This window comes from Balaenoptera ricei, chromosome 12 (assembly GCF_028023285.1).
Source record: "Balaenoptera ricei isolate mBalRic1 chromosome 12, mBalRic1.hap2, whole genome shotgun sequence".
NCBI classification, from domain to species: domain Eukaryota; kingdom Metazoa; phylum Chordata; class Mammalia; order Artiodactyla; family Balaenopteridae; genus Balaenoptera; species Balaenoptera ricei.
In genome coordinates, this window is record NC_082650.1 from 32,692,381 (window position 1) to 32,836,559 (window position 144,179).

General features: G+C 39.5%; 1 protein-coding gene and 1 long non-coding RNA gene across 7 annotated transcripts; one reads left to right on the forward strand and one right to left on the reverse strand.

The window, feature by feature from the left end:
- Positions 1 to 13,095: 13,095 nt before the first annotated feature.
- LOC132376280 (uncharacterized) lies at positions 13,096 to 14,077 on the forward strand. Its single transcript, XR_009506262.1, has 2 exons — positions 13,096 to 13,420; positions 13,865 to 14,077. It is a non-coding gene; the product is annotated as an uncharacterized LOC132376280 (long non-coding RNA).
- An 11,873-nt stretch (positions 14,078 to 25,950) lies between these two features.
- Positions 25,951 to 98,393, reverse strand: TMEM200A (transmembrane protein 200A). Of its 6 annotated transcripts, none has more exons than XM_059941234.1 (3): positions 98,212 to 98,393; positions 97,424 to 97,886; positions 25,951 to 28,976 (listed from the first exon to the last, which is right to left on the reverse strand). In XM_059941234.1, the coding sequence occupies exon 3, from the start codon at positions 28,958 to 28,960 to the stop codon at positions 27,485 to 27,487; it is 1,476 nt and encodes a 491-aa protein (XP_059797217.1). In that variant the 5' UTR covers positions 28,961 to 28,976; positions 97,424 to 97,886; positions 98,212 to 98,393; the 3' UTR covers positions 25,951 to 27,484. The 6 variants fall into 6 exon arrangements, with proteins under 6 accessions (XP_059797217.1, XP_059797218.1, XP_059797216.1 ...); XM_059941235.1 differs by adding an exon at positions 77,210 to 77,271 and having other exon boundaries at positions 97,424 to 98,393; XM_059941233.1 differs by having other exon boundaries at positions 97,424 to 98,393.
- Between the last annotated feature and the right edge of the window lie 45,786 nt (positions 98,394 to 144,179).

Genomic DNA, 144,179 nt, shown 5'->3' on the forward strand with positions numbered 1-144,179 from the left:
GGTCATACACCAGGATCAAGTTGGATTTATCCCAAGGATGCAAGGATTCTTCAATATACGCAAATCAATCAATATGATACACCATATTAACAAATTGAAGAAGAAAAACCATATGATCATCTCAGTAGATGCAGGAAAAGCTTTTGACAAAATTCAACACCAATTTATGATAAAAACTCTCCAGAAAGTGGGCATAGAGGGAACCTACCTCAACATAATAAAGGCCATATATGAGAAACCCACAGCAAACATCATTCTCAATGGTGAAAAACTGAAAGCATTTCCTCAAAGATCAGGAACGAGACAAGGATGTCCACTCTCACCACTATTATTCAACACAGTTTTGGAAGTCCTAGCCATGGCAATCAGAGAAGAAAAAGAAATAAAAGGAATACAAATTGGAAAAGAAGAAGTAGAACTATCACTGTTTGCAGATGACATCATACTACACATAGAGAATCCTAAAGATGCCACCAGAAAACTACTAGAGCTAATCAATGAATTTGGTAAAGTTGCAGGATACAAAATTAATGCACAGAAATCTCTTGCATTCCTATACACTAGTGATAAAAATCTGAAAGAGAAATTAAGGAAACACTCCCATTTACCATTGCAACAAAAAGAATAAAATACCTAGAAGTAAACCTATCTAGGGAGACAAAGACCTGTATGTGGAAAACTATAAGACACTGATGAAAGAAATTAAAGATGATACCAACAGATGGAGATATATACCATGTTCTTGGATTGGAAGACTCAATATTGTGAAAATGACTATACTACCCAAAGCAATCTACAGATTCAATGCAATCTCTATCAAATTACCAATGGCATTTTTTACAGAACTAGAACAAAACATCTTAAAATTTGTATGGAGACACAAAAGACCCTGAATAGCCAAAGCAGTGTTGAGGGAAAATAACAGAGCTGGAGGAATCAGACTCCCTGACTTCAGACTATACTACAAAGCTACAGTAATCAAGACAATATGGTACTGGCACAAAAACAGAAATATAGATCAATGCAACAGGATAGAAAGCCCAGAGATAAACCCATGAACCTATGGTCAACTAATCTATGACAAAGGAGGCAAGGATATACAATGGAGAAAAGACAGTCTCTTCAATAAGTGGTGCTGGGAAAACTGGACAGCTACATGTAAAAGAATGAAATTAGAACACTCCCTAATACCATACACAAAAATAAACTCAAAATGGATTAGAGACCTAAATGTAAGACTGGACACTATAAAGCTCTTAGAGGAAAACATAGGAAGAATACTCTTTGACATAAATCACAGCAAGATGTTTTTTGATCCACCTCCTAGAGTAATGGAAATAAAGACAAAAATAAACAAATGGAACCTAATGAAACTTAAAAGCTTTTGCAACGCAAAGGAAACTGCAAACAAGACGAAAAGACAGCCCTCAGAATGGGAGAAAATATTTGCAAACGAATCAATGGACAAAAGATTAATCTCCAAAATATATAAACAATTTATGTAGCTCAATATTAAAAAAACAAACAACCCAATCCAAAAATGGGCAGAAGACCTAAATAGACATTTCTCCAAAAAAGACATACAGATGGCCAAGAAGCACATGAAAAGCTGCTCAACATCACTAAATATTACAGAAATGCAAATCAAAACTATAATGAGGTTTCATCTCACACCAGTTAGAATGGGCATCATCAGAAAATCTACAAACAACAAATGCTGGAGAGGGTGTGAAGAAAAGCGAACCTTCTTGCACTGTTGGTGGGAATGTAAATTGATACAGCCACTATGGAGACCAGTATGGAGGTTCTTTAAAAAACTAAAAATAGAATTACCATATGACCCAGCAATCCCACTACTTGATATATACCCAGAGAAAACCATAATTCAAAAACACACATGCACCCCAATGTTCATTGCAGCTCTATTTACAATAACCAGGTCATTGAAGCAACCTAAATGCCCATCGACAGATGAATGGATAAAGAAGATGTGGTACATATGTACAATGGAATATTACTCAACCATAAAAAGGAATGAAATTGGGTCATTTGTAGAGATGTGGATGAACCTAGAGACTGTCATACAGAGTGAAGTAAGTCAGAAAGAGAAAAACAAATATCGTATATTAACGCATTTGTGTGGAACCTAGAAAAATGGTACAGATGAACCAGTTTGCAGGGCAGAAATTGAGACACAGATGTAGAGAACAAACGTATGGACACCAAGGGGGGAAAGTGGCAGGGGGTGGGGGTGGTGGTGGGATGAATTGGGAGATTGGGATTGACATGTATACACTGATGTGTATAAACTGGATGACTAATAAGAACCTGCTGTATTAAAAAAATAAATAAAATAAAATACAAAAATTCAAGAAAATATATAAACAGGAACATCTCGAGACTGTTTATTTTTAAATATTAAAGATGCTAATATCTTCAATGAACTACAAAATTAATACATACAATATTTCTAAGTAATGTTGCCATGGTAACTGTAGATTCAGGATCAACTTTGAGGTTCTCATATGCTCAGAATGTTTTTCATTCTAAAAATTTTTTTATTGATTTTTTTAAAGAAATGAAATTCAGCACCTGTATGATATACCGTCTAGCTTCCTGTCAGTTATTAAACAAAATAATCATAACAGTTCTCTATTTTCTAAAAGAATGATGGAAGCAGTGTCAAAGTACTAATCCCTGCTTTTTTTTTTTTTTAGAATTTTTCTTTTTGATGTGGACCATTTTTAAAGTCTTTATTGAATTTGTTACAATATTGCTTCTGTTTTATGTTTTGGTTTTTGGCCGTGAGGCATGTGAGATCTTAGCTCCCCAACCAGGAATTGAACCTGCACCCCCGGCACTGGAAGGCGAAGTCTTAACCACTGGACCACCAGGGAAGTCTCCTAATTCCTGCTTTGACACATCATTTCTTCTTTTTTTTTTTTTTAAGCAAACTGATTTAATAGTAATTTAAAATATGACAGGAGTAGTCACTGTTAAAAAAAATTGAAACTCTACAAGTCAGTAAGCTGGGTCCTATTCCCATGTCTGCCAGTGTAGCTGTGACCTCGATGGATGATGATTGTAATTTAATGCCTCTGGGTTTCATATTCTCATCTGTAAATGAGATTAGTGGGCTAGATTACCTCTACTGTGCCACAGTCAATGCTTCACAGACAATGTCTGATTTGTATCATCTTTTTGATCCTGAACACTGTTCTCACTGTGTCTATCCAAGAAGCCGAACCTCTAAGAATTAGGGGACAATTGATTTACTACAGGAATTAGACCTTTCACAATTGTGGGGAGGGAGAGAGTGCTGGGGAAGTGATGGTCTCACGGGGGAGCTGAAGGATCAACAGAGTGCCTGACCAGTTAATTTGAGAAGCCAAACACAAGCAGGAACAGACGGAGCCAGCAGAGAAGTCGATGGGGACACAGCAGGTGTCTGGAGATAGGCTTGGGCTACTGTTGGTCAACGGTGAGAAGTCAGGAAGGATGGTTGACAGAGAAGCAGAGGAGAGTGAGTTGAAACTAGAACCAACTGGCACCTCTGACCATACAACATCCAGAGAGGGAGGCCGTTGCTAAATCCTGCCTCCCGTTATCTTACACAAGGTTCTCTTTTGGCCAATTCTAACCTGGAACCATCTAAGGATGGGGATTCTAAGAAATACAGTTGCAGCTTAATTAAGATGATAACAGAACGATGTAATACGAACCCAGCGTGACAAAGCGGTGGGAACTTTGTTCTGATTCTCTCAACTGTTTATTCAATCTTTCTATAGTCTATGTATTTTGGTAATTAATCTCAAATCCTTGGTGCAGAAAGTTAAGTAATGAACGCTTTTAAAGAAGTATAGCTATGAAAACATCTGAGGATTGGGGGACCATGTGGACAATCTCAAAGTGAAGCTTTTGGTCTAGAATTAACCTGACTGCCTGCTCACACCAGCCCCTCCCTCCTCACAGATGCCCGGGCTGTGGGAAGAAAGAGTAGGAGGTTTTGCAGAAATGGGACATGGAGCCAGACGGGAAGAGGAGGCAGTGGGAGGAAGTGGCAGGTGGAGATACAGGATTGAGAAAGACAGACAGAGAGTTCAGGAGGGAATAGGAGTTCAGAGGAATAGGAGTTTGGAAGAAGCAGAGAAGAGCGATGAAAGTTGGAGAAACAATACAGAATGTACATCTGGACGATTGTAAGAATTACCTTAGAAACTTTTGTTTTTCATTACAGTGAAATAGTTTACATATCCCAAGGAATACAGGTCACAAATATTTGAAGATTGATGCATTACACTACATCAAATATCTGCCACCCAGCTCGAGGAAAAGGATATTGCCTACTGTTGAAGCTCCGTGGGTGCCTTCCATGGACTGCCTCTCTTGCCCTGGGAAGGAAGCCGCTATCTTGAACTTAGAGCCCAGAAATATGAGGTAGCTTTTCAAAAGACTACAAAGGAGAGTAAATGATGTGAGTGAAAGGGGAGTGGATAGGGTTTCCTTGAACAACTTTTCTTTCTGAAGAAAATATCATGGAGTTTTTGTATCTTCTGCATAGCCAGCTGGGTGGTTCCTGGGTATATTGGTAAGGTCTGAGTGGGCTGGCAGGTGTTATTGTTCTTACTCTGACTCCAGTATGTTACAGTTTAATGTCTTTTGCATCTTTTCCCAGCGAAACTCAAGTCCTATGGCTATTCCACCTAAGCAAGCAGAGTAACCTCACTTGCAAACAGTCACTGTCTACAAATTAGAGGCATTAACTGAGATAGTTCTTATATAGAGGGTCTCAGTATTTAATAGCCCCATTGAAGGCTGTTTCTTTGTAAATGATAAATTACCAGAACCTTTCTATAAAGAGGGATATTGTTTTGTTGCCTTTTCTGGGACTTCTAGATTGGTCTCTTCGGGTCCTTTTAGCTTCTTAGATCCTAAGCAGCCAATAAATTGAAGTCAGTCATAAGGAAGGGCTTTTCAGGTAGGTGAGGGAGAAAGTACACATCAGAGAGAAGAAAGGCAGAGGGCGCTGAGGCTGTGACTCCTTGAGGAAGGGACGGTCTTATCCAATTTTCAATCTTTCCCTCTGTCTTACACTTTGCCTGGCACAGAACCCTTTGTTGAATTGTTGAGCTGAAATGAGACAGACGTAATTGGTCAGCAAAGCCTCCACAGCTTTCTAGCTTAACCATGCTTTTCGATCATCTACTTTGATTCCAACTCCACTGCTTCCGAACTGTAAGCGGAGTTGAAATTCACAGAGAAATCTCTCCAGCGTGACTGTGTCTGCCAACTGCAGTGATGACTCAGGAGTGGCCACAGAGCAAGCCCATCGTCCTTCAAACCTCCGAGTCTAATTGCCTCCAAAGGGTCAGAGACGAGTCGGCATTTTCCATCCTAAATCTTGGTTCCCAGGTTGTCAAAATGCTCTATAGTAAACTCCTGAGACTGAGCAGACATGGGAGGGGGTGAGTGGTCAGCAGTCACCAATACCAGGCTTGACGTGTGGGGAACCTGGAACTAAAGGCAGAAAGTTCAGAGTTTGGGACCCAAGTCTGCCAAGGTCAGTGTGGTTATAGGGCAGGTTTTCTCAACCCCAGCACCATTATCATTTTGAATCAGGTAATTCTTTGTTGCAGAGAGCAGTCCTGTGCACTGTAGCATGTGTGGTAGCATCTTTGACCTGCACTCACTAGACGCCGGTAGCACCGCTCCCCACCCCACCAAGACGTGACAATCAAAAATATCTCTAGACCTTGTCAAATGTTCCCTGGGGGCAAATTCACCTCCAACTGAGAACGACTGTGCATAGAATGTGTCTACAGCAGTTTTTCCCAAGACATTTTTCTAACCTACCTGCATCAGAAACACATGGTGTGTTCATTAAAATACAGAGTCCCAGAGACCATTCCAGAATCACTGGGATGGTAGCATGTGTATGTTTGATGAGTGTCCTAAGAAATTCTTATATACATGAAATTTGCAAACCATCGTCTTCACTAATATTTGAAATAGGGATTTGTTTTGATAATTCAATAATACATGGGCCGTGAGTAAAACTTTTAATGAATTTCCTTTAAATACAGGATTTTGTTTAAGAAAACATTTCCATGTCTCAAGGTGAGGGCTTGTTGATATCATAACTAACCCTTCCAGAGTCCCTTAACATAATATTTTCCAAAATAAAATGCAGTCATCTACCTGACTCTGACATTCCTTACTACACTAATCAATGTTCCTTCTACTCTAGTTGGTCAGCAAAGCCTGCAAATCCTACCACTGGATGTTTATGTAAGTTTGGGTGAGGAAATCCCCTGTTACTATGCAAACTTATTACCTGGTAGACGAAACTCTTTAAAACTTAGTACCACTTAGTTTTAAGGTTAGTTTTAGCATAGTGCATAGAGGGATGTAAATAGACATTTATATCTAGATGAGGGATGAGATGTGTTCTGAGTTTTGAATAAAAATTCATTTTTTTTAACTAGACAATCTCTTAAGATACTTCTGTGGAGGCAACCTCAGTCTTAACATTCTTTGATTCATGGGGGGCTGGGCGCTATGTTCCTGGTTAACTTGGAAAGGGGCTTACGTTATGAGTCCTGGCTGTGGTGGTTACAGGGAATGTGTCTACAGACATTCCTCTGGACTTTGGAGGATGGAAGCTGCCCACTAAGACGTGGGAGGACTGAAAGTAGAACAAAAAGACTCTAAAAATTAAAAGAGCCTGCCTTCCGTTTTTGCCTACGGCTAACTCTGCCAATAACCACAGCTAACATTTGTGATGCATTTACTACGTATTTAATGGGCGTTATCGCGTTTAATCTTCTCAACAGCCCTAGGAGGCAGGCACTCTTATTATTCCCCTTGGCAGATGAGAAAACTCCAGTTTAGAGGTAGAACCATGGCCTACATGCAGACCTCTCTTCTCAAACCCATGCTCTTACCCCTGCAGGATGGGCTGCCTAGATTCCAAAAATTGGACTTAGAAAACACCCTCTAGGGGACAGAGGTTCACAGGCTTCTGTAGATGGAGCATGGCTTTTGATTTGGTTTACAATTTGGGCTTCTATTTTATCTGCGTCATATCTGCCTGCTGAGATGGAGGTGGGTGGTGGGATGAAGGAGCAGAGCGGTCCCGGGGGGTGAGATGGGGACAGGAGGAATGCAGATGGAGTCAGCTGGACCATCCCCCAGGGATGGTCAGCAAGACCGGGCACCTCAGAGACCGTGGAACGAGAGGCAGTTCTCCCAGCTGCTGCCAACGCGGGCTGGAGCCCTTGACAAAGTTCAGAGGCATCCGATTTATTTTTCTATGCTCCGTCCTTCTGCTGGATACTCCTTTTTGTGCCTTCTTTTCCCCTCTTAGACATTCTCTTTCATCTGAGTTCACTCACTTAAAAATAAAAGGGAGGTGAGGAGGATGATTCCGAGTGAATTTTCCAGCTCTGTGTCCCCCCAGGGAAGGTTGAGTCTCTAGAGCTCCGCAGAGACCCCAGAGGAGGCTGTCAGTCACTGTGTGGGAGAGAGGCGAGGGCTGGAAGGGAGGCGGCTGTCAGAGCTGAGTGCCTGGAGAGAAGTGTCAGCAAGCTTGGCTGTATTTCAAACCGGAGCCAGAGAGGGAATTCATGGTATCTGATCAGACAGTAGGATTTTAATGTCCGATCAAGTGTATTAACTTTAGGATTTATTTATATTGTTCTATTTTGTGCCTCCATGATTCTGACATCTTTTACTTCCTTTGTGTTTGCTCTCCCGTCTCTCCTGGTCTGGAAAACTGGTACCTTCAGAGGCAGGACCTAAGCCAATGTGACTTTTCCAGTTGCTGGCACACTGTATTACCTGGTATACTGCTTGCCGTCCCCCAAATTCCATCCCCTCAAGTCATGTAGGGAATGTCAATCAGAACCTAAAATTGAGCTATATTTGTCTTCAAAACATATTGTGCCTTTACAGTAGGACACACCCCGAGAGGGCCAGCACTGGTCTGAGGTCTCAGACAGAGCTGCCAAGGAACAGGGCCACCCAGTGATTGCTCCTTCTTTTCTTCCTTCATCCTGTAAGCCACCTGCAAATCCAAAGTGCTGCAGTTGAGGGCTTTTCTAGTATTTACTTCAGGGTCTCTTGCCACTTCAGGTTGGTGCGCTTACAATTATCGTTGGGGAGGGTTTGGCTCTAAGTGAGCCACTAACACCTGTTTTCCTGTGCAAAGTGCCAGTCGGTGGGGAGGGTGAGCTTTCATTCCAAGGCCCTTGTGTCCTGTGCTGCGTGAGCTCTTCACTCCAGCATCAGTTAAGTATATTTGTGCTTCCATGTTTGGGACAGAGACCTGCCAGTTACACAAGGAGAAAAATGCTCGAAGTGGAAGAGAAATAAAGGAGGCAGAACTTGGCTTCCACACAGGAAGTGACTCGTTTTCTGCACACACACACACACGCACACACACACACAACCTGAAAGAGCGATGTCAGGAAACCCCAATTTCCATTCATCCAGTAGAAAGCAGCCACCACCAGGAACCCAGACTCTGGAGTTGGTTTCATAAAATAATGTGCTTTTAAAGAACCACATCAATCTTGTCTATTGCAAAGACTTCCCTCCGGGAGTGTCCACTCTCTGAATAGCCACCTCAAAGATACAGTGCTCCCTCTAAGAGAACTGAGCTAATTACATTCATGTCTAATTCAAATGATTCCTTTTATCATGATGAGAGCAGACTTTGAAATCAGTCTGAGATTCTACAGGGGTTTTCCGTAATAGGAGCATAAAAACATCACAGAGAACCAGACCTAATTACTGTGTCCCAACGCTGGCAGTATTTTATTGCACCCCCCCCCCCCCCGCCCCCCGCCACTACTTATATTAGAAGCACTGAAAGAGGAATAGAATCAATTGTTGAGTTTCCAATTTTGGAGGAAGGAGCAGGGACTCAGGATGGGATTCATTTTGCATGGTCCTATTTTCATATTTGGAGATGTCCACTGTGTCTGAATTAAGGAATACAGTAGAAAAAGTTCAAAAGTTTGAATTTTGAGATTGTTCACTGTTTCTCTTTGTTTGTTTGTTTGTTTTGAGGTTTTTTTTATTTTGTTTTTTTAGCTAGTTGTTTGGGGTCACTTTTCTTTTTTAAAATTTTTTATTGTAGTATAGTTGATTTACAATGTTGTGCTCTGAAAAGTGAATCAGTTATACATATACATATATCCACTCTTTTCTAAAATTAATTAATTAATTTATTTTTGGCTGCGTTGGGTCTTTGTTGCTGTGCGCAGACTTCCTCTAGTTGTGGAGAGCGGGGTCTACTCTTCATTGCGGTGCGTGGGCTTCTCATTGCAGTGGCTTCTCTTGTTGCGGAGCACGGGTTCTAGGCTCACAGGCTTCAGTAGTTGTGGCACTTGGGCTCAGTAGTTGTGGCTTGTGGGCTCTAGAGCACAGGCTCAGTAGTTGTGGCACATGGGCTTAGTTGCTCTGCGGCAGGTGGGATCTTCCCGGACCAGGGCTCGAACCTGCGTCCCCTGCATTGGCAGGCGGATTCTTAACCACTGCACCACCAGGGAAGTTCTCTCCACTCTTTTTTGAGATTCTTTCCCCATATAGGTCATTACAGAGTATTGAGTAGAGTTCCTGTGCTATACAGTAGGTTCTTATTAGTTATCTATTTTATATATAGTAGCGTGTATATGTCAACCCCAATCTCCCAATTTAAGAGCTCTTTGTTTAAAGCTGTGCCCTTTGGCTGGACTAAAGTTTTTCCTTGCATTTTATTGCAGCCCGTCCTCTGAGCATGTGTTGTGTAAAGACCCTCTTCTGGGTGCTCACTTTCCCTAACCCTCGTCTCCTCTGCAGCCACCAAGCACCAGGCATGGACACTTCTGAACTTAGCAGAGGCAGAGCTCGTTAGAGGACAGGATAGGAGTCCCAGTGCACACAGCAGTGAGACCCCACGAAGTGACTGAATCTTAATGACTTCACTCTCTGTCCTTACACTTACCCGTCTCTGCCCCCGCTGCAGCTTTCCCCACCTCCTATCCCAGAGATGATAAAACAGGTTTCTAAGAGGGCAGTGTGCCATTCTGCAGTACCGTTCTAATCTTTGGCAGGGAAAAAGATGGGGCCAATTTTGTGCATGATCACAGTGGAAGATGCTTCCGTGGCATGATTTTTTTTAAAGCCTAGGAGAACTATCATTTTAAAGTTTATTAGTCTAACAGGTTAATCATATATTTTAGAAGACACACAGGATGAAAAGAAATTGAAGAAACGTGCCAGGAATACCGACACCGTTAATTCAAGGGCCCAAGAATCTATCATTTTGCCCCAGGCCATCTTTCAGAAAAGATTTTCTTCCACCTTTGAGTCCACCTAGGGTGTAAGACAGCCTGCTCGATTTCATTGTTCTGGAAACTCTTTCTAGGAAAATTTTGATAACTGATACAATATTTATGACTTCTGGGGAAGACAGGAATGATCGGAGAATTTTTCTCATTTACAATTCACTCTTGAATTTTATTAATTTTAATGAAATTCAGAAACTTTAATTCAATGTCTGTTAAGCTTGATTGATATCTCTGTTTTGAAGAATACATAAAGTTATACTTAATATTTATTTTCTTTTTCCTTGAGAGAGTTATACCTAGACCTCCTCAGTCTACTTCCATATAAACGTGAGAGTGATACATTATGTATGTTTAAAGTTATCATGAAAATTTGGATGCAAATACCAGGAGCTTCTTTAGTCAGCAAAAACCCTTCGGACCTTAAAGCCTGATAACATGGAACTGAAGGACAGAGTTGTCTCAGAACACCTTTGTAATTCACTTGTCTGAATACAGATTAGTAATAATACTTGGAAGTAAACTGGCTTTCTAATATCAGCAATGAGAAACTTATGACTGAGACTTAAAGTTTCAGGATTACTCTGCCCTTCCAACCACTGGAGACCAGCTAGTGCTATAGTGAAAAAATAAATATTGCAGTTGTCATGGAAACTGAGATCACCTTGGAGATGATTAATACCCATAGGGCTAACAGTGGAGGCTACAATCACATCATTTCTGGCCAAATTAATCATGATCAAATAAAGAGCAGCAAACACTTTTATAAAGACCCATGAGCCCAAATCCTCTTTTCCAGACCACGTAAGTATTATCGTTTTGTTCTCTGTGAGTAAAGAAGTCTCCTGGTAAACAGTTATATTTCAATTTACTGAAAAACTTTTTTCTCGTTCAAATATAGGAGGGGTTGAATGACTCTGTCAGGGTGCAGAAAAGAAAGTCCACCTCATAAAGGAAAACTCTCAAGCATTTTTTTCCTATTATTTTTTTCCTTTTGCTATGCATCCTCATCTTTTGAGAATCAGGTGAATCTAGATTATTATGATCTTTGAGGTTTTAAAAGTTTGTGGCTTTTACAGAGATTGCCCTGCTTGAGAGAGCTTTGCCAAAACCATCAAATACACTATGATGTTATCAAGAAAGTCTATTATTGGACAGGAAGAAATTACTATTGTGTAAACAAAAGAGTTCTTAACGGAATGTCAAGACAATAAAAAAATCTTTGTCACCAGGCATGGTTGGTTGAAGATTAGACTGTCCTGGTTTTAAAAGACAATAAAGTCATTATCAACAAAGATACTGTTTCAGTTACATATTTCTCTCAGAAATTTAAGTATCAGAGAGAGAAATAATTATAGAAATAGTTGTGTTTTTCAGGTAAAGAGGGTTACATTATTAAAATATTATTAAAAATTGATAACGTCAATTTTTAAAGGTGATTGTTGAGATGTTTATAATTTACTTTATAATACTTCCTCCTGGACAAAGTGATACTACCTTAGCTGTATTAATATTGAGGAATAACATGGCTTCTGTAGCAGAAAATCTGAGAAATTGCAGAGGTTTAATTCAATAAAGATTATTTCTCAATTCCTACACAATCCAATTTTAACAGCCCACTTAATCGTAACATTACTATTTTGGAAAAACTCAGCTTTTTTTCCTTTCTGTGTAAGGAAAAACCCAGTTCTTCCCTACTGTGTTTCTCTCCCCTGTGAGTCTACCATTACTACTCACACAAACACTTCACTTCTGGTCACCAAATATGTGGAGGTTTTTCCCCATGACAAACAATTCTCTGCAACCTCAGCTAGGTGTCCTACAATTTAAGTCAATTCTGATGGTATCTACCTGGAGATAGTGTCAGATCCTACAGGTAATGGCTCAGTCCTACAAGACCCCCTGCCCCTGCACACACACACTTCAGATGCCAGTCACAAGCTCAGGTTCACCTGTGCTCTGACCAACCAGCTGTAGATCAGAGGTTCCAAAGACCCTCCTTGGGTTTGATTAATTTGCTAGAGTGGCTCACAGAACTCAAGGAAACACTCAAGCTTACCAGTTTTTTAAAGGATATGATAAAAGACGTAGTTGAACAGCCAGATGAAGAAATACATAGGAAGAGGTCTGGGAGGGTCCTGAGCTCAGGTGCTTCTGTCCCTCTGGAGTTGGAGTGTGTCACCCTCCTGGTGTGGATGTGTTCAACCAACGTGGAAGCTCTGAACCCCCTACTATTAGGATTTTATGGAGGCTTCCTCATGTAGGCAAGATCAATTATTAACTCCATTTTCAGCTCCCTCTTTCCTCTCTGGAGGATAGGGATTGGGGCTGAAAGTTCCAAGCTTCTAATCATGGCTTGGTCTTTCTGGTGACCAGTCCCCACACAGGAGTCATACATGAGCCCACCCAGAGATGCTTCATTAGAACAAAAGATGCTCCCAGTGTTCTTATCACTTAGGAACTGATAAGACTTTTAGGAGCCCTGTGTCAGGGACGAGGTCAAGTCAAGCGCAAATATTTGAATAAGAGATTTGAATAATACAAATATTTGACTCTTATTTAAATAAGAATCAAATACAAATATTGAATAAGTCTTTGAATAAGACTAGTGCTCTTATCACTTAGGAAATGACAAGGGTTTCAGGAGCTCTGTGCCAGGAACTGGGAGCAGAGACAATCTACAGATGTTTCCTGTTATTTCAATTTACAAAAAGAGTCCATGGATTTCATGTGCCTCCTTAAGGGGATCCAGTGGAAAGTACACAATACCATCTATAAAATGTTCTGCCAAAAAACCTCACTGATCAGACAACCCATACACAGGACATATGGGGCAGTGAAACCTGTCAAATAACACCAGAGGGATGCAATCAGCTAAATCCAGAATGTGGAAAATGATATAGGAAAAATACTTTGTTTCCTTCAACAAAGAAATTGCAAGAGGAAAAAAAAGGAGGAGAAATCTAAAGATTAAAAGAGACTTCAGATATATTAATCAATGGTAAGGTGTGGACTTTATTTGAATCCTGATATGAAGAAACTGACAGGGGAAAAAAAGTATGAAACAATTGGAGAAATTTTAATACCAAGTGAGTATTTGATAATATTAAGAAATTCTTGTTACACTTTTGGGCATGATAATGATGTTGTGATTAAATTAAGATGAGAGAAGACTCCTTTAGGGCTAAATGCTGAAACATTTACAGAAGAAATGGAATGTCTGGGACTTGCTCCAAGATAATTCAGAGGTAGCGGTAGTTGGGGTGAGACCTTTACCTTTTTGTTTTTTCAATCACTCAGCAACAGAGACTTTGCTAATTAGTATTATGATGTTAGAAATGAGTTTCCATTGTTGAAATCAGTGGCTTTCTAAAAGCAAAATGGCTGTGAGAGATGGGCTTCCGCTTGTGAAATCTGTGGTATTCAAGACAAGAGGATTGGCTGAAATGTTTTGGAGTTATTCCTACACATTTATGAACAGGTTTTAAAGTCCTGAGATCTGTTTTATTTCATTCTTCATCTTTTACCCATAGGGATGGTGCCTGAGGATTTTATTCTTAAATTACCCTACATCCAAGATATTGGTTCAGAAGATTCTGGTTGCATATGTTCCTTTTTGAATAACTGGATCGTGACTGTAGAAGAGTGATTCTGAAAGTACGGTTCAGGGACATCTGGGGGCCCTGAAGGCTTGAAAGAGGTGCATGAGACCAGAATTATTTTTTAAATAAAAAGGTTCTGTTTGCTTTTCTCACTCTCATTCCTTGATGGGTATACAGTGGAGTTTTCCAGAGTCTCCATGATATGTGAAAACATCATTGCTCTGACAGCTAGAGGAAGGTGTGTTTATATTTTTTTAAGTTCTCAGTTTTATCTTCCAATGCAATAAATACCCATAGATATAAGATACATAAACAAACTCTCTTTGCAGTCTTCAATACATTTTAAGAATATAAAGGTTCCTGAGCCCCAAAAGTTTGAGAACCCCTTATTTAGATTGTTGTCGTGTCTGCCTTGAGTGAAACTGTCATGGAGGATATTGAGGGGGTTCAGGACACGCTACCCCAAAATATGGCACCTTGGCATATTGAATATCTTAAGATGAAGAAATTTGAGAAAACGGCAGAAGCAGGAGGGTCACTCTGATACCCTCCACTCACATTTTTTTCCCTGAAAGCAGGAGATAAATGTCCCATGTGAAAGGCACCCTCTCTGTATCTGGAAGGACAGGGACATTCTTATGTTCCCTACATGTCCCCAAGGATAGGGAGTGTAGGGCTGAGAAGGCTGTATGAACAAACTTTGTTATTTCATCATTTACTATCCCCAGCCCAAACCCCTTTGTCTTGTCAATTCTTCTCATATTTATTGTTTCTTTGTCTAAAAGGGTTATAAAATCGTCCTGCTCTGGTCACTTCTTCAGGTGTCTTCATCCTCTTGGGAAGGTTCCTGTGTACATGTAAAGATTTAATAAAATTTGTATGTTTTTCTCCTGTTGATCTGCCTTTGTCAGTTTAATTTTCAGACCCAGAACTTCATGGTTATTTGCGCCCACATTGGCTTAGGTCAGTCTGTAGTGGTAATGAAAACCATAAATCATATGCTCAGACTTGGAATAGAGAGGTAGGAAGTTGGAGGAGAAAATAAGGCGAAGGGATGGGAAGATAGAATGGAATCCAAATTCAGGCAGAGAAGAGACGAGGAGGAGTTGGGGGAGGGGCTGGTATGGAGGGAATGAAGACACTCGTTCTAGGTCCTAGAAAAAGCAGGTGATCTGGGACTTCAGCTCCTCCACTCCCAGCAATTCCTGGAAAAGTTCTCTGGCAGCTAAGCCAGCCCTGGTTTTCCCTTCTTGAGAAAGAAGTTCCAAGAAGAGTAGAGCCTGCAGAAGTATTATTTCCCTCTGCCCCAACTTCTTGCAAAGACTGGGATAACTTACTGGAGAACAAAGACATTCATTCCACAGTTAGAGATAAAAAGGCCAAAAATCAAAGTGTAATCAATTAATCAGTTAGCTAGCATGAATTATCATTTTAGATCTTTTCCTCTTGGAAGCACAGAGGATGGAGGATGTTGTTCCAAAGAGCCACGTGTAGAGATAGGAAGAGGAGAGTAGCAAAGGCTGACTTGCAAACAGACATATGTTAAAAATTTCCCTTGGGTTGGGTCAAGTACCCCTCCTTGCCTGGATGCTTTTTCAAGTGTAGTTAAGACTGTGCCACTCTGCTTCTCAAGTTTTTTTTTTAACTTTTTATTTTATATTGGAGTATAGTTGATTAACAATGCTGTGATAATTTCAGATATACAGCAAAGTGATTCAGTTATACATATACATGTAACTGTTCTTTTTCAAATTCTCCTCCCGTTTAGGTTGTTACATAATATCGAGCAGAGTTCCCTGTGCCATACAGTAGTAGGTCCTTGTTGGTCATCCACTCTAAACATAGCAGTGTGCACGTGTCAATCCCAAACTCCCTACCATAAGTTCGTTCTCTAAGTCTGTGAGTCTATTTCTGTTCTGAGAAGACTTTGTTTCGGCCTAAGGGACTTTTTTAAAAATAATGATTTTTAAAGTTCTGAGAAGATGTGTCACTGAGAAAGAAAGAAACTTAGAATATACTCAAATCCATTCAAGTATAGGTGACTTGACAATAATTTTTCAGTTTCTGGATCATCTCAGAAACAGTCTTTTCAAAACTGTTTGCCTTTGGTCTTCCTGGCCTCATCCAGCCTCTTCACTCTAAGCCCATTGTTTCCACCTCCTCATCCCTCTCGCTGTCAGCAGGCGGTTCTGTGTATCTGCAGGGCTAGCACAGGTATCTACAGAGTGGACGGTAGATACCATCTGGTAGTGTCCAGAGCAAGGTGTGAGCTAAAGGTCATAGCACAGTGGCTATTCCCATGCAGTAAAGGAGAACTTGGTTATTTGAGCTTGTAAACTCCTTGAAGGACAGGCAATGTCTTATTTTGCTTTGTTTTTACAGCACTTAACACAATGCCTAGTGCACCCTGGGCTCTCTAAAAGTGATTGTTACTGTGGCTATCCGAGAGCGCAATCATGGGAGATATTTCCCTTTCTAAGTTATACAGTTCCATTTTGTTGGAATGTGTGTGTTTTTAAAAAATCATGACTGCAGATTGTTTCCATAACCAGTAATGCCATGCAAATAATTTTAAATGTATGAATAATAGTTGAAGAAAGTCCTGAAAGCAAAGGTGAAGCAGTAGCTTGGGGTGTCAAATCAAAAGGAAAAACCTAGACACGAACGAGAGACTAAATGAACAGGGAATATAGTCACTGGCAGGAAGAGCAAGAGAGAGAGAGGCGGAAGACAGCTCCGGTAGGAATCAGCGTCCATTGTCCAAATGAGTCAGGACCCAGATGCAAATTCAAGCTATGCCTTGTGGGGACAGGGGAAGAAAGCATGAGAAAAGAGTAAACCATAAATACTTATCTCAGGCTCTGAAATGAAGAAGTGGCTCAAGGAAGCCCCAGGCATGCCATGCCACTTGATCTCTGGCAGGGGCAGACATTGAAGGAATAGCATTCTACGCAAAAGGCACACACTGTGGAAAGCCTTGAGACAGGCAAGTGCTTGTTGTGCTCAATGATCAGGAAGGAAAGCGAGTGGGTGGAGCTGAGCGAGGCAGGTAGTAATAGATGAGGCTGGAGGTGTAACAAGGGACAGATTATGTAGGTCCTGCCAGGGCTGGGAAGCCACAGCAGGGCATGAGAAGACAAGCGACATGACTAATCCAGCTGCCATGTTGAGAGTAGACTACACTCCAGGATGGAAGTAGGAAGACTAGTTATGTGGGTATTTCAGAATTCCAGATGAGATAAGATGATGAAGTAAACAGTGGAGGTGGGTAAGAAATGTTTGGATTATATATTTTGAGGGCAGAGTCTACAGCATTTGCTGAAATATTGAGTGTGTGTAATGAAATAAAAACTAGAGTCAATGATGATGGTAAGGTTTTGGGGCTAAGCAAATGGAATGAGTGAGTCACCATCCACTGAGAAGGGGAAGACTACAGATAGACCAGGTTTAGAGAGAAAGATGGGAGTTCAATTTTGATATGTTAAATTTCATTTGTCTAGTAGACATCCAAGTGGAAAAGACAAGAGTCTGAATAAAAGGGAGAGTTTGGGAGTCATGGGCATGAGATGGTTTAAAAAGCCATCTGATCACCAAGTGAGTGAGGGTAGATCCAGAAGAGAGGAGAACCAAGGAATGAGCCCTAGAACACTCCAATGTTAGTGGAGAAAGGGAAAGACCAGCCATGGAGACTGAGAAGAAGGGACTAGCAAAGCAGGAAAAAAAATCAGGACGATATGTTGTCCAAGAAACCAAAGATGAGGGAGAGAAAAACAGACAAATGAAGCCGGTAAATTAGTAAGACAATGACTGAGAATCAATATTTCCCCATTTTCCTTGCTACTACCTTGATCCAGGTCCCAACTACTCTTTCCTTCCTTCCAATATTTCCCAAACCACTCTGCAGATCACCATTAAGCATATATTTCTAGAAAACCTCCCTTGATGTATTCCTCTTAGGCTTAGGAGGTCTTACCATGAGTCTAGGAACCAGTTCCTGGCCTGGCTTTTGAAGTTATTGTGGATGTGAACTCCATGTTCCTTTGCAACTTACCTTCTGTTCTCTCCATTTTAAACTCAGTGCTCCAGACAGGTCACGTGTCTTGCAGGCTTTACTTCTCCCTGGTTCTGGGTCTTAACCTTGGAGGTATTTCCCTCTAAAAGATTGCCCTTGAACTATTTCCTTGATTCATACAAATCCTTCAAAGTATACCTCAAGTTGTTTCTTCCCAGAGAGCATTACCTTCTTTTTGATATTCCTTCAGGGTGTTAAGGATAGTGCAGCTCTCATAGCTGGTTCCCAATGCCATCAACAGTATCCCATGAGTGTGTATAAGATTCTTAAGAGTCTTTTTAAAAATCTTTTTCTTTATCTATTTAATAAAATGAATAACATCTGGATGCCTTCTCACTTAACTTGGAAGAGGGGATATTTACATCTTAAATTTCTATTTTCCCTCTCTTCTGGTATCTGCTGTTAGCTCATAGGTATAAAATTTCATTAAGAGCAAGCTTCTATTTCAGGTTTACATCTATGAAATGAAGGTAATTTGCATGCTCAGGTAATGTTGGAATTCCTGGGAGACTGGAGAATGAGGAAGATGTGCTATACCAATCACAAGACCTTGGTAAATGGATTGTAACCTCCGACTCTCTAGAAACACTAACCGCAGATGATCATTTTGACAGATAAATTCATGAAATTGAAACATTATGTATACCTGGGTAACTGCTTCATTGATGAAATGGAAATAACTGCTTTATTTCAAATAGGGCTTGGGCATTAAAATTAAAAGGCAGGTATATGGGACACAAAGATAATACAAAGTTAATGTTTCAGAAAGGCCATTGACCAACTCTACAGGTACTGAATTGCTTTTGCATTACAAAAATAGTTTTCTATTGATAAGTTCTATGTTTTAAAAAAGATATACACAGCTTTTGAAATTACTTTCCTTATTCATTCTAGGATCAAAAGACCAAGAGTACCACTGGATTAATTCCTTCTTTATCTTCCAGCAATTGGTTTATAGGCCACTCCATGCCTTATATTCTAGTAAAACTTAAAATTTTATAACCAGCCACATACATTCTCCCTTTCTTATCATACGGTCTTTTGGGAACTGACCCATAAGTGTAGGGCAATGAAATACAGCCTATATTTTTCACCATGAACAAAAAGTAAATTAATTCTCTCAGTTTCCACTGGGAGCCCAGTATGTACCAACATTGTGCAAGACTCTGATGCATCTTGATGAATAAAGTCTGAAGTCTAGGAGAATAGAAATATGGAGAAAAGAGTCTACAAAGAATTTGTTAAAATCAGTTCCAGAATTTCCTGAACTTTCCAATATACAAATAATTCAATGACATACCTGAATTGACAATAACCTCCATTCTGACCAAGAGTCAACTCTTGGTAGACTGTGGCAACAGAAGTGAAAAAACAAAAATAACAAATATAAAATACATAATTTGAATACCCCACTGTAGCACCTTCTCAGATTTTCTTCCTTTGCTTCCACTGTGAACCCATGACAGTGTTATCATTATGTTGCAGAATGGTCAGTACTCAATGTTACCTCTCCTTTAACCCATCACCCAAAGAGAACATAACCATAACATTGTGTTAATGAAAGTAAATTATAAAATATACAAATAAATTTAAAAAGTTGAAAGAGAAGAGTGTGAATAATCCACAGATTAAACACTAAATAATTAAATAATTGAGAGCAGGCTATACTTGTAGGACTAGACCCTTTTGGTATAATTTTATAAATATACAATAAATTTGTGTCAGAATTTCTTAGTGTATATCATTGCCAGAACTCTAGAGTAAGAAAAGAATGGTTTACATTAAATTTATTTTGTAAGCTGCTGAATATTTTCTTAGCCAATATAAAATACAATGTAGTATTCACACACCAAAGTGAATATATTTCACTTAGATTACTTCATAAGATAATTTTTTTCCCTCTCTGTTAAATGATAAGGAGCATGCTACACTGTACAGGACAGTTATTTATAGCCTATATTGAATATGATCCAGGTTCTAAATGTCTTCCATATTTTTTGCTCATATGCCCTCTTAATGCCCTGACATAGTAATAGACTATAACAGTGAACTCATAAAATGCAAGAGCCTTTGAAAGACATTTCCTTAACTCTTCAATTAACTGGCTGGAAAGTTAATGTGACTTCTCAGATTATTAACATTGTAACTGATAACACAAGGTAACACATTTGGAATTTGGAAATGCTTTAGGGAAAAATATATACCTAATGAACACAAAATATCTGAGTGCAGAAAAGAGTGATTTCATTTTTTAAAATAATAATCTCCAAGCAGCTTTGAATTATTGATGATTCATTAGTTGACAACCTCAAGTTAATGATTAATTCCCTAAACCTGAGGGTGACTGATTCAAATGAGCTGTATAATAAACACTGTTAATGTCTACTAAAATGTATTTAAAATCAACTAAGAATATGTTCTCACTGCTTTGGTGATTAAAAATTTTAAGCTTGGTTTTATTCCAAAATAAAGTATAAATGGAATGCCTTTTGCTGGGTATGGGTTTTCAATAAGCAGAAAAAAACAAAACAAAACAGAAAAACCATATGGCATTCTCTGCTCTCTCTAGCCCCCAGATCCCACACTTCTTCCTTCCCTCCTCCTTGTCTTCCTGCCTTCCTTCTAGTACATGTGGTTTATTGAATATGGGTGCAAATGACTCATTTTAGTTCCATAGATCTTGTTCAAAGATAATATAATGGCTCAGAAGGGCATATTGGCATAATTTTCATGGCAGAGTTGCATAGTTAATAAATCAAACACAGGAAATCAAGCTATAAAATAAGTATTAAAAATTCTCGTGCCAAATTCTGTGCCTTGTCTAACGTCAGCCCCTAGTATATCACCCCATGACCTCACACGCACTTCTAAGATGTGATGAAGCATTCAAACTACATTTTCTGCCCGAAATTTTAGATACTTTTCTCTTTACCAGTCCTAATAAACCCAAAATCTATTCATTGGATTTTGAATGTATGTTTTTTAAAAATGTTTTTTTAAAAAAGTTTGGTTTGATTTTAATTGATGGTGATACTGGGAATCAACAGTCCTGGATTCAAGTCTTGCCTCTGCCATGACCTTGTGTGTTCCACTGTGTGTCAGCTCGCATGTCCTTATTCTTGATTCCAGATTGGCATGTTTCTATTCGCAAGTATTCTATCATTTGTACCACAAATATTGTGACCTTGTCTAGATTGTAAACCATTGCACTGCCAACAAAATCTCTACATTTAATTTGTAGAGTATACATGGTCCTGGAGACATAGTCTATACTCTTCAGTGATGAGAAAGAACTAGAGAATTATTAGAAGTCTCAAACTATTAAATGGTGAATTAATAGGGGAAGAGACAAAAATAAAAGTAATTTTCTTAATCATTTCTGGTATAAAACAAGTGCTGGATCAACCAGTAGCAGAGGGAAACAATAGAGTATACATAAAGTTTAAGACTGGAGATAGCCAAACTGAAGTGAGAATGACAAGATCCTATGTGCAGAGGTTTCCCATATCTTCTTTATGACTTATTTTCTCTTTTCTTATACTGTCAGCAAATAACAAACATAAACGTAAATAAGTTTACCAAAGATGTGTTTCAAGAATAGGAATTGACTTATATTAACATATAAAGGTTAAGTGACCTAATTCTGTCATGTTAATGAGCCCTATTCTTGGGCAGACCTGATTTTTATTATTTAAAAAAAATTTTTTTAATTGAAGTATAGTTCATTTACAATATTGTGTTAGTTTCAGGTGTACAGCAAAGTGATTCAGATATATATATATTTTTTTCAGATTCTTTTCCATTATAGGTTATTACAAGATATTGAATATAGTTCCCAGTGCTATACAGTAGGTCCTTGTTTATTTTATATACAGTAGTGTGTATCTGTTAATCCCAAACCCCTAATTTGTCCTCCCCGCCTTTGCCTTTGGTAACCATAAGTTTGTTTTCTATGTCTGTGTGTCTGTTTCTCTTTTGTAAATAAATTAATAGATTTCACATATAAGTGATATCATATAACATTTACCTTTCTCTGACTTACTTAGTATGATATTCTCTAGGTTCATCCATGTTGCTGCAAATGGCAATATTTCATTCTTTGATTTTTAAATGACTATTTCAAGATGACATCAACTATTGAGTAAAAGGCACTTCAGTGAAGTGGGCCTTTTTTCCTTGGTGCCATCATCCTGTGAGAAAGAGCATATAGAGAGAAACCAACTGAATTATTTCAGTTTGAATTCAGATCACAAAGGACTTAAATCATCAAATGGGGATCCTATATCAAGTTTATGTACCCTATTATTGACATAAGGTCTAAAACAGGATTACATATAAGGTGGGGGAAGGGTAACAGGGCAATTCATTGAAAGTAAGAGACAGAATAATCTGTGTATGGCTCTTACGGTTCCTACTTAGGGAACAAGTGATTAAGACCTTTGAACAATCTAAATACCATAGCAGTTGAATATATACCACCGGGCAGGTCAACGTTTTTTTTTTTTTTTTTTTTTTTTTTTTTTTAATTAATTAATTTATTTATGGCTGTGTTGGGTCTTCGTTTCTGTGCGAGGGCTTTCTCCAGTTGTGGCAAGCAGGGGCCACTCTTCATCGCGATGCGCGGGCCTGTCACTGTCGCGGCCTCTCTTGTTGCGGAGCACAGGCTCCAGACGCGCGGGCTCAGTAATTGTGGCGCACGAGCCTAGCTGCTCCGCGGCATGTGGGATCTTCCCAGACCAGGGCTCGAACCCGCGTCCCCTGCATTGGCAGGCGGACTCTCAACCACTGCGCCACCAGGGAGGCCCCCAGGTCAACGTTTTAATATTTAAAATGCTATAAGTAAAATTTTGGTAAACTGGCGGATTTTTTTAAGAACCTATTTTATTTCTTTTAGTTATTCATGGTGTGTTCCTATAATGATTTAAAAGGGTTAAATTTGAACTGCTAAAATAAGTAGCTAAAAACTTATCTTCATCTAGTAAATTGTTAAATGCTGGCATAATATCCACTTTGATACAAAGTTGTGCTAAAAGTGGTTTTTTTTAAATGATTTTTACTGATTACCACTGTTTCTTCTAAAATTATGTAGATGGAAACACTAATTTGAGCCTGAAAGCTTTTATAATCGATGGTTACTCCTAAGCCAACTATAGGGTTTTCTATTTTTTATTATGTATCAAAATCAGTATTTCCTGCTTCAGAAAAGCTCTACCACTTTTGTTTAAATGATTATACTTACATTAAGATGATCAGTGTTAACGTAAATCTAAAATTGACCATATATTCTGCTTTGGGCCACCTGCCATCACCTGGTATAGACACCTTTGACCCTGCTTATGAGTCTGCTGACTACTGGCTCATGGGTCTGAAGCAGTTCATCTGGACTGGGGGAAAATATTAGTTCATTATGGCTGCTGTAACAAATTACACAAAAATAGTGGATTAAAACGACACGTATTTCTTCTCTTACAGTTCCAGAGGCCGCAAGTCCAAAATCATTTTCACTGCGCTAAAGTCAAGGTCAACCAGCAGGGCTGGTTCCTAGAGAGGCGCTGAGGGCAGAATCCATTTCCTTGGTTTTACCAGCTTCTAGAGCTTCCTTCCTTGTATTTCTCGGCTCATGGCTCCTCCCTCCATCTTTAAAGCCAGGATCTTAGCCTTCCATTCTCTAGCTGCTTTGGTCACATCATCGTCTCCTCTGCCTCCTTCTTACAAGGACCTTCGTGATTACACTGGGCCCACCTGAATAATCCAGGATAATCTCCCCCACTTTAAGATCTTTAACTTAGATTTGCAAGTCTATTTTGCCATATGGGACATGGACACTTTTAGAGGACTTTTATTCACCCTACCACAGGGGGTATACTTGGGGGGTAGAGTGGGGGCAGTGTGAAGCTTGAAGAGCTCTTAGGTGACACTTGCAGACACTAATAGTTCACATATGTTGAGTGTTCGCTATGGGCCCACCCAGGCACCATCCTGGATGCCCTATGAGCATCAAACCACTTAATCTATAGCAATGGATCTTCATCCCAGGGCACCAAGAACCCGGGACTTTTAGAGTTAGAAAGGACTTTATAATTTATGTTCTTATTTCATTTCCCACTTGAGGAACGAAGGCTTGAAATTAAGAAATTAATTGAAATTGAATTAATTGAAATGCAGAGATGAAGTGATTTATTCAAGGCTACACAGCTAGGGTGGCAAAGCCATTGGGGGCATACTGTGCTCTTGTCACCTAATCCAGGATAAGAACACGCAGCTTTCCTGCTTCTCAAGGGCACACCTCATGTGATGGGCACAACCCCAAATTCGTATGTTTAAATCCTAACCCCCTGTGCCTCAGAATGTAACCCTATTTGGAGATAGGGCCATTTAAAAGGTCATTAAGGTGAAATAAGGCCTCTAGAGTAGGGCCTGAATCCAACATGACTGGTGTGGTCATTAGGCAAAGATATACCAGAGACACACAGTGAGAAAGTAGCTTCTGCAAGCCAAGGAGACAGGCCTCAGGACAAGCCAAATACCTTGATCTTGGACTTCAGACCTGTGAGAAAATAAATTTCTATTGTTTAAGCCACCCAATCTGTGGTATTTTGTATGGTAGCCTGAGCAAACTAATATACCCCAGATAGGCCACAGGCCTTAGAAACCCTTTGGACTAGAGGCAGCTGGTTCATGGCCCAGATTCCTGGGGTTTCCCAGAGGAAGAAATGGAGTTTATAAGTAATCTGCAATATTTATAAAAGCCTAAGGGAAATGTACAAAATACAGTCTAACTAAAATTCCAGGTTCCATTGCTTTGGGGTGGAATTACATCAAGTCAATATGGCGACATCAGCTATTTCATATTCATCTAAAATTTTACTTAGCAACATGTCTTTGATTAATTTAAAATAAGAAAATTATTTATTGTTTAATAAAGTTGGTTTGTCTGGTAAGTAAAAACTCAGGCTTTTTGATGGAGCGGAGGCTGAACAGAAATCTCTGCTTTGAGCTCCCAATTCCTTTATTCAAATCTTCCAAGACCCATGCTGTTTAATCCTCTTCAAATTGCTAGAGCTCTTTCAGGGGTGAGCTGAGCAAATTATATGGCTTTAGTCATTTGTCACATCAGGGGTGCTGTGAGCCATTGTTTTCAAATCTGGGAGTATCACTGACATTTGCCAAATGCTATGTATCTGGTTATTTTCCTGAAAGTCAATGAAATTTTAAGTGAAAATCATCCTAAATGTATTAGCCAGGGTTCTCCAGAGAAACTAAACCAATAGATTAGATAGATAGATATATAGATATATATATAGATAGATAGATAGATAGATAGATAATTTATATATATATACACACACACACACATATTTATTTTGAAGCATTGGCTCTGGAGCCAAGAAATCCTACTATCTGCCATCTGCCTGCAAGCTAGAGAGGCCCAGGAAAGCAAGCGGTAGTTCTAGCCCAAACTCTAAGGCCAAAAAACCAAGGGAGCCAACGGCGTCAGTCCCAGTCTGAGTCCAAAGGCCTGAGGACCAGGAGCACTGATGTCCTAGGGCAGGAGAAAATGGATGCCCAGCTCAAGTAGAGGGAGGGAATTCATCCTTCCTCTGCCTTTTTGTCCTGTTCAGGCCTTCAGTGGATTGAATTAGATCCATCTGCATCGGTGAGGGCAATTATCTTTACTCAGTCTACCAGTTCAAGTGCTAGTCTCTTCGGGAGACACCCTAGCAGACACACCTAGAAATCTGGACATCCCTTAGCCCAGTCAACCTGACACATAAAATTAACCATCACATCCAAATAACAAAATATGAAAACAGCTTAATACAACAGGTGGATGGACCTAGCTCTTTAACCTAATAAAAGCAAAATAAAAAAGCCAGAGCACCCAGTGCAGATGCTAGGGTATCAAGCACCTTCAGTAGAATGTATCTGAAAGTTTGAAAAATGGTACTTTGAACAGAAATGTATTTTATTCAAAACATAATAGAAATGTATGAAAAACACACACTTGTATTAATACTGGAGGTTTATTAAATGCTTTATCGTAAAGTATTAAGCCCACTCCATTACAATACACAGGCTTGATGTTCTAACAAGTAACACTGTGCCCCAGTCCAAGGAAGCTCGTGATGCTAATACAAGGTGGAATTGTGGGGAGCTACAAATACAAAGATATCGTCCTTCTCCTCTTCCACAACAACTGCAATACTGATGTTCAGAAATGTGTATGCATTGGGAAAAACTTGTAAAATTTCCTGAGTATTCCGTTAAACAACTTTTTAAAATTAGGTTACCTTAACGGAAAACATGAAAATTTTCTGATGGAAAATCCATTTTAATATTTATTATCTTCAATAACTGAGAACCACAATCCAAAATATTTATTACACCATAAGAAAGTCTTTGGAGTTATCATAAGGCTTTCTAGCATAAGGTAAATTTCAAGGCAATGTATCAAGGACTAAATTTTCTTCAACCACCAACTTAGTGATATGCAAAGATAAAAGAAATGTCAAGGTTAGCTGATTATCTTCCAAATAACAGGATCTAAAAAATATTGGGGGAAAACAAGGATGTGGGAGTCAGTGGGTATTAGATGATAAGAGAGACGGCTAGGAAAAGGTACTGAGGCTAGTTAGCATTAACTAGCATGTATTTTCATTCACTAGTCAATCTTTTCTTCATATATATAATTATTTCAAGATAGCACTTCTAAACACTAAATTGGTTCATTCATTTTTCAAGTCAGTTGCAAAGAAATTTTGATTCTGAATATCTAAAGTTATAGCTGAGCATTTTGATATATACCCCTAAGAATATCTGGCATTCTCAGCCATGGCTCTTGAATACATGGTTTCTTAATAAAATATCACTAAAATAGAACTGATTTTGAAAAAAATACTACCTACCTAGAGCTCAGGGTACTAGTCACAACCAACTCAACCAATTCCTGTCAATTAGCTACTCAGAACTAAGCCAATTTAACCAATTCACGTTATTTAGCTCGCACGGAAGCTAGATCTTTTTCCTTTTAAATAATTTAACCAATCCTATATAAAAGCAACTTTTCAGAAAATGACACCTAAGATTTGCATTGAATTTGGCACTTCTAGTCTACACTTTGGTACCCTGCCTTTTCTAAACTGGACACTTTGCTCTATGAATATGACCATCAATGAAAGAACTTTAAAGTAAAGAATAGGAACTTTAATTTGGATGGAAGTATTTTGTATTCGTATTAATGAAAGAGCCCATGCTTTCAAGGGAATGGAAAAAAATAAATTCATATGTAGTAATATAGAGTACTGCAATCCTAAGTAATCCAAACATATAACCATCTCCATTACAGAATTAAGCAGCCAGGTCTAATACACTACAAACCATTTGATTAAAAAGGCTTATAACCAAGGCTTAAACAAGGGAACACTGGTGAAAATAGGTTTAGAATATATAGCTTTGTAAAATAAGATATTTTTTCAACATTAAAACCTTGTTTCAGAAGTTCCCCGCTTCAAGTTGTTACTCAAAAACTCATCGTGTTCAAAACTCAAATTATTGTGAGATCTTGAAATCATAAGAAGCTTCTCCTTATTGGTAAAGTCTTTCTTGATTGCAGCTTGGGGTACAAGCAGCCTCTCCATCGGGTCCTCTTTGTTCTCTAGTTTCATGTATCCTTTGCTGTTGCTTCGATCCAACCGAGGCCAACTTGGATGTTTCCGTTGTTCTGCCTGAACGGTTAAGGTGGAGTGACCCCGGTCTAAGTCTAAGGATTTCGAATGTGATGAGAGCAAATGCAAGGATGTGTTGGACCCAAACTGTCTTCTAGCATCCCCAGGAGACAAGAGCTGTCCAGCCCCAGGTCCAAGGGCCACAGAGGACTTGTACTGACTTGACAGCGACTCCCCAATGGAATTATTCCTTGGGATCATCATACTGACTGGCTGGAAGGACTGACTGGTATTGGGCAGAGGGACCATAAGGGAGTCCATTGACAAATTCCTCGACCTACTTTTGAGGTTATCAGCATCCTCAGTGATGTTATCTATACTGGGCTCATCGATAACGCAATTATTAAGTTTGATCACAGGCAATGTAAAAGTACTGATGGACGATGACACAATTGACTTGGTTTCACATTTCTTAGGGCCACTGGTCTTATCATCAGTTGTCTGGGAAGGAGGTGGATAGAGGCCACAAACAGAGTTAGAGCTGTCAGAGAGCAAAGGTGGCATAAGATGTCCAAAACTCTTACTTTCATTTATCACCAGCTCATCCTCCTCAACAGAACTGTCCATCCGAAAACTGCTCCTAAAACCTGAAAAAGAAGCAATGGTATTTGCTGCCAGTCTCGAGGCACAGGAGTGCCCATTCTGTTTTACTTCCGTTTCCCCCATTAAACCAGGGTAGATGCCATTCATATGCTTTTGCTCCTTGATTCTTAGCGTGTGGATGTCGATGACTGTGGAATAGATATCCCTCATATGTATGACTTTTGTTTCTTTGTCACGGTTCTCGTGAAGAATGGCGTTAGCACAAATGAAAATGAAAATGCCAATCCCCATTGTGAAAGGGCCAAGCATTTTCATGTTATCAGAATGCAAATGCTGCTCAAAGAAGCGGACCACCACGCCACCTTGGCTCCGGATGACCTGAGTTTCGTTTGTTGACAATGTCGTCTCAGCATCGATAAAACGTTCTTTTTGAGGCCAATATCCAAGGACTGCCATTGCGATTCCTACAATGGAGATAAGGACTCCTAAAATGAGGAAGAAACCAGATGGGGAATAAAGCCGGATCTTGCCGCGAACAACCACGACATCGGCCCGAGGTCGACGCCTGACCTGTTTCTTCTCCTGGGCAGCAGGCGACGGGCTGAGGTTGACATGATGCTGCGATCTGGCAGAGTCTTGCCTCTTCAAGGCGGCCAGGCCAGTTATCACTCCACCAGTTGCTATCATAGTTCAATCTTTTATTCTGAAAAGGAGAGAGAAAGATGGCAATCTAAGTATGTTCTGAGTTATGCACAGCAGTTCAGCAATTGTTTATATAAGACATTATGGAAAAGCCCGAACGAACATTTTGGCCAAGGCTGTATATTGTTGTTGTTATTGTTTCATGTAATGCAATGGGGCCGAGGAATAAGTCTTTAATTTGGGTATTGTTTTGTTTATTGACTAATGTAAAATTCTGGAGATTTCCTTTTTTGCCAGAATTAGTGTTTCTATTATTAATGAAATGTGAGCTCAAGGTATATTTGACTTAAATAATTTTATCACTTATTATATAAAACAGTTCCTTGGTCACAAGATACACATATTCTCTGTCCCTGTCTCTGTCTCTCTCTCACACACACACATCATCCTTCATTATCTGTTATTTTAAAGAAACAGAAAAATCCAGAACACTTAATAGGCCCCAAACAAACTCTAGATTTACAAATAGAATACATTCCAGCAACTCACAGTTCTAAGACCATTCTTGTGAAAGTCACCAATGAACTCTTACCTACCACGTTTAATTTCTCCTGCTCAATTCTCATCTTCCTCACTTCTCTCTTTCCATGGATATTACCTGACCGTCCCTTTCTTGAAGCTCTCTCTTGTCCAGCTTTTTATTATGCTAAGTCTTCTGGCTCTTCCCTGACCTCACTGACTATTTTGATTTTGGCTCATCTTCTCTCACCCAAAAGTAGACCACCTTCCCTCCAGTGTCCTGTCCTTGGCCATCTTCTCTTTATGCTTCCCCTTGGTACTCATTTTCCCTCCCACGGTTTCCACCATTTCCTTTAAGCTAATGAGTCCCAAGTCTGTATTTCAAACTGTAGCCTGAGTTTCAATTTCACATTTCCAGCTCTCCATTGGGGAACATATATATGTACCTTCATGCTCCTACAGCAAAGCTGAACTCACCTTCCATCCCACAACACACAGAGCTGGACTCACCTTCTACCCACACTACTTGACTTGTCTGACATTTTCAATGCTCTCAGTTCTCAGGCTTGACTCTCCATAGTTATCTTTGACTCCTCCCTTCCTTCTTCCTCTCACCTTCCAATCAGGTTCTAACTCCTAGAAATTTTCACTATAGAATGTCTCTCAATTCTACCCCTTCATTCCCATCCTGCTCTTCCCAGCCTAGTGCAGGTCTTTGAACTCTTACTAGACCATTATAATAACTTCCCAACTGGTCTTCCAAACTCCATTTCTCTTCCTCCACAATCAAGCTTACACGCTGAGGGCAGATTAATTATCCTAAAATACAGTTCTGATGTTGTTTAAAGAGTGGAAGAATGGAAAAAATATTCCCCACTGCCTACCAAAGTTTTGATCTGGGATTTCAAACCCATGAATTCAACTACTGAATTTAGCTTCATCTCCAACTGCTCTCTTTCATTTATAAAAACTAAAACGCAACCATATTGCCTGTACTTCATACTATACTATTTCTGAGACTCCGTTAATAATGTTTCATCTGTTTAGATCCCCCTTTTCACATATTTCACATATTATCATCTGGCTAATCACTGAAGCTGATATTCCACTTCCTTTATAAAGCCTTCTCTAATTCACTAAGCAAACTCCTACACGAGTCCATTCCTCACAGCATTTTAGCAAGTGTTCTATGGCACTCACCATATTATAATGTCTTAGTTCTTCCACTTCTTGTGGTCAAACATCAAGTTCAATCCACATTGTTTTTATCAGAAGTATTTAATATAATACCTTACACATAGCTAGTGTCAAGAGATATTTGCTAAACTGCTCAGTAAGGGAGTAATACTTTTCCTGAGATTTGCTATATAATCATAATATTACTATACTAACTTTCCTAGTTAAAAATTTGAACAAATTTAATACCAAAATAAAAAGCAACATTTTGTGACTTGGTAAAATATTTGTCATTATTTGTGATGAATAGCTCTCAAGCTGCCAAATCTGGCTGGTAGAAAACAGAGAATATTTTAAGACCCACAAGGTCTCTGGCAAATTTCTAAGAGGGTTGCTTCACGGCATCGCATTCTGTCTTGCAAAATCAAGCTCTCCTTTTGAATTTCTATTTATGATTTTTGAATTGTCCTTAAATAACAGGGTCGTGGATGGTATCTACAGTTTTAGCTAGCTGAACTGGCTGGTGAGTAAATCCAGCCTTCGTTGGAATTCTAAGTTAGATTAAAGTAGTTGAATATTGGAAGAACAAACCATATTATAACCCATAGCTCTAGTCTGCGAAATTTATCAAAGTATACATACTGTAGCTTAGAACCTTTCCCAAACCTTGGCTAAAACAAAGCTTAGTGTCAACCTACGTTTTCTTGAACCAAAAACAGTTTCGAGCTCTTGAAAAAAATGCTTAGATTACATAGGAGCCATCTAACTCAATTATTTCCATAATGGCAGGATCCGAATTTTGTCTGAACTCTTTCTGAATAGAATGAAAACAAGGGCAAAAGACTCGCATCTGGTTTGAAAGCCACCTTGGTGAATTCCCATTCCATACACATTCCTAGCCCTCCCCAACTTGGGAAAACATTTTCTGCTAGTGATGCCATTTTCTATTCCTGAAGCTGATAGAGGAAAAGGGGCTGGAGAGAAATCCAGATGAGGAGAGAAGGTGGCAAAGTGCAGTGAGTGAGTGGGCTCTTTTGTGAGCAAGCAAAGCCAGTCGGAAGAGACGGGAAGAAAAAGCAAGGGCCGTTTAAGAGTGTGAGCGAAGGGAGGAAAGATTCCTGGAGGAGTTTATAAATTGAGATGAGAATCGGGGGGAGATGGAGGTTCACACAGCTTCTTCAGCCAGTCGGCCCTTGCCAGCGGACAGGGGCACCAACACGCCCAAGGATCGGCAAGCTCAGGGTGGGTGTCAGTGTCGTCCCTCAGTTCCAATCAAGGCAATTCAACACTAAGTGAGCCTCTTTGGGGATTCAGGGTCCCAAACTGACCCTGAGTTGGGAAAGCAAAAGTGCGCAAACTCGGTCCCTGCTTCAAAGAGCTTGAAAGCTAATGAAGGGGCTCATACACCGACATAAAACATAACGTGGTAACCCCTAGAATAAAAGTTTCAATCAGGGAGGACCTTTACAGCAGGCTTCATGCAGGCAAGAGCATGCTAACATTTATCACAGTAAAAAAATCAAGTGAATGGCACGTCGGGTAAGGTCAAGAAAAAGAAAGGCTGGGGAACAGAGCTCTGCCCAGCCTTTGGCACACAGCACGGCACTGAGGGAGGGAACCAGGCGAGGCTAGAGAGGAAGGGGAAGGCCAGGTCTCGGGAGGGAGCAGGAGTCATTCCCGAATGCTTGAATGCTACACTCACACTCGATGGAGCTGGAGGAAGATGCAAAACCCAGTTGTTGTCATCTTAGGAAAATTAATCTCAACTTGTAGATGAAAGCCGTAATGAGGGACTGATATTGGGAAATAACATGAGGGTGCTAAAGGCAGCTTTGCAATAAGAAACTATAAAACCTAGAGGCAGTGAACGCACAGGCCTCAGCACCTTCAAACTGCAATGTCAGCTTGGTCCAATGTGTTCAGTACATGCAAAAACAGCTTAAGTCTACTTCTTTATTTATGCTGCAAAGCCACATCTCTTCCATCCTACACTTTTACGACTTTTTTTTTTTTTAATATTTATTTATTTATTTATTTTTGGCTGTGTTGGGTCTTCGTTTCTGTGCGAGGGCTTTCTCTAGTTGCGGCGAGCGGGGGCCACTCTTCATCGCGGTGCGCGGGCCTTTCACTGTCGCGGCCTCTCTTGTTGCGGGGCACAGGCTCCAGATGCGCAGGCTCAGTAGTTGTGGCTCACGGGCTTAGTTGCTCCGCGGCACGTGGGATCTTCCCAGACCTGGGCTTGAACCCGTGTTCCCTGCATTGGCAGGCATATTCTCAACCACTGCGCCACCAGGGAAGCCCATTAAGACTTTTTTTTTGGCTGGTGATTTACTGGGATTGGAGTATAGGGACCACATTAACTACAGTCTTCTTCTTGTAACAAATCATTGCATCCTTCTAAGTTTTAATAATAACAATAACAATAATAGTAATAATAGCTAACACACACTGCTCATAGTCAGGCACTACTCTAAGTGTTTTAGGTATAAGAACATATTTATTCTCACAGCAATTCCGGAGGTGGGCACAATCATTATGATCTCTATTTTGCAGATGAGAAAACTGAGGCTCAGGGAGTTTAGGTGACTTGCCTAAGGTCACACAGCTCAGAGGTGGCTCCAGAGCGTATGCTCTTACAGAATTTGAGATGGAGATGGGCCTCTAAATTTGCTCTAAATTTGCTTTTGCTTGAGGTCTTCTTTCCCTGTCCGTTTTCTTATTTTGATTCCTGTTTCTGCCAGAACACCAGAACCTAAAGAATGCTCTGTGCCTTTAAAACTGTGACTATGAACCAACTGACTTCCCTTTCCATTTCATGGGGAGTAGATGAGGGTGAAGACCCGTCCTTGGGTGAGCGTTGCCCTCTCACATCTGTCTAGATCACCTTCAGCATATGAAGGTGCAGACTCAGAACAGACCACTCTCCACCCCGACTCCCCTCCTTACTCTACCATCCTGGATAGGGTAGGGCTGGGGCTTATTTCCTCAAAAATCCAAGTGAAGAATTTTTCTACAATGAATTTCATTTTGTTAACTTGGGCACAGAGATTTTGTTTATCAGTCTCTCTGGATCCAAGGCTTCACCCAAACTTCTGAAACTTGAAGAAAGCCCTGTGGTATTCCCCTAGAGACCTCCTCCTAGGTGGACATTGTTAATTTATGTAAATATTCATTCATGAAATCAGTAAAAACTGATATCTGGTACTGTAGTAGATATAGGGCTCAAAATATGTGTCCTGGCCTAAAGAATATAATGATTAGCGCTATTTTTTTGAGGAGGTCATTCAACTAGCCTAACGAGAGGGTCAGCTACACTTAGTGTTTCCATATTCTCCAAAGAGATATCACGATTTGGTCAAATGCCAAGCTAAAAGACAGATATTCTTAACAACACAAAACAAAACAAAAAATTAGTTCGGGTTAACTTTTAGCTACATATCAATCGTCCTATTTTGCATTCTCAGTGTTCATAAATCAGCTACAATTTTTCTAGCAACAGCTATAAAGATCAGCAGCTTAAATTTCGCACAACACACCTGCTTCTTCACTGTGCAAACCAGGATCCTGTTGGGCTGTCTCCAGGCCTTTGCCATCGTACCCACTCGTCATAGAGCTCAGAAATCATCAGTAGGAATTCAATCTCACTTGCTACCTTTCTCACTACAGACGCAGACCCTTGCATTCTTTCAAGCACACTTAACATCTACTCCTCTACCTTGGGCTCATCTCCCCTCTGGACCATGTTTATTCTACACCTTTCAGCTGAAAGCTCTTTCTCCTTGACTAGGAGGATTTCTGCCTGTGTATCACGTATCAACGCTACACCATCCCATCTAACTGTCAGGTTTATCCTCTCCTGTTCTTGCTCTGATTATAATTCTAAAAGCCTTATTGTTGTTGTCCTTTACCCTTTTTACAAGTTCAAGCACATCCTGGAATTTGCTTTTCATAGCCCTAATCCATACAAGTTTTTAATATTCACAGCCCCATGGAAGTTTATCCCTGTACACTTAAGTCTTCTTCTGACCACACTGACCTACTATGCTGACCACACGTGAGCCTGTTATCCACCAGATGTGATTCTAAATGCATTCACATGCTCATATCTAAGGTAATGGTAAGTAAATAGACTTGCAGAGTTGAAAGCTTTAGAAGACTTTGAATCCAGACATTCCTTTTAGCCAGCTAAAAACAGGAATGTTGTCTAAGATCTAACAATGAATTAGCAGAAAGAATAGGATTGGAATTTAAGTTTTCAGACTCCCAGGCCAATGTTCATTCTTGGTTAGACATTCCTCTTTGTATTATTTTTCATGCTATCTTCCAATGCCTCGCTCAGTGCCTGGAATGCAGTTAAGTGCTCAGCAAGTTTATTTGTTGACTCTGAACTGCCTTGATGAAGGCTTGACTATGACTGAACTATGCTAGTAACTAGGGACACAAAGATAATAAGACCCGATCCTTGATTTCAAGGAGTATGGGGTCCAGTGGGAAAGCAGTCAAAGTACACGTTTAAAGTAGAATGAATGAATTGCTCTGATGGAGCTATACTAGAGAATGCTCTTCCACACTATCTGGAGGAATCAAGGGAAGCTTCCAAGAAACAGCAGCAGGTCATGGAGACCTGCTGCATCAGCAGGAGTTGGCCATGCAGATTCTAAGTCATTCTCGTTCCTCACTGTTTCACAAGAGTCCTCGCCCTACAGTTTTTCTTCATCTTCTCAGCTGAAGTGTGCCTATTATTTTAAATATATTTGATACTGTCTTACGTATACTTTGAATTTTTATTCTAATCTCGAGGTTTAAAAAGTTGCCAGACAGTGAGGCTATCTGCCAAAAGGAAGTGAAAATTAATCTATGCCTTCAGGACCAAACAAAAGCATTATATTAAAACCCCATGTGGTATCCACAGATGTGACAGACGGAAATATTTTCTGTTCAAGCTAGAACAGTTTTAGGACTTTCTTCCTTGTAGAGACATTTTAAACTTTTAGAGGAGGATTTCTAATCTATATCTTTACCAGAGTTGAAAGAGAAAATGCCTATGGGTGACAGATAGCTCAATCATATTAAAGTTTAAAAAATAAGAATAGAACAGAAATCATTTTTTAATGTGTAGCGTAATGGTTTTGCACATGGGCCTTGAAATCAGAAAGACAGGGGTTCACACCGTTGTTTCATCACTTGATAGCCATGCAACCTTGGGCATGTTGTTTTAAACTTTTCTCCTCTCAGTTCCTTCATGTATAAAATGGCAAAACCCGTCTTTAATACAGAGGATACAGTACACTGGGGGCAGAAGACCTGGGGGACTTGAATCCCTACACACCACTTAATAGCCATCCTTGAAAAACTGGCTCAACTTTTGGAGCCTCAGTTTCCTCATCTGTAAAACGAGGATGGTACCAATAAGGTTGCTGTAAAGCAAAGGAAATGATAAATGCAAAGCACAGCTCAGTGTCTGGGAACGAAGGTCTACATCAGTGATGTCAGCTGTGTCTGATTTTAAGGTCTTCTTGAGGATAAAATGAAGCATATAAAGTGTTCACTATAGTGTTGATTACAGTAATTTCTCAATAAACAATAGCTATTAACTCTTCATTGTTTATTATTATTAACCCTTTCATTGCTCAGGTAGGCAAACTAAAAACATATTTTAATATATTGAGTTAAATAATTAACGATGGGTCACTGTACATGGGAAGGAAATTATGACTGCAAGTTTGTCCTGGGATTTAGAGTCAAAAATTATCTGAGTGGCATCTGTGTATTTTAGTGGCAGAAGCATAAATAATTTGGTGGTTGCAAAGAAGAGTTGAGTGTATGTAAGAGAGAGACAGGTGGGAGATATGTTACAGAAAGAATAAAGCATGATTTTCTTTTCAATTCATTCTATTTGTTGAGATTTGGAGACTTGTCTCTGTCAAAAAATAATAGCAATAATAAAAACAAGGTAGAAAAACCCAAACCAGTTCATGTGATGTTTTTACTTAGTGATGCAATTAAATCATATGTCTGAATAATCTGATCAATTCTGCAAGCACCATTCTGTTTCCATTGGGACACCTGGACATAAAACAGATTGAAAATGAAGAATATGGGTTGGGGATATGAGAACTAGAGAAGATGCTGAAAGGGTGACATAAAGTGAAAATTTACAAAATGTGAATTTTGTGACAAAAAGTTTAAGCTATGATTTTATGTACATTCTGAAGACCTTTGCTGGCCTACCATGGAGAGAACGGTTTCTTAATACTTAGTATAGCTCTACTTCCACACGAATGCTAGAACTAAAGGGAAATACAGAATTTTTTGATAATTAGCAGCATGATACCCAGTCATTAAAGATAAAATATCATTTTATGGACAAGTACTTCCTAGACATGCAGAAAATGCTAGGAACGGAAAATGCACTTGGAAATCTATATATGTTCTTTGTTACTGATGCTTTCATAACCTGCCAACCTGACAAACTGTAAAATATGGGCCTAAACCAATTATGAGCTGTGTAACAGTGACGTGGAACAATTTCTTTCCAAGGGCTAAAAGCCAGGAAGCCCATGGAACACAAAAGTCTTCAGGAGGCCAAATAACAGATCCATAATGAGCTGTTAGAAAAAAACTCTGCTGAGAGCCAGTGGGAGACATTTTCCGCAGGAACAGAAGAAATCAGAACCTCTTTCCTCAAAGTAGAAATATACTCCCCGCCCTGGATCCCAATTCTTCAAATCTGGACGGGTCCTTAGAAGGATTGTCACACTCCCTGTTCACTTTGTTTCCTGACAGGAAGTCGACTTGAAATTGGTATAAAGAAGCTATCACTAAAGAAGTCACAAATTTACTAAGATGCAGGAAGTTAGCTGAGATATTCCTGCATAAAGAGCTGAAGTATTTAAAATCACAAATTGGACTTTTTATATGGATCCCTCCTCTGCAGGAGAGCATATTTCGTAACTTCACTTACAGGTAGGGTGACCGTGTTTTTGAAGACAATATTGGAAAGTGAGACTCTAAAAAGTGGTAATGTCCTTTCCAGTGATTTTAAATGCCTGGAAAATCCAAACACATGCTGACATTCCTATAGGGCAAGGGGAAAAGCTGGAGGGCAGTAGGAAGTTTCAATCCCAGTTGCTCCACTTTCTAGCCAATATCTTGTATACGTTTGTCAGTTTTGCATGTAACACAGCTGTGCCAATACCGTTAAGGATGCAAAAGGTCTTGCCTTCTTCTCTGCTGTAAAGAAGGAACCACCTCCCACCAGAGCAAAAACACCATCTGAATTAGCAGTGAGCCATGTCATCTTTTAATCCACGGTAACACTACGGTAGTACATCAAATTTCTTATAAAGTTTTCCAACTGACAGTAGCTCTAAGCTACATAGCATTTTTAAAACCCTAGAAAAACATTAGGAAATAGTTCAAAGTCCATCTAGAGAATTTACTTTTTTTCCCCATAAGTAAAATCTGAGCAGGATTGCCTTTCAGGCAAAATAGAAAGTGGTATGAAGAGAGGCCTTGTGAGGGATGGCAAGACCAAACGCCACAACTCACACTAAAAAAGAATCTATTAGCTTGGAAATACAAAAGTCCCTTAGCATTTAGGGGACATATTCCACAGGTCCTTTAGAGAAACTCTACTATTGGTAAACGTACTGAAAAAAAAAATACAGGAGGCAGTGGGAATGCATGTAACTATTTTTATTTTCATTTTCTTCCCTCTCTTCTCCTATTTGTACGGGTTAGTGGCAGCAAGGGGAATTGAGGAAAACATATTTTTAGGCTTCCAGTTTAAAAAAAAGTATTTGTTGGCCAGTCTGTGTTTCTCTTATCTTCTCTATTTGGGAATTACTTGCGCTCAAGGTAAAAACCCAACAGCACAAAGTGAAGAAGTCTCTCCCACCCCTGTTTTCTCTAGTTCCCCTTCCCAGAGGTAAGCACAGTGTTGGATTTCTCCTAGCTATTTCCAGAGAAGTGGGAGAATATTTTCTCACTTGGTTTTTCACAATTGATTTATACAAGCTGTTTATATACTGAAGAAATCAGCTCTCTGGTAGTGATATGCCTGGCAAACATATTTAATTTATATTTTTACTTGTTTTCATTGTATCTTTAACCAAACAGAAGATTTCAATTGTATGCGGTTAACCTTATCAGTATGTTGATTGATGGCCTCATATAATCATTAGAAAGACCTTCTTCAATGTTAGATTATATTAAAATTTTTCCCATGTTTTCTTCTAATAATTTTATATGCCAATTATCTTCCATTTTAATTTTCTGATGTATCTGGAATTCCTTTTTGTGTAAGAGCTGAGATAGGGATCTACTTTGCTGACAGGTAATCAGTCACTCCTTTCTCGGTTTGAAATGCTACTTCCATTACGTATTACTTTCATATATCAGTACTATATACCAAATCTCATGTGCTTATGGATCAATATTAAGGGACTGACATATATACACTAATATGTATAAAATGGATAAATAATAAGAACCTGCTGTATAAAAAAATAAATAAAATTAAATTAAAAAAAAAAAAGACTTACCATTCTGTTCCAATAATCAGTCTATTAGTTTGCCAGAACCAAACTGATTTAATTACCATTTGTATTAAAATACATATTTGAATATCTGATAAGATTAGTCCATTCTCATTCTCCTTTGCCAAAAGTTTCTTGTCTATTGTTACACATTTTATGTGCCTACGAACTTTAGAATTTGATTTTTAAAAATCCAGTTAGTATTTTTTTTTTTTAAAAGGTAACCACATTTAACAGGGAGTATTATTCATCATATTTTTTAAATTATTTATTTATTTATTTATTTTTGGCTGTGTTGGGTCTTCGTTTCTGTGCGTGGGCTTTCTCTAGTTGGGGCAAGTGGGGGCCACTCTTCATCGCGGTGCGCAGGCCTCTCACTGTCACGGCCTCTCTTGTTGCGGAGCACAAGCTCCAGATGCGCAGGCTCAGTAGTTGTGGCTCACGGGCCTAGTTGCTCCGCGGCATGTGGGATCCTCCCAGACCAGGGCTCGAACCCGTGTCCCCTGCATTGGCAGGCATATTCTCAACCACTGCGCCACCAGGGAAGCCCAGTTAGTATTTTTATTGGGATCGTGCTAAATTTCTACATAAATATAGGGAAACTTGGCATTGTTATACCACAGCAGCATTTTATCTGAAAAGTTTTATTTTATGTTATATCTTTTTTAAACATAGATCTTTCTTAATTTTTGTTACTTTTTTTTTTTTAATACAATTTTTATTTATTTATTTATTTATTTATTTATTTACGGCTGTGTTGGGTCTTCGTTTCTGTGCGAGGGCTTTCTCTAGTTGCGGCAAGTGGGGGCCACTCTTCATCACGGTGCGCGGGCCTCTCATTATCGCAGCCTCTCCTGTTGCGGAGCACAGGCTCCAGACGCGCAGGCTCAGTAATTGTGGCTCCCGGGCCCAGTCGCTCCGCGGCATGTGGGATCTTCCCAGACCAGGGCCCGAACCTGTGTCCCCCGCGTTGGCAGGCAGACTCTCAACCACTGCGCCACCAGGGAAGCCCTATTACTTTTTATTTCTTGGGTATTTTGTCACTGGGTTTCTATTGCACATTGGTGTGTTTTCTGTCAGTATCATTTCTATCTTCAAGTGATTGTTATTTGGATGTAGGAAGGCTACTGATTTTTGTACATTAATTTAGTACTAAGCTACTTTACTGAACTCGCTCACTTAAATAAAAAACTTTTCAGTTCATTCTCTTAGTTCTAGAAATATAATTATGTCATCCAGATATATTTTGGCCTCCCCTTTCCCAATTTTAAACCTACAATTGCTATTATCTAACTATCCCCCACTACCCAGAGAGCAAATGTAAGCAAGTACACAACAGGAATGACGTGGACATCCTTGCCTCGCTCCTATTGAATGGGAATGCCTACTGTTTCACCCCTGAAAAAGTACCAATCAGTGCCTGTTTTAACTGAGAGTTTTTACCTAGAATTCCAGGAGACAAAATTAACTGATTCAGAGCTGCTGAGGGAGAGGAAGACAGAGAAAATGGGCAAAGGGCAGAAAAGAAGGAAGAGGGAAAGGTGGGAAAAGTGGAGGACAAGATGGAGAAACATATTGGGGGAGAAAATTATGGATTATTAGTGCAAACATTAACTATCTGAAAGTGAACAACTCCTGTATATTTCCTTAAAGGTCCTTACTTCTTTTCATCTCTTCTTTTAAAGAGCATTTATATAAGGAGAGGAATTGTCCTCCTGGGGTTGCTGGGATGACTGAATCTTCTACAAATCCTGACTCTAAATATATTAGCTAAAAGGGAAAAGTTGAGAAGAATGATAGACTGTATGAAATGTCAGGAATATGAAAAAGACTGGAAAGAATGCTTAGCAGTAAAAATGGTTCAAGAGAGACCTAACCTAACATCAACGGGGGATAAAACCGTGTTTCTAAAAACATTATACAGGCACATTACGACTTTCTACAAGGGTAGGGTATTTGGGGATCATGCTTGAGATATTTTTAGCTTCAAATATCAGTTATACTTTAGAATGGTTTGCTTCATTGGTCATTTCCTGTGAGAGATAGCAATCCAAGAGAAAAATGGACAAAAGACATTAATAGTCAATTCACAGAAGAAAAAAATACAAATGTCCAGTTAACAAATGAAAAGGGCAACTCAGTAGCAAGCAAAGAAATGCAAATGAAAGCAATATCAAAAGTAAAGTTATAACTTTACTTATTAATTGACAAAAATGAAAAAAAGAGGGATTGATTATGCCCCTTATTGGTGAAGTGTAAGAAAATAAACTCTAATAAGCTGGCAATGAGAGGACAAATTGGTACTTTTTTGAGGTTAATTTGGGAATGACTTTCCAAAGTTTAACTGTCCATTCCCCTTGCCACGCCCCCCCATTTCACTTCTATGAAGACATCCTTTAGAAAGACTTGCCGAAGTACACATAAAATCATGCATTCAGTGCTACAGTAATGGCAACAGCTTGGAAATAACTTAAAGGTTCATCAACGGAAGATTGTGCTGCTTCTGTATAATAGAATATTACGCAGATATCAAAAATGATTGATATAGACCAATAAAGAAAATTTTTCACATCATATTTTTGAGATTTTACAACAGAAATAAGAGTCCAGGCCTGTTGATGTCAAACATACAGACGTGTTTGAATATTCACTGAAATAACGCAGGAGGCAACCTCACTGTTAACGGTGCTTATGTTTGAAGAGTGGGATTGCGGGGGATACCTAACAGAACGCTCACTTTCTACATATCCAAATTATTCACGTTTTTGCAAGGAGCGTGCACTGCTTTTATTTCATTTCCATTTTGGGACTCTAATTAAATACAGAGCAAAAAAAAGGATGCTGTAACTTGTCAAATAAGATAAAAAGTAGACCAACCCGATAGACATTTGGGTAATTCTGTGGACTTGCTAATTTAAAAACAGGTGTAATGTAGCCTTTGAGGCAAAAATGCAGAATTTGAAAAAAATACGAAATGGCGAAAATCACTAACCAGAGTAAACCAGAAATTCAGGAACGAAAGATTTACTTATGGTACATCATAATCTTGAAGCACAGAAAACAATTCTTACCTACCTGGGCAACACTTGCATTTACTGGGTGCAAGGCAACATAAGGCATGAATTAAGAATTGGTATCTGCCTTTAAACAATTTATAATCTAGAACATGCTCAAGGATAATGCTGTATATTGTAAAGCAAATCTTTTATCAGGATTGATCAGCTTTCTCTGTGCCTGGGCCATCCTGACCTATTCACACAACTCCCTTCTGGCTTTCAGAGGGGGTGTGGCTTGATTTCTTCCCCCAGAGCTCAGTCCTTGCTGAGAGCCTTTGGTTACTCTCACCTTCCAACTTTGATTCAATTATGCAAATGAGTTTCTTATGGAGATTATCTGGCAACTTCAAAATTATTATTCTCATAAAGCATGCAGCCACCAAGGCTGGACAGAGATCTTCAGCTTCATTATGAGAGGGAAACTGGGTTGGGGCTCCGGAAAGGGGTCTTCCACTTAACCTGATTTATATTCATCTCCTCGTAAAGATGACGGAGCAAGACTGAATTTTATTTAATTTTCATGCTCTGCAGTGAAATCTCTGTTCTGTCCCCTCCATTTACCCTGTTTCATCCTTTGTGTGCAGCACAGCCCAGTGTCTACAGAGACTCATGAGTCATCCCAGTGTGAGGGTCTGTCTGGGCAGGGCCTTATGGCAGGAGCTGGGTGGGGTGGCAGGAAGGAGACCACCCTTGCACTCAAGGATTACTTCATACGTGCCTTTTCTCTGCTTAATCTGAACCTAAAGAAGGTATATTTACATTGAACTTTTCTTCAAGGCATTAACAAGCCTGGGGCTAATTTAAGATGAGTTTATGCCAAGGGTGAGCTTTCCTATAAATTCACATGACTTCAATCTGAGTTTTAAAATGCCTTCAATCTTGATTTTTTTCCATCAAAATCAAATACTAGTAGGGTTATAGCAGTAAATTTTTGCTTCTGTACTCCTATTTTTTTTTTTTTTGATTGGCTGTAGTTACATGCTGTACCACAGATTTTATTTGTATCCTTTTGGAGTTTAACCAAACATTTGTTGGCTTCTTCTCATATTGGCTCATTAAATCCTCACAATAACTATGAAAAGTAGTTATCAACATCCCCTTCATACCAATGAGCTAAGAGTTCAAGAAGACATGCAATTTGTACGTAAGTAACTGTCTTACAAGATTTCCAACTCCAGTTCTGACTATACAATTTCTGTAGCCATGACATTACCTTCTGAAGAACTGGCTGTGTTTTCAAAATGAAAATGGTATAGAGAATTGAAGTAATCAGTCAGCTTATTCAGGCTTCAATATCCTTTGCTTTAAACCATATATTTATAGGGAGTCTGGATTATTTTTGTATTACTTTTTGAATGATAAAGAGAACTATCCTTTCTTCCTAAAATCTGCATAAGATAATGAAATCAAGTAATTAAGTAATCAAATAACAGTCCTAATTCTTCAGTTGAACACCGACTATGTCCAAAGCTCCGAAGTGAATCTGACATCCTCTGTGCTCTTATTGGGCTGAGCGCCTAGAGCAGGGGGACAAGCAAGTACTAAGAAGTGTTCTAGGCACAATGATGGAAGTATTCATGGGGCACAGGGAAGGTCAAAAGGAGATAATGACCTTGGGGTGGGGGAGGGAATGAGCAGGAGAGGTTTCATTAAGAAGGTGACCCTTAAGATGTCTTAAAAGAAGGGAGGAGGGAAAGCAGAGAGGCAGAGGGGAATTTCCAGCAGAGAAAACAGAAGGAAGATAAGCCACAAGTGGACCTGCATGAAGTCAGACTGATTGGAGATTTAGACCCAAGTAGTGTCACTTTCTGTCAGCAATTCCCAAGCAGAACGCAGAATTCAGTGGTAAAATCCTTAAGCCTTGCTTGATGGAGACACTAGTCACCATCATAGCTCCTCTGCTGGACCTGTGATCTCAGATAGTAATCCCTTCTCATAAAATAGTTGAGGACTGTGTCCTGCTTAAAAAGTCATTTTAGGATTCATTCAGATTTAAATGGAACAAAGTTGACAAAACTAAGGTCTACAGACTTACTGAGATGGAAGGAGATGTTAGTTAAGTGGTGACTTTTTAATACTAATGAATCCCAGAAAGAAGGGAAAAAGTTTTATCCTGAATCTCTTCCAAGAGAACTGCCAAGAAGTTCAAATGATTTATCTGGAGACTTTGGGGGAGAGGATGTAAATTGAGAAAAGAATAAAAAATTAAAAATGAGAAAGGTAGTAGTGTTTATTGAGCTCTGATTTTTTTTTTAGGAAAATACATATTATCGTATTTAATCTTCAGAAAAAGTCTGTGAGAGAGGAAAAGCTGTACCATTTCACTGAGGCTCAGATAGGGTAAGTAATTTGCTCAACACCACACAGCCAGGAAGTAGAAGAGCAAGATTTCAAGTCCAGATCTGTTTAGCTTAAAATCATGTGATTTCTCCTTCAATCATATTGCTTGTTAACAGAAATAGGATTAGGGGAAGGAGGCATAATTGGAAATGTTGAGAGAAAACAAGGAGATGAGGGGGAGAAAGAAGAGTTTACGATCGTGAATTTAGGATGTAGTGAGGAAAAATACATTATTTAAAGAAAAAGCAAACGTGTCATTTAAAGAAAAAATACATTATTTAAAGAAAGAAATCATATGCATCTCTGAATTGCACGGCATGGTGCCACGCTCTCAATAACTTGCAATTGTTGGTGATGACAAAATGAGTTCAGCTTCTAACCTTTATAAGAATCACTTACATAAAAATTATCAAGATAGTATGTGGGAAGTAATCAAGTTCCTCAAAAATAACAAAACCAAAAAACCAAAAACAAAACCAAATACCACAAATACCCAAATACCACATCACCCAATACACAGATAAAAGAAAGATCAACTATCCCCAAAAGCAAGTAACACTTGTTGCTTGATGGCAACACTTAATCTATTTAGCTTCTTATATATCTTATTACTTTGAGGCATAAGTTTTGGTATTTTATCTTTTTATCGCTACAGATTTGACCATCTAGCTCCAAAACTAAGGATATGTAAAACTGACTCCTATTACCCTAAACTTATAGATAATATTTTAAAACCCAATCAGCTTAAAGATTCCACTTTTCACCTGAAGTATCAGATGAGAAGTATAAACTAAGGAAATGTCAGCAAAAGGCTTTTATTTGTTAGCTTTTATTTTTTAGTGTTTATACAAAAGCTTTTTCTCTCTTTCCAGAGGGTAATTTGACAACATGATTTTTTTTCCTTTCAATTACATTAACACAATGATTTGATCAACTAATTATGATACATTCAAATAAAGGAATACCATGTAGTCAGTTTTACAAATGTAGAAAATCATTTAATGACAGGAAGAAATGTTCAATAAATATGCTAATTGAATATAAAAAGAACAATGTAGTAGCAATCTCATTTATTTGAAAATTTATATTTTACACACACACACACACACACAAACACACACGGCTGGAGAACAGACACCAAAATGTACACAGCTGCTTATAGTGTACTGATTGAGCTACACAAATGCCCCTGTTGTAACTAGAGATATACACAGAGAAAAGATATACATAAAGAAAATACCCAGATAAGCCATTTGGAAAAGAGCTGATTTTATGGTCTAACTAATGTAATTTCTAGTTTGCTCATCTATTAATAAACATCCCAAACAGAAAATCGCTTAAAATCTGGACTTTCATTTCTTCAGGCTCACGTGTGTCTTTATTCTCAAAAGTCAAATTACTCTGTTGTTACATCAAGATCAACTTAAGAGCTAATACCATGAAATTAAAGCTTGAAGCAGTCAACTAAATGATAAATCTCCTTGTGCAAAACTGCAGACACATTAATTTTATCTCCTACTAATATAGCTGAAGTAATTCCTTTTTAATGATTTCAAAAAGGCTGACCAGCTAACTAGCTAGATACCAGGAGTATAATAAAAAAAAAAAAAAAAAAACTCATGAATTTCTTAAATAGTTGGTTAAAGGCTCCAAATGTTTGCTACAAGGAAACCATCCCTTTACTGACCAAATACAGCCTTCATAAGCGCTGGGCAGGCAACTCCCTCAGCTTTCTCTCTCTACAAGGTCTTCTGGGATGAGACAGCTCCCATGCGTAGGAATTCATAATCCGTAACAATCAAAACAACATTTGGGTAGACACATAAAAGAGAAGACAAGTATTATGATATCAGAAAGATAAATAATTAGGAACATCCCACCAGTTCAAAAGCAACATGAAAAACAAAGCAAAACCAGTACCTAGAAAGAAACTAGCACTGGAAAATTTGGGCTCCTTCTGGAAGGAGCACCGGAAGAGTTCAGATGGAGTAGTGCCGCTCAAAGTAACAAAGCATTGGTATAACCCATGAGCTTGTTAGAAATGCAAATTCATGGGCCCTCTGCCACCTACTGCATCAGTAACCCTGGGGATGGGCTCAGCAATCTGTTTTCACAAGCCCTCTAGGTGATGCCGATGTTACTGAAGTTTGAGAGCCACTGAGATGGAGGAATTTCCTTAACAGACCCAGTCTTTACTCCGATGCAACAGTGGGGAGGGGACGGCTGACTGTATTCTTCTAAAACAGGACGCTTTTTCAGGGATGGAAGGAGGTGGGGAAGGGAATGATGTTATTAGAGAAATATGGCTCGAGGCAACAATGGCCAGCAGTGCTGTAGGATCTGGGAGACCCCTCCTTGCTTCCCCAGTGGTCACTTCCGGCCATGAGGATGAAAGAAATGAAGAGAAAGGAAAAAGATAATTAGCATAGGATTGCACGGGGTCCCTGCACTGAGAAAATGTCCCCTTGTTCTCTCTTTATGCCTGAAATTCCTTTAACTGGGGACTGTACCTTTGTTGCACTGTCGTTCTGTTCTTCATTCACGGTTAATGAAGACCAACTAAGTTCCAGATGCTTCTGGGCATTGGGAACCCAAGGCTAAAGGATGACAGGGTCTTCACTGTAGAGAAGCTCACAGGCCAGAATAACACATTTAAGATCAAAGTGCCAACTAACACATAAAGTCATTTGTGGTAAAATGTAATCAATCAACCATCCATCACAATGACCCAATGACCGATTCTTTCCTGTTTAGCGGAAAAGAGTGAAAAAATAAGGCAAGAGAAATGTCTCCTCCCAAGGAAAAAGGAAGACAAAAAAGGACTCTAAAAACCAAGGGGACCTATTTTTGCCTAAATGGCTTTGACTATAGTGTGACTTGCTTACCATCAACCTGGAAGAATCTAGGAACCATAAGCAGGGTTTTGCAGCTTAACACAGTGCAAAGGAATGTGCAGAAACAGGGTTGGACACTCAAAAATAATGAACTTGGCTCTATAACATGAAATGTATAATTCCAATCCTCTTTGTTATTTAGCAGTTTATAAATAAAAATTTCCCATCTGGACAGAAAAGAATAACTGACTACTGTTACATCTAAGTCAGCTGAGTCCTGATGCTGTGTCTGTGTAGCACACTGAGGCATTTCCCTCATGCAAGGTTAGGAAGTCATGCAGCTCTATTTTTCTTCCAGACACAGGCTCTATTTCAAAAATTCTATTTTCCTAAGACACACTACATGTAACAAGCTGATATAAGGTTCAAATCATCATTATGAATAAAGTTTGTAACCAATGTAAGTCATAACAATCCCTAACATTTACTTAGTTCTTGTAAGGTACCAGGCATTAAGCTTAGTGTTTTACATTCACTAAATTAACCCTCCTGGCAATCCTACTAGGGCCAAGTGGTGATCATTAGGGCTGTTCATCAATATTTCAGTTCTCTTTCCAGGCTCACAGGCCCACTGTTGGTTTTCATTTTCCCAACCCCATGAAGTTAGGCAAGAGAGGTGGCTTACCTTGGTCTGTCAAATGTGAGTGAAGAGATGTATGTCCTTTCCTGGCAAAAACCTTTAAGAGCCTGTGTGTGATTTGCTGTGATCCCTTCCCCTTGCCATAATGATCATAATGCCATAATGACAACCTTCCAGATAATAAAAAGACAATCATCCCAGGTTCTCATATAAGGATGATGTGAAAGAGCTACTGGGCAACCCACAACAGACATGAGTGAGTAAGAAATACATCTTGTTTTAAATCATTGAGATTTGGGGACTCTTCGTTACTGCACATAACCTATTCTGACTGATACAGATAGGTACTACTGTTATTCCAATGTTATACCAGAGAAGCTGAGAGTCAGATGGACTGAAAAATACCTTACTAAAACACAGAGGGCTGGTGTCACCAGGAAATGTCTTTTTGTTTAATACCTGATCCTCTGGCTTCAAAACCCAAAGGAATTCATTAGCTGATTCCTCAAAGATTCCCCCTTGTGGCTCCAGTTCATACTTTGCCAAACTGATATATCACATGACTAATAATTGCTCAGTTTGCCCTCATCTAAAGAGATTAAGCATATCGCCCACTGTGACTCAGTTTGTATGTGACTAAAGGAAAGACAAATCTAGATGTTTCTGGCACTAAAGCTTGTGATTTTACCACAATGCTACATTGCTTTTATGGCTAAATGTATCCAGAAAGACTAAAAGTTCTGGTCCTTAATAGCTGTAATCTTGAGGTAATAATTTATGTTATAGCTTCAGGTTTTTTATTTGTAAAGTGAGAACATTTACCCTCTCTTCCTCATAGGTTGCTCTCAGCTAGATTGTTTAAAGGGTTTGCAAACTATACATCAATAGAATTAGGAGTAGTAAATAGTAAAACTTCAGCTCTGAGACACTCCATGGTTTATAAGTGGCTCTAAAAAATGGAAGCAATAACTTTGTATTCAGTTCTTTTAGAAGAAAAGCTTTTCATTTCCATTATTAGGTATGAAAACATTTCTAAAATACAATATTTCATTCCACGCTCCTCAAACAATATTAAACATAATTCAATTTTCTCTTGATGGCTCAGAGTTGTTTTGCTTTATTTTAATTATGACTATCAACTATGACATGGTTTTGTGTGATACTCTGAAAGTCTTGTAAAAAGTCAAGGTTTCCCCTTAAGAGCTTATGATCAAGAATGGGAAATGACTTTTTGAAAGCATAATCATGCCACTAGGCAAATATAGTTAGTGCTGTCACACAAGTAAGGTCCCACCGAAGTCTGGAGGAGGGAGAGATGACCCTGCTGTCAGCCGACACTGCCATTGGGAACAGTGGGTTCCTGCAACCGTCTTTCCCTGTCCAGTTCTTGTTTGGGGCTTTGGCCTTAGAAATGAGAAAGCCAAGCAAATAGATTTATTGATACTATGTGCAAATTAAGAGCAAGCAAAGTTGGAGTGAAGGCTTTGAGGACACATACACTTTGGGCTTTATGACATCTATTTGACTTGTTTTTTGACTTTTGGGATGTGTGTCTACTTCCTGTTTTGCTGCTCTTAATCTGTCTGCAAATTTCCAGTGAGTGTAAAGTTAGTATACTGGATCCTCTTTTATGTGTTTAGATACATGCAGCATGACTACAAGAAAATAAGTCTCTTCTAGATTTTACATTCCACATACATTCTCATAAAGAGGCCACTTGTTCAGGGCTTACCAATATATTGAAATTTCTTCACCTGGAAGATTCTTTCCATATGTACCCATACATTGCCAAGTCAATTTGAACCTGAGTAAACACGACTGTTGATGATACTTTCAAACAAATTTTTAAAAAGCACTACCCACTTGTGTTCAATTTTTAATTATTTGGGTTTTTTGAACTCTGTCATAATGTCAAAAGTAAGTATAATGTCAAAAAGGATAAAATGATGAACAACTCAAACTTGATCCTCACCTCCTTGGATCTACCTGTTGAGTGGGAAAGATAGACTTTGAATAAATAATTCTGAGTTACATGTGTTAAGAAGGGAAAATGTAGGATGACATGGAAGTGAATATCAAGGTGACGTGTTAAGAAGGGAAAATGTAGGATGACATGGAAGTGAATATCAAGGTGACCTATCTCAGTCTGAGAAGTATGAGGAAGTGACTTTACACTGAGACGGTGTAGAGAAGGGAGGGAAGAACAGCAGGTTCCAGGACTCTGAAATGGTTGAGTAGCCGGTTCTCAAAGAAATGAACAGAAACAATGTGGCTCAGGCAAGGCGGTGAGTGAAAAGGTAGTAGGGGCAAGATCACATGAGGTTTCATAGATCATATTAAGGGCTTTGAACTTTATCTTAGGAGACATGATGAATGGGCTTTATGCAGAGAGAGACTAGGATCAAATCTAGGATCAAATTATAAGACTCTTGCTGCCATATGCAAAGGAGGTACAAATGATCTCGGAAGACTAGTTAAGAAGCCCTGCGGCAATCCAGGTAAGAGACGATGGTAACTTGAACGAAGGTGGTGGCTATGGGATCAATGAGTGGACAGAACTGAGAAGGCAGTTTAGAAGGCAGAATACATAGATCCTGGCATTAGAGTAGATGTGGGAGATAAAGGAGAGAAACTTGTCAAGATGATGCCTAGTTGCTGGCTTGAGCAATTGGATGTGGATAATGGCACCTTTTAGAAAAATAAGGAACAAATAGAGAGAAGCTGTTGGAGGGGAAATTTTAGCTTTGAACATGTTATTGGATCTTACATTCCTAGAGACTTACTGTTAACTGACGATATGTATACACACACACACACACACACACACACACACACACAAATCAAAAGTTGAAAATTTAATCCATCGATAAAACAAGCATGAGGCTTAATGACTATGAATCATAATAATGTTGTTTTTCTTAGTGACATAGAATCTTTGAATCTTTACACTAGTCAAATACTACATGATGAATGTGATTTTGGAACTAATTTATGTTCTCTTACAGTATTATTTATTTTATAACTTGAAAAAGAATCTCAGTAGCAATTAGTATGGAATAATTGTTAAACTTAATTTACTATTAAGAAAACAACAACCCCAAGTAGCCTGATTCCAAAATAAATGTCTTAATAAAAATCAATGTAATTATGACATTTAAAATGCAAAAAGAAAAAAAGTAGCAATGTCTATAAAATATTCAGTATATGAAACAGTTTGAAGTCTTGGAAGAAAAGGGAATTCAATGTACTATTGTTACCAAATTATTTCTAGTTTAATTTCCAAATGACTTGTTTCAATAAAGACGATAAATTTTCACTAATGATGCTTATAAATACTATAACACTTCCTTACACATATATAGCACAGTAACTCATTTACACATCAGATTGCAGTTTTCTTTTAAATAAGGGCACAAGCTCAGACACCCTCTAAAAATTGTCTTGTGGGCCGCAGGAAAGGAGGCATCTAATGACACTTCAGTAGAGAGAAATAGATCTCATGAGCAGGAAAGGGGTGACACATTTATTGTAATTATTTAGTAAACTATAAAAATGGTGTTCAAAGGAGTCCCAGTGTCCTTTCAAAAGTTAAGGGTCTATTACGTTATGAAGATTTTGGTTCTCTTTTTTCTAACTACTGACATGTAGTTTTCTTTAAATTATAAAGAGCTAACTTCTTCACCAAGTAATGATACAATTCATTAATAATGAAGCTTGCTGTTGGTAAGTCAAGCACACAGAATCGAGAAGCACATCCTAAGTGGTTCATCTCTTCAGCTTCCAATTTCATCTTGTCGTCTCTACAGGGTGCAGGGGGAATTACTCTCTTCTGCTTATCCTCCTGACTTGGCACCTTATCATGCACTTGGAAGGAGAAAAAAATCCCTCCCGCTTTGGGCTAGACCTCTGTTCTTTACATCCCCCACTGTCTCTAACTCCTTGACTCTCTTCCCCTTGCTCCTACTACTTCAGAGGCTAAATTTGCAAGCCCTTACATTCCACTGAATTCTATTCTGAGTGGTGCGGTAGGGATGGGCTTTTAGCTCTCAAGGATAGATTATCTATAAAAAAATAAAACCTTTTATACTGCCCCCAAATAATTTACAAAACAATAAAATCTTTCATAATGCCGTAAAATGATTTACCTCCTATGCGTTAATAATGCCAAAAGGGTCTCTGACTCTTCCCTTCCTTTGTATTTAAAATCCAAAGATTGGTTTGGAAGTTCAGTACATTCCTGGCTTCAGAAAAACAGTGTGTATGAGCAAGGAAAAATAACTCTCCAACCACATGTATGCATTTGCTGGCTGACTTGTTTATTATGCATCTACTCCATTTTTGGAGTAGCTCTAAGAGAACATTTTTGTTCATAAATTCCTAGCATAGCACTTGACACACAATATACTCTCAGATAACATTTCTTGAATGAAGATGAAGTCTAGAGAACTGGACTTGGCCAAGTGATGCTACAAGTCACTTCTCTGTGCTCAAGAGGTTGGAATTCAAGAAAAACAATACATGCACACATTCTTGTACACTGGACTGTGCAACGTACACATAAGGAATTATAATATTTACAAACACCATTAATAAAAATCACCATCTTTACTGAAATGAGTCATGTGAAAATTAAACTAGTAATAATTTGGTAACAATAATACATTGAATTCCCTTTTCTTCCAGGGTTTAAAAGTGTTTCATATACAGAATATTTTATAGACATTGTGCCTTTTTTTCACATTTTAAATGTCATAATTACATTGATTTTTATTAAGATTTTTATTTTGGAAGCAGTTGGAAGCAGACTCTTTCTTGTTGTTTTCTTAATAGTAAATTAAGTTTAACAATTATTTCATACTAATTGCCACTGAGATTCTCCTTCAAGTACAAAATAAATAATATGTAAGAGCACAGAGATTAGTCCCCAAATCACATTCATCAGTAAGCATTTGGCTCTAGTGTAAAGATTCAAAGGTTCTATTTGGAATAGGGAAGTTAATGATATTTTAGACAGATGATATTCAAAAGTTCTAAGGTAGCAAAATGTTTGATATGTTCCAGGAACAGAAAGAAGGCCAAGGGCTTGGGGGTGAATAGCACAAGGTGAGGCTACAGAGGTGAATAGGGGGCTAGTCATGCAGGTGTATATAAGAATTGTGGAATTTGTTAAGTGTGTTTAAGTAGGTTAGTAACATGATCCAATATGCAGACATCACTTTGGCAGCTGTGAGGATAATGAATCATAAGGTGGCAAGAATGGAGTAAGAGGTAGACCAGGCGAGAGATGTCGGTGGGTTGGACTAGGCTTGAGACAGGAAGTGCTGAAAAGAACAGAACAGACCACAGAATACACTGATCCATTCTACATAAAGGATAAAGGAGAAGAGCCAAGAACATTTCCAGATCTCTGGCTGGGGCTTTGTGGGGGCGGGGGGGAGGGGATGGTTGTGCCATTTACTGAGACCGGGAAGAAGAAGAAGAAGAAGATTTGTGCTGTGGAGGGCAGTATCAGGATTCAAGAGTTCAGGTGTGGGCATGCTGAGTTTGAGATGCCCGTGACACATCAAAATGGAGATGTCACATAGGCACTGGCTATAGGAGCATGAAGCATAGGGGATGCCTACTTGACATCTGCATTTTATATCTCATAGCCATCTCGATGGCAAAGTTTTAGCACAATTGAGACTAAAGGGTAGTCCAAAACAGAGGGAGTTTGAAGGTAGTTCTAGGGTCAAGATCTGGGCTGGAAATATAAACTCAGGGTCCTTAGTATACATCCCATTTGTAGAACAGAAAGTACCTTAGACCTTTTGTCTGATTTAAAAGTACAGACCTGATGGAATGTAAATGAGGAACTGCTGGTACTTGGATTCTGAAATTTTCATCATGGATTTTGGACACAAAATCCTCTGAAGACAACTTACTCCTAAGTAATTAATGCACATGTATATTTTGGAGAAGATATGCTATAAATATATGGTAGTTTCTCATTGAATGCAGAATCAAACATCAAACCTTTGCCTTACTAAAATATGTATTTTCACATTAAAAATAAATCTTAAAAAAAAATGACACGAGGAGTCTCAAGAAATCATTTCTCTTCAATTATATGTTCCAGAATCTTGGTGAAAAAATAGGACCACAGATCTTTGGTAAATTGTTAGGTAACTTCTAAATCCACACTTAAAAATGGCATTGAGCTCTATTCCCCTACATGAACAATTCCTTCCTGAAGCCACGTGGTGGAGCTGAGGAAGGCCGAAATCCACACAGGAGTAGAGGAGTCATGATGACAGAGAGTGGGGTGTCAAAGTCTGGCTAGGATGAGGACGATGTACACTCAGAGGGGTGGCAGCTCCAACCAGGGTGTCAAAATCTGATTGGAGGAAAGAAGGCATCCCCACAGCAGGGCATGGGGTTGTGGGCTGGGAGGTGTCTAGCCACAGAGTTTCAGAGCCCAAGCAAAGCACGGAGCATTTCTACCTGGGACTGTGGCCCAGCACAGGGCATCAGAGCCTGAGCAAGGTGAGCTAGGACTCCCTGGGGGAGGGGATAAGGTGGCCTGACGTGGGTGTTGAGACCTGGGCAGCATGAGGAAGGAGTGCTATTGCACAGTAGCCTAGTGCAGGGAATCAGAGCACTGACAATGAGGAGGGAGTCCCCAAGGGGTGGGTTGGGAGCAGCAGTGATGAGAGATTGTGTACCTACTGAGAGGGTCTGTGAGAAGCAGCAACACCCCGAGAGCAATGAGCACACCTATCATCCAGATCTTGGTTTCTAAAGACCATTCTCCACTAAAAAGATTCAGGGCTTCTGGGAGAAATGGCTAATTTCAGAGCTAAAGCAGGGAAAGTATAAGATGATCTTGGAGCAACATGTGCCTCCCAAAAAACAAGGAAATGCTCAAACATTAATGCGGGTGTGTCAACATAAAAGCCAGCTTGAATAAGCTCCCACTGGCCAAATAAGGGATAACTGAGCATCAAAATAAATGATAGTAACAGATTGTAACCCATTAAACCATGAGACCACAATAATATAAACTCACATATGTGTAACTTGAAAGGTACTGGCATAAATTCAAAGTATCCCTCACAAAATACTTATTAACTAAAAATGGAAAACAATGTGAAACTTTACAGTGGCACATACCCCTTTATCAAGGGATCAAAGTGAACATCATTATCATGAGATGAACTGAAATCACACACCAAATGACACAATACAGTGCCATGAAGGGATCCAGAATAAGCCACTGTGGCATAAAAATTATTTTAAGCTAAAGCCATTTGAGTTCCTGAAATCCCTTATCTGCCTAAAAGCAGAGCTTCTCAAAAGAACTCAAAAAATTCAATTGTCATAAATCCCATCCCTGGCAACAACTCCAATCTTCTCTTTCAGAAAGAGAAGTTGGCACTACAGCCAAACAGATACTGTCACAAAACTATTACATATCCTATCCATTCTCCTAAGGCCCATTTATCTTTCCAAAATGTCATTTGTTTTTCCTTAAGTGCCCTTTCTCTCCACTTCCCTTCTAAGAAGTTATTTGCTCTCCCAGAAGTATCCCTCTGGCCCTCCCATTCTCTATTAAGATGGTATGTAAGCCCCAAATCCTAACTGCCTCTTTGAGTCACATTTCTTTGAGAACTCCCGTGCATACGTGCATTAAATCTGTTTTTCTTTCCTCTCGCTAATCTGTCTTTTGTCAGTTTAATTCAAAGGCCTCCAAACACTGAACTAAAGACAGTAAAGGAGAAGTGATTTTCCACCTCAACAACACTTCTGTGATATTCCCACTAAACCTGAATCTAACAACAAAGAAGCATCAGACAAACCCACAGTGAGAGACATCTTACAATAACTGGCCTTTCAAGATCATGAAAGTCTAGCAAAGACTAAAGAAACATTCCAGATGGAAGGAGACTAAAGAGACATGACCACTGAATCCAACACATGATTCTGGACTAGATCCTTTACGTTATAGAGATAACTGGCAAAACTTGAATAGGGTCAGAAAATTAGATGGTAGTAATGTACCAATGTGAATGTTTTGAATTTGATGGTTATATTATAGGTGAAGGTATCATGCCAATAAGTTATTTTCAAGTGGCTTAGGAAAAAATGTTCTTTGTACTATACTTGCAAAATTTCTGTAAGCATGAGATTTAAAAAAAATACTTCCCAAAATGGCATTGATTTGACTTAGTGCCCCATCCACTCATGCCAACATAGTCAATTACTGGTTTGAAACAAATCTCGAGTGTCAATGTGAGATGCCATATTGAGTTTTCCAAAAATTCCACTTGAAAAAGGCAGCCTCCCAATAGTAGCCAAGTCTACAATCCACTGTGGTTTCCCTAGACCTGTGACATCACTAATAACTTATTCTTTTTTTTTTTAAACATCTTTATTGGAGTATAATTGGTTACAATGGTGTGTGAGTTTCTGCTTTATGACAAAGTGAATCAGCTATACATATACATATATCCCCATATCTCTTCCCGCTTGCGTCTCCCGCCCTCCCACCACCCCTATCCCACGTGGTCACAAAGCACCGAGCTGATCTCCCTGTGCTATGCGGCTGCTTCTCACTAGCTATCGGTTTTACATTTGGTAGTGTATATATGTCCATACCACTCTTTCACTTTGTCTCAGCTTACCCTTCACCCTCCCCATGTCCTCAAGTCCATTCTCTAGTAGGTCTGTGTCTTTATTCCCATCCTGCCCCTAGGTTCTTCATGACTTTTTTTTTTTTAGATTCCATATATATGTGTTAGCATACGGTATTTGTTTTTCTCATTCTGACTTACTTCACTCTGTATGACAGACTCTAGGTCCATCCACCTCACTACAAATAATTCAATTTTGTTTCTTTTTATGGTTGAGTAATATTCCATTGTATATATGTGCCACATCTTCTTTATCTATTCATCTGTCGATGGACACTTAGGTTGCTTCCATGTCCTAGCTACTGTAAATAGAGCTGCAAAGAACATTGTGGTACATGACTCCTTTTGAATTATGGTTTTCTCAGGGTATATGCCCAGTAGTGGGATTGCTGGGTCATATGGTGGTTCGATTTTTAGTTTTTTAAGGAACCTCCATACTGTTCTCCATAGTGGCTGTATCAATTTACATTCCCACCAACAGTGCAAGAGGGTTCCCTTTTCTCCACACCCTCTCCAGCATTTATTTTTTGTAGATTTTTTGATGATGGCCATTCTGACTGGTATGAGGTGATAACTCATTGTAGTTTTGATTTGCATTTCTCTAATGATTAATGGTGTTGAGCATTCTTTCATGTGTTTGTTGGCAATCTGTATATCTTCTTTGAGAAATGTCTATTCAGGTCTTCTGCCCATTTTTGGATTGGGTTGTTTGTCTTTTTGATATCGAGCTGCATGAGCTGCTTGTAAATTTTGGAGATTAATCCTTTGTCAGTTGCTTCATTTGCAAATATTTTCTCCCATTCTGAGGGTTGTCTTTTCGTCTTGTTTATGGCTTCCTTTGCTGTGCAAAAGCTTTGAAGTTTCATTAGGTCCCATTTGTTTATTTTTGTTTTTATTTCCACTTCTCTAGGAGGTGGGTCAAAAATAATCTTGCTGTGATTTATGTCATAGAGTGTTCTGCCTATGTTTTCCTCTAAGAATTTTATAGTGTCTGGCCTTACATTTAGGTCTTTAATCCATTTTGACTTTATTTTTGTGTATGGTGTTAGGGAGTGTTCTAATTTCATTCTGTTAGATGTAGCTGTCCAGTTCTCCCAGCACCACTTATTGAAGAAGCTGTCTTTTCTCCATTGTACATTCTTGCCTCCTTTATCAAAAATAAGGTGACCATAAGTGCGTGGGTTTATCTCTGGGTTTTCTATCCTGTTCCACTGATCTATATTTCTGTTTTTGTGCCAGTACCATACTGTCTTCATTACTGTAGCTTTGTAGTATAGTCTGAAATCAGGGAGCCTGATTCCTCCAGCTCCGTTTTTCTGTCTCAAGATTGCTTTAGCTATTCAGGGTCTTTTGTGTTTCCATACAAATTGTGAAATTTTCTGTTCTAGTTCTGTGAAAAATGGCAGTGGTAGTTTGATAGGGATCGCATTGAAGCTGTAGATTGCTTTGGGTAGTATAGTCATTTTCACAATGTTGATTCTTCCAATCCAAGAACATGGTATATCTCTCCCTCTGTTTGTATCATCTTTAATTTCTTTCATCAGTGTCTTACAGTTTTCTGCATACAGGTCTTTTGTCTCCCTAAGTAGGTTTATTCCTAGGTATTTTATTGTTTTTGTTGCAATGGTAAATGGGAGTGTTTCCTTAATTTCACTTTCAGATTTTTCATCATTAGTGTATAGAAATGCAAGAGATTTCTGTGCATTAATTTTGTATCCTGCTACTTTACCAAATTCATTGATTAGCTCTAGTAGTTTTCTGGTGGCATCTTTAGGATGCTCTGTGTATAGTATCATGTCATCTGCAAACAGTGACAGCTTTACTTCTTCTTTTCTGATTTGGATTCCTTTTATTTCTTTTTCTTCTCTGATTGCTGTGGCTAAAACTTCCAAAACAATGTTGAATAATAGTGGTGAGAGTGGGCAACCTTGTCTTGTTCCTGACCTTAGTGGAAATGGTTCAGTTTTTCACCATTGAGGACGATGTTGGCTGTGGGTTTGTCATATGTGGCCTTTATTATGTTGAGGTAAGTTCCCTCTAAGTTTCTGGAGGGTTTTTATCATAAATGGGTGTTGCATTTTGTTGAAAGCTTTCTCTGCATCTGTTGAGATGACCATATGGTTTTTCTTCTTCAGTTTGTTAATATGGTGTATCACATTGATTGATTTGCATATATTGAAGAATCCTTGCATTCCTGGGATAAATCTCACTTGATCGTGGTGTATGATCCTTTTAATGTGCTGTTGGGATCTGTTTGCTAGTATTTTGTTGAGGATTTTTGCATCTATATTCATCAGTCATATTGGCCTGTAGTTTTCTTTCTTTGTGACATCTTTGTCTGGTTTTGGTATCATGGTGATGGTGGCCTCACAGAATGAGTTTGAGAGTGTTCCTCCCTCTGCTATATTTTGGAAGAGTTTGAGAAGGATAGGTGTTAGCTCTTCTCTAAATGTTTGATAAAATTCGCCCGTGAAGCCATCTGGTCATGGACTTTTGTTTGTTGGAAGATTTTTAATCAATTTCAGTGCTTGTGATTGGTCTGTTTATATTTTCTATTTCTTCCTGGTTCAGTCTTGGAAGGTTGTACTTTTCTAAGAATTTGTCCATTTCCTCAAGATTGTCCATTTCATTGGCATATAGTTGCTTTTAGTAATCTTTCATGATCCTTTGTATTTCTTCAGTGTCACTTTTTAATTCTCCTTTTCATTTCTAATTCTATTGATTTGAGTCTTCTCCCTTTTTTTCTTGATGAGTCTGGCTAATGGTTTATCAATTTTGTTTATCTTCTCAAATAACCAGCTTTTAGTTTTATTGATCTTTGCTATTGTTTCCTTCATTTCTTTTTCATTTACTTCTGATCTGATCTTTATGATTAATAACTTATTCTTAATTGAATAAGAAGGTCATGCCCCCGAAATTCAATCTTATCAGAATTAAGACATAAGTTCATCAGTATTTCACTTGGGCTTTTGAAGTAATCACTCTTGTCATGTTCACTGATTATCATTTAGCTTTTTTTAAAGAAGGGATATGCCACATGAACAGGAGCAACATCTCAATTGTGCATGGGTCTTAATACTGCAAAATTATATCACACAAAATCCTTTCACCAGATAAACTTCTTAGCACTATTAAGTAAGTTCACAGAAATAGGAGATTTTTCTTCACATGGTTATTTTCACATGTAAGCAACTACTATGTATTCTCTTTAAATGAGAACTTACTAGATAATGCCCACAATTCCAGTTAGATCATTAGGACTTAATATATATTTTTTAATGGAAAAGTTAATGTTAAAGGTATTTAACATTTTATCTCTCTGCATAGTTTGAATCCATTTGAATTTTTGTCAGCCTTTTAGTTGTCACTTACTGAAGAGATTCTGTGTGTAAAATGAGAGCAAAGCAGTGCAGCTAAAACCATGAGGTTGGTCCTCAATCCCTCCTTAAATCCTGGACCACACAGGGAATCCCCGTTCACAGAGAATTCACAAAAGACCTCTGATCACAGGAACACTTGAAAGTCTGCCCAGGAGATTAGATAATGCTCAATTCTACAACTTAACTCAAACAAATTCATTTTAGTTTCAAAAATCTTGATACTCAACCTAGCATTTCATTTTAAATAAATGTAGCGTACAATTTTGCTGTTAGCCATATTATATAAACTGCAATATGACAGACCTTCTAAAAACAAAAAATTAACTTCCATATTTTTCTCATGTTTGAAGATCACAACCTACTTCAAGAACATGATTCACTGTTTTTACTTAAAGTGATTTTTTTATTAAAGAGAGAGAGAGGAAGTGCTTTTCATATATAAGGCACAATATTCTAGAGAGAAACACTGCCTCAAAAATCATACAGTGATTTGCTATAATTAATCCTGTCCTCCCAAATGCTAGGTCATGGGCTTTTAAGATGCTGAATTATCTTCCTCTTTTATCTAACCACCTGCTAGTCATGAGATATCAAAATACTTTATAAGAATGACAGTCAGGAAAAAAAATCCTTTCTGTCTGAAGCATTTCCTGTTCATCAACTCTTTGAACCTGAGCCAATCCTGCCACGATGGGATGTAGGAAATACATTACTAAGTAGAACTAAGCAAGGCTGCCAGTTCTGCCCTAGTTCCTCAGAAGCCTGTCAGATCCCAGGTAGTTGTAATGACAAACTTGTGCGGAGAAGCTTGGCATGCTCGCGAGTCCAAACTGTCCTGAGATCATTTATTTAAGATTACCTCTGACTTCATAAAACAGTGTATTTCGTATAAAGGAAAGCATGCTAGTTCAGAGAGTAAAAGTATAAAGAACCACTTAAAGATACAGACTAAAATTTAAAAGTAGGCTTTGAGGCATCATTTGTCAGTTCATGTCCTATGGAAAGCCAATGTCAAGACAGAATTAGAACTAAAAGAGATTACTGGGGGAAACACCTGACAGATAAAGGGCGAGGGATTCAGGAATAGACAGAGGAAGTCTGAGACCATCATAAACCCCTGGCACCCATGAAAAGAAGGAGAAGGATTGAATAGGAGGAGACTCAGATGTGTACGGCTCTGAGAAAGTCTCTGCCAGCCCAGCCTCAAGCAGAGCACCCACTGGAAGAGTCCCCGTTGGGCAGAACTGGCCTGGCCCCAGGCCTCGCCCTGCTCAGTCATTACCCTGGGAGCAGCCCACGGAGAGTGTGGCCCTGAGGGGATGTTGTGGCAGATCAGGAGACGTGGCACCTGCCGGCTGTTGGCTAACTACTCCTACAGCAGTTCCCTCCTGAAGGGAGGTCAGAACAGCAAACTCATCAATGGCTTCAATACAGAAACAGTAAAACTAGCTAAACAGTATGAATATACTTACTACGCAAGTCTTTCATGTCATTCTGCTACTTGAAAGCCTTTCAGGGTTCTCCCATTTTGATCTAATCATGTCCAAACTCCTCAGCAAAGCACATATGTTCTTTCAGGATCTGGACCCTGCTTTTTCTGGTCAACTCCATTTCCACCTCTTCTTCATAAGCATCCTACCTATGCTCCAGCCAGGCGTATTTACTCATGCCCCACATGCTGCATGCCTGTTTTGCTTCTCTGACTCTTCACACGCTCCTTTCTTTCGTGTTGTGTCTGATTCCCCAACCCCATCTAAGCTGCAACACCTGACAAATCCATTCTGGGCTCTGGAGGCATCCAGAACCTAGAGTCCGAATTCGAGGAAAGTAGGTAAGAAATAGGAGGTCGGGATCCGAGGATGCAGGGTGGAGACCAGAGCAAGGCTAGAACTAATCAAAACGTCTGGGAAAAGGTCTGTCATAGACTTTCGCCAGCCCCAGGTGTCGCTGGAGAAAAATCCATGAAAAACGTCACTTGGGCAGAAAACTTGGAACACTCGCCTTCTGTGTCCCTCTGGTAAGTTTCTAGTCATCCTTTAAGAGCCCCACTGGGTCCTGAAGCCTGTGCAACCTGATCTAATCAGAGCTCCCGCCTGCCTCTCTCCACTGGGTCACTACAGTGTTGTGTACACTGGGGCACTTATACTGTGCTAGGAATACGGTCTCTTTTTTTAAAATTTTATTGAAGTATAATTGATTTACAATGTTGTGTTTAACTTCTGCTGTACAGCAAAGTGATTCAGTTATACATATCTGTATCCTTTTTCATATTATATTCCATTATGGTTTATCACAGGATACTGAGTATAGCTCCCTGTGCTATACAGTTGGATCTTGTTGTTTATCCATCCTAAATATAATAGTTTGAATCTGCTAATCCCAAACTCCTAATCCTTCCCCCGCTCTCCATCCCACGGTTTTCACATCTATCTCCTTACTGCTCTGAACTTCTCAACCACATCTTATCAAGCTTTGTATGCCTGCACTTTGTAGTGGAGCATAGTAAGTACCAACACAAGTTTGATGAATGAACTGAATTTATCACAAGTGTTAGAATACCGATGGTATGTAAGTAATACGTCAACACAGTTGTTATATAAAAATAAAAGGATAGAGGACAGAAAATTCAAAAATCAGGTCTGAGACGTAGTCTTAAATCTGCTTCAAAAGAAAATTAAGTCTCAAAGTTTGTGAGAGTCAAGCTCCCTTTTCACATGAACCTTTATATACCTTTTCTGTTTCTTAAATGCCATTTGTAGGCTGATTTGCAATATAAATTATTTGTCTACTTTGGGTTTTTTCTCCTCTAGATTGGCGGCAACTTGAGGGCTATCTCTCCTATTCATTGCTGGGTTTCTTACAGCCCGAATTAGTGTTTTAAACATCGTAGGCATTTATGAGATTGGCCAAATCGAGTATCTTCATGTACACAGGAATCTTCATGTACATAGGTGTACACAGATGTAAAGAGTATCTTCATGTAAAGGTGTAATTGATGTTAAATTATTGAGATAATTATTTGAATAGAGATAATTTAGGCAACAAACGTTTTGGTTTTGAATTACCTAGATCATTATTTTAATAATCTTTGCTAATGCAGACAAAATATATCTCTTAAGCACAGCAACCCTACTGAAGTAAGATCCTGGCCCAAATGAGAAGAAGTTATTAATCCTGATGCCAAACATGTGTCATATTTCACAATCTTGATACCTGCCACATTCCAAAGTGAATTGAATCCCTGGATAAAAGGAAACATTCGGTAAGATTTTTTCCAATTAATTTTGTTTCTATCATTGTTATTCAGAAGGTACTTAAAATATGTTTAAGCATTTTCAGATGCAAAAAGATTTTTAAGAGATACATACACATGTGATTAAACAATAAAGAAAAGGGAGAAAATAATATAAAATTCAGGATATTGTTTGAGGGAGAGAAGGAAGAGGATCAGAGCACACAAGTGGTTCAGATGTATTGGAAAGGGTCTAGTTTTAAGCTAGGTTGTGTGTGTTATACTGTTAATCTTTAAACTGCGCATACATTTTATATTTCTCCTTTATACATGTGGTATGTTGTATATAGTTTTCAAAATCAAATAAAAGGACAGAAATGACTTGGCTACATTATATATTAATGAAAAGGATCCAAGGTGAAAGTTAGAAATGGAAGTTATGAAAAGACAAGGATAACTGTTGGAGGTGGATCCCAGAAGAGCAACGATTTATGGGTTCCTGAGATGGATGAATGAACCTTGGAAAAGAGGGTCATCTATTCCTTATTAGAAGTCAGGGAATGACAGAGGATGAAAATATGAAAAGAAGCACGCATTAGCTTGAGGCAGATGCAACTGCTGACTTTGCAAGTCAAAACCAGTCAAACATTGGCAATTTCATATGGGTCTGTCCAATACATAGAGAGACTGTGGTCCAGTGAGGTGGTAAGCAAGTCTCTCATCTGGACCAGGAAGCAGTGGGTGAGGAAACCTGGGGAGGGCGGTATGAGCTGGCATAGGAAGAGGACAAGAGGCTCCCAAGAGGACCTCTGAGCAGTGCTGAAAGCACACCTAGGGCTGGAGACCACAACTGTGTAAGGGCAGTGATGTGCAAGGTTGCGGCATTGTCTCCAGCAGCCCTGAGCAATCCAGCTGTCAGAGGTGAGTGACTGTTCACAAGGATGTGATGCACATAATTTCTCCTTCTTGAAATGACTCTCCTACCATGACACCAAATCAACTAATGGAAAGTGAATGGTAGGAAGAAATCAAAACAAACTGCTGCAGTAGTGGATTTAAGTAAAGCAATTCTTCAAAGTTTCCATAATAAGAATGATTCGGGCTTCCCTGGTGGCACAGTGGTTGAGAATCCATCTGCCAACGCAGGGGACACAGGTTCGAGCCCTGGTCCAGGAAGATCCCTCATGCCGTGGAGCAACTAAGCCCATGCGCCACAACTACCGAGCCTGCGCTCTAATGCCCGCGAGCCACGACTACTGAAGCCCACGTGCCTAGAGCCCGTGCTCTGCCACAAGAGAAGCCACCGCAATGAGAAGCCCACGCACTGCAACAAAGAGTAGCCCCTGCTCGCCGCAACTAGAGAAAGCCCGCGTGCAGCAATGAAGACCCAACACAGCCAATAAATAAATTAATTAAATTTTTAAAAAAAGAATGATTCACTCAAAAATCATAGAATGATTCATGCTTTTGCATTTAAAAATACAAGCTATCAAAGAGTACACATTTCTTTTTCAAAATTTTATAATATTAAACATACAATTTGCTTCTTCCAATAACACTGTGATCATATAAGCGATCACCAATGTAAGTTAGAAGGAAAAAATTTCCTCAAAGGTAAAAAAAGAGAGAACTATGTCTGGACACCATTTATCAAAATAATAACAGTAACAAAGAAGACTCCATTATTCTACATATCTAGAATTTGCTTGGTATGGGAGTGATATCTTCTTTGGTCATGCATTCTGTCTGAACAATGGGAAAGGAAATCTGTGATCTGCTGTCATCAAAAATTAATTATTGTGAATGTTCTGTTACATTTATCAACAGAATTCAAAGTAGTAATTAGTGATCACTAATGCAGTCACATGTCAGATACTTCTCAGCATGGGGGGGACCATTAGTGTGAGGAATACAAGACAGAATGTTCCATCCATGTGCTTTTCCCAAATGTTTTTACCTGGTGCAGCTGCACCTAGAGATAGAAGGAGAGAAGCAAGGCTGCCAGTGACAGAAATAATATGAAATTAAGCCACTGCAGATTTGGAGTATGAAGGTTGCACTGACTTGTATTTATTTCTTTATACTTTTCTAAATTATCTGATTTGTTTTTGAAGAGAAAAGTTGAGTATTATTTTCACAAAACCAACAACAACAGTCTCAAAAACCAACTCCCTCATTTCCTCTTGGGAAATTTGATTTTTTTATAACTTTTATCTCACCAATTTGGAATATTCTTAGTTCAAAAAAAAAAACTGGTCAAAGCCCAAAATGTCTGAGGATTTTCTCAAAATTCCAATAAAGATATAAGCAAACAAAAATACATAAATAATACAATAGCCAAGACATGGAAACAACCTAAATGTCCATTGACAGATGAATGGATAAAGAAGATGTGGTACATATATACAATGGAATACTACTCAGCCATAAAAAAGAATGAAATAATGCCATTTGCAGCAACATGGATGGACCTAGAGATTATCATACTAAGTGAAGTCAGAAAGAGAAAGACAAATACCATATGGTATCACTTATATGTGGAATCTAAAATATGACACAAATGAACTTATCTACAAAACAGAAACAGACTCACAGACCTATAGAACAGATTTGTGGTTGCCAAGGGAGGTGGGGGAGGGAGGGAGTGGGAGTTTGGGATTAGTAGATGCAAACTACTCTATATAGAATGGATAAACAAACAAGGTCCTACTGTATAGCACAAGGAACTATATTCAATACCCTGTGGTAAACCATTATGAAAAAGAATGTATATATGTGTATAACTGAATCACTTTGCTGTACACCTGAAACTAACACAACATTGTAAATCAACTATATTTCAATAAAGTAAATTTTAGAAAATACATAGATAAAAAGTTGGTGCAAAAGATTTTCCTTAAATTTTTAAAATCTTTTAATATTATCACCTGCCAGTATCTGCAGAACACCCACTATGTGTAAGAAATTGCTGGCCCCATGTCCATAAATGTCAGAAACACTAATAAATATAAAGTCTGAGAGTGGAGAACGTTTTTTAAAGCTTTCGCTGATGTTTTTAAGGCCCCTAAAAATGTAAACCGTATAGATTTTGCACACAAGTTCATAATTAAAGTATGTCTGATACTTTTGTTTGAAAATGATTTCAACACCAAATGTCCCTTATTAGCATTTTCATACTTAGTCCAGGGAGGAAGATGAAGACGTTAAAGTGTTAAGTTTTAGCCACTAAGGGCACCATCACAAAATTGATATCCCTGCCCTTTTTAGAACTACCGTCAAAAAAGACCACACCATTATGGTCTCTATATTTTAACTACCATTATATGTAGCATTTGCTTTAAATTCAATCAGGGGATTTCCCTGGCAGTCCAGTGGTTAAGACTCCGTGCTTCCAACACAGGGGGCGTGAGTTCGGTCCCTGGTCAGAGAACTAAGATTCCACATGCTGCATGGAGTGGTCAAAGTAAATAAATAAATAAAATAAAATAAAATCATGGGCTCTAAGGTAAAGGGCACTAAACTACAAGTCAGAAGATCAGTGTTTTAAAAAAAAAATTCAATCAGACTTTGGTCCAGCTAGTAACCTTCTGGAATACATAACACAATCCAGTCAAGGAAATGAGTGGCGAGCCTCTTCTAACATCACTACCAGCGAAACCTTTCCCAGCTGACCAGTGAGTTTAAAAGCAATTGTTATGAACAGATATATAGTTTATTAACCTTTTGTTTTTAAAAAATCACTTCCTAATACCAGGTTTCATAAGAGCTTTGTAAAAATTACTTAATTAAGCATTTAAGATTCTCAGCCAGAATCTGAAATATTTTCTGAGCTACTTTCACTCAAACTAGTTGTTTATGTAATCATTCCCTCTGAAGAAAAAATTTGTGAGATCTGTTTTTCCTGAGTATGCCTTCACAAATGTGCTATTAATGTTTCAGATAGTATAATGGAACAGACTGTCCAGGGCAGGTGATTGGAACTGCTCCAAAATTACAGATTGATTTTGACATGTTTCAGCTGGCTGGCATTTCAACTAAGGGTTCCAACCACTTGGGAGAAGGGAAAACTACTGAAATGACCCTTTTTCCAGGCAACTCAATCTAGCTGCAATTATAGCCAATCCATCTAGTATGGCTATGCAGCTAGTCAGGATTGTTTTTGTGGGGAAAGGGATGAGGGTTTTTTTTTTCATCCTATATGCAGAAACAACAATGAAGGTATTCGATACACCTAATAAAATGTACTGAGTGCTCACTACTTTCAAAGCATTGAGATACAGTGAAAATAATGCAAGACAAAGAGAAAAGACCAGTATTCTGGCGTAGGTTCTAGCACAGGCCAGCTGGGTGGCCATAGGTAAGTCACTTAAGTGTTCTCAGCCTCAATGAAGGCAATAGATCACGTGGCAATAGATCGCATGAACTTTCAAATCCTGACCCACTTACAAGCTTAGGATTCTGTGATCCACTGTTCACTAAAGGGTCTTGAGACTTTTGCGAGAAGGCAAGTAAATCACACCCACTACCCTCTATTTACCCAGTACTGTAACTTTCATTCCAAAGAGAGAACTTCTAACATCCCATGCCTACTGGAAGCTCCAGAATGTAAATTCAGCCTTCACTCCGTTGCTCTGTATGTACCATTTGACATCTTAACAAATGCATAAAAAATGCCAAAAAATAAATCAGCAAGGGCACTGTCAGCCAGACATGAAGCGAAGAGGCTAATCCGTGCCCAAAAATGTCCTCCCACGTGTAAAGAAACTGGTAATTGGAAGTAAGAGGAATTCCCCACCTCCAAGAGCAGACTGTGCAGAGGCGGGGCGCCCCTGCCAATACCCAAACCTTTGCCAGAAGCAGAAGCAGCGTGGGGAGAGAAGAAAGCTCTTCCACCCCCGCTACTCTGAGTATTTACAGGGATGCGTTCCAGGTCCTGGCAGGAACCTGCTGGCAGAAGTAAGTAATCCCTTCTGCAGGAACAGAAGGGAATTTCAGTGTGACAGTTGTGAGACAGCAAAATCAGATCAAGCCTTGATAAAAGGTCTTTCTTGTGCATCAGTTCTGCATTCCCCTTGAAGCAGTCCCAGGCTTACAGATTCTCGGCTGGGTTTAGAGGAAGGGTGTTGGCGTTTTCCATACAGAGCAGTCAAGATCCAAATCTCCTGGGGTTGGTATAAGGTTTTTCAGAAATGGATGAATATTGACGTCAAACTCTAACAGCTGACTCACAAATACAGTTTACTGAATCCCTTAAACACAACCAGGGATGCGATTCACTGCTATTTCACCTCAGTGACAAAGCAATGCACAAATAACGGGTGTGGAAACTTGTTCATTACTCTAATTGAAGGGCAACATATGCTGTTCCATATGTCAAATCAAAAAGAGGAAGAGAAATCCTTCCTGAGAAGATGAGATGACATTTCAAACGATAAAACATGACTAGAGGTTTTTCAAATGTAATTTATAAAAGGCACATATTTGAACAGCAAAGAAATGTGTTCCTTTGCCCAACCAGAAAGCAACATGGTTCCTTCGATGGAATCATGGGTTAAAATAATTAGTGATGTCACTAAATGATATTTTGGTCATCTCCTTAATGTTGAGAAAGCTGTACACCATGTTTCCCTGCTTTGTATGTCAGGCCTGAAAAATGATCTTCCTGAAAAAGGACTCTTGAGACTACCGCTTTTAGCAGCGAACTAGTCTAAAAACGCTTAGGTAGAAAATGACAAAACACTGGCACCTTTTGTGGCTCGGGCCATGTGATCCCAAGGCATTGTGGCCCGCTGAACACCATCTTTGATCAGGCTCTTTACACACAGCTGTTACTGGCACTGGAGGCTTGAAACTGCTGTAAAACATCTGCCCACTGCACATGTGCCTTTGATGTCTGAGCTGGTCATTTCTGGCCCCCAGGCAATGACTCCATTTGTTGCAAAATTACTTCATCTCTGTTGCCATAACACTAGGTGTGTACCTTTTTAAATAGCACTGTATTATAAGCATTGATTCACTTTTCCTTCTGGTGTTTCTCCCTCGTTCTCAGCAACAGTAAAAGAAGGCAGCATGCCTTAACACCCAGACCCTTTGGAATTCCTCCCGCTATTATCTATTACAGATGAGCTTTCTCAGTTAAGACTTCTAACTTGATCTCAGCTTTAAGCTTCTGTATCTACTGACCACTGGATTCTATCCAATAGAGATACCAACATGGTTTCTTCATTCCAAATTTTGCTGGTTACTTCTGTCAATTTATTCTGATTCAATTTTGTTCCTGCAGTTTTGTAAGTCTACACTGCCTGACTCAATCTTATGGAATCCTAGCTTTACTCAACTATAAATAGTAGTTATTTATAGTTGTCACCTTATTATGTGCCAAGAAATGAGCTACTCACTAGAGAAACCAAAATGAATGAGAAATCAAAATGGATGCAATGTCAAAAACTGACAATTTAGGGAATTCCCTGGCGGTCCAGTGGTTAGGACTCCGTGCTTTCACTGCTGAGGGCTCAGGTTCCATCCCTGGTCGGGGAACTAAGATCCCACAAGCTGTGTGGCAAGGCCAAAAAAAAAAAAAAAAATTTCACAATTTAGTGGGAAACACAATCAAGAAACATAAGTCATCATAGTAAGTGCCAGAAGATACCTATGCAGAGTGTTACTATGGTAAGAGCACAAGCACATAGTGGAGAAATTATTTCAGCAAAGGGTGGTCAAGTACTGCTTCTAAGATGAAGAGACAATGGAACTTTGACATAAAGATGAATAGATGTTAGCTTAACAAAGAAAAGAGAAGAAACAAGGAGGAGGGGACAGTTGGCATAGGCATGGAAGCATGAGTGAACCTGGCATGTTAGGGTCTGATTGCTAAAGCATGTTGGGATATTACCCATGGTGAGCCTAAAAGGTAAGCAGGTCACCAAGGGCCATCTACGTCATGCTTGAGAGGCTGACCTTCATTATAAAAGCAATGGGAAACACTAAGGAGTATTCCCCACCCACGAAGCAAGACAACGAACAGATAGGCTGAAGGTGAAACTAGAGGCAGAAAGGCTGGTTTTAAGGACTGCTGTAACAATCTAAGCAAGAAAGGACCAAAACCTTCACTGCAGCCATTGCACTTAAAATGGATAAGAATGGGCCACACTGAACTGAAATGACAGATGGGATTAACAAAAGGGATTTGTAGGGATTTGCTGGGTGGGACCAGCGAAATGGTGAGCGAAGGAGTAAGAGATGGTTCTCAGGTACCTGGTGAAGGCATGTTTTTGGACAATAACAACATCTACCATTTATTAAGCAGGCCAGGCAATATTTTCTAAGTGATTTACATGCATTACTTAATTTGATCTTCACAATAACCCTGGAAGATCGGTATCTGTTTGACAGAGGAGGGCAACGAGGCAACAAGAGGAGAAATAATATGCCCAAGGTCACTGAGTTATCAAAGAACAAAGGAAGATTCTGACTCCAGAGCCCTGCACCAGTCCCTGGGATAAAGAATTCTGAAAAGTTGAAAAGGGGCAAGGAAGTAATATCATGAGTTCAACTGGATACACGTTGGGGTTTTGTTTCCAGAGTTTGTGAAATATATAAGAGAAGATCTCTAGTAGGGCTAGGAAACATGATTCTGGAATTAATAGGGAGGTTCTAAGCTAAAGATACATGTTTAGGAATCTTCAGGGTACAGGTGGTATTTGGAGCCTGGGTGCAGAAAGTGTTATAAAGTTTAAAAAAAGAGGTGGAGAGAAAGAGGCGCCTTTGATCTCTGCCTGGACCTTGAAGCCTAAAGTCTCAAGTATCCAATGCCGCTTTGAGTGAACACACTGCATAATTCTGTCAACGATCAGGGCATGGGGGAAAGGAAGATTGAGAAGAAGGTGGTAGCACTAATGGTTTCAGAAAAGAGACTTGAGATTACGGCGGGTCCTTGCCCTTTTGGTCCAGAAGTAAACAAAAAATTCATATAATGAACCAACACAGTTACTATAACTGATTAGTTCTTTAAGTGTCTTTTCCTTTTCTTTCCATATTCAATGCACCTCTGCCCTGTGTGGGAGCTGAGGCTCAGAGAAAGACACAGTGCAGCTTCCTAGGGGCTGGCAGTCTGGTTGGGAGAAGGCACAGGCAAGCTGATTATTACATACAAATCCAGCGATGCTGCAGGACTGCTGTATACAGTGATTCTCAACTGCTGGCAGCTTTGTCCCCAGACGACAAGAGGCAATGTCAGGAGGTATTTTTTACTGTTCAACTTGGTCTGCGCTTAACGCTGACGTTCCTGGCAGATGTGACTAAACATCCTAAAATGCACAGGACAACCTTCCACAACAAAGGATTATCTGGTCCAAACAACCAATAGTGGGAAGGTTGAGAAATCCTGCTCTAATGAAGGAGAGCAAAGTCCAGGGCAGACGGACCAAACCCTCAAGGCTGCCTTGGAGGATCAGAGCAACCTCAACATTGGAGTGGATTCCAGCAGAAGGAATCTGCCAGGAAATGAGGGGATATCTGATCTTAGTGGACCCGTGTTCCTTGCTGAGCAGTATTTTTTTCACAGTCCCAATCCATTATCAGCATTTATTAAGCACCTACTATATGCAATGCAATCCCCCCATGATATGGAGGAGAAATATTCATAAGAAAGGCAGGGTTCACACTCTTAAGGGTATAAAGAATGCTAACTTAGCAAGCTTTTTCACATACTTTATCATTTAAACCTCAGAGTAATCCAGTGAAGCAGGTAGTACTAGCCTCACTTTGTCAATTCATTAATGGCTCACTGAGATCAAATGACATACTTCAGACCACACAGAAAGTGGTGGTGCTGCTCCAAACGCCGATGTCACCCTCTTCTCCTCCTGCCCTCTGCACAATAGCACCCTGCAGAATGCAGCTCACACTCACCCGACATGGCAAAAGGCACCCGTCATTTCACCAAAATGGGACTCAGTCAAGTTTGCTATTCAGCTACAGTGAAGAACTTCAGAATGCTTCTTGGTTAAAACTAGATGACTGTGGGGTTGGGGATAGGGATAGATTAGGAGTTCAGGATTAGCAGATACACACTACTACATATAAAATAGATAAACAACAAGGACCTACTGTATAGCACAGGGAACCATACTCAGTATCTTGTAATAACCTGTAATGGAAAAGAATCTGAAAAGGAATAAATATATATATGTATAACTGAAACACTTTGCTGTATACACCTGAAACGATCACAACATTATAAATTACCTACACTTCAATGAAAATAAAGTAAAAGAAAATAAAAGAAAAAGAAAAAAAATAACTGGATGACTGAGAGGTATAATAAGATCTCGTTTCTCCAGAATCCAAACAACTGAGATAAAATAAATAAAATTGTATGATTTATAATCATGTCTATCAGGGCTGAAATTTTATAATCAAAGAAAAATTAAATTATATAGTCAAAAATAGTTTGAAGGCTGTTGGGCATTTAATTTTTCATACTGTTTTTTGGAAACTGATAAAGCATTCAGAGTAATTTTTAGTTAACCAGAACATCCAAGAAATCAAAACACTTCTGGCCGTCCTTGAGGTGTGCTTAATGTACTTGTAAGCAGAATAACTTTTATTAGTAACTCAATTGTCAATATGAGCAATTTTTACCTGGTTAAACCTTCCTAAGGAAGCATATTAACAAAGAACTGGGTGGAGAATTTATAGCTTTATTGTGACAAAGTGGGCCCATGTAATGAGCCCACAGAAGTCTGAACATATGTCCTTTACTTAGCACAACTAACCTGGAAATTTTACTGAGAAAGTTTGAAATTTCTGAGAAAATCTGAAATTCAGTGAATCATCAGAATCTATTGATGGTGTTAAAATCTGGCTGTGATCTCCTATATCTAAAAGTAATGGTTTCTCAAAATTCTGGAGTTGTATCACTGCTTTCCTCCTATCATATTCAAAAATTTTTGGTGGAGGGCCCCGGGATCCACATTAACCTCATATATTACTCTCAAGTATATAACATTTACTTTCAATTTTTTATAAGATGATGATACAGTTGTGGGTTGAGGGAGGCAACATAATGTCAAAGGAGCAAGAGCTCCAGAGACAGACCCCTTACTCGATGAGCAACCAAGGACAAGTTCCTTCACTTTTCTAGAATATTCTTAGATGCACAATTGTTACCTCACATGGTGCAGTGAGAATCAAGTGAGAAGGTATGGACAAAGTAACCTAGCAAGGTACACAGAGTACATACTAACAAATGTGAGGCATTTTCCTTCACAGAAAGATCAAGTTCTAAAGTAATATTTACCTTTCTATTTGGAAAGGCCACCTTTCACAGGGGTCATGTACAGTGGAGCTGGCTTGGTGAATCAAAGTTCCTGCTCCTAGCTTTCCTTAATCCTTTTCTGCAGGCTCACACCTCCCTCTTCCCCTAATGGTACAAGCACTGATATATCTACTCTGCTCATCATTATTCCCAGCATGTGCCTTCACTGCCCTTTTCAAAGTCTACACCTGGCATTCTGGACAGTGCGCTACAGTAGAACATGCCCTGGGCTGAGAATCAGGAGACCCCTCAGGCCCCTCCCAATCTGCTTCCTCCTTCCACTAATATTCCACTAATATCTTGCAGTATGACTGGATCCCAATTCTAAATCTTTGTTCTCTCATATGTAAAATCAGAGGACTATATTAGAAGGTCTTCTATAGTCTACCCAAATCCAACAATCTATAGTTATAACCTAAAATTATATCCTAAGGTTCTAATTTGTTGAGAGGCCATGAAAATATCATTGGCTTATCTAATTATCTAAACATAATGAAGCTAGAATATAGTAGTATTTTCATATTATGTTTATTTTATATTCAGTTTACCTTTATTAGATTAATGATGAGCAGTTGCTTTTTTAATAAGTTTTCTTGTCTTCTCCTTAAACGTAATGATCAGTGTTAAAATTACCACCATTCAGTGAGTGCCATGAGTTATATGATTTTGTAAGCACACATACCTGCAGAAGTTGATGTAATTCACATAAACTGCAATAAATATGCTTTCTGTAAGGATACTGAAATGCTTCTTTTTTTCAGTCTTAGTGATTTTAGTGTTTATATAACTGATTGATGCACATATTTTTTAAGTACTGGAATTATTTTAAAAAATCAAATATGTACTTACATACATAAAAATTAATAGTCGTTTTTCTAGTGACCAGATTGAGAAAGCATGGTTATCTAATTATGCCACTCACTAAATCAATCACCTTATCAGAAGTAGAAAAAATAGGGCTATATGAGTTCAGATTAGGGAGTGAAAACACACATAATCAAGAATGCACATGTAACATCAACAGACACTGAACTTATCTAAGCAATGAATTGTCATACTTTGAAAATAGGTCCCATTTTCCCTAAGGACAGGTATAATACCTCTCTTGATCATTCATTCTGCAGGTTATCAACTTAGGAAGTGTCTATATAGCTAATTTCCTAATGTTGTAATTTAAGCACATTTCCTTTCGAATTGTTTTTTCCCTAAAGAGGGAGGTATCTGATTCTTACATTTGAAAGCTATTAATATAAACTTTCTCTTTTCCAGAATAATCCTAGTTCCTTTCACATTTTGCAACATCTTAATCAGGCCTTATTGCTCACCTAAACGTCAACTCCCTCACAGCCTCTTCATTTGGAGATTACTGAAGTGGACATGATGATCTCCACTAGTGTACAGTATAAGGATGTTACTAACATTTAAAATTTCACTCTCCTCTTTCCTGGGTGGAACTTGCCTTTCTCCCTTCCACTCCCATATACTCATTATGAAAATGTCCACCTGGGAAAGGAAAATTATCCTGAGAAGTGGAAACTAACTGTAAATTTTCAATTCTCTGTGACACTGGAATACCTACCCTTCACATCTTTGCATTCTTTCTTACTTTCACAAAGGCAAACAGAATTTTTGAAACTTCCAAAGAGAAAACAATTGGACAGGACTCTGAGTCACTCTAGTCAGAAAATTTAAACCTAATAAATATACAAAACAATGAATATACAGAAAATCTCTAAAACAAAAAAGTTTAAACCTAAATATTCCCAAATCCAGTAGCCAAAGAGCCTCACCTATAACTGTTCCAGGGAAACACAGTTAAGGGTATGGAAACTGTACCATGATTTTGGTCTAGAGTTCCCTCTACAGAATTTGAGTCTCCTTGGCTCAACCATTTGTAAACAAACTTGAAAAGTCATGTGGTTGAGTCCACATGACCACACTCATAAGACCACACCCAATGACCTATCCTTTTAAAACCCTACCCAAACAAAACAGCCTTTCTGCTACAAAGGAATTATGGGAATTTTCCCAAAGGCCTTTAATGTTGTTATGTGACTGATATTTTTATGATAAACACAATAGGGCTGGGGGACAGTTACAGACAGGTAACCCCTCCTTTCTTTTCGTGCATTTCAGAGTCTTGCACCACGAACTTCACATAAGGAAGACATACTATCACAAGATGATAGAGCTAGAATGGATCATAAAGGTCACATCCTCTTAGAATTGACAATTAAAGGGCCTTCTCCTACCCACTCACTTTAATAGCATCAGAGGATTATTGATGAATGAGCCATGATGTGAGACTGCCTTCAACACAGCTGAAAGGTTTCCGATTTAGAAATAGGTTCTCAGTGAGGGAGTGCCTGGGAGTCCTGCGGGGAAATCTATAAAAGGATCTGGCTTTCAACTGCCGCTGTGGAAGAAAAAGGAATACTGACTTTTGAGCACAAGTTTTAAAATAACAAAGCAAAATTTGCAAAGCAAATTTACTATAAAATGTTCCAAGGTCATACCTGCTGAGATTACATTTTTACTAGTTTCTTTTTTCTTTCTTTCTTCTTCTTCTTTTTGGGTTTTTGTTTTTTTTTTTTTTTTTTGGCTGTGGGGAGGTGGGAGAAAAAGTGTTTCAATGCCAATGACCTAGAGTAGCTTTTAAAGACCTATGGTTTCTTTTCTGCCCTAAAAGGGTGAGATACTTTTCCATACTTTATATTTTTCCCAACGACTATACAGTTGCTGTATAAACCCAGATACATACACATGAGTGAAATAAAGAATACAGGAAAATTCTAGATAATGTAAATGTAAGAGCCCTTTGCTCGCAAATATATTAACAATTTTCCTTAGAATATCAATATGATTTCAGAAAAACAGGAGTTTCTTTCTCAACTGAAGGATAATATTCTCAACTGTTCATTTTGCATTTCAAAGCATGACCAAAGGGCAAAACGTCACCCCAAAAAACTCAGCTGAAAATTCTTCTTATGGTTTATTTATAATAATGTGAGATTACATAGCGTTATGAGTTAGTTGAGGCTCAGACTCTTAGAAAAGGTTTTCAAAAAGGAAAATGACAGGCAAGATCAGTGGTTGCAAGGTTACAGATCTCTTTTCATTCCAAGCAGAACATAATGTAGTTTTAAAATTACAGAAGTGCAGAGAGATTAATTTTTCTTTTCGACAATGAGCTTCTAATTAAGGGCATTTTCTTTTGGGGATTTGGGTGGAGAGCAAAGACCTGGAGGAATGAGGCACAATCCTGCTAAAGAGCCTCCTCAACAAAATGGTCTGCAAACTTTTTTACAGTGAGTGTTTCACCAGAGTAGCGGCCTATCTTTATTGTGCATTAAAAGTATTTACTGGAGAAGCTTTGATTTGGCAACATAAGACAACTGCTTTATATAATCAGGTTAACAAAAGAAATGGCCTGCCAAATCCCTGACAATAAACTGTTAGGAATTTAAAGGAACTCTGTTAGATCCCTGAAAGAATAAACAGATAATAAAAATAATCGTAAAAAGCCACCTTCTAGGCGACAACGTCCTCCAGGGCCCTGATGTCATCCCACACTGTCACTCACTCACCTCCAGGCACAGAGTACCAGTAAGCAGCCCTGGTCCCCATCAGACCTTGCAGTAGCTTCAGGCTATAAGAAATTAAAAGTTTTATCATGTGGTCTTCATAACTGATAATTCCCCCAAAATGCATGCATGGAGCAAAATGTTAACAAAGAAAATCCCCTTTCTAGATAAAGACTTTTTTCTGACTACTTTCTTCCATATTTATATCCAAAAGATTGTATTAAACCTGACAATCTTGCTGTGTTTCTCTCTACCACTGGATGAGATGCTAATAAAGATAAATCCTTTTACGAAAAGATAATAAATGTACTCCAAATATTAACTGTTGTAATATTAGAAGAAAAGCAAAAATAATCCCAAAGTGTCTGACACCGTGAAGCTTCTAAGAGAAAAAAATTCCTTCAGAAAACTTTCAGGGATCGTTATCTGCCCCTTGACAAGTTAACAAGTGTGATCTGATCTTCACTTTAAATGTTAAGCTTCATTAAAAAAATTCCAAAATATCCAATGATACATCTGAAAAACATGCTTTTCTTTCCCAAGATTGCAAAGAAATTGCAAAGGAAAGTTTTAAATATCACAAGAATCAACATTTCCTTTTTAATTAATTAAAAACTATAATTTAAAAACATTGGTAGCAGACCACATTGCAGCCTTTAGAAAGGTATGTTTATCAAAACTTCAGTACCATGACAAATGTTTATAATAAACTAAAATAAATTCATAAAGAATAAATTTACTTTTTATAAAGTAACTATAAAAACAACTTACAATGTTGAGAAAGTACTTAAGAAATGATTTCTTCTCTTTTCATATCATTTGAATATATTATTCCTGTAAAATTCTTTGGGTCCACTGGCCCTCAAAGTTTTAATATTTGTCAGAATTATTCAGAAAATTTTTAAAAGAGAATGATAATCCTCTGTACTCATAATGAAGACAGTATTCACCACTTTCTGATATTCATTTTTATCTCTATGCCAACCAAATGTGATTTACTAAAACATTAAAAATTGAAACTGAAGACACTTATTGGGTTTTGAGCCTGACAGCTCATACTTTATTGATCAGTATTTTCAGAGAGACCGGAAAGTAGTATCTAGATACACAGCTGAGTTATGAACTATGTTTGGGAAGCTGATTATTTGTCACTGTCAGGCATTCAAGTGTTCAACTTTCAGTTTTATTAAGATACCTTCATGGATGTTTCAAAACATCAAAATGAAAAAGGCCAAGAAAAGGACTGGATTTTCTGTTGTCATTTAACACTCCCCATCTGGCTATGTTTTGGAATGCCAGGACGCCCAGACTTGCTGTCTTATACTGTTTCCACTTCGTGCCTCACACTGTGCCAGACCCTTTACTTACATGACCTTTTATAACCCGACCATGCTTCCAAGGAAGTCATGCTGTCCCACGCTAGGGAGAGTGAACTAAGGCTCAGAGCGGTTAAGTAACCTGACCGAGATCACATAGCTTTTAGGGTGTAAAGCTCAAATTCTCCTGTGATTTTCAAATTATCCCTGGCAATGAGACTCTTTTTTTCAAAAAAGAGAAGAAAGCTACTAAGTCTAGGGTAGCTCTTCCTCTGAACTAGTTAATACCTTTGGCTTGATAAGACCTGCCCGTCAACCAAGGTGACACTATCCCACCTGATGCTACTACAGGGGTTCATAAACCCCTCAGAGCTGCTGTTTTAATTCAACTGAATTTGACAATTCAAAAATTAGAGAGGAGTCTTAAACTTAATAGAACACCACAACTGGCCATAAGGAGCTCACACCATTCATCAGGTAAGAGGGTTTGCTTCCGGTATGGAGTCCCTAGGGGGCCAGAGCAGGTGTCTAGAGGAGCCTGGTCACAGAAGAAACTTAATAGCAGGAACTTAGCAGACTTAGGAGCAGAAACTTGGCTGCTTGGTGCATCTACCTTGCCCCTGCCCCAAGAAGACAGAGAAAGAACCTTTCTGGGGGTGGGGAGGAGGTACTTCTTTTGTTTTTTTATTGAAGTATAGCTGATTTACAATATTATATTAGTTTCAAAATTAGTTTCATTACAAGATAATGGCTATAACTCCCAGTGCTATACAGTATATCCTGGTTGCTTATCTATGTTACGCATAGCAGTTAGTTTGTATCTCTTCATCCCATACCCCTACTGCTCGTGGGGCTGCTGCCTTTCTTGAGACCCCTGTCCACTGGTCTCCAAAAAGCTGAAGTGGTTCTATTTTTTGGTAACATTCCTGGTGGTACCACCACCAATGGAAAAAAATAATTCCCCTTCCACTCTCCATTCAATTCTTTTTGTTGTCCTGAAGGAGGCATTAGGTCCACTTTTACTACTTATACACTTCAGTCTAGAACAGAGACAGAAGGTAGAGAAGTCACTCTTTGTGGATCAGGCTTAACTGCTGGCATGAGCAAAGCATCTCAGAGGTGCAGGAAAGTGCAACCAACTCTCCCAGGAGAAAGGATTTCATCTTAGGTAACAGGCAGAGATAACAGTTTTATCCCACAGACTGTGTGCGCAAAACAAAGGCATGGTGGTGGGAGCCAGTGGAGAAAAAGGCCAAGAAAAGGACTAGATTATCTACTGTCATTGAACACTCCTCCTCTGGCTATGTTCTGGAATGACAGGACGCCCAGACTTGCTGCTTCATACTGTTTCCACTTCGTGCCTCACGCTGTGCCAGACCCTTTACTTACATGACCTTTTATAACCCAACCATGCTTCCAAGGAAGTCATGCTGTCCCACACTAGGAAGAGTGAACTAAGGCTCAGAGAGGTTAAGTAACTTGACCAAGATCACATAGCTTTTAGGGTGTAAAGCTCGAATTCTCCAGTGATTTTCAAATTATCCCTGGCAATGGGACTCTTTTTTTTCCAAACAAAATCTCACTTAACTCATAAATAGCCCAGATAATCAAAAGCTGACTCTATATTTAAAAAGTATCTTTGAAGGGGAGCCACTTCAGCTAGACAGCCAGGTGATAGGGATTCTGGAATGAATGGAAGAGAAAATGCAGGTAAGAGATGAGATCCCACTCAGAGATGGTCCAGCAGGTCCGGGAACCAGCCTTTCAAAAGTTAACCTTTAATTAGCAATTCCTCAAATCTCATTGGCTAAACTATAGAGCTAAAGGATAAGACCCATATAAACCTTTCTGGTGCCTACACTTAAATTTTAAAATGGCACTCTGCCTCTTTCCACAAACTGCTTTTTATATGTGCACCTCGACAGAAAAAAAAAAAAAAAGGCTTTCTCCCACTCTGCAGGAATAATATCATGCTATAACGTGTGCCTGACATAGCACAAGGCAGCTTAGGGACCGTCACTCAATGTACTGCAGTTGTACAGAAAGATGGCTGACATTCTAAAAGAACTGCACTTGCAGGGAAGTTACTGGAGTCCCCAGCACAGTAATCCAGGGCTGACAGTTATTTCTCATTCATCTTCTGCACCAGACATAGTTATCCACCGGGAAGTCAACTTCCATGACTAGTTATAAAAAGTCCTCTCTGAACCGGAAAACGGCCCCACTTCTCTCCTCAAAGGTTATCTTCAGAAATGGTTCACACAGAGGCACACATTTGGAAAAAAAAAAAAATTGTTTTTTGGTTGGGAGCAAGCAAGAAGACGGATCATCAAATATAGCCAGCAGTATCTGGCACTACTTCTTAGGACACATCGCTGTGAAGGTCTTATGTAACTGATGGACACTTATGCCAGTGGATAAAACTTATGGATAAAACCAGTGGTAAGCTCACCTTCTAAGCATTCAAATAACAAAAGAAAGGTGCCAAAGGAGGTCTGGAGGATTCTCATTGACACAGGGGACCCTGGGCAGCAAGGTGCAAACTCCCAAAGGACTCAAAGTCCAGGAGAGTTTTTTTATTATATACTTGTCAATCATAACTTAAGAAAGTACTATGGACATAATAGCACTATTAAGTGCTTTGATAACTTCATACTATAAATAAGGTTATTCCTGAATCTTAAATAATCTTTTAATATGAAGAAAAATATTAAAAAATGAAAAGACTACATTAGAAGATTAGAGAAAATGTAAATGTAGTTAGTCCCCTCTAACGTGACAATGCGCACACAAGGATGATTTTTATTTTTGCACATTAGTTTCACGTACTACTGGTGACTCTCCACTGTGTCTTTTCCTGTAGGAAAATACAAGAACAAGGATGTGATGCTCCCTCAGGGTCCACTGTCACACACAGAATGGGCTAAGCTAAGCTCCCAAGTGGGGAGGCTAAAGGCAACCTCAAATAACAGGTCTCTTTTCTCTTCAATTTTAATGAGCTAAAATGCGATTGTAATAAGAGCCAGGGTAATCCTCTGAGTCTTTTGCTAGCTATCCAAGCAACTCTCTTTTAAATTATATACTTTCCTTATAGTGTCCTGGAAGAGAAAAAACAGCTTTAAAATGCCTGTCACATAGATAACATATGACCTAGTAATGCTTTAAAATAAAGTTATAAAATAAATAAGTCCTGGGGAATGTAATGTACAACATGGTGACTATAGTTAATAATACTGTATTGTATATTTGAAAGTAGCTGAGAGTAGATCTCAAAAATTCTCATCACAAGAAAAAAAATTTGTAACTATGCGTTAATTTGATGGATGTTAATTTAAGTAGACTTATTGTGGTAAGCATTTCACAATACATACATATATTAAATCATTATGTTGTATACCTGAAACTAATATATTATACATCAATTATGTCTCAATTTTTAAAAAGTATATATGGGGACTTCCCTGATAGTCCAGTAGTAAAGAATCCACCTTACAATACAGGGGATGTGGATTTGATCCCTGGTCAGGGAACTAAGATCCCACATGCTGCGGGGCAACTAAGCCCGTGTGCCACAACTACTGAGATCACGCACCTCAACTAGAGAGCCTGCTTGTTGCAAACTACAGAGCCCACGTGCTCTGGAACCCACACGCCACAACTACAAAGCCCACGCGCCCTGGAGCCTACGTGCCACAACCAGAGAAGAGAAAAACCCGTGCACCACAACTAGAGAGAAGCCCGCACGCCGCAACTAGAGAGAAACCTGCGTGCTATGGTGAAAGATCCTACATGCCACAACGAAGTTTCCGCATGCTGCAACTAAGACCCAATGCAGCCAAAAATAAATAAAATAAATAAATAATAAATAAATCTTTTAAAAAATAAATAAATAAAATTTAAAAAATAAATTAAAAATTTTTTTAAAAATTTTAAATAATAAGTGTATATGCAAATGCTTTAAAAATTTCAAAGACCTACCAAATTGGAAGGCAGCAGTGGAACTGATAGTAGGAATAGATGAGTAACCAGCATGATAATGAAAATGACCTTCAGATATGCTATTCTATCATGATTTTTTTGTGAAGGTATGATTCGTGCATTTATTCTGTTCTAATTTAGCATCAACAACTATGACATGAAATTCAAAAAAAGATTTTCAGCAATTTCTAATCCCATTTCACCCAAAAGTTTATAGGTTAAACTACATCACCGTTGCACTTGTAAGTTTAATCGGAGAAAGAAATTGAACCTAAATCTTCAGAAAGGGCTCAGTAAGGAGCAGGCAAACAAAGCTTTCTTGCTAATACCACGTACTTTTCATGAATGACATCACACCCTTGGCTTTTCTCCTACCTCCAGGGTTGCTACTTCTCTGTATGTTTCTCTAACCACTCTTAAATGTGGAAATCCCCAAAGCATGCTCCTAAGTCACCTTCTTTGGTCTCTATTCTCTCCATGACTTTATTACCAACTACAAGCTAAGGACTCTCAAATTTATGTCTCCATTCTAAATTTATCATCTGAGCTCCACACCCATCTGTCCAAAAGCCTACTTGCCCTTTCCCCTGGGATATCTCACCTGCAACTCAAATGTAACATGTCCAAAACTGAACTCATGAACGGAACTTAGGAAAAGTCTTCCTCACCTGTATGAATACTACCACCATCCATGCTAAAATCTTGGAGGATCTTGGCCCACATTTTCCCACATGCTCTCAGTTACCAATGTCTGCTGGTTCTGCCTTCAAAACCTGTCTTTACTTTGTCCAGTTCTCTCGAACATCACTGCCACCGATCGAAGGCCCTGTTATCTCTTCCTTTATGCATTCTTGCTTCTTGCAACTCCTTCACCAGGAAACTCCTGGCGTGATACCTAAATGCAAATCAGTTCATGTCATTCCTCTTTTTTTCAAAGCCTGCTCTTTGGATTAAGTATCAAACCCTTACCATCTCCCTCAGGGCACTGCATAATGGCTGGCCCAGCTTACAGCTTTTCCTTCCACCGTCTCTCTCCTGCTCACTCTGACCAATAACAGGGCTTACGTTCTGTCCTTCAAAAGCAATCCAACTCCTTCCTTCCTCAACCTCCTTGCTTGGGTTTTCCTTTCTGGCAAGCATCTTCTCCAGACAAGCTCCTCTCGTCTCTGGTCCCATCTTACAAGATATTTCTCAGGGGAGCCTTCATTGACCCTCTGACTCACAACCCTCTCTCCTAGCAACCTGTGTGTCTCCATGCCACGAATCACACTTACATTTTTTTAATATAAATTTATTTTATTTATTTATTTTTGGCTGTGTTGGGTCTTCGTTGCTGCGTGCGGGGTTTCTCTAGTTGAGGCGAGCAGGGGCTACTCTTCGTGGCAGTGCGTGGGCTTCTAATTGCAGTGGCTTCTCTTGTTGTGGAGCATGGGCTCAAGGCACACAGGCTTCAGTAGTTGTGGCTCGCAGGCTCAGTAGTTGTGGCTCGCGGGCTCTAGAGCACAGGCTCAGTAGTTGTGGCACACGTGCTTAGTTGCTTCGCGGCATGTGGGATCTTCCCGGACCAGGGCTTGAACCCATGTCCCCTGCATTGGCAGGCAGATTCTTAACCACTGCGCCACCAGGGAAGTCCCACGCTTATTATTTATGACGTAATTTTTTGCCCCTGTTACTAGAGCATCAGCTCCATGTGCACCCTGTGAACACAGCTCGCTGCTCCCCCCGCACCACACGCAGTCAGTAAGCAGAACACAGCAGTTGCTCCATGAGCATCTCTCGACCAAATGAATGCTGATATTTAAGGAGGTCTTCTGGGCATGCTCCAAGTCATTAACCCTGACAGTCCTGGTTCTTATTAGGTAGCTAATCTCCGGCCAAATTTCACAATGTTTCTCTCCCTTAACCCACGTATGTCACCCCATTCTTCAAGAGCCAAGATCAGGAGGAGAAAGGCCTGGATTTTAAGCCTGTATCTGCATCTAATAATTAGTAAGTGAACTTTAGCAAAAGCGGACTGCTTCTCCAGACTTCAGATTTCTTACTATTGTATGAAAAAGTCCCCTCATGGCTCTCACACTCTGATCGGTGAATGCACAGTTTCCAATCCACAGCAAAATTTTGCTCACACCCAAAGTAAAACATCTCCTTTGGAATTCTCTGGGCTATTCTTGCTTCAAAGTCTTTATCAGTGTCACTTTCATTGGATCACATCACTGCTGAGAATCCTGAACTGGAGCTCAGGCCCATCAGGTAGGGCCTACAGGTGATGAGGCAGAACACCTAGGCCCCCACTTGCTGCATATTCCCTTCTGAGACTAGTTAAGGACCACGAGGACTGGGCCCAGCAAAGCCCCCACTATAGGTTAGGATCCTGGCAGATGCCTCTTATTCTACCCAGAGTAAAGTCCAAAGTTCCCTCGTGGCCCCAAGGCCCTCTGTAAGCCCCTGCTCTGTTTTCATCACACTGGCCTCTTTGCTATTCAAACATTCCAAGCCAACTCCCACCTCTCCTGCTGCCTCCTCCGGCCTTTGCACTTCCTGCTCTCTGCCTGGCACTCTCCTCTCCCCCAGACCTTCTAATGAGTCCTTCCCTCCCTTTCATTCAGGTCTCTGCTCAAACATCAGACCTGATCACAGGGGCTTTCCGTGACTAGGCCACACTACCCCTGTCCCAGCGCTCTCCGTCCCTGAGCTGTGCTTCATTCTTCATATTACTTGTCACAAGAAAGTATACATGTATTGTCTGTCTCCTGAGGAACTTCATTTTGTTTCCTGTTATATATCCAGTGCCTAAATTAGTAGGTACTCAGAAAATATTTATTGAACGAGTGAATGAATAAAGCAATGAATAAGTGATGCTCTATTAGCAACCGAGAAGACAGCAGATCTGAAGCTGCAGGAGTATATGAAGGTCTGGAGGAGTGGTGCCCATGAGGACGTGGAGGGGGAGCTTAGGTCCCTAGACCCCAAGGCTGGTGAGCCAAGGGGGCAGGGTTCATGGGGTTGTGTGTTGGGGGAGGCAGGGGGATGTTGCCAGTCCCTGGGTCTCCTGCCAAATGAACACTGAGTCACTGGCAGCTGGGGAACCCCCAAGGTCATATCAGTAGAAATGAGAATCGGGACGCAGGTGGCCTTGTTACCGAAAGATGGATGGCACGTGCTGCCTTTTTTTATCTTTGTCTTCTTTTTGTAATCTGTCTTTTAAAAAAAAAAAAACTTAACCAAATTCCACATTGAAGGCTTCTGTGAAATAATGCACAGTTTCACTCACTACCATCTCCTTTCCCCAAGCTTAGACTCAGGGAGACCCAAAGATCATCTTTCAAAACTCTCACCCTTGCTCCAAGTATGTACCAGATTGCTCTCTGCACTGTGAGTTCCTCGCGAGAAGCCTGTTAACTTCCAGAACTGACCACAGTGGATGGCACTTGGCCCACTCTCCATAAATGTCTGATGACTCAATAAGTATATTCTGAACCCGGTCTCCCGGAAAACAATGAGCTTAACAAGCATCACTAATTATATGCTATTATCATCTATATTCCACTACACTGGTGTTGGCAGAAGAGTTCTGAATAGAGGTTGATTCAACGATTGGGAGACTCATAAAATAAATAAGGAATTTCCACATGTGTTAAATAGAGTGTGATAAAACCAACTGATGCTAATGAAAGCTTTATCTAACATGTGGACTTTCCAGAGACTTCCACCTATACTGCATATAAAGAAGATAATTATAGCTGGGTATTAGATTTTTATTTTCAATATTTCAATTTTTAATTTTGACTATAATTGAAAATTATTATTAATATTCAGAGTAGAGTTAACATTTTGTCTAAATTTTATCTAAATTTTTTTCTAAGAAATGATTTGGTCTTTTCATAAAAATACTGTCTTAAATGTGATTTTATATCGTAGGGTGATATTTTACTGACAGTATAGAAGATTCAATATAATTAATTCAGCAAACATTTACTGAATACATACAGTACACAAGTCACTATGCTAGGCACAGTTAAAAAAATATAAGCTTTACATAAAAACTTCACAGTGGACTGATTAAGCTGTTTATATTTTATGGACAGAACTATACTTATATTAATATAGAATATTTGTAGTCATATTAAAAACCCTTTGAAAAAAAAAAAAAAAACCCTTTGAAGGTGGATATACTATTTATGGGATGCCTTCAGCCACATAATGACGTAGGGCACATCTTGAGCAGAACTACACAGGGAGTTTTTAACGCGAACGTTGCTTTTGTTCCCAGCTCCAACACCATCATCACAATATTGCTTAGCATTCTAAACCTCAACCACTATTTTTAATAAATGACCTCAAACATCATGTTCCAGAAGAAACACCTTCTAATGGCTTCCCAGTGCCCTGAAAATAAAGCCTACTCCCCTCCCCAATATGCAAGGCTGGTCTTAGTTCAAATGACAAACCCAGAGAGGTCTTTCCTGACTTTCTGATCTACAGAACCGCAGGCACTCTGTTACATCAGGTTCCTTCCTTTTCTCATAGGACTTTCTACTTCCTGAAACTGACTTGTCTTCCTCATTTAGGATGTACACTCCACCACAACCTTTCTTTTGATCTTTACCCTATCCCCAGCTCCCGGCACGTAACATTTATTGAATCAATTATTAGTGAATGAACTTCCTACAGAGCTTGCATTTACTACGTTATGCATGATGAACTTTTATATGTTTCATCAGAGAGCAAATAATAAATGTATAGGTCATACTTTCCTACCTGGTTTTCTACACTATCATGGTGTAAGGCACACCTCACATTTGACAAAATGGGTCATAAATATAATTCAACAGCAACTACTGAATGAATCTCAGTAAATAATGATTTGGTGAACAAATGAATGAAAATAATTTTGCTCAAAATTATTGACTGAGATCCACAGAAGAAAATGGAGTCATAACACTATAATAATATTCTCCAACTTTTAGAAGAAAACCAGAAGTATTTTATTGTAGTTGTGAATTATTTCTGCAGCAAAAGAGCAGTTGTGGAAACATTGAAACAGGCACTCAAAAACCACCTCAAATTGACTGCTATGGTAAAGTTCAATAGTTCCTTTGTAGTCTCAAGCAATGTTTTGGGGCAATAAACACCCCACAGAGGTCTGAATAAACTCCAAGTTCCTCCTTCTTGTGGAATAAGGCAAGGTTTATCACTCTGAAAACCGGACACTTCGATATGGTTGGCTTGCCTTTGGGAGAGGGAGTAAAACCAGAAGTTTCCAAATTCAGGATCTTTGTTTGGCTCATTTTGGGGGGATCAGTGACTAAGAGGGCAGAGGGCCTCAGGAAGGAGCTATCCCTCAGGTGTTCACATCCTACCTTAGGGCACAGCCGACCTCAAGTTCTACCCATCAGCACTAACTGCTCCTGGGTCGCCTGCTGAGAGCACAGCCCTGAACAAAACAGACCATGCTCCCTGGGTGACAGCCCCTTCAAACAGTGTAGGGACCACGAGCGCAACAGTCCCAAATGTTCCACAATTCCAGGACTGCAAGGGCCTGACTGCCAAGCTACAGAGGCGGGGCTGGCAGAGCGTTTGCTCCAAAAAGTGGGGCCTTTGTCCAGCATCACCTTCACTCGCAGGTTCTCCACACTACGGTCTGAAGTGTGCCCTCGCACGATGTGCCTGCCTGTCATTGGCTTTAAAAAGTCATTCATGGGCTTCCCTGGTGGCGCAGTGGTTGAGAATCTGCCTGCCAATGCAGGGGACACGGGTTCGAGCCCTGGTCTGGGAAGATCCCACATGCCGCGGAGCAACTGGGCCCGTGAGCCACAACTACTGAGCCTGCGCGTCTGGAGCCTGTGCTCCGCAACAAGAGAGGCCGCGATAGTGAGAGGCCTGCGCACCGCGATGAAGAGTGGCCTCCGCTTGCCGCAACTAGAGAAAGCCCTCGCACAGAAATGAAGACCCAACACAGCCATAAATTAATTAATTAATTAATTAATTTTTTTAAAAAGTCATTCACAAGCTAATTTTCTCTCTGTCATGGGTCCCTATCTGAATATTCAGGACCACTTTGTGAGTAAATTTTTTTAAATCGAGTGGTTCATCACAACATTTGACGAACCTCCACTCTAAAAGAGAGGTTTTGGTACAAAGGAACAAAATCAGCAGTTGGCATAACTGTTACTCATTTTGAAATGGTAGCTTTTCTCATTTAAGAAAAAAATAAATAAACCCCTAGTGCAGGCACGGTGAGGGGGGATTCCCCTGCATTGTCAATCACAAGTTCACTTACTCTGAAAATCAGTTTGGCATTAAGTACCAAAGGTCTTAAAATATTTACACTCTTTGACCCAGGAATTACCTTTCCATGGATCTTGCTTAAAGAAGTAACCTGAAATATGAACAAAGATTTCATCAAAATGCCAGTTATAAGACCAGTTATTTGGAAACAGCCTAACGGTCCAATCTTAAGGGACTAGTTAATAAATTATGGTAAATCATACAATCAAATATTATACAACACTAATAACGCTTGCGGAGAAGCTGGAAAATATTTAGGACACAAGGTTAAGCAAACAGAGCACATTGTAATATGTTATTAACTATGGAAAAACTTCATTAAATATAAAGGGGAAGAAAAATGCCAAACTGTTATGGGTGCTTTTGGGTCATGGGATTATAGACAGATTTTCTCCCTGATTTTTTTTATAGTTACTGTATTTTCCAAAGTTTTCATGAGAAGCATGTATTGCTTTTATTAGAAATAATAACACCCCTTCAGAAATGCTAAGTCTACTGTATCACAAATACTTGCACATGTATGTTCTCATACTTGCACTGAGCTGATCTGATATTTGCTTTGCCAAGTGAGCCAAAAATGCATGCCTCTTCTATACCAAGATCAGCTTAGAGAGAGGACTGAGAATCTTTGGATTCTTACTGCATTTCAGCCCAAAGATGCTGATTCTCAAAACTGCAAACACACCTTAGCAGCTGCCAACCTATCAGCACCTCTGTGATTAGCTCACTGTCTGTAAAAGAGCCTACCCTTTCTCAGCATCACTTTCATCCCAGGAGCCCCTATTCTTCTTTACCTATTCTCATATCCCTACCAGCTTTATTTCAAAGCATCACAGTCACTGACTTGCGTGCAGTTCTCTCATTAGATTATGAGATTCTTGAGATCCTTGTCATCCTGACCTCCCCAGAATCTAACAGGGTACCTGGTAAACAGTGGGAACTTAATAAATGATATTAAATAAAATTTTACAAAATAGGAAGAAAATCACCTCAATAACTCCAAGAGAAGAATTCACTAACAGGATCATATTGTAATGGGAATCTCGGTTGGTGCATGAAATCAGATACACTTTGGAATATAATTTCCAGTTTATGAAAGAGCACAGTAGACCTGACATTTGGGAGCTGGCCCTGGGGTTCTCCTGTTGGATGGAAATGATTTCACAGTGCATCCACACCAGACGAGGCCACTCTGTGACCGTGATGAATCAGGACAGGAACAAGACCACTGTGTAATCCTATCTGAACACAAACAAAAACACAAATATTATCCCAAAATGACCAATATCCTCCTAATCTGGCTAATGAGTATTTGCTGCATCTTTGCCAATTATAATGTCAGCCTCTTTAGTCTTGCTCCTTCTAGATAAGACTTATTAAGATACAAACTCATAGCATTATCCCTGCTTCAATGCAGAGCAAAGCCCTGCTTCTTTAAACCCTCTCCCAAATCACTTACAAGACCAAATCCTATAATCACGCATTTCTAACACCCTTTTACTGCGACACCCCATGTTTTCCTGTGGTGTACCTTTTCCCTCACTGTAACAAGTAGCAAACCCAACCTGTTCAGCTACACGTCATTTCCCAGTGGTCTCTGGCTCATTGAGAAGTTTAGTCATCCTACCTGGAATACGCTTGTCTCTTCTTTCTGCCCATACTTATCAGAACTCCCAGAAGCTTCCCCTGATCAGCCTTCCAGGTTTCAGATGGTTCCACTCCTTTTAGTTTCCATAACATTTATGTTCATCTGCTACTATTCAGTTTGTATTTCATAATACTGGCTAACACTGTGATCCTGATTACTCTCTGAAAGATCCTGCCAACTCTGAAATCATATTGTTCCACTGTGCTGCTTTAAAAGTTTATGCATGGTTGTCTTACCTCCCCAAATAGGCTATGAATTCTCAAAACTATGTCTCAAATATTTCTTTTCACTTACCTTTTCATTCCCCTTCTTCTTATCATATGTATACACAGTTCACTGCACACAGCGAACATCTACATCCAGTCATAAATTTACACAGAGACCAATTTGACCTTGCATTTGTTGGGGAATGATATATCACTCATATTTCATCAGCAAATAGTTTCATTTAGAGCATCTTCAAGTATAGACCTTTATAGCTGGAGTGTATTCCACATACCTGCTACATTCAGTATGTGCTAATGCTCTTCCTCTCTCTCCAACTCTCTCCATGTATGTATCTATTTCTTATTTATCATATTTCTGGGAAATGTACCTTTGTGTATAAAGGTAAATTCAGGCCATGGCAGCTGGCAGAGGTCCCTTCTCTTCAACTGAAGTCAGTGACTAAAATTAAGCCCTCCGAACATCTGACTTGCTGACGTATCTATCCTGCATGATGATAGCAATCCTGCACTGAGGGGGAAAAACCTACCAGGTTATTAAGTTTTCTGCCAAAGCCTGATACAGTCCTGCTGGACAACGCTGTTCAGGTGACCTGCTCTCAGCTCACATTCACATGTCTAAACGTTCACTCACGATCTCCCTTCCCAACCATACATCCCTGTTGACTTCCCCACGTCTATGGACCAGACTTGAAATTGACCTTGCCCTGCCAGGACCAGGATGACTCCCTGAAGATCCAGGATGGGGTGGAGGTACAGATATATCTTGGTTTCCATGACAGCTCCTTCATTTTCCAGTCTGGCTCCGGGAGCTCAGGCAAGTAATTTAACTTCTCTAAGCCTTCATTACCTTGCTCAAAAAAAAAAAAAAAAAAAAAGAGCCGAAATATATCTCCTCCCAGGAGTCTAATGAAGACTTGGTGAGATTATGTATCTAAGGCACATGGCAGATGCTCTACAAATGTTTTTCCCCTAAGAGTGCCTGACAACTAATAGAACTCCGTCTCCCTCTAAGGAGCTGCCCATGCCGTATTCTTATTGACTTACACCATGAAGGATATTTAAAGCAGGGCAGATGGCAGAGTTCCTGTTCTCAGATTAACCATCAAGCTCTAGTTCTATTGATCTGCCCACCTATTCAACTTCCTGATGCTGCCCCCACTCACTTTCCTCCCTGTACCCCCCTAAATCAAGAATCTACGCCTGTTCTATTCTTCCTGTGGCACTCTTGTCCAGCTTGCCACTGAGCACGAATGCTCTACACCTTCACCCTGATAGCCTCTATTCCATCCCCTCTGTCTGACCTGGACTTCTGGCACTCTGGTTGCCTACTGGGAGGCCCAATTTGGGGCCCATCCTTCAATTTGGCCTGATATACTAGATTCTGACCTTGACCTTGAGAGGTGGTGTTGCATAGTTTAAGCACAGGTTTTTGTTTCAGACTGCCAGGTTTTGAATCCCAGGTTTACCACTTAATGACCACATAACCTTGAGCAACTTATTTACCTCCCTAACTTTCAGCTTTCTCACAGTAGAGGGCTTTTATGAGATGTCAATAACATAATGAATGTAAAGCATTTAACATGGGACTTGGCATACCAGGTAGGTCTTTAATAAATGTCAGTGCTACACATATAAAGGTTTCGCCCCTAGGACACGTGGTGGCCACAGGCCTCCTTTCGATACAGTCCAGTTGCTATGAATCTACCTACAACACACAGCCACTTCACCTACTGGCCCAGCCTACCTTCCTGGTTTGGTTCCCCTTGATCTCTTTCATCCTACCAATGTTTTTGTCAACACAGATGCTCCTTCATCCTCACCAGACCTTAATAATGTTGCTCACACATGCCAATATTCTAATTTGGGGCCTATTACCTTAGGTCTCCTAAGTGGTAACCCTAATCTGTGCCTGCTGCCTCCCCTCTGCCCATTTCCCACAAACTCAATAAACTTGTATAAACAATAGTTCTGTGTTCATCACTTTACTTCCTTGTTCAAACTGTCACTGTGTCACTGGGTCTCTAATCTCATAATGCCCAAAGTAGGGGTCTCTAATCAAATGATCCCTAGAAGACCAGGGCTTCTGGAAATAAGATCCCTAGGCTGGAAATAAGGCACAGGGGTATTTGCTAAAAGCACATGGACATGGATAAATGGTGGGCTCCTCATTCAATAATATTCTGGGTCCTCTTAGCAAAGTCTAGACATGGAGGGAATTATTTCATCACCTAGCTTTGCCTTGGTTGGGAGGAAGGTCCCACTTCTGGAATTCGCATGGCCGTGGTCACCTGAGCTGCTTCCATGTGCAAACTTCACATCGTTGTGCAAGTGGCTGTCTCAAAATGGAGGGGGCGGGGACTTCCCTGGTGGCGCAGTGGTTGAGAATCCACCTGCCAATGCAGGGGACATGGGTTCGAGCCCTGGTCTGGGAAGATCCCACATGCTGTGGAGCAACTAGGCCCGTGAGCCACAACTACTGAGCCTGCACGTCTGGAGCCTGTGCTCCGCAACAAGAGAGGCCGCGATAGTGAGAGGCCCGCACACCGCGATGAAGAGTGGCCCCCGCTTGCCACAACTAGAGAGAGCCCTCGCACAGAAATGAAGACCCAACACAGCCATAAATAAATAAATAAATAAAATTTAAAAAATAAATGGAGGGGGCAAGTCTCCGCAATAATAGACATGTTGTTTTTGATTGGCAGCCTCATTGTCTTGGGAGATCTATATGACCTTAACAGAACTGTCAATCATGGTGCCTCTACCGGTCCCCTTTTCCCCATCCCACCACTAGCATCACATATATACAGGGTTGGGCACATGATCCAGTCCAAGACTATCACAGTAGCAGTCTCTGCTGGACACAGAGACTGATTCAATGACCTCCATAGCAGGGCCAACCATAGCCCTTTCAGGAGATTTCTATAAATGGGACCTGGAAGAGACAAGACCTCTCTTTCCTATGGATCAAAAGCCCAAGGATGCAGGTTTGGAACTAACAGTGGTCACCTTTCTTAGTACATAGAAAGAGGCCTCAGAATGAAGCTGATTCAGAAAGAAGAGAAGCTGAGAAATGGGGAGAGAGAGAAAGAACCTTAACAAAGTCATGTGAGGTTCTGGGTTCCAGCCATGACTAAAGCAAAGTCCACGTTTGGACTTTCCAGTCACATGAGCCAATGAATCTACTTTTTCTGCCGAACGCAGTTAAATGTAGGTCCCTCGACTGTATAACCAGATGAATCCTGATCAGCTCCCTTCCACAGGAACACAGGGGGAGGGGGAGGGGACTTGACCCCCTTTAGTGCACTTGACCCCCCTTTAGTGCTTGGAGCAGAGTGACAAGGGCACTGTAGGAAGGAATGCACAGATCCACATCTTCACACTTTGCTCACATTCCCATGAATTTTGTGTAATTTCACCTCTGGTGACAGTTTCCAAAGCACAGTTTGCTATTGGAACATATCCCATTAATTAACAGTACAATGGTCCAAGAATCCCCACCTTTATATGAGAACTTCCTTTTTCCAATTGCACTCAAAACTCTTGGAAAAGTCTTATCAATGACTGTAATAATCATATCACCAGAACTCCTGCTGAGGATGGGGAGGGAGATGAGATGAGGAGGAAGCCCAGAAAAGGAGTAATCAAACTAAAGATTAACAATCAGAATTCCAGATGTGTCAGGTCTTGATCTCACAATTGGAGATTCTTATCTTCCAAAATGTAACCTAAATTTTTACTCGGAAATTTGAAACCCCACTAAAATCTGAAGCCACCCTTATATCTCTCTCCCATTTACACAGGGTTTCCAAAGTGTGTTCTAGCTTTTTCTGTTTCTACAGAAAGGCAATGGAGCGTACTGGTGCAAACGTGCTTTGAGAAATTACTCCTGGTTTCACCACCTTTCTGCCTGAATAAACTCTTGTGGTTGTAATGAAAATCAATTGGCATTATCTGTGAAAATTCATCGAAAACCATCAAGTACTAAGTGAATGTTGCTATTTATTACTTTGTTATGTATTTTAAACTCATATAACCAATGATGGGCCAGATGCCCCAGGTCGGATCTCCTCGACCTTCTATTATCATGGTCATTATTCTTTCCCTGTGTCCAGCACAGCCTGTCTTCTCCAGCCTGTCTTCCCCCAACCCAAACTCTACTCACCACCCCACCACCACCCACACATCCTGATTTCTCCTCATCAGGCAGCATTTTAAAAAGAGGATGAAAAGATTACAAAGTCCTTGGTCTGTCGATGAAAGCAGAGAGGCTCAGAAAAGCCTAGAAACATACCCAGGGCCACATCATTAGTGTCTCAGCCAGGACAACAACTTGGGTTTTCCAACTCCCCATCCAGTGTCCTTGGAAATCCACCATCCTGCTCCCCAGTGTGAACCAGTCCCATGATGCTCAAGGACTATTCCAGGTGCTCAGCGATCTATGGCACATTTTCCAGTCCCCTCCCCGCCAGCCTGTAAGCTCCCATAGGAGAGGCTACTTTGCTGTCCTTCAGCAAGCCTGGCACCATAACAAGGGTTCACCCATGTTTTCTGAATGCTTGGGCACATATCAGACCTTAGCAGACAAAACATATCTTAAGTCCTGAAATGAATACACTTGATAAAACTGCAAATCATATCTTCCGTCATAAAATGAGGGGTCCAACTCACTGCAGATTTGTTTTTTCCATCTCTACACAAGTTCTTTTTGCAAATGTGTTCTGCTTGACTGAACTCCCCATGCGGTCTCCCATTTAGGGAGAGCAACACTAAATGAAATTTATTTTAAAACTGCCTCCTCTTTTAGACTGTACATTCTATTGATAAGTAATATGCATTACCATTTAGACTATTTTATCTTCTACTAATTTTGTTTAAGAAATGTAAAAAGTGACATCTGCTTTTATTTTTGTTCTTATCTATTTTCCTAAATTAAAAAGAATTTCTTTCCCTTTATGCTGAGAATTATCATGGGAATAAGAGAATTTAAACAAACTGTTCAAATCCACTCCCCCTGTATGTCAGTAGTTATCTTTCTCTGTCCAATGAGCTGTTGTCAAAATTCTGAAACTACAAAAGTCCAAGTATAGCAATCTAACTCTGGGAAGATTCAAAAGCTTCACTAATAATTCCCCCAAGTTGGAGTACAAGTGCAGCCATCATTCTTTACAATGATCGTTCCTGAAGAATCCATTCTGCTTATGGGTGCCTTTGGAATACTACATGTGTTCTCTGGACCTGACTCAGAAGCAACAGGTAAATCTATGTGCCAGCTGCCTGGAAATTGCATACAGAAGCTCCCCACACAACTCTCTTTCACTGAAAGATTCCCCAGCCTAGGATACAAAGCTAATTATAACCAGGGTTACAAGTTATACCTAAGTCATCTCACAATTATGAGCTCTGTAGTAGGACTTCATTAGAGAAAATAATTCCTAACCCTTCAGTATATATATTTTGAGTAAAAAATACCTCATGACGTTACTAAGGCATTTAACTATAGTTTCTACTTAATAGAAGCATTACTTTCTCTTAAGAAGATGCCTATTCTTCACTTAAGCTGTTTGAAAAGCATGAAACTAAAGCAGATGCTTCTGTATGGGGAAAAAGTAGTGGAAAAATAAAGTAAGATTTGAGAAGTTTCGAAATTTAGCCTACTTTTTACAAAATGGTAATATATTCTACTATCAGTAGCCAAATAACAAACTTGAAGGTCATTTTATAAGTGTTTCCATAATGCAAGACATGACAAACCAGCAAAGTAAATAGCTTTCATAGGAGTTGGTAATAATTTATTCACAAAGCACTACAGAAAGTGTATCTCAGAACTCGGTTTGACAGCAAAACCTAAGAGTTCAATATTCTTACTGACAAATAAGAATAGTTGTTGATTCTTGAAATGTTTTCTGTATATACAGTGGTCCACAACTACTTCTGAAGGTCTTTAGAAGAAAAATCCGGGTAAGAGACACTTTAGCCCAACATACTTAGTCCAACACCAGACTAAGGTGTACTTGGTCTGACTTCCATGAGTAAATTACATAAATGTGAAGCATCTGACTTTCTGGCATTACCAATGCCTGAAACTGGCACTGAAATAGTGAACTGTTCTTATTACAAATATCACCTCACACACACATACACATACTTCTCAGTCGAAATCTAGCGGCAGTAAATACACACAGAGAGCTTGTACCTACAAAATGTGAAATGTTGGCTTGGGCAATTAATTATAGCAAAAGAATGATTAATGGAGAAAATCTTTCAAACCCTCAGCCCTTTCTCTTAAGGACAGACTCCATAGGGAGAAGAATAGTGCTGAACTTGGCAAACAATTGCTTCGCGTCTCCATTTCGCCTACGAAGATACTACCACATACAGATATTGCTTTAGGAAACCCTGACCACACTTTGCTCTTGCCAAGGACTACTATAAATTACGCTGTGGACATCTTTACAGAGAATGCTGACTCTCTGGAACGGAGACAAAGGAGGGTGTAGCTTGGAGAAACCCAGCCAGGCGCTCCAAGGCTGCGGGTCCTGGGAGGCTGCCCCGCACGGCTGCTCTTGCGCTCTGAGGACTGGGGAGTCCGGAACTGACGGCGGGCTTGGTTTATTTCCCAAACTTCAGGAGACGGTGTTTACCCTAACTCCGGGGTCCCAAGCGGGGCGGGGGAGGGGGAATAAAGCAGCGCCCCGTTTCAGCTGCACCGACTGCCCACCCACCTCCCCACCGCCGGCAGCACCCTTTCCTACCCCCTCACCTGTCCCGAGCTCGGGGCCTCGGGGGTCCGGTCGCCTGTCGCGGCTCTCACTCCCGGAGCTGGTGGGACGTCGGGCGCCTCCGGAGCCGAGCGAAGGAGGCGGCGGGGTCGGGGGCGTCAGCAGGAAGCTCGGCAGCCGCGGGCAGCCGCGCTCTCCCTCCCCATCCCGGCGGGGCTCGGGCAGCGGGCGCGGCGCTGCCACGGCAGGCGGATGAGTCAGGCGAGGGGGCGGGCGGCGAGGGGTGCGGGCCGGCGGAGGGGAGTGGCGGCGGCGGCGGCCTCTGGGCGGGGGGCGCGTCGCTGTGTGTGCCCGCCGGGGGTCGCCGGCCGCAGCCGTAGGGCGCACGGAGTCCGAGCGCTCCCGCCCTCGGAGGTCACCCGGCGCGGTGAGCCGGGCAGGGGACAGGGAGTCGCTGCTCAGTCGTCGCCGCCGCCGCGCAAGAAAGACAAAAGGGACCGGGGGCTGGGAAGGGAAAAGTTTTCCGCTCGGCTCCCGAAAGATGCCCACCGAACCTCACGCCCCAAGCGCCGAAGAGGAGGCTGGGCACGGGGTGCAGGGGGCCGGGCGGGCTACCAGGAGCGTGGCCACGCCGTCCACGACCCGTGGGAACGCCCCCGGCCCGGCCGCCCCCAATCTCGCCGCCAGCTTCCTCCTCGAGGATGCAGACAAAATCCAATCTTCTCCCTCCAGGACCCCCAGCCCCCAAGACCCGTGCCGCGGCCGCAAAGTTGCACTTCCAGAACAGGGAATCACCGCAGACAAAAACCTATCTTTGAGGACAAAATACCCGCTTCCAGGAGCTCTTCTCCGGGCTGGAAGGCCAGAGGGTGGAAACGGACACTCTCACCCTCGGGTCGAGCCTCTCGCTGGAGCCCCCGGTCTCGGAGCCGGGGTCCCGCCAGCCCCCGGAGGAGTGGAGAAGACGCGGCTGATTCCCGGTTTTCCTGGAGCAGGCGCTGCAGGACCCTGGCTCCACGCCCCTCGGACTCTTTCTTATCAGACGCCGCCTGGGCGGGTCGGGGTCCCCCTGGCGGGCTGCGCGGGCGCTGCGCAAGCGGAGCCAAAACCCGCGCGGAGCGGACACCGCGAACGTCCGCTCTCTACACCGCTCTGGAGCGCCCACCAGATCTAGCCCGGAAAGGGGCTCCGGGAGAGCGGCTCGGGGGCGAGGGTCATGGGCAGGGAGGACGAGGGCGAACCGGATCGTTGAGGGCTTCGATGAGCAGTGCTTAGATTCAACTCCAAACATCACAGTCAGGGAGGGGTGTAGGTTAATCCGCCTTGCCCCCAAACATCCTGTGAGTGGGGACTGTGCCCTATTCATAGAGTAAAATGTTAATGATAGTTACCTCCTATTCCGCAGAGACAGAACTGATGGTTGTATATATGCCGGTCAATTCAGTAAATAAAGTTTTATATAAAACTCTGGATTACCAGATATTCCAACCACAACCCTGGCATGTACAGAGCATACAATCCCCCAGCGCAGGGAGTGGGTTGTACCTATCTGTCTCCTGAATGTATTTGAGCTGGTAACTAGAGGGCAAGTATGGCATTCTAGTGCAGTGTATTTGTGTCTTTCAATGTGCAATCTGCTGATCTCATTTTCAAGAAGGGTTTGTTTCTGGATGTGGAACATGTATGCGAGAGGGAGAGAGAGAGAGAATAGAATTCCATGCAAAACTTTAACATTAAAAAAAATCTTGGAAATCAGATATGGCAGTGAAGAGAGACTGCTGTAGAAATGGATTTTTTTTGGTACAATCTTCCTGTCTCTACTAGAAGAACTTGGAGATTTGGCACTTTTAGTAAAAATTTCACAATCAAAATGTTAAAAACAAAACTAAAAACTAAAGGGGTTGGAAGTCAGAAGGGGGTGGAGAAATGAGTCACCCCTGTAAACCATCTGTGGTTTTATTTTTGCCCCACCTGTTTCTATAATCTTTAGCCCACAGCCAAATGCTCAACTCACTTAGGTGTTCTTACACATTTGTCCAGGCATCCTATGAAAGGAGTGTGATTCCATGGTGCCTTCCTTCTAGTTGTAGCCTCTACATTTTATGACAAAATATCTTGAAACCACATTTCTCTGTAAAGCTCCTGAGAGAGGATATCTCCTGATTATGTTCAGTAGCTTCCTAAGAAATGAAGAATGGGCTCATGGTGTCCATCAGGATCATTAAACATGACATCCTAAGACAAGTAGTGACACATTTTAAATGGTCATCTAGCCATGTTACACAGTGAAAGACTGAGCCTCCCTCAAAGATGAAGGCCATGAAATAAGGAATAAGCACATTTCTTTGGCCACAAATATTGATGATTCATTTCTGAACTTAGATTTCAAAAAAGAAGCAGAAAAATGGACTACATAAGATCACCAAAGGGGAATTATTTACATTTCTGTTAAAAATAATTGCTATTAGTCTCAGAAAAAAAAGGGGTAAAATATTCTATAAATAGAGGATTATCTGCAATTCAGTAGACCAAGCAACTCCCACGATATTAGTTATAAATTCTTCCCTGGCATTGAGTGCTCAAACTCAGGTAAATTATTTAATCTCTGCTAATGACCAGTATCCCTCCATCTGGGAAAAGCGCAGCAAAAATACCATGCCAGTAATGGATTTTGAATTTAGCTCCATATCTTCTTTTGAGGTAATGGATGGAAGCTCTCACCATCAAGCTGCACTGCACTTCACATATAATATTTTTTGCAGTGTCCTTCTGAGATGTGTAAATTTCCACTAGAACAAACCCACCTTACAAGAGTGCATAGTGGGAACAGAACATTCCCTATAATTCAAGCTCAACTACGTACTAACAGAAGGACTTGAAACTTCATTTCTCCCATCCCTTAAGTAGGAACAAACCTATTTCAAAGTATTTTTGCACAAATTAAATGAAATAATACATGTAAGACTGTTTTTACCTGTGACACAGTTCCTCAACACGTATTTAGTTACACACAGACACACACACCACAAACTTGTTTTAATGCTATTAACATAGTAAGAAAGAAGACTCTTCCTCTGGAATCAAGAATTGACTTGAGAAAAAATGTTGAAATATGAAGTTCAACATTTTCATTCTTGGTACACTACAAATATAAGCCCGATGGATGGCAAAACATTTTGAATGAATTCATTTTGAAAACATATATTAAAATGAAAAAGAACAAGTATTCATAAGTAGATCATGTAACAAGGCTAAGGGAAGGCTTATTAGAAGGTTTATGTGGGATGGTAGTCATTTGCTTTTGCCATAAATGTAGCCAATAGCATCTCCAGACCTAAGAAAAAAATTCCTCAACCAGAAAATAAAAATATCTTTAATGGCAAACAAATGGAATTGTTTGCCAGACTCTTATCTGAATTGCTTTGTTCCAGCTGTGAAATAGATTGATAGTCGTAAAGCCCCTGAGGAAGCTTTGCCGGCACCCGGAGTTGCTGTTTCAAAGTAAGGAGTAAAGAAGGACAAAGTCAAAGAAAATTATCTGTCTGAGTTCATCCTTAAAATATGGAATTAGGTGGAAAGAATCCAGAAGAAAGCAAAAGGTAGCAGAAATACATTTAAAATAAAAATTTTAAATCATTTTAATTTCACTGTTATTTTGAGTAGCATTTTGCCATATTTAAATTTTTTCTCTCTCATTATGTACAACTGGTTAATAGTTGAGTAGATTTAGCAGCAGAAAGATGTTGCTAGTTTCTGTTCATCAAATGTGCAACTTAGATATCTCAAATAGATATTTTATAATGTTGAGGCTGATAATATTACTTAAATATTTTATGAATTTCCTATTTGATAATAAACCTGATTAGATTCTTTCTACCTGAGTAGCACTAGTGGCATATACTTTTAAAATGCACCCTCTCTCCCTTCTAAAACCCCAGTTCTTTCCTCTGGACAGATTTGTACCTACTTATATAAAGGGAAGGATCACCACATAGCTGCTAGCAATCCAAGAAGTACTTTAAAAATTTCTGATTGTGTGTTTTGTTACAAGAATCTACCCACAGAAGATATTAGAGGTTTGAGAGAAATGGCAGAGAAGATGGTAGTGGTAGCCCACCTGTTCTACTGTCCATGGTACTGAACCAGTCAAGGCGCATTAACACCTGGCTACTCAAAGTGTGGTCTGAGGTTCGGCGACACTGGCATCACTGAGGAGTTGTTAGAGTAGCAGGATCTCAGTCCCAGCCCAAACCTACTGAATGATATTCTGCAATTAACAACATCCTCAAATGACTAGTCTGCTTGTTGAAATTTGAGAAGTGTTGCACAAGGACACAATTCTCATTGCCTTGTGACTTCCCTAGTTCTCTGCTTATATCCCCCCTCAATTCAGTCCCCTCCAGAGGAATACGCCAAATGTTGCCCTTTTAGCTACATTTTATTTGGTGATGGTCGTGTGGTGTTACCCAGCGAGCATAGCCTTTGAATCAAACAACTTGTACTGACCATTCTGAGCTTTATCGTTCTCATTCATAAAGTGTCAATAATTATAGTATGTCCTTATGATGCTGTTTTAATGATTCAATGATAATAAAAGAGTAGCCTGGTACATAGCAGATGTTCAACATGTCTCTCAACCATTGTGTGAATGCTACATCCTCTAACCAGGAGGGAGGCCCTCTTAACATAACATTCTCAGGCATGGTGAAAACTTATTGTAAAAAAGTTTAATCACCAGTTCCTGCTCAATCAAATCAATAGCACATCACATACACATTAAATTAATAATATTCAATAAAACAAAAATTTAAGACCTACCAAATCTTTCAATTTAGTGTTTCTCCACCCATAATTTAATTTTGTTCACATATTGTATGATTCCTTTTATATGAAATATCCAGAAAAGATAAAGCCTTGGATATAGAAAGCAGTTTAGTGGTTACCAGGATCTGTGGGAGAGGGAATGGGGTGTGACTGCTAAATGAATTCAGGGTTTCCCTTTTGAGGTAATGAATATTCCACCCATAATTTATGATCTGGGGTAAAGAAAGATAATGTCTTCCTTGACAGTTATATTAGATCTTTTTTATTAATTTAGTACAAGATGACTTGTCATTTTGAAATAAAAAATGTTTATAAACATCTGGAACTCTTAATTATACTACCAATGGAAATCTGTACCTCATACAGCTGACTTTGTAAACAGTAATCATTTACACTTATGTATAGACCTTAATTAAGCCATGATGTTGGTAAAATAGAATACAGCTTTAACTGTGCTATTTAGAAGCCCTGGGAATACCCTTTCCCACATTCATTTTAGAACATTAGGAAATGTTGAAATATTCATTTTTCAAAAGAAATGTCAAACCTGATCATCTGCTCTTTTACAATAGTCATTTGATGAGTTTTGACACTTAGGATCTTTGCTCATTGTGCCATTGCTGATCTGAAAGCACCTGTTTCTATAAGGGAATGAGCTGTAATGAACTTGAGCAGGTCAAATCTTCTTTTAGGCACTACATTCAGTTTTTAAAGTTGCTGGAGAGCAACCTTTAAAATACCTTAGCTGTCATTCCTTTCAGCTCCCTCATTTTAAAATTTATGAACACAGGATAAGTGCCTGTCTCAGGATCATATAAGCAGAGAGTGGTACGACCATGATCAGAACCCAAGTCTTCCTATTCCTATTCAGTGCTTATTCAACACTTGTAAAACATGACTAATGAAAGGCTGTTTTAAAATCCTCAGGCGATTGAGAGATTTCAGCGTATCCCTGGAAGTATATGCATTTCCCCAGCCTTACCATGCCTGCACACCTAAGGAAACAGCCTTACGATAAAATAAGTAGAGCTTCAGTTTTAGATTGTTCATTCATTAATTCAGAAAGCATTCACATAATGTATTGGAGATTATGTTCAGTTAGGATCTTATAAAAATCAGAGTTCGAGCTCTTTTCTTCATATTTGTGGCCTGGTATGTTTGGCACTTCCATAAGCATATAGTTGCAGTGTGAAAAGTGCCTAATTAGGGTAGAAAATGGTGATATAAAGTTAACGTCATCAGAAATCCTTTCAGAAGCTATAGTTCAAAGGAGATATCAAAGACATGGAGATACAAGATCTTGGCCTTAAAAGACAAGGAGGCTTCAAAAGATCGACAAAGCGGGTACAGAATTCAAAGAAGGAGGACTGAACATGCAATTTCCAGAGGATGAAACAGTGTGGTACATTCAGAGGTGTGTTGGTAAAGCCAGTGTGGCTGGAGTATGGAAGAAAGCCAGAGCTGTAAAAAGGAGTTTGGAGAGATAGGCAGGGACAAGCTCACAAAGGGCCTTGCATCCCAGGTTAAAGAGTTTACATTTTAACCTCGAGAAATTAAGGAACATTAAAATGTCCCTTTGGCAGCAGTGGTAGAGGTTGGTTGGAAGGGATGGGGGAACTCACAAGCAGGCAGGCAAAGATGTTAGAAGATTTTTGTTAACAGCCCAGGTAAGGGAAGATGATGGACTGAACTAGGACTTTGGAAATAGGGATAAATTGGAGAAATTCAGAAAATAAGTGTCTTTATTTATGGTTTCTAGCACTGGTGTTCCATGAACAGAGCAATGTATTGCCTTTTCTGTTCATACTATTTCTGCTATATAAGAAATGAAGGCTAAGAGTTCATTGGCTATTTTCACCACAGCCTAATTCTGTGTCTCAAAAACATGTCATCTGTTCAAGAGTTAAAATTCAGATATATATGAAAGCAATAGATTGCAGTATTGTCCCTAGCAACAAAAATATCATGGTGAACCTTCACATAGTACTTACTGTGAGGAAGGTACTGTTTAAGCATTTTATACTTATTAACTCTTCACAACAACTTTCTAGAGTAAGTGCTAATTTCTTCCCATTTTACAGCTGAAATAACTGAGAACTAGGAAGTTAAGTAATTTGCATAATTTAGTAAGTGGAGGAACTGGGCTTATGAGCCCATGCAGCCTGCTGCCAGAGTCTGGGCTCTCAAGAACTATGTTAACTGTCTCTCAGTGAAAACTGGAAATCACCCCATGCTCATCACTAGTTAAATTATGATGTTCATACAATGGAATACCATGCAGCATTAAACAGAAAAGATCTATAACCAGTGATGTGCGTAGATGTCAAAGAGACACTGTTAAGTGAGAAAAGAAGTTGTAGAACAACTTGAATAGTGTGATCCCATCTTTGTTAAAAAGTGTGTGTGTGTGTGTGTGTGTCTGTGCGTGTGTAAGGCATGGAAGGATATATACTAAAATATTAGCAGAGGCTACCAATGGGGAATAAAATTAAACAGTGAGAGGATTCTTCTAATTTTTATTTTATACAATTTTGTTTTTGTAAATTGTTTTACAGTGACATTATGTTACTTTTATAATGAACATTCAAAAAATGACAACAACAACCTTGGAGACATTTCTCTCCTCTGTAACTCTGGACCTAGCAACAGGATGGATCTTACTTATAAATGACAGATTTAGGAAGGTCACCTTCATATTTTCAGAGCTTTTCTCCAAAAGTGATATATACAAGCAACCACAAATTTAAGAACCAGGTTTCACCTTATAATTCATCAGCTAAAATACAAAATTTCTGAAATTCTTCCTGAGATCTGCAAACTGAATTGAAAGCTTCCTGAACTTTCATTGTATCTAAAAGAAAGTCCCAAGGAATCTTTTGCAAATGCAATCAATCTGCAGCTTCATTGTATTTCCTTCTTTTAGATGTGTGAAAGAATAATTTACTTCAAAATGTGGAAAAAGGCAAGGTAATGGTTGCCTGATTTTCTGTCATCTTGCTAGCAAGAGTATTATCTACTTATATTCTTCTGCTTCTATGGGAGAATGCAACTTTTTGCTGTAGTATGTTTGATTAGCAACCATCAAATAATTGTTAAAAAAACAGAAAGTGATACATTATTGCTTTTAGAGAAATTAATCCTATTCACTGGCCATATACCAGTGAATAGGAAATGTAGAATTTCTTTTCTTACTGACAAGATAAGTCCCCATTCTTCAAGTGTTTGTCAAATCAGCTCTTTTGTCTTCCTATAGGCTTCCTCATTAATTACTTAAACGAAAGTTGACAAGTGCCAACAAAAAATTGAAAACAGTGCTTTCACAAAGTTTACCAAATATAATCATGAACAATGCTCTTTTACAGTGTTTAAGTGTATAGTGTGCCAGAAGGTTTTCCTTCACAGATTGATTAATTACCCAAGAGAGAATTTGAAATTACTTTTTTAACCTTGAGAGAGAAGATACACACTGGAATGTTGGAACAAAGAGTTTAACTTGCCCAGATTCTGACACGTAATAAATGTCAGGCCTAGAACAAGAATACAATTTTCCTGTCCATCAGAGACCCCAAAGGGAGTCAAGAGAAAAGTATGTACTCCAACACCTGACTATGCTTTTTACCCATAGAAACATGAGGAAATGGAAAACAAACGTTTCAACCACCTCCCACAGTATAGTTTTTCAACAATTAGAAATCAAAAATACAATTATAAACCAAAAATACATAAGCTATATCACAATTGATCCTTTTGGCTGAGACCCATTAATATCAAAGCTCTAAGAATCTCAGAATGAAGACATGCTGTTACACATATGTCTCCCTAGAGCAGTGTATACTTTCTTTGCTGCTCACAGAAACCATGTGTTCCACTGAAAATAAAAGTCTACTCTTCAAAATGTTTAATTTCTAACTCAGTGAGCATGAAGATTCCAGACATCTTGCAATGATAAGTTCTGAGAAGGAGAAATTTTCATATTCTTCGATGATCTTTAAGTGCAGCTGTATTGCCTTATCCTTGATTTTACATTAGCATTGGTGTTGAAAGGATGGGTAGTTGGGGCCCTTTTCATTGGAAGTAATTTGTAATCATAAATATGAAAATTGGTGGTTACTATTGGCAAGGGTGAGGGTTCTATTTATAGTAAGAAAAGTCATAAAGTGAAGAGGTTTCAATTCAAACTCCTTAAGTTGTGAGTCACACTTGGATTTTAAACTAAGTCCATTTTAATGGACTTATACTCATAAAGACTTAATATCTTTGTTCATTAACATAGCTCCTAAACTGGAGTTGACCCTCCTTTCTTTCCCAAAATGACCACATTAACTTTTAATCAGGTCATTTTCTTGCCTAAAAACTTCTATGGCTGCCTCTTACAGAAAGATAAGATACAAAATATTCAGCTTGCCATAACAGCCTAGTGTGTTTTTCGACCTTTCTAGACTTCTCTATAACCCCTCTCAGGACACTAGTAGAACTGCCTTCCTTGTTGTCCTAACATTCAACTTGGGAACAGGGCACGATCCATGACCCAGGACAGATACTGAGAATTTTCTAGTCCCAGTTATGAGGGTCGGTTCTCTGTTTTTTGGGTTTTTTTTTTTTTATTCTTGAGCTCCCTGCGTTCATATGTGAAGTCAAGCAGCCCAACTTCTTTTATGCCAGTTGGGGACAGCTGATGAACTCTCACTTCCCTGCTGGGAGGGAGCTTAAAGCTCGCTTTCCGCGTTTACTCATTCAAAGAACATGTGCCGAGAGCTTGCCATGTGCCAGGTACCAGGTCTTGAAAGTGCTCTGAATGCTGCTGTCTCTGAGGGGCTTTCTGGAGACTTGGATTCTCTCCCTATCCCCACCTCCTCAAAATCAGCCTCCCTCATGATTTTGCCTAAGGCTTGTCTTAGTCTAGGAGATTCTTATTCACCAACGCGAATACAGTTCAATCGAAACTAACACAGCTCTTCCTGCTTCATCCAAAGCACCCCTTTCAGGATGCGGAACACCCTCCCAGGCAGCAGAAGCTGAGGAGTGGTTTCCACAGCTGCCAGACAGGAAATGCCTCGGTGGATGGCCGCGTATGCTCATTCCTGATTGATTGATGAAAAGAGATGGTGAGGTTTTGAAATTTTGTCTTTTTCATGCGGAGGCCCCCTTTTACAACACCTCTCTCCCTTGAGTGGGACCCTACTAGCTCCACTTCCATGCAGGCACCTAATGCCTTCCTGTTGCCTTCAGGCTTCTTCCACCTTTCCCTGCCCTCTCCCCGCTCAAAACATTCACCTCCATTCAGCACTCATTCATTAAGTGCTCATTAGCTATTGGGTCACTTGATCATTGCCCCACCTTAAGAGGTTTAGAGCAAATTGACTGGTTACTTTGACAGAAATTTATTCATAGCACAATATTAGGTCAATAAATGGTCCCCCTTTCCTCCACTTGTGTACTGTTCTGTGTTCGGGGCTCAAAGAAAGTGTGCAGAAATATTGACAGGAGAGATGGAGGGGGTGAGTTGGGCATAGCGGGGGCAGGTGTCCTGAAATGGCAGAAAGAACATTTCCTAGGCCAAAGTAAAACTAACACGGTCTCTCTCCCTCTCTCTCTCTCTCCCCCCACCAGCCCCTGTCTTTTCTTTCCACTTTTCCTTTCCCCTTCCTTTCCTTCCTGTTTTTGGTTTTGTGAAAATAATACTCAACTTTTCTCTTAAAAAACAAATCAGATAATCCCACATGCCGCAACTAAAGATCCCACGTGCCGCAATGAAGATCCCACATGCTGCAACTGAGACCCAGCACAGCCAAAATAAATAAATCTATATATATATTTTTAAAAATCAGATAATTTAGAAAAGTATATGTATATATGGGGGGTGGGGTGTCAGTAGGGAGGGATTGACTATCAGAACCAGGGAAAGTCAGAAACAAGTGTCTCTGGAGAAATATTTACACATAATACATTAAACGAATAAAGTTGGATTACCAATTAGATTTTGGGATTTTGTCAGTGTGCAAACATATGGATGGAAAGCAATAGACACGCAGCAAACCACTGGGAGGAAAAATAACAAAATGTCAGTAGTTGTTCTTACTGGTTAGGGATACACTTATATATGTATGACCAAATTTTCTACAATGAACATTTGCTACTCTATAATAAGAAAAATAAATTGCTAATAAGACAAGGAAAACAAAAACCAGAAATAGTTTCCTCCCTGAGGGTTGCCTCTTGGCTTGGGGACTCCAGCAAGGTCCTCTCTCAGGGGATTTACTGGGGTGAAGAGGTGTCCATTACTCTTTGTCAGTGATTTCTTCTTAGACTGGCACTTTGTCTCCTGCTATTTCCCTCAGAACTCCCAGCCTCTAACTTGCCCAGGTCCTACTGTGCTACTCGTCCTTTGCCCTTGACACTGAACTCTCCTCATAGTGAATCAGCATGCATCCTCTGACCCCCTAGGAGACGAACATGTGGACAGTGTTTGAAACAGGACAATACTGGAGAATTAGGGCTATAGGATACATTTAGCTTTGCAACAATACTGCTGAGACATGCCTTTTATTAATTATTTCTCCACCCATACATTGGCATGTTATTCTTGCGCTGACCAAAGCTTTCCAGCAAAGTTCTGTGTGACTTGAAAGCATCTTTTCATCTCTTGGTCATGACTTATAATACAGGTAATTCATTTAAGACCCCAGGCTGTGGAGATTTGGGGCTGACTCAAGGGATGTCAGGGAGAATGAACGTTCAGTGAAGTGAAATCTTTTCTAAGTAAAAAGTTTATTTGACAAGATTCTGAGAGCTGTAGATAATGCATCCCTGAAATAGCCTTTTATGCCAGATTCAATATTAAATTACACAAAAAACCCAAAGTACATAAAAATCAATAACAATAATCCCCAAAGTAATTAAATTCCATCATCTTTTCCAAAAAGTTGTCTTCTTCCAGAAGTTTTCTAAAATTTCTTATTTGATTCCATTCTAGAAGAGTCAGGTTTTGCTCCTAGTAGCTTTGAATCAAGGTCCCCCAACATGGTCTGAATTTTCTAGTTTCACCAGCTACACTGCTTACCAAAGCATGGTCAACACTTCCTTTTCTTTTACATACTAGAGATAAAGACTTTGATAACTTTATAACATTTTAATAATTTTGTTACTGCTACCTTTCAAGAAAGCTAGTTAGCTTCTTAGAGTAGATCAAGAACAGTTAAAAATCAACTAAAATATTGAGCTACATGTGAAACGTTATATGATTAAGAATTGGGTTAAATAATTTTCTTTTTTATTTTTGAACGATAGAGTCTCACGATTTAAGCTGTCATTAAAGAAAAAAATCCATACATTTCCAGTATTGTGGGACTCTGTCAAGATGATAGGGGGTTTAATATTTTTAAAAAGAGAAATCCTTGCAAAAATCAAAACATGCTATGGTTTGCAGAGCCTCTAAAGTGAGTTTTAAAGCGATTAACTTCAATTAATTATGAATGTGATTGTAAGATATTAAAATTAATAGCCCAATTCTTAGCTAAAATTAATTGAAAATGATGCTTAATGCACAGGTTGCTTAGCAATTACATTTTTCTGTTTTCATATTAATTTTCCAAAGCGGCTGCTCAGTTCATGCATGATAGCCAAAAACTGCTCATTATGGACTCTAAAACAATTTTTTTCTGAGGTTTGTAAGCAACGTTTTGTTAAAAAGCAGATTCTAAATCTCTGGTTCTTAAACATTTTATTTTCTTCCTTATTATTTATTAGACACAGAGAGCCACTTGAGGATCAAATGAAAGCTATGGTTTCTCATCCCAGAAAAATACACATGCAATCATATCCAAAATCTTTTCCTATGCTTAGAGAGAATTCACAGTTGGCCTGATATTCTTTAGGATCATTCAGTTATCCATAAACCTGAGGTTAAGAACCCCTGTCCAAAGTCTAGGTCAAGAGACATGCCTATGTCTTTGCTTTGTAAGAACTACTTCCCTGCCAAGTTTAATCCATTAGAATAGTTTATGAATAGTTAAAATTTATTGAGCTGAATTTATGAAGGTGTTTGGGTGTAGAAAGCACATAATTATGCATTTTAATCTTTCAGCCAGTCAGTAGGCTTAGTAAAAGTAGAGAAGACATAGTGAAATGCCATCCTTTCACCATTTATTTCCTGAAAGGCTCCCAAAAGAGCATGCTTCAGTGTGTTTAACAAGGTGCTATGATACCAACAACTTCCCACTCACACGTGCTGCCATCAACACCACATGTAGTGCACCAATGCCAAGATGCCCTCCGGGTCCTTGCTCATGGATAGATGAAAGTCACGCCACACCGACGCAAAGCTCTGACTACAGACACACCCCTATCGCCTGGGTCATGGAATCTACAGCCCCAGAATATCCTTATTCACCTGTATTCATAATCTACTTGTCAATGGAATTTTTAAGCCAGAGTGGGCTTCAACTAACTAGAGTGGACTTCATTTGTTTTTGAGGCAAGTGAAGCCTGATTTTATTCCATTTCTTATTTAACAAGTCTCAGTAGGTTCTTAAGTGAGAAAATAAACAACAAATAAACAAAACTAAAATCTGAATTAAAAGCAAGAACTAAGCATTCCTACTGCATCTTTATTCTAAAAGTCATTCATGTTTGACCATTTTGCATTGTCCACAGAATAGACTACGTTGTCAATTAGTTGACGAATGCTGATGTCATGCGCTGTGTTAAAACAAGGTAGAGTGACAGACCATATTAGTTATTACCACTTAGCTTTTCTTTATTTCTCGACAGCAAACCGTCAAACAATACACAAACAAACCTTAACACTGAGAGTCTGTGGAATCTGATGTCAGTAAAGTTCAATCATTAGAGGCACCTAAAACTTTGTGTGGTCCAAATATATTGGAAACCTTTTAATGCTTCTGGCATCAGTTTTTGCTTCCAGACAGATTTCACTCAAAGATGACACACCTTGTCTGGAGGCTTGACTGCATCAGGGAAATTAAACATCATCAGAAAAAAAAAAGTTTCAAGAAGAGATTGAACACAATTTGAAGCAACATAACCTTGAACTTAATCATAACAGATGCCAGATGGCTGGCTACGATAGCAGGAAACTAAGGTGTTTGTGAAAAAAAGTCTCAAAATGATATAAATATGATCAGAATATCAAATTTGATTGTATCTAGTATTTTCTTCTTCTTTTTTTTTTTTTAGAGATTCCTAGGAATTCTTGTAGAATTAAAAGATGAGGTTTGGAGAATCCATCCTGATTTTACCTTAACCCTTCTTATTTTTACTTAAATGATTAGCGTTTGTGGTCAGCAGAGTAATGGCTCCTTAAAGATATGCATGCCCCAATGCCCTAGAAACTGTGAATATATTATGTTACATAGTAATGAAGCATTAAGGTTGTGGTGGAGTTAAGGTTACTAATTAGCTGGCCTTGATGTGGGGACTTTATCCTGGATTATCCAGGTAAGCCCAATGTAATCACAAAGTCCTTGTAAGTGAAAGAGAGGATAAGAGAGTGAGAGTCAGAGAGAAATTTGAAGATGCTATGCTTCTGGCTTTGAAGATGGAAGGGGCTACAAGCCAAGAAATGTTGGAAAAGGCAAGGAAACTGATTTTCCTCTAGAGTCTCCAGAAGGAACCAGCCCTGTCAATACCTTTACATTAGCCCAGGCAAACTCATTTTGGACTTCTTCCCTCCAGAATTATAAGATAATAAATTTGTGTTGTTTAACCTACTAAGTATGTGGTGATTTGTTATAGCAGCAATAGATAACAAATAAAGTATTATTGAACACATATTGTTTGACCATCTCTGCATTAAAGATAGGGTACATACTGAGGTATAAGTCATGGTCCGACACCCTCAATAAGTTTAGTGGAGAATAAGATTATATTTACAAAATATCTCCTCTACTTTATCACGTATTAAGTCCTATGGGGGAGCTTTCAAGATATTAAGAGTCTTCTGACTTTTGAGGGACTACATTAGGAGGATAAATTTGATCAGGTAAAATGAGAGAAATAGACTTAGAAAATTATGTAGAATATTTGGATGGGAAAGGCCAACATCTTACATTGAATTGGGACAAATATCCAAACTAGTAATATTCTTTCTTCTACACCCAACAACCTGCTGCAGAAGCTAACAGTGTGAATTAATTCTTAGAAGTCCTATTTTCTGAGTGATGGGTTTGGAAAGGAGAAAGTGTAATTGTGGATTCAGGTGCCCAAGTGTCCTCAGTGCAAGTGGCAGGTGGTGAATGCTGGTGGCACTGAAAGTCAAGAGTCCCCACTTATGGTTTGCTTCAAGCTGGTCTGATGGTCTTTGCTGGTGGTGTTAAGCACCTGATGGTCTAGCTGAGATTTATTATAATGTACATTCAGGACTTTATAGCTCAGTCATAACACACATAAAACCCTTCAGGAGTATAAACAGTGCCTCACATCTGAGGTGGCTGGAAACCAATCCAGTGCAAAGTCTATCACAGGATTGTCTAGCAAGGTATAAGTTCCTTAACTTGCATGTAGGGGTTGAGATTTGAAAAAGAGTGCATTGCACATCCAGATTCTGACATAAGTACCATGAAGTGCTACCTCCCCCTAAAAGCGTCCCAATTTATAGCAATTATCTTTCCCTCTGGCATAGAGACTCAAAGAATCATCAAAGAGCTTTTTTGTCAGACGTTTGGGCACAATATACAGATGTGCACAGTGATGGCAGTTGCTCCACCATTATTAATGTGAACAGCTGAATTTTTAGGTGCAGCTCTAACTTGACAATGACCAGCATTTTAGAGAATAAGTTTTCCAGCTTAGGATTCAATACACTTGCATTTTAAAGCACTTATGGAACACTACCTGCTGTAGCAAGATTGATTACCACATTTTCAGGTAGGAAATGACTGTATTATGATAAGCGTTCGCATAAGACTACTACTTTGCAGCATGTAGGAAAACGTGGTGAATTTTTCCTCTGAATATTTCTGAACAGAAATCACTGTGAGATACCTGTTTTACTTTATGGAAAATACACAAATACAGAATCAGTTATCAAAAATGTTACTTCCACTCACCTGGTATATCCTCTATAATTGTAATTAGTTTTCCTCCTTCGTTAAGAATGAAAATTTCCCAGAAACAGTCCCATGTACTGGGTTGTAGCCCTTGAAAACAGTATGATACAGTGATTAAATACAGACAAATCAGCTCTACCGCTGTGTGTGACCCTAGCAACCTGAACCTCACTTTCATCCTCTGTAAAGCAGGGATACTAGAAAATATTTCAAAGTTTTTTTTTTTAATTATTAAAGAGATAATTCATGTAAAGTCCTTAATAAATTATATTAATAAATGTTAGCTTTCAGTTTAATAGCTGAAGCATAGAAATCTACTAAGACGAGGTCTTTGTTGATAATGTTGGTTACAAAGCCCCAGGTTGGATAATGTTTGAGTGAATAAATGAATTAATGATTGTGTATCTGGTTTGCTTAAAAGTCTATAACATGTAATCAGCACACTGTTCTTTACTAGCAGGCTGTAGGTGATGGTCCTCTCTCAGGAAGATTCACTAATGGAATTGTCTCCTTGGTAGTGATCGGCTTGGGCTGAGCCATCACCTTCCCTGATGTGTTTGTCTTGGTGACAGGTCACACATATTGGAGAGTTGCTCGGTCAGGTTCAGGGCTGGACTCATCAGTCTTGGTACATTATTTTCCCCATTTGGAATATACCTGCCCATGAGGAGAGAGAACTCATAAACTTGGCCTCCTCTCCATTCCCCCCGGAACATAACAAAGGCTGCTAATCAACTGCCTGCTGACCACTTGGCTCGACTGTGAGAATAGGAAAGCCAACCTGAGAAAACTAGCACCTGGAGGCCTGACCCTTTGCTACTGTTGGGCCTTGGCCCGTCGCCTACAGCTCAGAGACAAAGGTGATTGGCATTGCCAGGCATTTTCGAAAATGTTATGAATCTTTTAAATAAAAAGGGTTGAGTGATAGATGACATGATGTCCTTTTTACACTGAGCATGCATACTGCTTTTCTGCTGGTAACAGACTTGTCTACTGTTAATACGTCTTGGTTGTCGACATGTCACTGCGTTTCTCCAATGACCACACTGATGGTGCAATATGCTCTGGGAGTAGGGGAACTGGGCTTTCATTCTGGATCTGCCACACATTGCGTATATGGCTTTGAGCAAGATGGGAGAAGCTAGCATTGTTGAATGTCTTCTATGTGCCAGTAACTGAGGTAAGATACCATGTGTGCATATAAGCTCTTTAAATCTCCCAACAACTCTGTAAGGTAAGTACAATGATCCCCGTTTTGCAGATGAAGAAGTTAAACCTCAGAGAGACTGTATAACTTGCCCAAGAGTATTGAACTAATAAGTAACAGAATTAGAAAACTAACTTACTTTTGCTTACTGCAAAGCCTTTGCTGTTTCTTCCACACCGTGTTGCTTCTGGAACTTAGTCATCTCATCCATAAAATAGAATAGATGAACTAGATGGAGCATCCACATTTCCTCAGTAGAGAATCACACAAAATCAAAATCCAGGGCCATGTAGGCCACCATCTTTCTTTTCTTTCTTCTTCTTCCTTTTCTTTTTAAAACATTTTCTTTTTTTTTTTTAAGTTAACATACTATTATTTATTTATTTATTTTTGGCTGCTTTGGGTCTACACTGCTGCGTGCAGGCTTTCTCTAGTTGCAGCAAGCAGGGGCTGCTCTTCCTTGCCATGTGCAGGCTTCTCATTGCGGTGGCTTCTCTTGTTGCAGAGCATGGGCTCTAGGAGCATGGGCTTCAGTAGTTGTGACGCATGGGTTTAGTTGCTCCGCAGCATGTGGTATCTTCTTGGACCAGGGCTCGAACCCATGTCCCCTGCATTGTCGGGCGGATTCTTAACCACTGCACCACCAGGGAAGTCCCTAAAACATTTTCTTTAATGACATGCCCATGCCTTATGTAGAAGTGTTGCAGGATTATTCACTGAGATAGCATTTGTTTAAATGTGTTTCCCTCCTCCCCTTTTCTCCTACTGCCAGTTTCAAGGCTATGCTCCTTGGACTCAGAGGATATGTGTGGCAGGTTGGAAAGCAGAAGCTACTTGAAATCAGAGAACTTTCCTAGGCACTTCCCTCTTGGTACAGTGGTTAAGAATCCGCCTGCCAATGCAGGGGACACAGGTTCGATCCCTGGTCCAGGAAGATCCCACATGCTGCAGAGCACCTAAGCCCGTACGCCACAACTACTGAGCCTGCGCTCTAGAGCCCATGAGCCACAGCTACTGAGCCTGTGCTGCAAAACAAGAGAAGCCACCACAATGAGAAGCCAGTGCACCGCAATGAAGAGTAGCCCCCGCTCGCCGCAACTAGAGAAAGCCCACACGCAGCAATGAAGACCCGACTCAGCCAAAGATAAATAAATAAAATTTTATTTTAATTAAAAATAAAAGAGAACTTTCCCAGTTTTTGTAAAAGACTAAACTCCTTGATGTTATTATGCTAAGTCCTCCAAGGATAGATGAAAGAGAAAGTAGTGCCTTTGAGGTTAACAGAGGGAGGTGGAAAGATTTCAACAGAGAAGGAAAAGAATGGAGATCTGTGTGCAGGAACCTGAGTGTAGCTCCAGCTCAGAGCCCCAGAGAAGTGGCAGCTCCACAAGGAGTCTGGCTGTCCTCTGGTCCCATTGTGTCTGGGCCTCAAGCATAGGCTTTGCAGCCTCTGTGTGGCATAGAAACAGAGCACATGGGCGTAAACCATGAGGATAAGATGACCACGGCAAACTGGAGATGAAACAATCTTCTCTCAGTTTGTCAGTACCACATACACTTCCTTGATTCTCATGCAGCCTTAATGACTAAGACTGAATTTCTCCTCTGTCTGTATGGGAGCTTAGAATAGATGTTATATGGATTTAAAATAAGAAATAAGGTGATATTTCCTGCCACCAGCGTTTATAGACTGAATCACCCCTGCTCTACAGTACTGGATGTGACTCAAACATGAATCAAGTGCATATGGAAGCTTTATTCAAACTCATCTTCCGGTTGTTTATAATCTGTCACAATGTCCCCTTTTCACGGTGTACTTGAATTAAATATGTTTACTCAAAATTCTATGCTAAATTATACTGAGCTTCCATTAGAATTGCTAGTTGATCCAGGTCTATTTAACAATATAATGGCTAGTAGTCACTCACAAAACTATCAGGCAGGAAGGGGTTAGGATGCATTAGATCACTAATTCATCTTAGGCTACAACACACACTTCAGGATCTTGGTTACTTTTGGGGAGGAGGCGGAGCAATGGGATCAGAGAAGAGTGCGCAAGGGTGTGAGTGGTTGGGATCAAGTTCTAAAGCCTAGATCTCAAGTGGGCAGTAAGAGCACAAGGCTTCCCTTTATTATGTATATTTCATAACTTACACACGCATAACGAATACTCTTTTGCATGCATCAAATATACATTAAAATATTTTTTAGTGCTGAAAACCTTCAGCAAGATCTAGGGATTGACATCTTCATTTGGATATGTAATATATCTCTCAAACTTAACACATCCAAAATGTAACTCCTGCTTTCCCCCCAAAAATGTTCTTTACCCAGTCTTTTCCTTCTCAGTAAATAGCGCCACCTTCTACAGCCTTAGTCACTCAAAACAAAAAAATTAGGAGCTGTACTTCGTTGTCCCCTCTTTCCCCTTCCACGTCTGAATTCTCACATTCTGTCAATTCTACCTCCTAAAAAATTACCCCCAAACTGGCAACTTTGCTCCATTTCTACCACTACCATCCTAACCCAATCATCATCATATTTTGTCTTGGCTACTTGCTTCCACTTTGACATCCCCATAAACCACCCTCCACATAATAGTCAGAGATACTTTAAAGCATAAATCAGGTCACATCACTGACAAGGCTTTGTGATCTACTCCTGACAATCTCTGCAACTTCATCCCCCCCCACTCTTCCCCTGGTGTTTGTTTTCTTTTGTTTTCCATTTCTTAAGCTTGCTAAACTTTTTTAACCTGTAGGTCTTTGCTCTTGCTATTTTCTCCACCTGGCATGATTGGCCCCTAATCAATGCAGGCCCTACTTCACCTTGATGTTCAGGTCTTGTCTCAAATGTCACATCCTAGGAGAGGACATACTTTGCCACACCATGTAAAGTTGTAAACACATACACATGTATATACACATACAACAATCACCCCCTGTCATGGTATCAGGAGCTTTTTTTGGCTTGCTCCTCACTCCATTTCCCAGGGCCTGGAATAGTTGCCTAATGAATAGCAGGCACTCAGTAAAGACTTATTGAATAAGGGAATGGTAGATATTCCAAAACTATATGGTTATACGGCCTCACATTTCTGCTTAAATTATTTCTAGTCATTTCATGACTTGTTTTTGCTACTATAAGTGGATCTTTAATTTTACCATTTTATTTTTTAGCTGGTTAGTATTGGTACATAGTAAAAACTAATGAATTTTGTATAATTATTTTGTATCCAGCCACTCTCATGAATTCTCTCATCAAGTCTAAGACTTTTTAAAGTAAATTCTCTTGAATTTTCTATTATACAATCTTTTTTCTGGATGCAATATTAGTAATATTATCTTTTCCTTTATCATTGTTGTATGTCTTCTTTGCCTTACTTGTATTATTGCATCGGACAGAAAATCCAAAACAATGTTGGATTTTAATGATGACAGTAGACAGCAGTCTCATGGTTCTGATTTTAATAGAAACAACTGGTGATATCTTTATTTATAGTCTCCATGCAAACCCCATTTTTTCCTGCTCATTGATTTAATATGTCAATATCTTTGATTGAGTTACAAATATGTTTCATATTCAATCATGGCTTAATTTGATTTCTATTCCCTTTTACTTCAGCTCATATTCTAAGAAATATCCTATCCTTTTAAATGACTTCTGCAGATAGCTGAACTCATCCATATTGTGTTAATTTTTTTTCAGCATCAATGTCAACAAATAAACTTTCTTTTTTTAAAATAAATTTATTTATTTTATTTATTTTTGACTGCTGCGTGGGGGCTTTCTCTAGTTGCTGGGGCTACTCTTCCTTGCCGTGCGCGGGCTTCTCATTGTGGTGGCTTCTCTTGCTGCGGAGCACGGGTTCTAGGTGAGCAGGCTTCAGTAGTTGTGGCACGCAGGCCCAGTAGCTGTGGCTCGTGAGCTCCAGAGCACAGGCTCAGCAGTTCTGGCACACGGGCCCAGTTTCTCCGTGGCATGTGGGATCTTCCTGGACCAGGGATCAAATCTGTGTCCCCTGCATTGGCAGGCAGATTCTCAACCACTGCGCCACCAGGGAAGCCCCTCAACAAATAATCTTATTTTCATATTCTTAAGAGGGAGAAAGAGTGCAGGGAAATAATTCTGGTACCCAGTAATCTGGAGGTTACATAAGTGACAGAGATTTTGATGTTGATATTTCAGAGCAGTTTCTTTTCCCAGTTCTTCCAAGCCTGATTGAGGGAGCAGGTAGCACCCTCAGAGCCAACACCTATCCAGTTCACTAGGAGGAGAGCCTAAGACATTTTAAATCTACCCTTTCCACCAATGAAATCTGGTACCCCCAAATCCTCTTCCTCCATCTTCTCACTTGTCACTTCCAATTTCTGGATTTTTTAGTTCTGGCTTTTTTTTAAAGTTCTTTTAGCTTGGGAGTATCTATTACATAATTCTCCCACTTTAACTGCACTTGCTCAGTAAAATATTTATATGTTCCCCCAACTCAGTGGTCATGGAAGCCATCTTGGTCCCTTTGGGCTGCTGTAATAAAATACCAAGACTGGCCAGCTTAAAAACAATAGGAATTTATTGTTCACAGTTCTGGAGGCTGGGAGTCCAAGATTATGGCACCAGCATGGTTAGGTGAGGGTCTGCCTTCAGATTCCTAATCAGTGCAGTTTCACTGTGTCCTCATGTGGTGGAAGAGTCAAGATATCTCTCTGGAGCCTCTTTTATAAGAGCAGTAATTCCATTCATGAGGGCTTTGCCCTCATGATTTAAGCACCTCTCAAAGGCCATACCTACTAATATCACACAGGGCACTGAGATTTCAACATATGAATTTGGGGGGCACACAAACATTCAGACAATAGCAGACGCACATGAACACTTTATTCGCATAATAAATTTTTTCCCTTTCCCTCTTCTAAGCTGTAAACCATCCTTAAAAACATAGCTACATGACTGAATCTCACTGTTTTCTACCCTATTGAAGTCCTGATATTGGTAATTTCTTGATTAGTTATATAGATTAAAACTTTGGTAGCAACATAAACTCATAAATACTGTTTAAGTGGAAAGTTTTTAATACAAAATATAGCCATTTTAACTGCATTCCAATACCATGCCAATACTACACCAATACCCTAACATGTCATTTTATCCTTATATTACGTCCCCATATCCTACAAGTCCCCTTCTTGCATCCATCTCAAGCCCAGGCAATATCCTCCCATTCTCTGGGCCTATCTAACTTTTAGATAACTATCCTTACTCCATGCTACATGAGATGTATTATCCTGCAATTTTTCATTGTTCGCACATTTAACAGAGTCACTGGGCTGTTTCATTCTACCACCCTTTAGGACCTCACTTTGGGTGCTGTGTATCTGAAAGTGGTTGGTAAAGATGTCAGGCAGATGTCATTGTTCCCCAAAATGAATGTAGTTTCAGTAATAGAGGCAAGCCTAATCAGTAGTGCTAAACTCTACCAGACATTTTTTTTTGAGATTTGTTGCTGGTGCCATCTATTTAGCTATTATAAACAAGGCAGTGGTAATGATAGCAACCACAATACCAAAGACAATTGTTAAAGATATGGTCTACCTGATTAAAAACAGAAAACAGAAGTGATTAATCCAGTGATCAATACATATAAATGTGCCCACCTCAAATCAATCTCTTATATTCTAATTTCCCTCTGAAACTATCAACCTGATCTTGGCAAATCTACCATCTCTCCTTTGTACTCTTAAACTTTACTTATTTTCTCTCCACTTAAATGTCTCCACATTACGTCCATCTACTTGGGATCCCAAATGATTTTCCATGTTTTATCCTGAGAATTCCTTAAAGTTGACAATAGATAGATGCCATGAATAGAGAGTTCTAGCAAACTGGGTCAATATTTGGATGACTGGAACAAATGAAAAATATTTTCAGGGTTTGAGGATTGTTATTGGCTAAACAGGTTTGGCCTCAAGGCATTCTGTGATCCTAGCAGCAGCATGGTGGCCTGAGGGAGGTGAGTTGGAAGTATGCTGGATAGAAACTGAGAGGACCAAACTTGCTTTGGGGTTGATCTTGTGTGTAGTTGTCTGGTAGTAAAAAGCTCAAAGCCCAAGATGACTTGGTAAACTCAGTTCCCTTCTGGGCTAATGTGAATATCCAGAAGGTCTACTCTTTTAAATGATGTGTGGAATCAGTATTTCCTGGGCATTGAGGACACGTAGGTGACAGCATCTGGATCCTAAGAGAGGTGGGGAAAAAGGGAATTTGGGACTGAAGTAGAACCCCAGTCAGTGCCTCTAGGTAGGAGACAGAGTTTAGCCCACCAGGAAGTGAGTGTTGGCAAGGGCCGGACCGTTTGGCTGTAGCCAGCAGTCAGGGTCCAGGGCACATAGCTCCAGGCCCAGAAGGTCCTGTAATATGAGTTAGAATTGGGCATGAGTCCATCCCACAGTTAGGCCTACCAGTAGCAATTGTGGGAAGGGTACCAGTCAATTGGCCCATGAGTCTACTTCCAGGGACCCGTACCAGATCTGCAACATGAACAACAGGTGGATTTCAAAGCTCAGTTTCTGTGGAAAACTCAGAAAGTGGATAGAAGACAGGCAGGGACAGACAGGGGCTGAATGGACCATATGTGGAGAGTTATAGTCTCTTTGGCTTGTCTATATTTAACCTCATTTCCAAGGATAGACAATGATGGGCTCGTTAATGTTAACTGTGGATTTGAAAATATTCACCTTTTGATTAATTTTTCATTCAATTCTTCCTTATTTTATTTATTTACCTCTCCACACATATGTTTTCTCCATCATAATATGGACATTGTAATCATCTTTATCTTATAAATTCTTTTGAGTATTAAAATGACAAAATTAAAAGTACATAACATGGAGCAGAGTGCTTGTTATATAACCCTCAATATGGTGGTTGTTATAAATATTAATATCTGTATCTGTTCCATACAGATTATAAATACCAACTGTTCATTTAATAAGTCTGCACTAGGCCTTATGCCAAGTTGACCATTTATCCAGTTTTTATTTTGATACTTTCTTGATGCACAAGTTTAATGGCTATTTTTACTAAATTCATTTTCTTGAAATAGCTATCTGGTTTATTGTCCATTAATTTATAATTTGCTAGCTACTAAATATGGAATTTCATGTTTTTTAGTCCTAAATTCTCTAAGAGTTAAGCTCTTCTATTTCCTAGAGAAAAGTAATGTCTTTTTTAAAGCTATAAATTTGAAATTTAATGATAAATTCAATTACTAAGTCTAATTCTAGAATCTGGAGGAAGGTAATATCTTTCTACTGGCAGCTTTTTTAGAATCAACTCCTTATCTTCTGATTAAAAAAATAATGTTCTAATTTTGACTGATTCGTTTGATGGAAATAACTATTTTACAAGCCAATGTTTATTTTTCATAGTGAAATCAATTGGCTTATATCTGTCCAGGGGCTGCAAATTCAATCAAAGAAATGAGACTATGGTCCAGGAAAGAAAGGTAAAACATTTCACAATTTATGAGGTGCATACTGGAAGGAAATAGATCATGTTAAGACAAATGTTTTCCTGTGAAAAGAGACAGTATCAGAAAAATTATCACCAAATTATTTGTTTAGTGAATATAGATCTGATATTTAAAAACCCAAAGTAAATTTCAGTTTCAAATATAATCATCTTGCAGTTAATTATAGTTGCTGCATTGTTTCCTCTGTCTCCATCAGGGCAACTGCCTGTAGTTGGGTAACTTGTATAATTTACATACAAGTCAAGGGGGGTAGAGTGGACATTCACATCATAAGCTATGGCACTAGTACCCACCCCTTGAGTTGTGCAGTGCACAACGTATACAATGTACTCAGTGGCCTTAAGATATGGTAGAAACATTTAAAATTAGGAACAATGTTAAATTCCTGTTTATTCATTCCACAAAAAGAAAAATACCTACATTTCAAATTAATGAATATTTATGGACTGACTTTTGTGTACCACTGAACTTATCACAATGCCAAAGAGAGAATTCCCACCCAAAAGGAGCATAGAAGGAAAGCCAGGCAGATAAACAGAAAAATAGACTATAATATGTGTATTCAGTTAGGGAAATGCAGCTAAAGACAAAAATAGACTATAAGACATCTATTCAGTTAGAGAAATGCACAAGGTGCAATGGGACAAAAGAAAAGGGACATTTAATAAAAGCTGGGACTGCAGAAAAGAATTACTGGGAGTTTGTCACATGGACTGAGCCAATGTGTATGACCAAGTTTGCAAATAAAAAAAAATAACCAAGCATTTCTAGAGAGAGAAACATCATGGGTAAAGTCATAGAGGCAAGAAATATAAGGGTATATAGGAGCTATAGCCAGCTCAATACTATTTAAGTTAATAAAATAAGGTCAGGAGTAAAGAAAGAAGAGGCTAGACTTAAGGCAGATGCAATGAGATGTGAATAGAGTCAGAGAGTCCAAATTAGAGGTTATTAAAATAATCCAGATAAGACTATGGTGAATGTTGAAACTAGGGTCAATATGGCAGAAATGGAGAAGAGGGAATAGATTAGATAAATGTTCATCATTCATTCATTCCTCAAATATTTATTGAGCATCAGGGACTGTGATAGCCTCTCTGAGTTCATAGACCAAGTCCCTGCCCACGTGGCAGCTGCAGTCACACAGGGGAGACACGCAAGAGACAAACTCAAGGATTAGGTGCCTGAGAAATATGGAAGTGAGCAAGTAAAAGCAATGCAGCTTGGCTTCTGGATTTCTGAATGGACAACTGGATAGATTTCAGGTGCATTCCCTGAAATCAGTAATACTGGAAAGGAGAAAGGCAATGACAAGTTCCGTAAAGGACACATTGAATTTGAGTCACTTCAACCATGACATTTAAGGTTTAATCTCAGTACTGAACTACTCCAAGAATACGAAGAAATATATAAATTCTAAATGAACAGCAGTGAGATTTCTGCTAAACTAAAAACCTGCTTGGTACAGCTTTTGTTTGCAAATGGATACAATTCTCCAGGGCCGAATCGCACCTGCAGAATTTCATTTAAGGCTACACTGATATTTATGGCAATAAAAAGATACTCAATAAAAATGAAAAGATTATCATTTAAAATGGTAAAAAAAACAAAAACCAAAAAAACCCACAAGACGCCGTAACTCCTTGGCAAGCTTGCCAGGTTGTGTTCCAGTGTGAGACACAAGGAAAGGATTAGTTCTTGTGTGAAGGCTGCACCCAGACCAGATTAGGTGATGGCGTCTGGGCAAGTTTTATGCATGAATTAACATTTTTCTGTTCCAAGAAATTTTCTCCAAAATGTAACTTTTGTTATTTTAGTTCCAGTTATTTTCAAGAATAATGTTCAAATCTTTTGAACTAAGGAATTTACTTGATATATTTAAAAGATCATTTGTCTTCCTCCAAGCCTAATTTTCCTGATAAGCAGAGTTTTAACCTAGTTTCCTCAAGGGAAGAGAAATAGTTTCAAGGAAGAGGAAAGCCACAGTAAATTGATACAAACATCCAGAAAGTGCTTCATAATTTGAAACAGTCTAAGACAGATCCAAGAATAAAATTTTATATTTTTATGATAAAGAAGCCAGTTCCAAAATTAATTATGTTTCGATACTCCATAAATGGATACAACCATACAAAAACATAAGATGCCAAGAGTATTCCTCACATATATGTTTGAACAATAAAATCAACCACACTTAACATACTCATCATACTTATGGCTTTTGCCAGATTGGGGCAGCAATATGGGTTAAAAAGGAAAAAAAAATTACTGAATTTAAAGGCCTTGTTTTGAGAGAGTTCACCTAATTATCTCAAAATTAGTTTCTAACTAATAAAGTCTACTAAATCAATATCTTCGGATTCAACTAATCTTTCTTAGCTGTTATCCTAATGTTTAATAACATTTGATCTATATAAAATGTAAAAAAATATTTTACAATATTTTAAATGTTAAAAAAAAACATTTTAAAATGTTCAATTTTTTAATCACAAAAGGGACTTCCCTGGTGGTCCAGTGGTTAAGACTCTGTGCTCCCAATGCAGGGGGCCCGGGTTCAATCCCTGGTCAGGGAACTAGATCCCACATGCATGCCGCAAGTAAGAGTTCACATGCCACAACTAACAAGCCACATGCTGCAACTGAAAAAAAAAGATCCCGCATGCTGCAATGAAGATCCTGCATGCTGCAACTTAGACCCAGCACATCCAAAAATAAATAAATAAATAATAAATTAATAAATAATATTTTTAAAAATCATGCAAGAATAATATATTTATAAAAAGTTTCCAAAGTTAAATGCTAGGTTGTATTTATTAAGTCCTCCCTTGTGTATCTCACATGCACCATCATATTTTAGCCATTCATTTATTCATTCATTGATTTAAGTATTTATTGAGCATATGCTGCATATCCAGCACTTATAAGGCACAAATAGAAGGGAACAAGAATGCACAGTTTTTTTCCCCTCTTCCCTTACGTTCTGGTTGTGAATCTGAGCAGGACCCTGCAAGGCTTGTGATCAGCTTGTGGACATTCTTCTGATTGGTTGGTGGTGAGGTAACTAGGCGATATTTCTGGAGTCAACATCATCAACCTTCTGGTTCCAACCAGTCTGGGGTCTATGTGCTTATGGTAAGCATGCAGCTAACTTCTTCCACCTGGTGGGGGTTTTAGTATCTGCAAAACAATGCAAGGATATGGCTCAGTATATTATCTATAGCCCTTGAGAAGGAACTCCCTCATCTTGCCTTTAAGAACCTTTCCCAGAAAGCTATTGTGGAGTTCAGGTCCTTTGAGTATGAGCTATCCATTCTCCTTGCTTAGCCCTGCAATATGCACTGTACTTTCCTTCAACACAACCTGGTGTCAGTAGATTGGCTTTACTGTACATCGGGCAAGCAGACCCAAGTTTGATTCAGTAACAGTTGGGGAACAAACTATTGTGTGGTGTTTACCATGTGCCCCACTATTTTAAGCGCTCATATTAACTCATGTAAGCCCTACAACAATCCTATGAAGTTAGTACTATTGCTATCCTATTTTACAGATAAAGAAAATGAGGCTCAGAGGGGTTAAGTAATTTGTCCAAGGTCACACAGCTAGCTAGTTAAGTAGTGGTCCCAGAAACAGAAAGGAATAGAGAAAATTAACAGTGCAAAATGTTAGAGTGTTTTTGTACATAACTTCAGAGAAATACAAATGGAGAGAATGAAGTAAAATAGTCAGATGAAGTGACTTGTCAGGGATTTGTCTCCAATAGCATTTCAAAAGGAAACAGGGAATGTGGATTGATAAAGAGGAAGTGTGACCTGGGGACAGAAAACCCTTGAAGCCTGCTAGGCACAGCTAGGCAACCTGGCTTTTGTAACGGTTGGCAAAGAGGTACTCATCATCCTATTCTCTCACCTGTCTATATTTCAGCTGTGTCTAACATTCATCTATCAGAAGAATCACTAAAGAACATAGCAGGCAACATTCTTTGCTGTTTTGACTTTTATAAAATGCTTCATTGTTAACTACTTGTAAAACAGTTTTATTTCATATGTCAATGGCTGTTGGCATGATAGTCATTGTTTGACTTTCCATCTACTATTCCGGGAACATTTTCTATTGTAAACTTATAAATGTCAGAAAGAAATAGTAGCTTGAGATTCAACTCTAGTTACTCCATTTTCTGTGTTTACCAGCAAATCACGAACACACTGCCACCTAGTGGGTCTTAGCAGCAGCCTCCAGGATTGACAAATTGTAATTCAAGTATCTCAAGCCCACACTTCTTTACAATTTCTGTTTATACATTAATTGCTTGGAATACAAAACTCCTTTGAATATAGAAATGATATCATGAGTGGTAGTTAGATTTCCAGCTTGTTCACGAAATCATTCATCCCATAATGTACTTTGAATGAACACTTTCCAGTTATGTTGATCCATCTGCAGTCACAGGTTCAAGGAGTCTTCTTTTTTTTTTTTTTTTAAACAGTGTCTTTTTTTTGAATTTTATTTTATTTAATTTTTTATACAGCAGGTTCTTATTAGTTATCCACTTTATACATATTAGTGTATATATGTCAATCCCAATCTCTCAATTCATCACACCACCACCACCACCCCACCACTTTCCCTCCTTGGTGTCCATATGTTTGTTCTCTACAACTGTGTCTCTATTTCTGCCCTGCAAACCAGTTCATCTGTACCATTTGTCTAGGTTCCACATATATGCGTTAATATACGATATTTGTTTTTCTCTTTCTCACTTACTTCACTCTGTATGACAGTCTCTAGATCCATCCATGTCTCTACATATGACCCAATTTCGTTCCTTTTTACGGCTGAGTAATATTCCATTGTATATATGTACCACATCTTCTTTATCCATTCGTCTCTCGATGGGCATTTAGGTTGCTTCCATAACCTGGCTATTGTAAATAGTGCTGCAATGAACATTGGGGTGCATGTGTCTTTTTGAATTATAGTTTTCTCTGGGTATATGCCCAGTAGTGGGATTGCTGGGTCATATGGTAATTCTATTTAGTTTTTTGAGGAACCTCCATACTGTTCTCCATAGTGGCTGTATCAATTTACATTCCCACCAACAGTGCAAGAGGGTTCCCTTTTCTCCACACCCTCTCCAGCATTTGTTGTTTGTAGATTTTCTGATGATGCCCATTCTAACCGGTGTGAGGTGATACCTCATTATAGTTTTGATTTGCATTTCTCTAATAATTAGTGATGTTGAGCAGTTTTTCACGTGTTTCTTGGCCATCAGTATGTCTTCTTTGGAGAAATGTCTATTTAGCTCTTCTGCTTATTTTTTGATTGAGTTGTTTGTTTTTTTAATATTGAGCTGCATGAGCTGTTTATATATTTTGGAGATTAATCCTTTGTCCATTGATTCATTTGCAAATATTTTCTCCCATTCTGAGGGTTGTCTTTTCACTATGTTGCTACTAGCCTTATGACATTGATTTCATGGCTGGTTTCTATTCACAGAAAGATAGACAAAATGAAAAAGCAGAGGACTTTGTACGAGATGAAGGAATACAATAAAACCCCAGAAAAACAACTAAAAACCTCACAGCTACCGTCTGCCTCGCTGTTCTTACTGTTGCTATGGGTTGTCATTTTCCCTAGCAACTGTAAGCAATGAGATGACAAGGGAATGGGAGAAAGAAGACAGTGGCAGAGTACAACCTCTTCCCAGAACCTTGAAATGTTGATGGGAAAGTAATGGTACAGATGTAGGTGAATTGGTGGCCAGTCCACAAGCATCTTTCCAAGAAGAATTAGAGCTCGCTGAACATACATACAAGTATTTCTGGAAGACCTGCTATATGTCTTTTCGTCTTGTTTGTAGTTTCCTTGCAAAAGCTTTTAAGTTGCATTAGGTCCCATTTGTCTATTTTTAATCTTTATATTCTTAAATGAGGAATTATAGCCTAACATAGGTGTATATTTGAAATTTATAAAAGGTTTTTAATAAATATTTTCTTGCTCAAAGACATTTGCTTTTTGGGTTTCGCCATTTCAGAATCTCATAAGGCCTATATTTTCCACTTCGAATGCTGTTTTTATTGAACAAATGATAACACTAAGGGCTTTAGGCCAAAAAAATGTGAAAAGCATGTATTTTGTACCTTTAAATTTCTTTTCTTCATCTTTCGCCAAAATCATTAATAATACCTCCCCAATTCACATACTTTTATGCCCTTTCCACCCTCCCTCTCACCAAAAGCTAATATCAAAAAAGCAGCTGGGAATTCTGGTTATACAGAGTGAATTAAACACACGCATTTACTGTCGATCCTTTGTAATACTGCAAAATGAAAATAAATGCACAAAAGGGCATAAATCTACAAAAACAAAAAGAATGGAAGAACAGATAACAGCACATGAAAGATGTCAACAAAACTTTGGACTCAAGGAAGCAGAGGGATGAAAAGTAATTGATGCAGCAGATCAGAGATAATGGAACCGTGAGCTTGCCGGAGAGAAAGTTGCTTAGCTCTGCTAAACCTCAGAAAGGTACAAATTCTAGAGACAGTAGATATTTCTGAAAGCAGAGCTTGAGAGCACAACTGCAACCTGGAGGATAAGTAGAAAGTTTGTGTGAGAGTCAGTTAGACCCCCAGGTTCCCTCTCCAAGAGTCTGGCCCCTTTCTACCTCTACTGAAGAGATTTATCTTTGGAGAGACTTACAGTTGAAAATGGAAAGTGTGTTGGTATTGATGAAAGGCAAAACCAAAAATAAGGGAATTAAACAGAATGTCTTAACTGAATGTCCTAACTGAATGGTAAGACTCTCAAGGTTCCCATTGTCTCCCAGATTGCTTATAGATGGGCTTTTCTTTTCTGGAAAAACATAAGGTAGCCAGTGGTTCTCAATCCAGGGTGATTTGCCCCTTCGGGGACTTTTGGCAATGTCTGGAGACATGTTTGGTACTGGCATCTTAGTGGTAGAAGCCAGAGATGCTGTTAAGCATCCTACAAATGCACAGGCCAGCCCCACACAACGAGGTGTTACGTGGCATAAAATGTCCATAGTGCTGAGTTTGAGAAACTCTGTACCAAGGCAGTGAGTTTCAAAGTGTGGTCCCCAGATCAACAGCATCTGCAATGACTGGGACCTTTATAGAAATGCAGATTCTCCCTAGATGTCTCTATAGATCTACTGGATCACAAACCTTGAGGAGTGTGCATGTGGCGGTGAGGGAGGTGAAGCTCAGCCCTCCTTTTTAACAGACGCCTCCGAGTAATTCTGATGCAGCTACAGTCTGACAACTATTGCTGAACCAATGCTCTAAGGAAATTGCAACCCAAGAAAAAAGTCCTACAGGTGCTGAGAGCTGGTGATCCTCCACACAAAAGTCTGTCACTTCAATAGTCTCATCACATGCAAAACCCACTCCCACCCCATGAGAACCATCAGCTTGTTAGTGCTTTACTCTTTAAAAAGAACAAACATCCAGATAAATCGAAAGATTATTGAGAAAGTCAGCCACCAGAACAAACAAAGGGTTTATACGTGTGCGTATATGTCCAGTTGCCCCTTGAACAACAGGGAGGTAAGGAATGCTGACTCTCCCACAGTTGCAAGTATGCATATAACTTGGCCACCGTATCAGCAGTTCTGCATCCACGGATTCCACCAACCATGGATCATGTAGTGTGTACTATTGAAAAAAATCCATGTGCAAGTGGACCCATGCAGTTCAAACCCATGTTGTTCAAGGGTCAACTGCACACACACACACACACACACACACACACTGAAATCTTATACAGACATACCTCGGAATATTTCGGGTTTGGTTCTCGACCACCACAAAAAAGCAAATATCGCAATAAAGTGAGTCACACAAATGTTTTGGTTTCCCAGTGCATATAAAAGTCAGGTTTACATTATACTGTAGTCTAGTAAGTGTGCAGTAGCATTATGTCTAAAAAAACAACGTGCACACCTTAATTTAAAAAAACTTTATTGCTAACCATCATCCGAGCACTCGGTGAGTCGTAGTGGTAACATCAAAGATCACTGATCACAGATGACCATAACAAATATAACAACAATGAAAACATTTGAAATATTGCAAGAATTACCAAAATGTGACACAGAGACATGAAGTGAGCAAATGCTGCTCGAAGAGTGATGCTGATAGGCTTGCTTGATGCCTTCAATTTGTAAAAAATCACAATATCTGTGAAGTGCAATAAAATGAGGTATACCTGTAATTACTATTAATACATGAATATTCAACAAAATAAGATGGGGTTCAAAAACAAGGCACAGAATCCGAACAGGGGCCTCAAAATTAGGTCCCAAATTGTAACAAGGATAACTTGATACTGAATCCCAGAGTGAACAGAATTAAATGACTTTATTATCTTCTAAGGACTGAATTGATTCCGGACACATAGTTGGTTCAAACGTTGAGACACCAGCTCTGGCTGAGGGGAGCTGCAAAACTTAGAGACCAGGAAGGTCTTTCCTGACAAGGAAAGAGCATTTTGTAACAATATCTTGAGCATGTATGACTTGGGAATCAGTGCCTACTTAACTTTTTGTTTCCCAGTGTGGTTTTCAAAGTTGTTCAGTGAAAGTTGTCTTCTGTTTTCAGAAAAAACATTTGGCAGTCTCATGTCTTCTCACTCTTAAACTAACAAAATATTCTACCATCACTTAGAGTCACGAAACTCAGTCTCAATTTACACATGAGAAATGTCCAGCCCAGTATATCAATCAACACTTCCATATTTATTTGTTCCAAATTTATTCTCCTCCCTCTCTTTCAGCTACGACTCACAAAGGCAAGAAGGTGTTCATTAGGAAGAGGTGTTTTTTAGCTCTGGCTTCCTCTCTTTGGCTCTGTTTCTGTCACCAGTGTTAACAGTGGTTTAGCACCTGAGGTCGCAGAAGTGAGGAAGAAGAGGGGAAGAGACACTCTCTGGGCTCAGTGGAGGTTTCAAACAGGCTTGTTCCTCACTGGGCACTTCCTTGGTTTCATCAGAGGTCCCTCTCCTGATGGGGGATAGAATCCGTTCCTCTAGCTACCTCTCCAACCTTGGTTCCTGGTCCTCTGGTTGTCCAACCAAATAGAAACAGAAGTTCCTCTAGGACAGGACTTTAAACTGCTCCAGACCAGTTCCCTTTCGCTCTTCATCCCCCTCTCTCCAACATGGCTGATTTCTGGCCCCAGAAAACCCTTCCATAGCCTTTGTCCTCAACACAGCCACCTCCATTCTGCTTAAACTTTCTCAGGTTGACTCAGGCACCAAACCAAGCTATCTGAGCAGCCCCCTCACTCACTTAGTGTGGAGTTGGAGGTCAGCGACTCCCACTATGTTTGGTGGGGATGAGGGGACAGCATAACAGCTCTCTCTAAGAACTTCTCACAGTTACCCTGCCTTCTTCCTGCTCTCAACCCTTTTACATTTGAAGTTGGCAAAGAGATCAAAAAAATATTGAATCAGTTCTCCAACATTTTCTTCATAAGTTCTGTGTGTGTGAGGATTTGCCTCAATCATTTTATATCTGACACCTATTGTATTGATGCCCAAGTTGACAATGAGGCAGATTGAATCCTACTCTTAGTGACTTGTACAATTATACACATGGAAGAAAGTAGGAAGCTCCAACAAGGAAATGTGTGGTAAGTCAGCCCCCCAAAATAAATAAATAAAATAATCCCCTCCTCCAACTCCAGGTTGTAACTACCCACACTTTCCTTGGCTAAAGACTGAGTAGTTTGCTCTTTTAAAAACTCAGTCATGGTCTGGGGAGAAAAAGGATCTAGGACTGGAAGCCCCATAAACTGGGTCAGCCCACCAGTGTGTGACCGAATCCAAACCTTAGGATAGGAAATGCGTATTCAGCAAAGTATTTCCTTTTATGTATATTTGATCCTTCTCAATGGGATGTTTCCAGACTAGAACCTAGGAGATGAATCAGGAAAAAGCCTAAAAGAAAGCAGTAGGCCAACAACTGTCTTTACAAATTTTATTTTTAACACTTCAGGTATTCCCCTTGCTCTAAGTTTCAGCTGATTTTTAAAAGTATAGGATGGTCAGCCCCTGGAAGACGCTTCTCTTGTTTTTTCAGGAAGACTCAGAATACTGCTGTGCAGGCACCCAGGACCATGAGAGTGGCTACACGAGAGTCCAGGGCAGGTCAGTGGGCTGGGGTGGGGGCTTGCCCTTGCCTCTGCCCTTTGGCTGAGCACATAGCTTCTCCAAGCCCCAGTTCCCTCATGTCTTGTCAAATGCATCTTTAATCAAATGTAAATGATTCCTAAATAACCTTCCAGCACTAATATGTTGTGATTCTGACAATAAAATAAAACACTCTTGGGCTTCCCTGGTGGCGCAGCGGTTGAGAGTCTGCCTGCCAATGCAGGGGACACGGGTTCGAGCCCTGGTCTGGGAGGATCCCACATGCCGCGGAGCAGCTGGGCCCGTGAGCCACAACTGCTGAGCCTGAGCGTCTGGAGCCTGTGCTCCGCAACAAGAGAGGCCATGATAGTGAGAGGCCCACGCACCGCGATGAAGAGTGGCCCCCACTTGCTGCAACTGGAGAAAGCCCTCGCACAGAAACGGAGACCCAACACAGCCAAAAATAAAAATAAATAATAAATAAATAATTTTTTTAAAAAAACACTCTTTTGATAACTGGATGAATAAAATCAATACTCACAGTAGAAAAGACTCAATTACAAGAAAAGATTCGATTCAAATAATTCTAACATCACTTCTGAAAGTATGAAAAACAGAAGAATGGGGAGGAGGTCGATTCTGTTTGCTTATTCTATTGGTTTTCCTTTTTAAATATAGCTCCTCCTCTCTGTAGCTGCGTGATTTGGCAGGAGAGGTGAGATGGAGCGTAGAATGTGTGGTTCTTTGTCAGGGTTTCCTGGCTCTGCTTCAGCCTTTATTCCATCCTCCCTGCACTGCTCCGTGTGAGATCATATACCTAAGGTACTCCTGACTAGTACCTACCATTGGGTTTACCACTGACCGACTCTCCCTTCTCAATCCCTGGGAGAAGAGTATTAGCTATGATTTTAGTTTATTTTTTAAAGATCTAAACCTGCTGAATCCAAAACATTGTTGTGGCTTTTGAATGCCTCATGCTCAGATCTATCCAAAGCAGTAGAAAAACTTAGTGGCTGTCTTAACAGATACACATTTGCAATCAATCTTCAGCTCATTACTTTTGCAATAGAATTCAGAATTCCTTAAGCCTTTGAGATATGCAATCTACAATTGTAGGGCTTGGGAATTTACACGTGTTACATTATCTGCACAGAGCACATTTACTGTAATTTTGAATTCAATAGAAGCACATTATTTATTGCCAGAAAAAATTATAATACTAAAATAGAATAGAAAACTATAACATTCAAGGAAACTGTGTTCCCTAGATCAAAACCAGAACTACATATATGCACAATGTATAGGAATTTTGTTACAGTGTTGTATATTGTGACTTAATTTTTAAACAAAAAGAATTTAAATAGTTTTATTAACCAACAAGTATTTTTAGAAGACAAAGATAATTAACCTTGTAAAATAAATCATTCCTTTGGCCAATAATGAGATAAAATATATGAAATATTTCTACTAATACAAATTCTACCCATAAGGGTTCTAAAATGCTTTGCATATAAATGAAGTCTTCTCAAAAGGCAATAAATATAGGTTTTACTAAGATTACATTCATATTAAAGAAGTTCCAATATTTATAAAGGTAGGGAGGCAATTATGGTGATGGTGTTTTACCTTCTTAGAAACACACTGAAACTGATTCTGTGACTCACATGGAAAGGCCTGCCAGAAAACTCTCATAGAATGTTATTCCCTAATATAAGAAGACAGGGGCAGACCTTCAAGATGGTGGAGGAGTAAGACGTGGAGATCATCTTCCTCCCCACAAATACATCAGAAATACATCTACATGTGGGAGCAACTCCTACAGAACACCTAATGAATGCTGGCAGAAGACCTCAGACCTCCCCAAAGGCAAGAAACTCCCCACGTACCTGGGTAGGGCAAAAGAAAAAACAGAGACAAAAGAATAGGGACGGGACCTGCACCAGTGGGAGGGAGCTGTGAAGGAGGAAAGGTTTCCACACACTAGGAAGCCCCTTCGCGGGCGGAGACTGCGGGTGGCGGAGGGGGGAGCTTCGGAGCCACGGAGGAGAGCACAGCCACAGGGGTGCGGACGGCAAAGGGGAGAGATTCCCGCACAGAGGCTCGGCGCCGAGCAGCACTCAGCAGCCCGAGAGGCTTGTCTGCTCACCCGCCAGGGCGGGCGGGGCTGGGAGCTGAGGCTCGGGCTTCGGAGGTCGGATCGCAGGGAGAGGACTGGGGTTGGCTGCGTGAACACAGCCTGAAGGGGTTAGTGCACCACAGCTAGCCGGGAGGGAGTCCGGGAAAAAGTCTGCAGCTGCCGAAGAGGCAAGATACCATTGTTTCGGGTTGCGTGAGGAGAGGGGATTCAGAGCACCGCCTAAACGAGCTCCAGAGACGGGCGCGAGCCACGGTTATCAGCGCGGACCCCAAAGACGGGCATGAGATGCTAAGGCTGCTGCTGCCGCCACCAAGAAGCCTGTGTGCGAGCACAGGTCACTCTCCACACCGCCCCTCCTGGGAGCCGGTGCAGCCCGCCACTGCCAGGGTCCCGTGATGCAGGGACAACTTCCCCGGGAGAACACACGGCACGCCTCAGGCTGTTGCAATGTCATGCCGGCCTCTGCCGCCATAGACTCACCCTGCATTCCATACCCCTCCCTCCCCCGGACCTGAGTAAGCCAGAGCCCCCAATCAGCTGCTACTTTAACCCCGTCCAGTCTGAACAAAGAACAGATGCCCTCAGGCAACCTACACTCAGAGACGGGGCCAAATCCAAAGCTGAACCCCAGGAGCTGTGTGAACAAAGAAGAGAAAGGGAAATCTCTCCCAGCAGCCTCAGGAGCAGCAGACTAAATCTCCACAATCAACTTGATGTACGCTGCATCTGTGGAATACCTGAAGAGACAACGCATCATCCCAAAATTGAGGCGGTGGACTTTGGGAGCAGCTGTAGACTTGGGGATTGCTTTCCTGCATCAAATTTGTTTCTGGTTTTATGTTTATCTTAGTTTAGTATTTAGAGTTTATTAACACTGGTAGATTTGTTTATTGATTTGGATGTTCTTTTCCTTTTTTTAAAAAATATATATAGGTATATATATTTTTTCTTTTTTCCCTTTTTGTGAGGGTGTGTGTGTATGCCTCTTTGTGTGATTTTGTCTGTATAGCTGTGCTTTTACCATTTATCCTAGGGCTCTGTCGGTCCATCTTTTTGGGTTTTTTTAAAATATAGTTTTCAGCACTTGTTATCATTGGTGGATTTGATTTTTGGTTTGGTTGCTCTCTTCCTTCTTTCTTTCTTCTATCTTCTTTTTTTAAATTACTTTTTAATTTTTATTAAGTATTTTTTATTTTAATAACTTTCTTTTCTTTTCCTTCTTTCTTTCTTTCTTTCTTTCTTTCTTTTTTTCTCCCTTTTCTTCTGAGCCATGTGACTAACAGTGTCTTGGTGCTCCAGCCAGGGGTCAGACCTGTGCCTGTGAGGTGGGAGAGCTGAGTTCAGGATATTGGTACAACAGATACCTCCCAGCTCCACATAATATCAAATGGCGAAAGCTCTCCCAGAGATCTCCATCTCAACGCTAAGACCCAGCTCCACTCAACGACCAGCAAGCTACAGTGCTGGACACCCTAGGCCAAACAACTAACAAGACAGGAACACAACCCCACCCATTAGCAGAGAGGCTGCCTAAAATCATAGTAAGGTCATAGACACCCCAAAACATACCACAAGATGCAGTCCTCCCCACCAGCAAGACAAGATTCAGCCTCATCCACAAGAACACAGGCACCAGTCCCCTCCACCAGGAAGTCTACAGAACCCATTGAACCAACCTTAGCCACTGGGGGCAGACACCAAAAACAACGGGAACTACGAACCTGCAGCCTACAAAAAGGAGACCCCAAACACAGTAAGTTAAGCAAAATGAGAAGACAGAGAAACACACAGAAGATAAAGGAGCAAGGGGGAAAGTCACCAGACCAAACAAATGAAGAGGAAATAGGCAGTCTACCTGAAAAAGAATTCAGAGTAATGATAGTAAAGATGATCCAAAATCTTGGAAATAGAATGGAGAAAATAAAAGAAACATTTAACAAGGACCTAGAAGAACTAAAGAGGAAACAAACAATGATGAACAACACAATAAATGAAATTAAAAATTCTCTACAAGGAATCAATATCAGAATAACTGAGGCAGAAGAATGGGCAAGTGACCTGGAAGATAAAATAGTGGAAATAACTACTGCAGAGCAGAATAAAAAAGAAAAGAATGACAAGAATTGAGGACAGTCTCAGAGACCTCTGGGAAAACATTAAACACACCTACATTCGAATTATAGGGGTCCCAGAAGAAGAAGAGAAAAAGAAAGAGACTGAGAAAATATTTGAAGAGATTATAGTTGAAAACTTCCCTAATATGGGAAAGGACATAGTCAACCAAGTCCAGGAAGCACAGAGAGTCCCATACAGGATAAATCCAAGGAGAAACATGCCAAGACATATATTAATCAAACTATCAAAAATTAAATACAAAGAAAAAATATTAAAAACAGCAAGGGAGAAACAACAAATAACATACAAGGGAATCCCCATAAGGTTAACAGCTGATTTTTCAGCAGAAACTCTGCAAGCCAGAAGGGAGTGGCAGGACATAGTTACAGTGATGAAAGGGAAAAACCTACAACCAAGATTACTCTACCCAGCAAGCATCTCATTCAGATTGGACGGAGAAATTAAAACCTTTACACACAAACAAAAGCTAAGAGAATTCAGCACCAAACCAGCTTTACAACAAATGCTAAAGGAACTTCTCTAGGCAGGAAACACAAGAGAAGGAAAAGATCTACAATAACAAACCCAAAACAATTAAGAAAATGGTAATAGGAACATACATATCAATAATTACCTTAGATGTAAATGGATTAAATGCTCCAACCAAAAGACATAGACTGGCTGAATGGATACAAAAACAAGACCCATATATATGCTATCTACAAGCGACCCACTTCAGACCTAGGGACACACACAGACTGAAAGGGAGGGGATGGAAAAAGATATTCCATGCAAATGGAAATCAAAAGAAAGCTGGAGTAGCAATTCTCATATCAGACAAAATAGACTTTAAAACAAACACTATTACAAGAGGCAAAGAAGGAGACTACATAATGATCAAGAGATCAATCCAAGAAGAAGATATAACAATTGTAAATAATTATGCACCCAACATAGTAGCACCTCAATACATAAGGCAAATGCTAAGAGCCATAAAAGGGGAAATCGACAGTAACACAATCATAGTAGGGGACTTTAACACCCCACTTTCACCAATAGACACATCATCCAAAATGAAAATAAATGAGGAAACACAAGTTTAAAATTATATATAAAAGAAGATGGACTTAATTGATATTTTTAGGACATTCCATCCAAAACAACAGAATACACTTTCTTCTCAAGTGCTCATGGAACATTCTCCAGGATAGATCATATCTTGGGTCACAAATCAAGCCTTGGTAAATTTAAGAAAATTGAAATCGTATCAAGTATATTTTGCAACCACAACCCTGTGAGACTTGATATCAATTACAGGAAAAAAAATGTAAAAACTACAAACACATGGAGGCTAAACAATACACTACTTAATAACCAAAAGACCACTGAAGAAATCAAAGAGGAAATTAAAAAATACCCAGAAACAAAGGACAATGAAAACACAACAACCCAAAACCTATGGGATGCAGCAAAAGCAGTTCTAAGAGGGAAGTTTATAGCAATACAATCCTACCTCAAGAAACAGGAAACATCTCAAATAAACAACCTAACCTTACACCTAAAGCAATTAGAGAAATAAGAACAAAAAACCCCAAAGTTAGCAGAAGGTGAGAAATCATAAAGATCAGATCAGAAATAAATGAAAATAAAATAAAGGAAACAATAGCAAAGATCAATAAAACTAAAAGCTGATTCTTTGGAAGATAAACAAAATTGATAAACCATTAGCTAGACTCATCAAGAAAAAAAGGGAGAAGACTCACATCAATAGAATTAGAAATGAAAAAGGAGAAGTAACAACTCACACTGCAGAAATACAAAGGATCATGAGAGATTACTAAAAGAAACTCTATGCCAATAAAATGGGCAACCTGGAAGAAATGGTCAAATTCTTAGAAAAGCACAACCTTCCAAGACTTAGCCAGGAAGAAATAGAAAATATAAACAGACCAATCACAAGCACTGAAATTGAAACTGTGATTAAAAATCTTCCAACAAACAAAAGCCCAGGACCAGATGGCTTCACAGGCGAATTCTATCAAACATTTAGAGAAGAGCTAACACCTATCCTTCTCAAAATCTTCTAAAATATTGCAGAGGGAGGAACACTCCCAAACTCATTCTACAAGACCACAATCACCCTGATAGCAAAACCAGACAAAGATATCACAAAGAAAGAAAACTACAGACCAATATCACTGATGAGCATAGATGCAAAAATCCTCAACAATATATTAACAAACAGAACCCAACAGCACATTAAAAAGATCATACACTATGATCAAGTGGGGTTTATCCCAGGAATGCAAGGATTCTTCAATATATGCATATCAATCAATGTGATAAAACATATTAACAAATTGAAGGAGAAAAACCATATGATCATCTCAATAGATGCAGAAAAAGCTTTTGACAAAAGTCAACACCTATTTATGAAAAAAATCCTCCAGAAAGTAGGCATAGAGGGAACTTACCTCAACACAATAAAGGCCATATATGACAAACGCAGCCAACATTGTTCTAAAGGTGAAAAACTGAAACCATTTCCTCTAAGATCAGGAAAAAGACAAGGTTGTCCACTCTCACCACTATTGTTCAACATAGTTTTGGAAGTTTTAGCCATAGCAGTCAGAGAAGAAAAAGAAATAAAAGGAATCCAAATCGGAAAAGAAGAAGTAAAGCTGTCACTGTTTGCAGATGACATGATACTATACATAGAGAATCGTAAAGATGCCACCAGAAAACTACTACAGCTAATCAATGAATTTGGTAAAGTTGCAGGATACAAAATGAATGCACAGAAATCTCTTGCATTCCTATACACTAATGATGAAATATCTGAAAGAGAAATTAAGGAAACACTCCCATTTACCACTGCAACAAAAAGAATAAAATACTTAGGAATAAACCTACCTAAGTAGACAAAAGACCTGTATGCAAAAAAACTATAAGACGCTGATGAAAGAAATTAAAGGTGATACAAACAGATGGAGAGATATACCATGTTCTTGGATTGGAAGAATCAACATTGTGAAAATGGCTCTACTACCCAAAGCAATCTACAGATTCAATGCAATCCCTATCAAATTACCAGTGGCATTTTTTACAGAACTAGAACAAAAAATTTCACAATTTGTATGGAAACACAAAAGACTCCGAATAGCCAAAGCAATCTTGGGAAGGAAAAATGGAGCTAGAGGAATCAGGCTCCTGGACTTCACACTATACTACAAAGCTACAGTAATCACGACAGTATGGTACTGGCACAAAAACAGGAATATAGATCAATGGAACAGGACAGAAAGCCCAGAGATAAACCCACGCACCTATGCTCAACTAATCTATGACAAAGGAGGCAAGGATATACAATGGAGAAAAGACAGCCTCTTCAATAAGTGGTGCTGGGAAAACTGGACAGTTACATGTAAAAGAATGAAATTAGAACACTCCCTAACACCATACACAAAAATAAACTCTAAATGGATTAAAGACCTAAATGTAAGACCAGACACTATAAAACTCTTAGAGGAAAACATAGGCAGAACGCTCTATGACATAAATCACAGCAAGATCCTTTTTGACTCACCTCCTAGAGAAATGGAAATAAAAACAAAAATAAACAAATGGGACCTAATGAAACTTAAATCTTTTGCACAGCAAAGGAAACCATAAACCCGACGAAAAGACAACCCTCAGAATGGGAGAAAGTAGTTGCAAATGAAGCAACTGACAAAGGATTAATCTCCAAAATTTACAAGCATCTCATGCAGCTCAATATCAAAAGAACAAACAACCCAATCCTAAAATGGGCAGAAGACCTAAATAGACATTTCTCCAAAGAAGATATACAGATTGCCAACAAACACATGAAAGAATGCTCAACATCACTGATCATTAGAGAAATGCAAACCAAAACTACAATGAGGTATCACCTCATACTGGTCAGAATGGCCATCATCAAAAAATCTACAAACAATAAATGCTGGAGAAGGTGTGGAGAAAAGGGAACCCTCTTGCACTGTTGGTGGGAATGTAAATTGATACAGCTACTGTGGAGAACAGTATGGAGGTTCCTTAAAAAGCTAAAAATAGAAGCACCATACAACCCAGCAATCCCACTACTGGGCATATACCCTGAGAAAACCATAATTCAAAAGGAGTCATGTACCACAATGTTCATTGCAGCTGTATTTACAGTAGCCAGGACATGGAAGCAACCTAAGTGTCCATCAGCAGATGAACGGATAGAAGATGTGGCACATATATACAATGGAATATTACTCAGCCATAAAAAGAAATGAAATTGAGTTATTTGTAGTGAGATGGATGGACCTAGAGTCTGTCATACAGAGTGAAGTAAGTCAGAAAGAGAAAAACAAATACTGTATTCCACATATATATGGAATCTCAAAAAAAAAAAAAAAACAGAAAAAAAGGGTCTGGAAAACCTAGGGGCAGGATAGGAATAAAGATGCAGATGCAGAGAATGGACGTGAGGACATGGGGAGGGGAAGGGTAAGCTGGGATGAAGTGAGAGAGTGGCATGGACATATATACACTACGAAATGTAAAATCGATAGCTAGTGGGAAGCAGCCACATAGCACAGGGAGATCAGCTCGGTGCTTTGTGACCACCTAGAGGGGCGGGATAGGGAGGGTGGGAGGGAGACGCAAGAGGGAGGAGATATGGGAATATATGTATATGTATAGCTGATTCACTTTGTTATAAAGCAGAAACTAGCACACCATTGTAAAGCAATTATACTCCAATGAAGATGTTAAAAAAAAAAAAAAGAAGAGAGAAACTATGGGTACACTACTCTCTCATTTTTCTATATGTCTGCAGCTTATTTAGGGTTTCAATTTAGGACAGGAGGTTATGCTCAGAAACGGTATTATCTTAATTGAACAACAGAATTAGTGCAATTTTAAATTGCAGAAAGGTTTTTCTCCTTCATATATTATTGGGTGATTGCTTTCTGAGCCGGAAGGAGAAAACTGGGAAGGGTGAAGTATACAATTAAAAAGGAGTCAGGTATGGAGCTTTTACTTTCCAATGGTACAGGAGCTTAGAAGAGAACGAGCAAGGACGTCGTAACACACACGATGGCCGTGAAAATGGTCTGGATTCTGACTCCCCACTCCACACAATAATTGGTGCCCCAAATTCCATGAGTCTCCTCCTTCCTCTGGGAGGGTGCCAGGAAGCTCATACTTCTTGGTGACTTTTAGACTTCTTGCTACTCTGTTTCAATTCCACTGCCTGGTGGCTATGTGAGCTATAGCCTAGCTGCTTGTGAGGACTTCACCCGTGCCTCTCGGTCTGGTTTATTGACTCTGTGGCTTCTGATGTCAACGATCTCAAAAGCACTAACACTGACTTTGTAGCTCCAATATTAAAAGAAACAACAATAACATTCAACAACAATAGCTACCATTTCTTGAGCATTTGTGCGTGTGTGTGTGTGCCAGGCAGAGTGCTAACACTAGCACCAACTTCTCTGATGACCACAACAACCCTACAAAATGGAGAATACTATTGTCCCTATTTTACAAGTAAGAAATGTGAAACTTTCTGAAAGTCACACAGCAAGCTGGGTTACAAACCCAGAATTTAGACTCTCACACCTAACCTCTTATCCCTCACATTCTAATTTCCTGTATCATAAGAAATAATATTTTCTGACAGTTTACAAAATGCCAAGCAGGATATCAAGTACTCCACCTGCATCTGCCCATTAGTGACCACAGTGCTTAAAATACTCTGACCCTCCTTCAGTGGATTTGGAGAAGGATCTCTTCCCACTGAGGTCAAAATTACATAAAAAGACTGCTGTAGTAGTAGCCAAGTCTTACCACCAGAGATTAGAATATGAGTCTTGATTTTGCCACTCACTAATTTTGTAAAGTTATTTAAACTCTCTAAGCCTATGATTCTTCATCATTAAAATAAAGATAATAGTTATATCTGTTTCAAGAGTTATTAAGAATTATAACATGTAAAGAACAACATATACTCATTTTAATTTCTCAATAAACGTTGGCTATTCTAATATTAACATTGGTATTTTTCTCCTGAAAGGTAGCCTCACAAATTTCTCTCCCAAGTACATTGGGACATCTTTACTTGGATCTAGGTCAAATGGCCATTGTGAATCAGTATCTAGGAAGAATTTTCAGCACCTTGATTTTCTTTTACATCAGAGTAACTCTGCTTCTTTGAAAAGGAATTTTTGCCTTGATTTGAAGCAGACAGTATCATTCTCTTGTTCCAGAGTCTTAATCTAGTTATCTAGGACCTACCCACCAGCCCCCAAATTTAATCTACCTATATCTTTTACAAGGTATGCTCTGGCCCCATCAAAATTGGGATCTTGGAATCTTTCCAGGTCAGTTTACAGATGAAATTTCTCTCTACTATATATATATATGTATGTGTGCGTATATATATATATATATATATATATATATATATATATATAGCATGAATCTTTGAACTTGCCAAATCAAGGAGGTTGAGATGGAAAGAAGGCCTCTTGGCCCTTTCCAGAATTTATAGACATCTCAAAATCCTCTGGGACTTTATCTTCACTTTCTGAGGGAGACGCCCCAGGAATTTGTTGGTCATGCACTCCAGTTCATGGTTTGATCAAGACTAGCATAGAGCTAAACCAAGCAAACCCAAAGGAATAAAGTAAAAACCAAACAAAACCTTGTTTGACTGGGGAGGCCTAATGTGGAGCAGAATATGAGACTTCTCACATTCTTCTCCTAGGAATTTATCACATATAACTCAATAAATTCTTTGTTCCCTAAAAACTTAAATTTAAAATATTGGATGGGGAGCCCTTGACTCCCTATGAGATGAAACTCATCTCCCTCATGGTCAGCCACTTATGTCAATGTCAAAAGACATTATGAAAGTACAGGTCTCAATTGGCAATGTGGAAATGGACTTTTTACAGATCTTCATTTCTAAATAACTAGCTCATATTTGATAGATGCTAAGCCCTTTTAGGCCAGCATCTGTCTACTCATATTTTAAAAATTGATTAGAATGATTAAATTAAATAAAGTATTGGCCTACTTAATTTTATAACCAAAGCTATTTAAAACTTATTCTAACTTGTGGACTAATCATTAGCAGCCAATTGACCTAAATTAACTCTGTAATAAAATCCTACAAAAATACATTGAGGATCACAGTTATTCAGTTTTCAAAAGTAAATTCTCTGTTCTTCCCACTGTTTGTGGAACAATCCAACAGAATATTAAGCCATTTTTCCCTCGTTAAATTGTAAACCTGGGTTTCCTAAATTAATACTCTAATTCTTCCCTTAAAGAATATTTGAGTTATATTTTTAATAAGGCCTTAGAAGAATACTTATTTTCATGGTTATTGAATACTTTTTAGCAATTACCAAAAACAGAAAAATACAAAAACAAAAAAGAAAGCTTAACTCCAAACCTATCCTCCAATACTCACCAATACTCACCACCTTCAAAAATTAAGAATTTCAAGACAGCAACAGCAGAGCAATAAACCAAGACTGGGCCCTTCAAACATGGGGCTCTGTGCAATGCACAGTTCACATGTGCATGAAGCCAGCCCTGCTCACAGCTGTATTCACCCCATATACGGTCTCTCATAGTTAGTCAATGCTTCCTTTTTCACTGCATGTGTAAGTTTAGATATGTGTATAAAATTTGGGCTTTGTCATTTTATAAATATTACAAAATATTTTAGATACATGAAAGTGTGTTCAAAAGC

Excerpts from the sequence above, each read along its gene's own strand:
- TMEM200A (XM_059941234.1), bottom strand. The coding sequence starts at position 28,960 with ATGATAGCAACTGGTGGAGTGATAACTGGCCTGGCCGCCTTGAAGAGG.